The sequence below is a fragment of the Sander lucioperca genome, chromosome 7, assembly GCF_008315115.2.
Source record: "Sander lucioperca isolate FBNREF2018 chromosome 7, SLUC_FBN_1.2, whole genome shotgun sequence".
Lineage (NCBI taxonomy): Eukaryota > Metazoa > Chordata > Actinopteri > Perciformes > Percidae > Sander > Sander lucioperca.
Window position 1 is genome coordinate 34,496,217 of NC_050179.1, and position 144,179 is coordinate 34,640,395.

A 144,179-nucleotide genomic window follows, 5' to 3' on the forward strand; every position below is an offset into this window, starting at 1 on the left:
AACTACAGATGATTTGTGGTGTAGATAACTGCTGATCATTTTCCAAATCATATCAATTTTGACATTGTTTTCCCAGCCAATTTATTTGACATTGGAAGGACTGTAAATGACGGTTGATTACAGCCAAGCGTTGCTATGCTTCTTGGTTGTTTTGGTGAAAAGTTTGCTTTTGTTGCGAGCAGGAAGTTCATTAAAAACATTCAGAGTTTCCCCCAGAAAGTTGTTTAGCCCGGTGGCAAGTATATTTTAGAGGAGGGCCCGGCGGGGGCCAGTCACAACCTGATGGCGGCGTTACTGTAAAGCCCTAAAGTTTCTGTGATCACAGAATCGTTGATGGAATCGTGAAAATGAGAATTTTAAAACACCATAAGATGGATTCCATAGGGCCACACATTAAGTCAGTGCTAAATGCTAACTGGAGATTTGTAAATATGACGAACGTTATGGCTGAGTTTCCAAGCGAGCTGCCCCGCTGTGACTGCAGTTTGAAAAAAATAAATAATTAAAATACATAAAAGAAATATTTTGTGGGCCACCAGGCTGGTAACTCACTGCGGGAAACCCTGGAGTTGCTTTGTAATTTGAGATGAAGGTGCAGAACAGAGACTACTTCAATGCAAAGACAACAACAAATATTTGTTGACGTTCTTTCAACCCGTTTTCACTCCCAACTCGTAAAATACAGACGCTTGGTCAGCGGCTCTCAGCGCCAGATACGACGCAAAAAATCCCCCTTCAGAGTCTGAGTCAGAGACAACAGTAGCGAGTAGTATGAAAAGACTGGAATTCGGCGTAGGGAGGCTGGTTTGGGTGGTGGAGGTTGGGTCAAACAACACAGGACTATCACCCAGGAGACCAGGGTTCGTGTCCCGCGTGTCACTGGTACGTTCATTTTATAACTCCACCCACGAGCTTTACCTAAACCCAATCGTCCCGTTCTTCTTTTCCTAAACCCATCCGTCTTTTCCTAAACCCAACTGTCCCGTTCTTCTTTTCCTAAACCCAACCGTCCCGTTCTTCTTTTCTTAAACCCAACCGTCCCGTTCTTCTTTACCTAAACCCAACTGTCCCGTTCTTTACCTAAACCCAACCGCCCCGTTCTTCTTTACCTAAACCCAACCGCCCCGTTCTTCTTTACCTAAACCCAACTGTCCTGTTCTTCTTTACCTAAACCCAACTGTCCCGTTCTTCTTTTCCTAAACCCAACCATCCCGTTCTTCTTTACCTAAACCCAACTGTCCCGTTCTTCTTTACCTAAACCCAGCTGTCCCGTTCTTCTTTTCCTAAACCCAACTGTCCCATTCTTGTCCCGCGTGTCACGTAAACGTACCTTTTTATAAGCCCACCCACCATCTTTTCCTAAACCTAACTGCGTCAAAAGGGACACCAATAGTCCCGACCCAGCGCGTTGAGATCTAAAGGAGACTTTTAGCGTCAATAACAAACGCCCAAAGGCACCTGACCAAGGGCTTTAGGCTTTTACGAGATGGGAGCGAGGATTTGTTGAGCCTTTCTGCAGCTTGTTAAACGGAGGGTCCAGGATGTCGGAGGATCCTTGAATCCACCGTAACCTCTCTTTGACAAAGATGACGAAGACGACTAAATGTTGACTGTTGGGCTGAGTTTCCCACACTGAAACTAACAGAAGTCCATATCAGAACGATATGAACTCAATGTGAAAAACTGATGTGATGTAGAGGTTGGTCAACAGATCTGTGAAGTGTTCATGGTTTGAAGTTAATGGGACGAAACGTGAGACTCCACCGGTACATTCTTTTAGAAATAACGCCCAGGCCTGTGAAAGATGTCAGACTTGTCTTCAGCAAAATGACTATGTTTACATGCACATAACAATCAGTTTTTTTGCTCTTTTTCTGAAAAAAGTCAATATTCTGCCTAAGCTGTTTACACGGTTTATGAAAGAGAATATTCCCGTTTACATGCAGCCCTGCAAAGTAGGATTTTCCAGCGGTGGCGGACTTGTTGGGCCGTGCGAACGCAGCTTCCCTCTTTCATTCCTTCAACCAGCTTCTTTTAAACATCGGCGTTGTGCTATTTCCTCATTTCCAAAAACCAGTTGCTATCCAAGTCTTAGATAATGTTTAAAGAGTAGCCGTGTTTCTCCGTCTTTTCTTTTGGCCGTGCATCTCTACTGCAGCCCTGCAAACTGTCGGCTGGTTGGTTTGTGTACAGCAACCATAGCGACGCGCAGAGCTGACCGTATGCCGTAAACAGGCGAGAGGCCGTAAACTGTCACAGACTGCTGTAAAAACCCCGATTGAGACGCAGATTCTGAATGCCAGCATATCACACACGTCTTAATCGGAAAATGCTAAATTTGGAAATTGGCCTTATTTGGAATATCCAATCTGTTTGCATGACCTGCATCCAGTTTAAAACATGTCCATATTCTGAATAATAGTGGAGTATTAGTATGCATGTAAACGTAGTCAGTGAGAATGCAGAAAACCCCACTTTTATTTTCAACATTTCCCTCACACAGGCCGTTGCCACGGTTTCCACCGCGGTTTTATTGTCACCATCTGTCCAGTTTTGGATTCTTTTTAACTTCCCTCTGAACCTGAACATTAAGTGCCAAAGGACTCATTTGTTGTGAATGTTTACTTTCCTCTTGTTTTTCTTTCTAAAAGGAAGTTGTATATATGTATATTTGCTACCAACTGTTTGTGTACGACTTCAAAGTTAATAAAAACGTGAGTTATTTTTTATTAAAGTCATCCGAGTGGACGGTTTGATGTGATTGGCTCTGACAGAGATCTTGTGTTGGATGAAACCAAGAGTCAGAGGTTCCCAGCTCATATTAGGGTGGACGGGTTATATATACAGAAGGCGGAATAAAATTAGGTAACCCTTGTGTTGTCCTCCCGGGGCAAAATAAAAAAAAAAAAATTAAAGATTATTTTTTGCCATTTTTAGGCCTTTATTGACAGGACAGCTGAATAAATGAAAGGAGAGGGGGGGAATGACATGCAGCAAAGGGCCGCAGGTCGGAGTCTAACCCGGCCCGCTGCGTCGAGGAGTAAACCTCTATATATGGGCGCGCGCTCTACCAACTGAGCTATCCGGGCGCCCTTTTTTGTTGTTTTTTTGTCACATTTTTCAACGTTTCCAGCGCTTTTATTCACTACCAGCAGTATATACACCTCTAACACTAACCCACTTTTTGTGTAAAAAAAACAACACAAATCATGAATTATTTTGTTTAAAAGTTAAGATCAGAGGAACGTTTGTTGATGGATAATCAGACTGTCAAAGGTAAGTCAGAATAATGCTATGAAATGGAATAAAAACCATTTATTTTACTTGCGAAGACATCTTATGGAACCATCTGTGTTATTTTTGGGCAATTAAGTTGAAAGAAACCCAAATTTCTGATATCGGAACTTTGAAAAAGGGTCAAATTTGACCCGGGGAAACCAATCATTATGGGATGCTTCAATCTAGCAATATATTTCTACCAATGGTGCTGCTTTCAAGGCATGCTCGTAAATTCCTACTTTACATTCCCAAATATGTAAATTCAGTATAAAACCTACACTGCTCCTGAGAGGCTTGTAGTTGGAACTACGTCTATAATTTAGTTCCTTTTTTTCATTATTTAGTTGTCACATTATGACAAAGTGTGAAAATAGAAAAATATTGTTTTATTTATTTATGCTGCAAGTTATAGCAACTATATATATATATATATATAAAATTAATATATATTAAATGTATGTAAATATAAATTATTTTTCTATTTTCACACTTTGTCATAATGTTTCCTAAAATAAAAAAATCATTTCCTTTACATTAAGAAAGACTTTTGCAGCATAAATTGATGCAGAAAGTAATCACCAGCATGCAGAAAAAGAAGTGTTTGACGTTCAAAATTTTGTTTTTTTTTGTTCAAAAGTGGAGATCTCAACCCCCCCTCCCCCCCAGTGTCTAACCCAGTTATATTGTATATTATATGTACTCATATCATGTTGTAGCTCTGTTTCCAATACATCTTATCATTCAGTCACATCCACTGTCCCATATTAGCGTGAAGGTATTCCACCACGATACGTTTCTCTGTTCCTGTATCTGAGGAAGGCCGGGCGATCCTCACGCTCCACTAAAACGAGGAACTACACACACTGATGTTTCCTCATGTGCGTCAAAGTATTTGCTGAGATCCTCTTCTGCTGTTAAAAGCCAACAAGCAAGCAAAGTTATACAGCGTCTTTCACAGACACCAGTCCCATAGTGCTCCACAATCAAAGAAATCAAAGTCTAACACGGTCAAGTCAATAAAACATCAGAATCAGAAAAAGGGTTTATTGCCACAATAAGTTACACTTATGTGGATTTTGCCTCGGTTAAATGCATGGTGCACACATAAACAAACAACCATTTTAAACAATATAAAGTAAACAATAAATACAGAAAAAAACAAATATATATACACAAAAAATAGCTTTTGCATGAGAAAAAAAAAGAGGCTGGAATATAGAAATATACAAGGAGAACCCGATAGATAAGAAATACAAGGAGAACAGACATAGTACGGGAGTTTAAAGGTCCCATGGCATGAAAATGTCACTTTATGAGGTTTTTTAATATTAATATGTGTTCCCCCAGCCTGCCTATGGTCCCCCAGGCTGGATTTAGGGAAAGAGACTTTAGGTACAGTATTAGGGGACCACTAAGGTCTATATGAAAGAGACTTCAGATACAGTATTAGGGGACCACTAAGGTCTATATAAAAGAGACTTCAGATACAGTATTAGGGGACCACTAAGGTCTATATAAAAGAGACTTCAGATACAGTATTAGGGGACCACTAAGGTCTATATAAAGAGACTTCAGATACAGTATTAGGGGACCACTAAGGTCTATATAAAAGCCTCCAAAGAGCACCATGTCATGGGACCTTTAAATCACGTTACATACATTCTATATGTATTCTTTATTCAGATATTAAGTTGAGAACCTTTTTTCTCATAGTGTACATTTAATCAAATACACACAAGCGAATATAATCTTCAACCCTGAAGAAGACAAGGAAACGTGCTACCTGAAGGCCTGTCTGAAACAGATGGCGTTTTAAAAGAATCCACAGAGTTCAGCGGCCTTTAACCCTTGTGTTGTCGTCCTGCACACAATGTCCTCTCGGGTCAAAAATAGAACATTCTTTCAAAAACACTTTTTTCCGTTTATTTCTATGACTGACACTTTTTCTGACATTTTTGTCCCTTTTTTGTCATGTTTTTGTCGGGTTTTTTTCAACGTTTCACACATTTTGTCAGTACCACCAACTTCTAACCACTGTAGTTTTACACTTTTTTTTTGAATTCATGGCCAATAAACCTCATTTATATTAAAATATATATACCTACTTTTTAAGTTAAAAAAGCTGAAATTATGAATTATTTTGGCTGAAATTAGAGGAACATAGGGCGTGTGGATAGCTCACTTGGTTGAGCATGCGCCCCATGTAGTAAGGCCCAGTCCTTGACGCAGCAGCCGCAGGTTCGATTCCGACACGAGGCCCTTTGCTGCATGTCATTTGCCCCTCTCTATCTGCAGCTGTCCTGTATAATAAAGGCCTAAACTGCCCCAAAAAATAATCTTTATAATTAGAGGAACGTGTGTTGATGGATAGTCAGAGACTGGAGTATGTCAAAGTTTAGTCAGTTTATTTTCCGAATGCTATAAAAGTGAATAAAACACTCAAAATTTAATGAAAGTAGTTATCGTTAATGGTACTTGCGAAGAGCGTTGAAGGGAACCATCCGTGTTATTTTTGGGTAATTTGGTTAAAAAGAAACCAATATTTCTGATATAGAGATTTTGAAAACAGGGTCAAATTTGACTCAGGGATAACATGAGGGTTAAGCTTATTGGGAGACGGTGGCGATTTTAGACTCTTTTTCGGGGGGGGGCAGCCCTAATGTAAACAGTTTAAAGATGTAGCACCATCTACCAGCCAAATGTTGAAAAAATATACAAGTGGCTGGAAGATTTGCTTCTCTCCCCCCAGCCAAAAAACAATGGTAATCTATTGAGTGGCTGGTCAAATTTGAACATTCCCTAGCCATTTGACTGGTGGACAAAAAAGTTCATTTTGAACCCTGGTAAACCGTGAAAAGAAGGTTTATTAAAGTGCCCATATTATGAAAAAATCACTTTTTCTGGGATATGGGGTGTTATTTTGTGTCTCTGGTGCTTCCACACACATACAAACTTTGAAAAAAACATCCGTGCTGTTTAGAGTGAGATACGGTTTCTGAATGTGTCCTGCCTTCAGTCTCCGGGTGAGCTGGTCAACATCTGCACGGCTTTCTACGTCACTAGCCGAGACGAGGGGCCTAGGGGGCTAACCGTTAGCATGCTAGCTACTACTTACTTACTACTTCCATGTCCCTGTTCTGCAGGTATTCCACACAAAGTTGGAAGTGTACCCTCGTTTAGAAGAAGTCTCCCAGCTAATCCTGCCTTGTACTACTGAAGTTGGAGAAACAGCTAGCTAGCTCATGTAGTCCTTACGTAGCTACTGAGCATGTGCGACTGCCAACAAAGATGTTACAGCAGTGAGAGGTCTCACTCTGTAGCTAAAACAGAGACCTGAACACAGGGTGAAAAGAGGAGCTGCAGCAATGTGCAGTACAACAAAAAATATGGTGTTTTTTGAAAATTAAACCATGTAAACCTATTCTGATATAACCTCTAAATACAATTATGAACCTGAAAATGAGCATAATATGAGCACTTTAAGGCAGGTAAAGAGAGAATGACAGTAGTCCAAACGTGAAAAAAGAAACCCATGTAGCCTCATAGCATCTTCATTTCATTTCTAACAAACTCATCTCTCTATATAACCTTTTTTTCTTGTGCAAACTCTCCACCAGTTAGTGTTGTACTCCAGTTCAGTATTAAAGGACAGGACTAGGGGTTATTAACAGATGTGTACCCACTCTGTCGCTCTCTGGGTCATGTTTTCATGCTAATGAAATGAGTTTTTAGCTTGAAAGATGCTAGCGTGGACCGCTGATCAGCTTACAACGCTAGTATTCGGGGCACAGGGAAAGTAAGAACCTAATCGCTATTTTGTACCACTAAAAAGGCTCAAAATATCACCAAACTTCAACGGTAGCATAATGAGGGTCCCTAAATGTTAACCGAAGCATTGAGAACATTGTACTGACAGTTTATTGAAAAGATATAAAGATAGATTATAAAGACACTCACGTTCATGTTTACATGCCGCCGCCGTCTTGGAAACCAGTCATGACTTACAGCTGGCGATGCAAACTAAAATCAAAAGCAATTTGCTCAATATATCTGAAATAATCGCACCGATGTAAAACATAACTTGTCTAGTGTAGCTACTTACTCAGTGGATAACTGTCCATATGGTCCCACAGCCCTGTTTATCAGAGAGGGGAAATCTTCAGACTGTACAAAACACTGCGTCTCTTGGGCATCGCGACGCAACAGGTCCCACTCCTTGCAACACAGACACTCCTGTTCGGTGGCCATAGCTTCACAATGTCCGCAGGTACACCACCAGTTTCCTGAAGTACGAGGCTGTGTTGCGGCATTGACTACCGGTAGCTCTTCGTTCAATAAACTGCCTGTACACTTACAATGTTCTCAATATTTCGGTTAACATTTAGGGACCCTCATTATGTTACCGTTGAAGTGTGGTGATATTTTGAGCCTTTTTAGTGGTATAAATAGCAACTTCTTTTTACTTTCCCTGTGCCCCGAATACTAGCGTTGTAAGCTAATCAGCTGTCCGCGCTAGCGTCTTTCAAGCTACAAACACATTAGATTAGCATGAAAACATGTCCCAGAGAGCGACAGAGTGGGTACACATCTGTTAATAACCCCTAGGTTCGTTATGCGCCGGAATTGTCCTTTAATTAGGGGTGGGGAAGAAATTTTTATTTTTTATTTTTAAATCGATTCTTTTCCCTGGAATCGATATTTTAAAAAAAAATATATTTTTACCAATGATTCACCTAAATATGTTCTGTTTATACGGTACCGCCAACGGCGACTACATACGTACGAAAAGCTACGAAAAGATAAGCACAAAATTTGGCTGTGCGCAAATATATACATCAAGTTATTATTTTATGTAACTTCTTGGTCACAAGCAGCATCTACAATAACCGAGCCTCTTATGATCATGATACAATTGAGCAAAGAAAGTTTTGGATAGGAAGCCGATAAGATCGCATCATTGCCATGTTCTTAAATATATACAGTATATGCAGGATTATACTAAAAAAAAACTGAACAACGTACAGAAGCCATAAGCAAACTAAGCGGCAGCTTAGGGCCCCGTGGCTACCAGAGGGCCCCCAAGAGCGCTTGAAATGTCCCACAATAGAGCTCATAACAGAGCCGGTCTATTTAAAGATAGTGTTGCTGCTAATAAGTCTCACATTAGTCTTTTAAATGCTTATTTGTCCATTATGAGTGCTTAAACTAATATGTACAATACACAAGTTAGTTTAGTGCCAAGTGCAGTGGCAACATAGACAGAGTCCCCAAACCAAATCCTGCTTAGGGCCCCCAGATGTCTAGGGCCGGCCCTGCTTAAGTAACAAAGCTAATCACTCTCAATCATCACATATGACCCTCTTCTTGTATTGCTGGGTTCATACATCATTCAGACAATGTTTCATGATTTAAAACTAGTTTCTTAAATGGAAAATGGGTTTTGTAGAAAAGTATATTTGTATCTTTTTGAAGCAAGGTGTCTGAAACAGCATCATGTTAGTTTATGTACCAAACCCAGCGTTCGTATAAATACTGCCTCTCAACCGCCGCTCACATTATTCATAACATTTTCAAGTTTTAATGGATGTAAACAAGCTTTAGCAATCCAAAGTCACAGCTTCACGGGTGCAAATTTGCATTATATTCAAACCTAGCTTTTTTTCCCTCTTGGGTACTATCTGTCAAAGAACTGCAGTATTAACATTTGTACACAGTTTATCTGCTACCTTTTACATTCATCTTCTATTTACAGTAAATACTAAGGCATGCAGGAAGAAGACGTTTCCATAGTGGTTGTGTGATTGGACGCTCTCGCTAATTATTCATGAGCTGTCTAGTGCCATCGTAGAAAAAAAGAAAGAAAAAAAAAAAAAAAACGTCTGCAACTTTACTCCTAGTGCCCATATTTCCTACAGCTCCTGAATGCAGCAGCAGGCTGACTGGCTCTGTGAAGATGGCGGACTGTATACGTGTTCCTCTGCTCCTGCTTTTGATGTGCATCGTATCGTCTTTGCATCCAATTCAAGGACAAAACAACCTTATCAGCAAACTTGCTGTTAATGCAGATAACCAACCGAAACCAGCCGGAGGTGTGGGGCCGGCTGCGGGGGTCCCGGTAGCCGCTGAGAGGATCCTGGGCGCTGGGGCCTCGCTGCCTCGGAGGCGCTCTACCGGTTGGAAGTTGGCTGAAGAGGGGGTGTGCAGAGAGGACCTGACCCGGCTTTGCCCCAAACATTCCTGGAACAACAACCTGGCGGTGCTGGAGTGTCTCCAGGATAAGAAAGAGGTAACGTTACATTAACGGGACAAAATGCCGTGGTTGCAAGGAAAGAAGCAGGGTGTGCCTGCTGAACAAAACCGTTAGCTAGCTGTAATTGTTAGCCAGCTGCTAGCTCTCGAATTGAGATAACGTCACGCTAAATCCCGGTCACAATGTTGGCAATTTATTAGTTTTGATATCATCTTAAATATGACACACACTGTAGAGCAAGCTTGAACACATATTCAGAGTCGTCGGGATCCACTCCTTAGTTCGGCATGATGCAATGCCACGAATAGCATTTACCTTCTTTACGACTTGCTAGTTTTTGAATCGTGTCGTCGCATATTTCTTGTCTTTTACGTCTCTGCTGAATTGGAACGTCGTAATGCAGATTTACAGAAAAACAACTGGATAACCCTGAAATATAAGTTACTTTGTGGATCAATTGTGAGCCGAATTTACCAGAAGACATAGTTGTTACAGATTAACTAAAAAATGTGCTCCGCCTGGTGTCAGTAATTTAACAGTGAGCTGTAACACATTAAACTGGCTGATTATTAGCGCAGTTCGGAGTACCAGGACGAAGTGTATCTGGACTAGCTAGCTAGCTGCTAAATGTAAAACTGGACACAGAATTTAACAGTTTAAAACCACAATTCGCCATAAGATGTATTAGACAGCTCGGTAACCTGGCAACTTTCTAAACCCATATAGCTAGCTAACGTTAAGGCAGGTAACAGCTACCTTTCGCTTGTTGATTTGTGGCTTTGTGTATTACCGTTAAGTACAACGTTTCGTGTAATTATAGACCGTAACGTTACACGGCAGTAAGCACTTTTGCCTTATCTCTGACAACTCATTGAACCAGTTATTGACGACGTGTAAGTTAAACCTGGTTTTAAAGTTGTATCCCACGTTAAACTGAAGCAGACAAAATAGTTTAAATACATTTTTTTTTCGGCAGAGACTCGTTTTTTCCCCAGGGAAAGGTGTCCGTGGCCTCCCACTTCAGCCCGGGGGCAGCACCAGGATTAGCAGTCATTGTGGTTTTGGGGTAGTGAATGTTGTCCTGACATGTTGAGGCAACACATTACCAGATGATACGAAAAGATAAAACTCTCCTTCCGCTTTTAGTGCCAACAAAATGTATCATGTAGCACATTTTGTATCTTAAAGGTCCCATGTCATGCTCATTTTCAGCTTCATACTTGTATTTTGTGTTTCAACTAGAACATGTTTGCATGCTTTAATTTTTAAAACACATTATTTTTTTGTATACTGTTGTGTCTGAATATACCTGTAGTCACCCTCTGTCTGAAACGCTCCGTTTTAGCGCCTGTCTCTTTAAGTCCCAGTCTGCTCTGATTGGTCAGTGTTTCGTGATCTTTCGCATCTGCGTCTCTGCAGCCGGGGAATGACTGTTACGGCACTAAAGAGGCATTTTCTAACTATGTAGTATAGTTGTGACATCCAAAACCCAAAAGATATTCTCATTCTAACAATACAAAATGGAGAGAAGCACCTCACATTTGAGGAGCAGGAATCTGGAACATGTTGGCTGACAAATGACCAAAAAGATTTAAACAACTCTGAAAAATGTTTATCCATTTCCTGTCCGTTGACTAACCATTTAATCGGCTTTTTTATGCGACACCTGTCTTCTCATTTCTAAACCTAATTAACCAGGGTGGAGAACAATGGCAGCTTGGCGTTGTTTGCACATGAGTTCACACTCTGCTTCGAGAGATGACAGTAAACCGTCTTCCTACAATAAATAGTTTCCCAGCAAGCTAGTGTATTTGTTTATCTTGTTCTAAGTCCAGAGGTAGATGTTTGAGAAAGGTGGAGGAGCTCTCGTTATTCTCTCACACCCATTTACAGTGAGACAGCTTTCCGAGGCTTATCTGTAGTAGGGGTGCACTACGTGACAAACCCAATGGAGCGTACCATGTGTGTGCATATTTCGACAGAGTGAAGAAATAGAGACAACAAAACGGAACGAATCAGAGAAGAGAAAGAAAAGTGGAGTCCTGTTCTCTTTATTTATATATTTTATACTGTCCAACCAGTAGAACATGTCCTGTTCTGTAGACATGGACCTTATTTATATATTTATACTGTCCAACCAGTAGAATATGTCCTGTTCTGTAGACATGGACCTTATTTATATATTTATACTGTCCAACCAGTAGAATATGTCCTGTTCTGTAGACATGGTCCTTATTTATATATTTATACTGTCCAACCAGTAGAATATGTCCTGTTCTGTAGACATGGACCTTGTGTTGTATTTGTTATGAATCTATTTTGATGCGTTTTCCCGTAACTTTTGTAATTTTACATATGTTTTAAAAATATCGAAATTAATATCGATATCGCAATATATAACACATTTGGTTAATATTGTGCAATCCTAATCTGTAGATGAACTTGTGGTTTTCAGGTCACTGTGTTGTCAGGTTCATCCAAGTGTGTGTTTGCTGAGATATTAACTGAGAGGACTGTGGCTGTTGGCCGGGTAACCGCTGACTGCTTACTCACTTCTTTTAAGCTCATTATCTGCTTGTCAACAGCCAAACTACAGCACACTGAGAGATCTCTGTACACTACAACGGGAGCTTACAGCAGCTAAGACAAGCCGTGGTTTGTGCTCCATTATCTGCTTACTCAGTATCACAAGTCAGCGTCCCCTCTGGTGGCATAAAGTCTGGTGTATTGTTGTGCGGAGGCTCCTCGCAGAGCTTTCGCCGTAGGCTACGTTAAGTGGCCTGAAGTTTATACTTGTGCGTTGGTGCGTGCGTCGATCTCTTTAAGAGAACAGCAGGGCCGTCAATCTGCAGATGACAAAGAAATTGTTCAAAACAAGTTTTAACTTTATTTAGTTTTGACTCATACACACACACATGGGGCATGTATACCATTATGATTATTCATGCTAATTTTGTGGAGATAAATATTGGTTTGAGTGTTTTCCCTACCATTGCTTTGGGTGGACGGCCCGCCCCTGAAAGACTGACCCAATGATATAATTATGCTATATTATCAACAACATTAAAACGGATGCGTGAGATAAAGCTGTTTTCACACATGCAGGTACTTCACTTCTCGTTCCTCGCCTAAAAGTCCAATTCATTTTAACTTTAGTCGCGCAACCATGCCCCTATTTTCATATTCTGTTGCTGAGTAACGTACATTAACATCCCATGGGCTCGTGAATGAGGCATACCTGTACCAAACTCCTTCGTAGTAACAAGCGGTAAAAAAGAGAGACTACGCGCGACAGCAAGCGTGATCGGTTTGCATACAGCAAAGGCAACGAGTCAGTGTTACCTTATATGACAAATCTATATGCATTTAACTGTTATTTCTGACAATTTTGATAAACAAAAATGTCGATTATGCTTGAGTAAATGCAACCCAAATCAACAAAACTGCTTAAAAAAGTGAATATCAATATTTGAATACCACCGTTAAAATCCCTGGGAGAGTCCAACACAGCCAGACTCGGGACGTCAAACTGAGATCAGAGCTCCTATTCAAGTTCATGTCCTGCTTTTCAACGACTGTTTGTTTGGTAAATTGCTCTTAAAAACAGTCGCAGAGGACTTGAATGGCTATTTTTTTTCTCAATTCTTAGCATTTCAGCACAGATTTTTTCCTTTTGGTGCTAGCTAAAACCTAATTCCTCTATGAAAGAAAAACCCTGCAAAAGTGAAAAATGATTTGTGCATCCAACCTGGGATTTTTTTTTTTGGAACTCGCTCCAAAATTGTAATGGGTTCTTCCTTGGCCCGTGCTACACCGTGCCAAGTTTTCAGGAACATGGAGCCTGCTGTTTTTTTGCATGATCCTGCTGACAAACATACATAAACCAAAAAAACATAATCTCTTTGGCGGCAGTAATAATCATTAGTCGCAGCAGCCCTAAGTGGAAGATGTCGCGCTGGGCTGTGGGAAACTGTGATGGGCATATCTTATTATTTATAGACAGATGAATCAACAGATGAATCGATAATGACAATAATAGTCGCGGCATCTGCATCACATTTGAATTCATATCAACCCCAACAGTTGTGTCCTGTCTGGCATTTTAAGTGTAGGTTGATGAAACAATAAGTTGAAGAAATATCAGTCTGTCACCTAAAGGCAAAAGGTAAATTCTTCTTGGTTTGAACTCTCCTCGTTCTTCTGACATGGTGGCAGTTTGATATTTTATGCAAATGTGCATATCGGTATCATCTCAGTGGCGTCTGTGCCAGTCTCAGTTTGCTCGCTGTCTGATTTTAATGAAAGACCTTTTTAAAAGACCTTTTTTAACGCCTCTGCGAATGACGTGTTTAAGGTCACGTTCACCACTGGAATGAACTGAAAATGAAAACGGTTTCATATCAGATTGTTTTCGTGTCTTCTACCGAGGTTTTGACTTTGAGATAAAGGTGAAAATGGTTAAAGATGACAGTGACGTCCTGGGGATATTAATCCCATTTGTTGCTGTAATCGTTGATGTGTTCATCAGGAATGCTGCTTTATTTTTTACTCTACTGGTAAACTGTATACACTACCAGTCAAAAGTTTGGGGTCACTTAGAAATTTCCATTCCACTCCATTATAGACAGAATACCAGCTGATCTGAGTGGGTGGCTGATCTTTAATGCAATAGCTACATTGCCCATTATCAGCAACCATTCATCTAATGTCTCAAAGGCACATTCTGTTTACTAATCTGATATCATTTTAAAAGGCTAACTGAGAAAACATTGGAGAACTCTTTTGCAATTATGTAAACACATAATGTAATCTGAAAACTGCTGCCCTGGTTAAAAAAACAATGCAACTGATCTCAGCTGGTATTCTGTGTATGATGGAGTGGAATGGAAATTTCTAAGTGACCCCAAAAAGTAAGCTGAGCTGTATTAAATACATCCCATCTAAACATCTATTTATGATGACTTTTTAAACTCAAACACAATGTAATACAGTATACATGTATGTCCGTTTATGTTAATAGGTTGTCCAGCCCTAACGGGATTTCATAGTTGTTGTTCCCTTTTGCGAACTGTATCTGTATCAAAAGCCTGATTCTTACGGTGTGGCATGAATGCAGCTCAAGGCCCAGTGAACCCAGATTTTTTTTTTTGGGCTGTGACGTCTCGTCTTTGTACGCCCACCACGAACGCTGCTGCCGAGTAGCGACCGTGGCGCTCGCTCGTCTTCCTTCTGTGTGAAGGCCACGAGCTGCCCAGATGGCACTCGCGCTGCTGTTCCCTGGTTAAGGGTGAGATTGAGAGCTGCTTTTAGACTCTTAAGCATTTTTGTGTGTCTCCAGCCTGGCCGCTGTCACTCCTGCTGGTGGCTGTGGTTTTGTGGACGTGGTGCAGAGTCTCTGAGTCTAGAGGGAGGAGGCTTTCTCGTTTTGTTCCAGCCTGTCGGCTGCGTGAAGCCTCCATGTGTCTGTTATCTGTCTCAGCCTCCCAGTTGTACCCAGTTTGATAATTGGCAATTAACACATTAAAATGTGATTTTGTTCACTGTGATTGTTTTTTCAACCTATTTCCCCATGCACTGGTGTCTAAGTGACTAATTGGTCCAGTATTGAGCGAGACCGCTGTAACCGGCAGCTGTGAACCAGGCTGCGACGTAACCCAATCAATATCCGTCCATTTCAGTGCACTAAAAGTTCTGTTTTTGCCGCTGACAGGCTCAGATTGTTATTCTAAGTGTCTGACTATGTTATGGAAAGGATCCCTACAGAGACTTTTTGTTTTCGGTGTTCAACATGAAACAGCTCAGGAGCCACCAGACTCCATGTAAATAATCAGTACTTTTAGCGTGTATAGAGCCAGCATATTTCCACATTTTAAATGGGTGAATTAAAGGTTTATTTCAACCAAACCAGAGTGGTGATTTGGTGGAACAGTGGGGAGACGAACCAAGACGGCTTTTGATAGTTTTATTTTTGTTTCTGTCGACATTCAATGAAGTGTGTTGCTAAAAGTCTGGTGGGTTTGGTGATGGCGATTTCGTGGCCGTTTGATGTTAAACAAAAAGGATCGTACTCTTTAACAAAAAAGGTCTGTCTCTGTAGAGATCCTTTCCATAATGTTGTCACACACTTAGAATAATAAGCTGGGCCTGTCAGTGACAAAAACGGCACTTTTAGTGGATGTAAAAAAAAAAATTTAAAGGTGCACAATTGTCCAACAACGTTACATTACATTGCAGCTTGTTCCTCCGCAGCCGACTGCAGCGGTCTGCAGGTTAATCGGGACTAATTTGAAAGATTGTTTTCCCATCAGTCACTTAGACACAAAAACATGGGGAAAATAGGAATTCAACAGTGGGTTGGATGCATTTTTCTTTTTTTTCTTTCACAAATATCTTTTATTGAATTTTAAAACCTTTTCCAAACAAAAAGAAAAACTATACAAAGAAAAAATAAGAAGGAAAAAACAAAAGACAAGGCCTCCCCCCACCCTGGAACCCCATCCTCACTCCATCAACAAAAAGTATAGTTTACATGTCACATGCTTTTACAAGGCGCAAGAAAGGCAACCACATATCTTTAAAATCTTCAAGTTTTCCTCTCGCAATGTAGGTCAGTTTCTCCAGTGCCAGGTTGCTAGACATTAGTTTAATCCACTGGTTTATCTTTGGTCTTTCTGTGTCCTTCCAGTTCAGAGCGGTTACATGCTTAGCCTGCAATAAACAGAAACTAACAAGCCTCCTCTTTTTTGTGGACCCTTCAAAACCATTTGGAAAAATGTGCAGTAAGCAGAGTTTACCGTCCATAGGCATGTTACATTCAATCAAACGAGAAATAAATGTATTAACCTCCTTCCAAAAAATCTGAAGTTCCGAACACTGCCACATACAATGAAGAAGAGTGCCCTTGTCAACACCACATTTTACACATACATCAGGAATATTAGAATTAAAATGGTGAAGTTTTACAGGAGTAATATAGGTTCTAAATAACCATTTGTACTGCAGCAATCTAAACCTGGTGTTAATAGTTTGGGTTGGATGCATTTGAGGTCAAGGCTCTGCAGAGCAGTTCTTACTGCAAAAAAAAAAATGTGTTAATGGAGCTGGTTTTGTCCACGGGGGTATTATCATGTTGAAACAGGAAAGAGACAAAACATAGACTGTTGCCAAAAACTTTGAAGAACACTATTGTCTGAGATATCACTGCTGGATAGTGATGGGAATTTGAGCTCTCTGAAAGGAGTCGGATCCAATAGCTCTGTTCCTTTTTTAAAATTCAGATTTCCCCCCATTGGTACTAAAGAGCCCAAATCAGGAAAAACGGCAATTTTTAAAAAGTAAACTTAACATTCAAAATCTTATTGGCATCCATTTTGGCGTCTCGCGCTCGCCATCCGCTCAAAACGTAACGTTAGCCTACTACTCTTTGGCCGGCTCGCAAGCCCAAACAAGTGTGTGCGGCGTGCCTGTTGTTTAGTAGTAAGAAAGGCAGCCGCGACAAACGGCCGCATCCTGTTACATCATGCTGCGTTTTCAATAAGCCAATCAAAAACTAACCCTGAATGAATGAATGAAATATATATCTTAATATATATAATCTTTATTTTGAACAATTAAAATATCTATAAAATGTATAAACAAAACAGAATGTCAACATAACACTAGACCCTCTAGAGGCGATGAAGTAGGGTTGTAACGATGCGTTGATCTGCAACCAATATCATCGAATATCATCGACGCAAAGTGCAAATATCGATACGTTTCAACTTTAACGATGAGCTTTTATTTTGAAAGTCCCACTTAATACTTACTATTCGTTTTTAATAAAAATAATGTTTTTCATTTACAAACCGGAAGAGCTAAGTAATACAATTGTGAAATCATATGACATAAACCCTATTTGCACGGGATTAGTATCATCTGGGAACCTCGTGTGATTTAGAAATTACACACACACACACACACACACACACACACACACACACACACACCTGAGTTTCATGTGGCGCATTTGCATGGAATAAGCAAAGCCTGCTTTTACTTGACTTTACTGACATATCTGTTACAGCTGAACGAATTTTCATCGTCATCGCGATATGAACTAGCGCGATGAATAAGGGAAAACAGTTTACACACTGAGACGACGCAAAGCGTAATACGTCTCCATAGCAGCAGGCGGCGCTGCTCTGTATTGTTTCCATTAACAGTCTGATTATTTCACAGAAAATGAAAACTGGCAGCTGATTGGACGAACGCGTCACGTGGTTCTTTTTTCTCCGGAAATTCACAGCCAGACTGTCATGGCGGCTCGTTCAGAATACGATCTCATATTGGACTAAAATAGTTCACCGAAACGTGTTTCTGAAAACATTTTAAGAGAGAAATAGGCCGTGCAGTTGCTGAATCTGTCTTCATTTCAGATCGACAAAGGTCAGTTTAAAAGATTTTCGTCGAACGTTAATTTCTTATAGTTATAATGCCTCATTTATGTGTAATTTGTTCAATAAAAGCATGTCAAAAATTATTTGTATTTCAGTGGGAATAGGCTATTCAATGTTTAGGTTCACAAAGAACCTATTAAAGCACTAAGACATGGGAACAGTATAACTAACATTCACATTTGAATATTTATCGCAAGTCATATCGTCATCACAATATTAAATCATATTATTTAATATTAAATAAATTAAATATTTATCGCACATCGCAGCTTTTCCTCATATCGTGCAGCCCTAATATTGTACCCTGATAGTTGGCTACCCTGAGGCGAGCGGAGGTTGCCGGAGGCGCATCCCAGCCGCGCCGGCACCCACACAGCATCACCGTCAGCCCTCGGACGAAGCCGCTGGGAGCGCGTCGACTCGGAGACAGAGGGCTCCGGTCAGGCACTGGTCTAGACTCGGTTGGTCATGAAAAGGCGGCATCCGCGCCCCCCCCCCCCCCATCCCATATCCGTCTTCGCGAGAGGGATAAATAGGCACACAGGAAACAAAAACCTTGAAAAAAATGATATACAAACTCGCCAAATTTGCAGACATGTCGGTTCACACGGGACTAATATTATCACCAGACCTCGGTGTTCGGCGAAAGATGGTAGGTCATTTTTGGGGGAATCTTTACTCTACAAATTACAGACATTACGATTCGCACGAGATTAAGATCACAGACAACCTCTGTAATTATTAAGAATGACTAGAGGTCACCAGGTAATACTAATCCTGTGCGATTAGGGCTTCAGTTGCTTTTTGTGAGCTGCCTTCACACGGTCTTGGAGATATAAATGTAACTGATTGGGGTTAAATGGGCTTATGATATCGTCTCGTATCGATAGCAGGCCTCTGAATTGAATGGAATTGAAATCCTATGGTGGCAGACTTTGTGATGTCAGCAAATATCGTATCTTTGTTCAAAGAATCAATATAATATCGTATTGTGATCAAACTTGTGATTTGCACTCCTACGACCAAGTACATTTTACTTCTGTGTCTTTTTTTCCACTTTTGCATAAATAAAAGTAAACAAATAGTCATTAAGGTACTGTCACTTTAATACAGGATTACCGGTCTGGTTGTCAGTCTCAGCGCCTGTGTGTCCTGATGATAAAGCTGCTGCTTTTATAGGCTTATCTTGCATAAACCTAAACAAAGACAGGAGCTTTTAGTTTGTTTTTGGGCCATAAAGAAGAGGAAAAATTGATCCTGGTTGCTGAGCAACAACCTTTTTTTTTTTTTTTGTCCCTTTCAGTGTCTGACGGTCCATTCAGGCTTTGTGTTGACATTCATCCGAAAGTGTTGAAGTGTTTATCCAGTGTTTGAGAACCGTGACGTTACCAGTAATTTAACGAAACACTCTGACGACCTCACAGCGAAAACACACCGGCCCCTTAAAGGCCTCTTTACAGTCGCCGCACCCGACCTTTTTAAGTGATTTTAAGTGCGTGACCAGAGGTCGTGCACCACTCTATTTTTTTTGCGGCGGCACACGACAAAGCGGAAACAGGAAGCATGGACGAGTTCGAGGGCAGCCGGATGCCAGGACTCTCAGAGTGACTGCAAGTCTCTCTTGTAAACTTACTGGGTTAAGATGAGTTCTTTTATGGTGAATGAAAGGCTTGATCCGACCAAGTAGCTCATCCAATCAAATCCAAGCATTGACGTCAGTGCTGCTGCCAGTTCTGCCGTTGTTTACCTTTTCCTTCTTCTTCTAGTCCGTAGAAAGAGCAAGTCGGTAGCCCTTCCTCATTAGCGCCACCTCTGTTCAGGAGAAGACTGCAACTAGTGTTGCGACCACTACATAAATAGTTATGGCGCTCCCATGACGTCACATTGTCGCGTGACAGGTCGGGAACTGCGAGGATACCAGACGTCTAAGAGCTGTTACACACCAACCAGACGGCCGACCATCGGTAGAAAAGCCAGTCGGACTGATCAGTCGGGTCCCCGAAGTCCAAAAAAATGCCTCGAAACACACTGGATACAGAATATACACAGTGGATGGCGAGCGCGAGACGCCGAAATTGATCCAATAAGATTCTGAATGGAAAGTTTACTTTTAAAAAGTTGCCAAATGGTTCCAATGACAAGACCAAAGTGATCTGTGTGTTTTGTCGTTGTGAACTGAGCTATCATCGCAGCACGTCCAGTCTGAAATACCACTTGATGGCCAAGCACACAGCTGATGACCAAGCACACAGCTGATGGCCAAGCACACAGCTGATGGCCAAGCACACAGCTGATGGTGGCCAAGCACACAGCTGATGGCCAAGCACACAGCTGATGGCCAAGCACACAGCTGATGGCCAAGCACACAGCTGATGGCCAAGCACACAGCTGATGGCCAAGCACACAGCTGATGGTGGCCAAGCACACAGCTGATGGTGGCCAAGCACACAGCTGATGGCCAAGAATACAGCTGATGGCCAAGCACACGGCTGATGAGAATTCTCCGCCCCCTTGTCAAAGCCGTTACATTGTGTGAGAGATTATTTGCTCCAAGTGTGAATGACTGCTCCAAGTGAGAATATTAGTGTGAAATTGAACACTACAGTATATGCCAATGTTGTTTTCAATAAAAAAAACATTTGCACAAAGCACTATGACAGTACTAGTTCAAACCCAAACGCACAGCTGCCGTGCTCTCTGCGTCATGGCTCAGTAGGTGCTGGAAGTGGCCGGCTTCCCTCTGGATTCGCTCTTCTTTCTATCACTTCATTTCATTTTTCTCTCTCTCCATCTCTTCCTCTCACCCACTTCCAATCATAGCTCAACCCCGTGCCGGTTTTCCCAAGACGAAATGAGGAGCGCTGATTAAGTTTAATTTAGCTGCAGCTATTAAATGAGATGGAGGTTTTCACACTGTTTTTTTCACTCTCAGTCAGTGAGCGGAGACGGAGCGTTGATAAAAACAAAGAGCATTAATGTTTTTGTCTGAGCAAAGTATATGAAAAGGGTGTGTGAGCTGAGTCGGTTTCACATCCTCCTGTTGTTAGATTCCGTCTCTAACAGCTGCCACTGAGTTTAACACATGCAGAGTTGGATTAATACAACCGATCCGATTCACCTGAACAGTTAATATCCTGTTGCCATATAAAATGTATTTCCCCTGCTTTCATAAGCTCTCTTTGGCAGGAAAAAGAGGCTGCTTTCATCATCGTTAGTCTATTTTGGCTTTTGAAATCAACGCAGGATTGAACAGATGAGAAGTTTTTTGGCTTTTTCCGAAACATGCAGATCCCCTGGCGGAGCCGGGCAGAAACGCCCACATGAGTCACATTGTGCTCTGCACCAGCAGTGATGTGATGTTTGGATGTTCAGTCCAGAGGATGGGTGGACTGAGCGCGTGCAGAGGCGGGGGTTCTCCCTGCGGGCCGGGGGCCGCTCCAGAAAACGCAGAAAAATAAAACAGAAGTCCCGTGCCGTTTGATCCAGCGTCAGACTGGCCGGCTCCGTCCAGGTTAACACCCCACGGCCTTCAGCTTTTGCTGACAATGGCGCTCACGCTGTGTTGATTTGACTGAAAAAAATACAGGATATGCTTTCAGGCGCAAGTCAGAAGCACCGGAATTACAGGTTGAGAATCCATACACTGAAAAATCAAGGCAGGAAATGTGAGACAAATATTTTCTGTGTCTTTCTCTTACGAGAAACACTGAAAGCTATTTTATTTTAAAAGGGAAGGTAAGCATATACTGATTTTTGAGCCAGTTTGCAATACAATTAGAGTTAACAGTAAAATGGGTCCTGATGGATTTTTTTTCGTATTATTTTTGTTTTCTTTGGGCTGCCCTCCTTTAAATTTTGAGGATGACGATAATCACTCGGGGGACCCCCAAGTCAACGTGACACCATGATTTCGCGTAAACATACACACCCACTTTCTTAAGCCAAGTGGCGTGTTATCTGTACGCATTTTGAGCTACCCGCGTGTATGTCTACGCTGTACGCATCGGACGTAAACATACACGCCACTTGGCGTGTTATCGCGAGAAGAAAGCGGACGGTTGAGTTTAGGAAACGTCACAGGGTTTAGGAAAAGAAGAACCGGACTTTCCTTGCATGGTTAGAAAAACTGTGACAAAGATGACATTCAGATGCCAGTTAGGGCTCTAAAACGTGAGACTTGACATGTCTTCTAGTTTAAGTTGCACTGGACTGTGGCAGAAAGGACCTTGTATTTATGGCCTCCAAAGTAAGATATATATTGATGAAAATCCATCAGTAATGTTGAGAATTTCTAAAAACAAATGTCTATTCAGACATGTGACATATCAAGAGCCAGTACTTTCTAAAATTAAAAATGCAAACACAAAGAGAGGCTTTATCCGAACTAGTACTGCTCTGCTGTTCTGGCTCTGGGTGTGTCGGGTCAGTGTGGGTCACATTTCCAGCACCATTTTATTTATTTTTTTTTACCTCCGTTGACCACCGAGCCAGCTCTGTGCTGTTTATAACATCTGTTAGTCAGTCGCTCGGTACTGTCCTCTGCTTCAGTGTGAGCAGACTGAGACTCCTTCCTCCCAACAGACTGCGTTTACGGTCTGTGTGAAGAGCATTGTGACACTTGTGTGTTAAACAAACTGTAAATAGAACACACACACACACACACACACACATAATCACAAACATGAATATTCAAACACACACAGACGGCCTATTCCTGGCCTGGTGCGGCTGCCATGTGGTGAACAGTAAGAACTCTTCAGCCATCTGCAGAGCTGTGATTTCTAAACACACACATACACACACACATACACACAGACAGATAGAAAGAAAGAAAGAAAGAAAGAAAGAAGTGATTTGGGTTCCTCCGGTTAAGGATTGGCTGCTGCTGGTCGAGACAGGAAGTCAGACATGTTAGCTCAGGTCAACGCAGCAGGGCAGGAAAACAACTCAGCGACCACATTTTATCTCAGAAGCGGTGTCCTTAGGCCGGTTACACACTGGCTGCGTCACGTGAGCGCGTCCGTTTATATTTCGGCTCCCATGTTAACAGGTTAGAGCTTGCACGCTGCCTGCATGACATGCACGTCTCAGACGCGTGCGTGCTAGAAATAGAACCGACGCCTATTTTTCACGCGACAGGCAAGCGTGTTGGAAGCGTTTCCAGACAAAATACAATAGGAAAAGATGTTAATATGTCATTTAGACACGAATACATTTAATAAATGATATTGAAGTTTGAAAGGTTTTGACATAAATGAAGATATAAATGTAATTTAAAATATATATATTTTCTAATATTGCACCTGTCAATACAGAACGAAATATCCTGTAGCCTATTTTGCCGTCAATACTGCCGACGTTGTCTTTGCTGTAATCAAATCAGTATATATTTATGTTTAACATGGTATTTCATTTTTTCATTTTATCACTGGGAAACATACATGTGTCCAGACAAGGCTAGCAGCAGCAGCGCCATGTCAGACACCTTTCTGGTGTGTAAAGACATAGAAAACGCCACGCAGCTGACACGCAACAGAAACACCACGCTCACGCCACGCAGGCAGCGTGTAACCGGCCTTAGGCTGCATCTACGCTACTACGTTTTGGTTTAAAAAGGAATGTCTTTTTGCAACATTTATGGCGTTTCCGAGCCGCTGAAAAAACAGTGCTGCCCCCGTTTTGGGTTGAAAACTCCGGGGCTGATTTGTTGTCTGGACGGGCACAAACGGGTAGGTAGGCTTACATACCCTCCAGTAACGGAACAACAGAACAAATTATACGTTCGTGAATTTCAACCGCAGAGTGACGTCGGACGATCTGCTTCATGTTCACACCGACGTGTTAATATGGACGGAGATTAGTTCTGCGACTGGAGCTAAAACTCTGTAGCCTGACGTGGTCATACTCAGATTCTAGTCAGAATATGAGTCTGATTCTGCTCCACTGGGCTGGGATTATGGGGCGTGTTTCAACCCAACCAGGAAAGAAAATGCCTCTGCACTCAATTGGTTAGACCTCCAACCAATCAGAGCAACAGATAGACCTACAACCAATCAGAGCAACGGATAGACCTACAACCAATCAGAGCAACAGATAGACCTCCAACCAATCAGAGCAACGGATAGACCTACAACCAATCAGAGCAACGGATAGACCTACAACCAATCAGAGCAACGGATAGACCTACAACCAATCAGAGCAACGGATAGACCTACAACCAATCAGAGCAACAGATAGACCTACAACCAATCAGAGCAACAGATAGACCTACAACCAATCAGAGCAACAGATAGACCTACAACCAATCAGAGCAACAGACAGACCTACAACCAATCAGAGCAACGGATAGACCTACAACCAATCAGAGCAACGGATGTAACCCATATTCTTAGCGACCATCGGGGCCAGCTGATTCCCGTAGGAAGGACGGCAAAAACATCTTTCCGATCGACAAATGCCTTGACCGCGGTTCTCTGTTCCTCTTTTAAAATGAATGCGCTGTCGATATATCTTCTATAACAGACGCGATGGCGGAATCTACACATCTCAATTCTCCAGCGACAGCCATCTTTGTTGTAAACAAATTCAACCCAAGCGCTCTTTGGTGACGTGGTTGATCACGTTACTGTTGATCATCTGTCCATCATCGTATAAAGTCCGCCCTGACAATCTGATTGGTCTGAACAGCTCTGGTTGGAGCTCATAGTTGCTCCACAACGGATCAAGTCCAGACCCAACTTCCCAACGTCAAATGTTGTGGGCGGGGCTAAGTTCTGCTGGCATCCAGGCAAGAAACTCTCGTTTGTACAGAGATTTTTGACTCAAAGCGCTGGTGAAACAAAAACAACGTAGTAGTGTGGATGTAGACTAAACCGTCTTCCCTAAATGAGACGGTCTACAGAGGTTACACCCTAATCTCTACACCACTGCTAGACTCAACAGCAACCGCCTGAACGCACCGTTACACTACAGACAAGCACGGAATGGATTACGGTTTGCAAGGGATACACTGGTTGTGTCCTCCAACTTCACATGTCTCCACACCCAAGAAATGGCAACTGTGACGTACATTTAGTCTTGAATCTCACAGAGCTGTAGCTCCTTATCGGCGTCATAAAGAATCTCTGGATAAATGATCTTAAATCCTAAAGTTATCTTCAATTTACACTTAACGTTTCCTTTCTCTCCTCTTTTCAGGAAACTGAGATTGCCGCCGAATGCAACCATGTAAGTGTCTTCACTTCCTAAAGCACTTCTTCCCAGCGTGCACCATGTTATCCTATAATCCTGTTTTAGTGTATGTTAAGCATTTAACCCCAGAGTAAAGGATTTTTGTCAAATTGGTTTGACAAAAACTAAAAAATCCCAATTCACTTGCCTCTAACTTTTTCTGGAGCTTTCAACTGCATGACATGCAAGCTCATTAGCTGTTAGGATTTCATCCATTCCATCTTTTGTGTTAGCTTAAACTTTAGGCATCACGTTTCTTTCTTAATCTTTAAAAATAGGATTATAAAATAGTTTGACAAAACAATCCCAATATAAGATCCACTTACTAGCTTGTTCCTCGAGCTCTTACGTATGTCACATGAAAAGTGAAAATGTGTTTAGTGTAAAACGGTTCCTAGAGAATCTTGAGTGGCTCAGTAACTAAAATACGCTTTTGTTTAATTCAAACAACTTCATACAGTGCACGGTATTATTGTTGTATGCAATTTAAGAAATACAAATGTTGATTTGTCTTTAAAAAGAAACCAATTAGATGTTCTTCTTTTAGAAGTCAATATCTTTTGTATATTTACTATTGCTCTTTTAGAAAGCAAAAGTATCTCTTATCCAATGATAGATGGAATATTCGCTAAAAAGCTCGATTACTAAAATAGTTGATAGCTGCAGCCCTATTAATCCTTACATCTTAGAACTATAAACAGAGGGAGACTGTGTGTGTGTGTGTGTTTTACTATATTCGTGGGGTCCAAAAACCAGGAATACAGTATACTTGTGGGGTCTGCACAACCTTGTGGGGCCCAAAATGCTGGACCCCACAAGGTTAAAGGTCTGTTTGAGGGTTAAGACTTGGTTTTAGGATTAGGGTTAGAATTAGGTTATGGTGAGGGTGAGGGTTAAGGTTAGGCATTTAGTTGTGATGGTTAAGGTTAGGGTAAGGGGCTAGTGAATGCATTATGTCAATGACGGGTCCCCACAAAGATAGTGAAACAAACGTGTGTGAGAGTGAATCTGTCTAATCCAGATGTTTTTTTGCACCTTCTCTCTCCTCCAGCTGCTGTGGAACTACAAGCTGAACCTGACCACCGACCCAAAGTTTGAGTCCGTAGCCGTGGAGGTCTGCAAGACCACCATCTCGGAGGTCAGTCGCTGAAACCAGACCTCTACAGCTTACCTGCTAGATTTTTTTTGTGAACATACAAAACCTAAAACTCGCCTCCCACCCCCCCCCCTCCCAATCTCAAGAAAAGATGACACAGTAATTACAAAATTCAAGACCGTTCAACAAAATAGACAATAACCTAATAAACATATGTATGAATGACACCATAAATTCATCGTACATGTCTCTCCCCAGCACAAAGCTTCTTAGGAGCCCTCCAGAAAGTTCAGGTACTTTCCCCATTTTCTAGTATAGACATCCAATCTGGCCGTTTATATTAGGGATGCACCGATCCGACTTTTCAGTCCCGATACCGATGCCTGGGCTTTGTGTATCTGTCGATACCGATCCGATGCCGTTGTTGAATTAGTAATACACTGTACACCTTCCACCTTATACCTTCCTTCCACCGTGTGGAAGAGACTAAAGGCACCAGACTTTCCTAACTCAACATTACTTTCCTAACTAAGACAAAATAACAGATGTAATGTATTGAATTCTTATTTATTTGTACACTCAACTCTTCCAGCATGCGACACACGTTCAACAGAGGGACAAAAACTAACAAAACTGGATCGGCCCGTGGATCTGTGTTTTTTCCGATCCCCAATCCAGCTATTTTGTCAATATCGGGACCGATATCCGATCTTAATATCGGATCGGTGCACCCTTAGTTTATATGATATTTTTTCAAACGCCGCCACCACTAACCATCTCACAAGGGGAATAAAGGGCACATTTCTACTGCACACCACGTTCTAACATACAGGAAGTCCTAATCTTTAGGATCTGTTTGAAGTTCCTGTATCAGCCATGAAGCTGTAGGTTTTATTTTATTTTTTAATTTTTTTGAAAGCCTCAGAAGCACACACAGCTTGCGGAAGCTGCTTTGCGCTCACAAACCCACCAGTTTTTTTTATTAATCTGTTCATCAGTCATTCGTTTAACCATTAGCAGGTTTCACATGCGTGTATTTAATTGCTTCATAGTAGGAACCAAGCAATTAAAACATAGAATACTAGTGACTCTAAACAGATTTGTCTCTGTGATTATGTGTTAATAAGGAGCCCTAACAGCTCCATTTTAAAGCAGGTGTTGCTAAAAACATCATTTCCTTCCTAGAGTGTGAGAAAGCAGCTCAGCTTGTTAAATAAAAAGTATGCAGGACATGTTTTGTGCAGAGCTCAGTGTGCCAACGACAAAACACACATGCTGCTAATAAACAAATATTTGTATGTTGCACATATTCAGCGTGAGTCCCTCTGAGTCCAGGTGTTGCAATTCTTGTTAAAATAGACACTGTTAGGCAACACGTGTCTTTCTGTAGGTTGATTCAGGCATCATCTGCAGACAGACTAACGGCAACACCTGCACATCAACTTGTTACTTATCCAACTTCAGGGTCGGGCGTTATCATATCACAGAGACATGTTGTCCCTGAAGTCTGAATAGAACAGAGAACGCAGACGCTTTGCACGTTACACATACTCAGTGTCGTGCACTCAGTGCTTTTACATGCAGTTTAAAAACCAGATTATATTTGTGTTAAGCCAATATCCCAGTTTCTCAAACACCATGTATTACCCCAGTTAAAGGAACACGCCAACTTATTGGGACTTTAGCTTATTCACCATATCCCCCAGAAGGCGAAGCACTGCTACTTCTGCTACTTGGGCGGAGTGATTAGCGCAACACCTGAAAAGCACCGTTGTTACTTTCTGCTCCTCACCACGGGGCTTCTCAGCTGCTGCGAGCAAATCACTCCGCCCAAGTAGCAGAAAAAGCAGTGCTTCGCCCTCTGAGAATATAGTTCCCAGTATGTATACCGTTAGAAGATGGCTGCGTCTCATGTGACCTTGTTATTTGTACACGCTGTGACTCTACAAATCACAACATGTAAATAGGAAAATGTTGGCGTTATTTTGTCACTTATTGGGGGCAGTAGGCTAGTTGGAGCCGGTTACCTCCAGGATCTGTGCTAAGCTAGGCTAGCGGTGGGGGCGTCAGACAGAGTTACGACACGCACGGAGATGAGAAGGGTATGTGTGGACTTATCTAACTCTGGGGGATACGGGGAATGAGACAAAGTCCCAATAAGTCGGCTGTTCCTTTAACAGACCTAGAGATCTCCTTCAGTAACCGGGGTTATCCGTGCATGTATACACCTTAACCGGGGTAAGCCCTGGTTGCGCGTCTGCACATGCCCGGTACGTTCTCCCCACTCTGCTGCAGTGGTTTCTGACCCGGACATAAAAAGAGAACAGTTGGAAGCAACAGCGCCAAAACCGAATTCAATACTTTTTAGGCACCGACCGAATTGTAGCGAGTAACGGAAAATGCCTCATCATCCAATACCCTGTTTCAATACCTAAGGAGTAAATCTCAAAATTTGTATTGTTGGTTAATTATTAACATCCCTGCAATAAACGCTCAAGAAGTGACCAAGTAGGGGTGTAACGAAACATCGATCTGGATCGATGTTTCGATTCAGTGATCAACAATCCAGTGTCATCGACGAAAAGTGAAAATATATTTTTTTTAAGATTATTTTTTGGGCTTTTCCACCTTTTTATTTGATAGGACAGCTAGGTGAGAAAGGGGGGAGAGAGAGAGAGAGGGGGGGAAGACATGCAGGGAATCGTCACAGGTTGGATTCGAACCCTGGACCTCTGCGTCGAGGCATAAACCTCCAAGTATATGTGCGCCTGCTCTACCCACTGAGCCAACCCGGCCACGATACAGTTTTTGTTTTTTTGATTATTTTTTGGGCATTTTCAGCCTTTATTTTTGACAGGACAGCTGAAGACATGAAAGGGGTGAGAGAGGGGGGAATGACATGCAGCAAAGGGCTGCAGGTTGGAGTCAAACTCAGGCCCGCTGCATCGAGGAGTAAACCTCTATATATGGGCGCCCGAGAGTATTTAACAACAAGGATATTCAAAGTGCTTTGAGTTGTCGTGCGGAGCTGATGAAGCTGTCTGCGCTCCTCCCTCAGATTAAAGAATGCGCGGCGGAGGAGCTGGGCAAGGGCTACCTGGTGTCCTGCCTGGTGGATCACCGTGGCAACATCAGCGACTACCAGTGCAACCAGTACATCACCAAGATGACCACCATCGTCTTCAGCGACTACCGGCTGATCTGCGGCTTCATGGACCAGTGTCGCGACGACATCAACGCGCTGCGCTGCGGCAGCATCAGCACCGGGGAGAAGGTGAGACGCGAGACGCAGAAACTCAAAAGTCTGGCGTTTAAAGAATTTAAAAACTCCAACTGGGGTTTTAAGTTTGACACTAATCAGGGTTTGGTGCTGTTCAGGTTTGACTCGATTCTGTTCTCATTGAATCCTGGTTTCATTGCTTTGATTATGTTAATGTTTGGTCTCTAAAATGTCGGAAAATGGTGAAAAATGTGGATCAGTGTTTCCCCAAAAAGCCCAAGATGACGTCCTCAAATGTCTTGTTTTGTCCTTAACTCAAAGATATTCAGTTTCTTGTCACAGAGGAGAGAAGAAACTACAACAATATTCACATTTAACAGGCTGATATCAGTTTTTTCATAAAAAAATGACTGAAACCGATCAATGGATTATCAAAATGGTTACCCAGTAACTTAATAGTTATAGTATTACAGCTAATCGATTTCATCTTTGTAGCTTTTGAAAGTAAAAAATAGTTTTATATACCGCAGATTTAGGCTACCAAAAACACATTTATTATGTTAATCCTCATAACAGACATTGTGTAATTCTTTGTTTTTTTTATTTGTATTTAACCAGGTAGGCCGTTCAATACAGTACAAAAATACAAAATACAATAGGCTACATAAAATACAGAATATGTAGGCATTACAAAGCCAGTGCAAAGGCAAGGCAAGGCAAATTTATTTGTATAGCACATTCAGCAGCGGTGCAATTCAATGTGCTTTACATAAAACATTAAAACACAGTTAGAAATTAATTAAGTTAATACAAAATTAAAACCAATTAAACAGATTAAATACAGGAATAAAAGAATGAAATTCCCAATACAGTGCAGTGCAAAGAATTAAACAAAGGCAGTATCGAAAAGAAAGGTCTTCAGCCTTGATTTAAAAGAGTGGAGCGTAGGTGCCGATCTACGGTTTACCGGAAGTTTGTTCCAGATATGTGGTGCATAGAAACTGAACGCTGCTTCCCCCTTTTTGGTTCTGATTCTGGGGATGGCAAGCAAACCTGTCCCTGATGATCTTGGAGGCCTCTGTGGTTCATAGATAACACGTAAATCCGAAAGGTCACGAAAAGTGAGGTATAAGTAAGTCGATGGATATGCCGGAAGTGATATGGTAATAACACCATATACATGAATAGACAGTCTGTATAAATGTTGATATGTAGTAAAGAGTTAATATACAGTTAGTGCAGATTGTGGTCTAGATAGTGATGTAGATGTGCAAAAATTGTATGACAACAATGGTAGGAAGAATAACAGTTGAGCATGCCAGGGCAGATGGAATAGTGCAAAAGAGCGTAAACAGAATATGATACCAGTGCAGGTGAAGATGTGCAACTATGCAATGGGGCATGACCGAGGTAATGGAATAAGGGTGTGCAAAAAAAGTGCATGAATGATGGAGGACAGTGAGCACGTACATGGTCAGTAGGTAAAATAAAGAATAAATGTCCTTTTGTTTTTGTCATGAACGAGGTAAATGTTGAGTTGGTTGAATATCGGCAAAGCAACCAGTGGAAGTCGTTTGTAGCGTGGTGGGTCTCTTTCACTCAGTCTGAAGAAAAAAAACAACAACCAGTAACTGTGTTTAAAGTGTGACTCAGCTGGAACGAGAGAAGACAACTTTGACAGCAGTTTGTCTGCCAGCAGAGCGAGTCAGCCATCGTCTGAACGTGTTCTCCCGCCTTGCCAAGCTAAACCTCATAAGCCAGTTAGACACGCGGTTATTATGGGGCATCACGTCGGCGCAATTAGAACTCAGAGCAAATTATTTATTTGTCAGCGGGCGCAGAGTCACTTTCATTATGAGGAATTTGTCACAGCGGCTCATTTCCAGTGTCCCGGAGCTAATCGGAGTGGAGATTAGACTGACCGTGTTTACTCGTCTCGTACCGCACCGAAGAAAGACAAGACGTCCGCTGACAACATGATTTATGGAGCGAAAGGGAAACCTCACTCTATGTGGGATTAGTGATGCTATAAACTACACTGTCATTACTTTCAAATTGAGAACATTTGGGCGTGTGTTTTTAAAAAATTAAGTGAAGTGTGTAAGAAGTGTTTTGGATTTAACATCAAAAGCCTTCACTTGTACCTGGATAAGGAAAAGATTTTAAAGAGTTTGGTGTTGATGGAATTCCTTAGTAGAAAACAGGGAAGGAGCGCTCTTTCATTCAACTTAACAATTGCATTTAATAGAAACATCTGTAAGGTTTAGTTTAGATTAGTAGGATTCCTATTCTTCCGGGAGCGTGCCTATGTTCCCACATTTTTAAGAATTTTGTTTTTTCACTGAAAATTAGGCTCTTTGTTCCCACATTTCCTTTTTCATAAATTTGTATCAGATTTGACCCCCCCTTTCTCTCAATTTGGTAGCCAATTACACCCAACCTATTATCCAGTAGCAATGGACTACAGATGGACTGTAGCTTTTAGCCTAATCTGGTAACTAACCCTAACCCTGGGAACATAGGGCCTAAGTTTCAGTAAAAAAGAAATCCTTAGAAATGTGGGACCATAGGGCTGTGGGACCATAGGGCTGTGGGACCATTGGGCTGTGGGAACATAGGGCTGTGGGACCATTGGGCTGTGGGACCATTGGGCTGTGGGAACATAGGGCTGTGGGACCATTGGGCTGTGGGACCATTGGGCTGTGGGACCATTGGGCTGTGGGACCATTGGGCTGTGGGAATATAGAGCTGTGGGACCATAGGGCTGTGGGACCATTGGGCTGTGGGAACATAGGGCTGTGGGACCATTGGGCTGTGGGACCATAGGGCTGTGGGACCATAGGGCTGTGGGACCATAGGGCTGTGGGACCATAGGGCTGTGGGAACATAGGGCTGTGGGAACATAGGGCTGTGGGACCATTGGGCTGTGGGAATATAGAGCTGTGGGAACATAGGGCTGTGGGAACATAGGGCTGTGGGACCATAGGGCTGTGGGAACATAGGGCTGTGGGAACATAGGGCTGTGGGACCATTGGGCTGTGGGAATATAGAGCTGTGGGAACATAGGGCTGTGGGACCATAGGGCTGACCCCATTCTTCCTGGGCTCCGACACCAGGGTTAACCACCACAATTAAAACACAAAACTCTGACTGAACTTAAATTGATGTCCGAATAGGAATCAGAGCTGACTCACTGTTCCCGCTGTAACTGTGGTCTCTTTGTGCTCTCCGTGCAGGACATCCACTCTCAGGGCGAGGTGATCGCCTGTCTGGAGAAAGGTTTGGTGCGGGAGGCCGAGGAGCAGCTGGGAGCGCACGCCATCAAGGACGACTGTAAGAAGTCCATCATGAGAGTCGCCGAGCTCTCCTCGGACGACTTCCACCTGGACCGATACCTGTACTTCGCCTGCCGCGAGGACCGCGAGCGCTTCTGTGAAAACGTGAGGACTCAGTTAACGATCTTGTGCACCTCTCCACTGGGCTATGAACAGTCTTCTATTAAGTCATCTAGAGTTATGGCCGTCAGAAATGCATCCTATAAAGATTGTTTTCCTATTCCTTCCCATCATTCACTGCAGCGTGATTTCTTCCTTGCATTTTTTTTTTATTAAAGGTCCCATGACATGGTGCTTTTTGGATGCTTTTATATAGGCCTTAGTGGTCCCCTAATACTGTATCTGAAGTCTCTTTTATATAGACCTTAGTGGTCCCCTAATACTGTATCTGAAGTCTCTTTTATATAGACCTTAGTGGTCCTCTAATACTGTATCTGAAGTCTCTTTATATAGACCTTAGTGGTCCCCTAATACTGTATCTGAAGTCTCTTTATATAGACCTTAGTGGTCCCCTAATACTGTATCTGAAGTCTCTTTTATATAGACCTTAGTGGTCCCCTAATACTGTATCTGAAGTCTCTTTATATAGATCTTAGTGGTCCCCTAATACTGTATCTGAAGTCTCTTTTATATAGACCTTAGTGGTCCCCTAATACTGTATCTGAAGTCTCTTTTATATAGACCTTAGTGGTCCCCTAATACTGTATCTGAAGTCTCTTTTATATAGACCTTAGTGGTCCCCTAATACTGTATCTGAAGTCTCTTTTATATAGACCTTAGTGGTCCCCTAATACTGTATCTGAAGTCTCTTTTATATAGACCTTAGTGGTCCCCTAATACTGTATCTGAAGTCTCTTTTATATAGACCTTAGTGGTCCCCTAATACTAATATTTTTTGATTCTGAATGTTTGGCTGGTGAAATAATTGAAACGAGATAAGATATTTCTACGTTTACAGTATGAAGGAATCTTTCCGCTGTTGATGGACTTTTGTTTTGGCATTTTTTTCAGACACTGGCCGGAGAGGGACGGGTTTACAAATGTCTCTTCAATCACAAGTTCGAGGAGGCGATGTCTGAGAGGGTGAGTTTAACGAGATCATTTTAAATTCTCATGTTCGTAGTTGTGCAGAATAATCCTTAAAGGTATAGTAAGTGATGTGGGGGGGGGGAGGTGTATTTGTTTGGCAGTTGAGATCAACAATCTCTGCACAGCATCACGTACTGCACCTTTTGAAGAGTGACTCATACAGGTGAAACTCAGATAATTAGAATATCGTGCAAAAGTTCATTTATTTCAGTAATTCAACTTAAAAGGCAAACTAATATATTATTATAGACTCATTACATGCAAAGCCAGATATTTCAAGCCTTTTATTTGTTATAATTATGATGGTTATGGCTTACAGCTTATGAAAACCCCAAATTCAAAATCTCAGAAAATTTGAATATTGTGAAAAGGTTCAGTATTGTAGGCTCAAAGTGTCCCACTCTAATCAGCTAATTAATCCAAAACACCAGCAAAGGGTTCCTGAGCCTTTGAATGGTCTCTCAGTCTGGTTCAGTAGATTTCACAATCATGGGGAGACTGCTGACCTGACAGTTGTGCAGAAAGCCCTCATTGACACCCTCCACAAGGAGGGAAAGCCTCAAAAGGTAATTGCAAAAGAAGTTGGATGTTCTCAAAGTGCTGTACCAAAGCACATTAATAGAAAGTTAAGTGGAAGGGGAAAGTGTGGAAGAAAAAGGTGCACAAGCAGCAGGGATAACCGCAGCCTGGAGGGGATTGTCAGGAAAAGGCCATTCAAAAGTGTGGGGCAGCTTCACAAGGAGTGGACTGGAGGCTGGAGTTACTGCATCAAGAGCCACCACACGCAGACGGATCCTGGACATGGGCTTCAAATGTCGTATTCCTCTTGTCATGCCGCTCCTGAACAACAAACAACGTCAGAAACGTCTTCCCTGGGCTAAAGAAAAAAAGAACTGGTCTGTTGCTCAGTGGTCCGAAGTCCTCTTTTCTGATGAGAGCAAATTTTGCATCTCATTTGGAAACCAAGGTCCCAGAGTCTGGAGGAAGAATGGAGAGGCCCACAATCCAAGATGCTTGAAGCCCAGTGTGAAGTTTCCACAGTCTGTTGATTTGGGGAGCCATGTCATCTGCTGGTGTTGGTCCACTGTGCTGTATTAAGTCCAGAGTCAACGCAGCCGTCTACCAGGACATTGCAGAGCACTTCATGCTTCCTTCAGCAGACAAGCTTTATGGAGATGCTGACTTCATTCTCCAGCAGGACTCGGCACCTGCCAACACTGCCAAAAGTACAAAAACCTGGTTCAGTGACCATGGGATTACTGTGCTTGATTGGCCAGCAAACTCGCCTGACCTGAACCCCATAGAGAATCTATGGGGCATTGCCAAGAGAAAGATGAGAGGCATGAGACCGAACAATGCAGAAGAGCTGAAGGCCACTACTGAAGCATCCTGGTCTTCCATAACACCTCAGCAGCGCCACAGGCTGATAGCATCCATGCCACGCCACACTGAGGCAGGAATTCATGCAAAAGGGGCCCAAACCAAGTACTGAGTACAGAAGCATGATTATATTTTTCAGGGGGCTGACATTTCTGTATTCAAAATCCCTTTTTTAATGATTTCATGTAATATTCAAATTTTCTGAGATTTTGAATTTGGGGTTTTCATAAGCTGTAAGCCATAATCATCATAATTATAACAAATAAAGGCTTGAAATATCTCGCTTTGAATGTAATGAGTCTATAATAATATATTAGTTTCACCTTTTCAGTTGAATTACTGAAAAAAAAAAAAAATTAACTTTTGCACGATATTCTAATTTTCTGAGTTTCACCTGTATGGTGAAGCTGAAGGCTGCGTTGGTCCTTTTTATCGGTCTTCTATCCATGGTTGCAAAATTCGACTATTCAAGTTACAAAGTTTCCATGCAAATAACGTGATTTAAAATGAAACTATAGGGAGTATCTGCTCAGGCATATCATACATAAGACATCCCATACATACATACATACCATAACTTACCATAAGACCTAGTATCACTTCTGAATGTGTATTTTCAGCGCAAATAAGTAGTGTTTTTTTTTTGTTGACATTAGAGCTGCTAATGTTAATTGAATTGCCGTGTGTCCTCAGTGCCGCGAAGCTTTGACCACCCGGCAGAAGCTGATCGCCCAGGACTACAAGGTGAGCTACTCGCTGGCCAAAGCCTGCAAGTCGGACCTGAGGAAGTACCACTGCAGCGCCGACAGCAACATGCCCCGCGCCCGAGAGGCGCGCCTGTCCTACCTGCTGCTCTGTCTGGAGTCGGCGGTGCACAGAGGTAAGCGGCTCCGCCTCACACTTCGCTCCTGTCTGTCGATCACTCTCATCCCTACTAGGGCTGCACTGTATGAGTAGAGCTGTAGCAATTCCCAATTTTGCTGTACAATTAAACTGCTCATACACTCATGCTCTACAGAGTGCGGCATCACACTTTTGTTCCATCTTTGTTGGGATGCGCAGTACCTAAGTAAGGACTACTAGCCAGTCAGAAGCAGAGTATGAGGGCGTGCCCTGACAGTACCTAGGTAAGGACTACTAGCCAGTCAGAAGCAGAGTATGAGGGCGTGCCCTGACAGTAGCTAGGTAAGGACTACTAGCCAGTCAGAAGCAGAGTATGAGGGCGTGCCCTGACAGTAGCTAGGTAAGGACTACTAGCCAGTCAGAAGCAGAGTATGAGGGCGTACCATGCTAGCAGCTAGGCGAGCGTTTGTCTCTGTAAGTAAAGGCTGGACTACAATAGAGCTGTTTGGAGCAGTTTGTGAACAGTGTTTTCTGTTGGAGATGGTAAGTCCCTTCGGGGTGGACTTTGGGCTTTTTCTCTTTGTAAACCTATAACGTGCACAAAAAAGATATATAACACAATAAAGGAAAGGGAAAACGCCAAAAAGCACAATATGAGAACTTTAACTGTCTCAGAAATAATTGTGATTAAAACTGTAATTGTCTCTTTCAGTCAAATTTAAACCCTCTGAAGTCTGAACACACACACACACACACACACACACACACACACACATTGTCAAAAGTAGTAGCCAAAAGTCAGCCATATCAAAATACACTTCTCTGCATTAACGCTGGCAGTTACAACAACACACACACACACACACACACACAGCTGATTTCAGTTGATCTGGCTGATTAGCCCTCTGCTTAAGTCGAAGTGGGCCAGAGATTAGATGGGAACTTATTAGGTCACAAATCTTTTCTACCAATAAGAATGGTAAAGCTGTCATTTGTCCCACCCTAACTGGTGCAACAAAGCTAGCAAGAGACTCAGGAAGATGTAAATCAATCGGTCTATACACAACCACACAGTCCTGGGAAGAGGTCCAATCAGCCAGGTTAACTCAAAACACCTGTGTGGGTGTTCAGGGCCTTTTTAAAAAGATTTATTTATCAAGAAGCAGAACTGACTACACTTTGTGTTTATCGCAAGTAGTATCTTTATCGCAACACTCAACGTCATCGCATACTGCATATTTTCCTCATATCTTACAGCCCTGCCTACAATTCAGTCTGCATCATTTCGAGAAACCTTTAGAAAATGACATAATAACACACACAATATTTTATTGAACACAACTTGCTGTGTCCGTCCCAGGCCGTGTGGTCAGTGGCGAGTGTCAGGGCGAGATGATGGACTACAGGAGGATGCTGATGGAGGATTTCTCTCTGAGTCCGGAGATCGTGCTGCACTGTCGCAGCGAGATCGAGGGCCACTGCTCCGGTCTGCACCGCAAAGGACGGACGCTGCACTGCCTGATGAGGGTCGGCAGAGGAGACGTGGGCGCCATCGACCCCGACTGCCAGAGGGCGGTAAGTCGGCATTTATGTTAACTGTTGGTAGGGCTGGGGCATATGGAGATATCACGATATTTTTGACCGAATACGTCGATATCAATATTGCGATTTCCTCGAACCATAAAAATATGCAAAATCCTTGATTATGCGGCACATTTTCTTAAAAAATGCGATGGAATATGCGGGATATTTATGCAATTTTATGCGATGAAATTGCGGGAACTTGCAAAAAATTGCGGTTTCATCGTGGCTTCATTGCGGGGTTTGCAGCTTTTCGATGATGTTCATGTCATGTAATTAAATCACTTCATAACGTTCCCATGGCAACAGGGGAAAATGGCTGCTCTTGTGTGAAGTAAATGCAACATTTTTCTACTTTCTGCTAAGATATGTGTGACTTTTTTGCAACGAAAATGCGGGGATTATGAAATCATGCAAGCCCCGCATATTTTGTACGGAAATCGGCAATTTATGCAGCGAAAGTGCGGCGTATTTGAAAAAATGCAGGCACATAGAGGCAGACAGATTTTAATTTTTAAAGGCCAGTTATTTCATGGGTCCAGGATACTATGCATTCCCCCCCGCCCTCATAGCAGAACTTCCAGCTTGCGTTGATTTCTATTTATGTTGATGTTGTTTTTTCCGTTCTCAGCTCCAGACTCTGATCCAGGAAGCCGACCCCGGAGCCGACTACCGCATCGACCGAGCGCTCAACGAGGCCTGCGAGTCCGTCATCCAGACTGCCTGCAAACACATCCGCAGCGGAGACCCCATGTGAGTCCCCATGTCTCTGACACTCTAGTCTATATCGACGACATTCCACTTTCGGGATTGCTCCGGTGCTGTCGGAATTCCGCCAGAGGTCTCTCTTTCCGACCAGATGTCCGTCCCCTTCCTCTGTCTTTGTGTTAGTGTTCTAACCTCCGGTGGATTTGTGAGGACTATGGTTAACTGCTCCTCAGATCTCTGCAGGGTAAATCCAGACAGCTAGCTAGACTATCTGTCCAATCTGAGTTTTCTGTCGCACGACTAAAACTACTTTTGAACGTACACACGTTCCACCAAAAAACTTCCCGAGGCTATTTTGCAGCGGCATCGTGGCTCCGTCCCTCGCTTAGCGCCGCCCAAGACGATTGTGATTGGTTTAAAGAAATGCCAATAAACCAGAGCATGTTTTTCACCGTTCCCAGAATGATGTGTGGACTAGTCAGACCCTCCTTCACAGCGCTGGGGAGGAAGGTCTGGCAAAGATGATTGAATTTGATTCAAAGAAACTTGTATTAAAAGTTCAAACTTGTAAAAGTAAAATGGCCTCTTCTCATTTTCTTTTAGTTCCTTAGAGTATATGATAGGGGTGTGAATCTTCACTGGTCTCTTCACCTCCTCAATATTATTATATATTACTGCACATGGTTTTCATCAACTAATTCATGCAGTCAGATATATATGAACTCCTCTTTGTGTTGTATCTGCTATAAAAGAAGACACTTCCAGAATGTGACGGAGTCTGAACACCACAGACCAAATGCAAAAACAAAACAAACGTAGGGAGCGGGTTAGATGCAAAGATTGAATTCACTACATTGTACTGTACTTGTATGTGATCAGTAATAATAATAAAGTTCTTATTGTGTTGCCGATCCTGCAGGATCCTGTCCTGTCTGATGGAGCATCTGTACACCGAGAAGATGGTGGAGGACTGTGAACACAGGCTTCTGGAGCTGCAGTACTTTATCGCCAGAGACTGGAAGTAAGTCCTGCTAATCCTCCTCCTTCACAGGATTAAAAAAAAACAAACCTGCAGCTTTATTTTTACTGTCCTATGCTCAACAAGAAACGTATAAGTTGCTTTGTAGTTGAGACTTATGGAAGCAAAACATAAAAGAAAAGTCTTGTGAAACACAAATAAATGTGAGATTAGAAACTAGGTGGTACCATATTTATGTGTACTGATGGACAATGTACTTTTAATTAATACTTAATGGTTACACCGTGTGTTGTTGCCCAGGTTGGATCCCATTTTGTATAAGAAATGTCAGGGCGATGCTGCCCGGCTCTGCCACACTCACGGCTGGAACGAGACTAGTGAAATGATGCCCCCCGGCGCCATTTTCTCCTGCCTGTACCGCCACGCCTACCGCTCCGTGGAGCAGGGACGCAGGGTGAGTCTCGGGCAGCGTTTCTCCCTAAGGACACTTCTCTCCATCACGACACCACCGTCACTGGGGAATGTTTGATATAATATCTAAATATCTTTTTTAAATGATCAGTTCCTGCATACTCTCCTTTAAAACGTAGCATAATTACTTACTACATAATAACTCGCCTGTAGTGGTGTATACAGTTTATTTCCCCCCCAAGGGTTTTTCATATCTGCTGCCCCCAGATATATTTCACCTGAAATGATCCTTAGACAAAACAGCTACAAATAGACACAAAGCAGCTACAAAGAGACACCAAATGACCACAGAAAGACACAAAGCAAATATGAAGAGACACAAAATGATCACAGAAAGACACAAAGCAACTATGAAGAGACACAAAATGATCACAAAGAGACCCAGAACAGCCACGAAGAGACTCACGACTATTAAGAGGCAAAATGACTACAAAGAGACACAAAATGACTACAAAGAGACACAAAATGACTACCGAGAGACACAAAGAGACTCACGACTATGAAAAGGGGCAAAACAACCACAAGACAGTAAATGACCAAAAAGAGAAGCCTAACGACTACGAAGAGACAGAAAACGACAACAAAGACGGGCTTAAACGGTGTTTGGTGTTTTAAGCCCCCAACGTCACCTTCCAGGCAGCGCTGCCTGGCAGGCACAAGGATTAGGCAATGGTTAGGGTTAGGTGCCTTGAAATCAACGGTCACAGCGCTGCCTTCAAGTCGACGTTGGGGGCTTAAAACACCATCGAGCGGCTAAAACAACCGTAGAGTCTGTGTGTCTTGCTCCTATGTGGGAGAGGAGACGGACCTCTTTGTCTCATAATCCGCCCGTCTGTGAGCACCAAAAAAAAACCAAAAGGCCGGTTACGTCCATCACACCGAATGTTGGCCGAAATTGAAGCTCATACTGACTGTCTACTGGAAACACATTTGTAGTTATATTGTCAGCATGCAGAAGAAGTCAAATCTCCAGTAAGTCTGTGAACCTCCTCACTGACCTCAGAATATTCTCTTAGCTCGTCAGTGGCGAGTCTGAAGCAGAAACCTGGCGTTTGACTGTGAGTATGTCGCGCTGCTGAACTGATGATAATCACAGGAAACTGCACACATGATGACTGGTGGATTTTTAGGGGAAGTGATTGTACTTATCTAAAATTGGTGCATGTGGAAGCTGAGTAATTGTGTGAAAAGTGAAGTGAGCTGCCGAACTGTGATGTGAAGAATCGATGCAATTATCCAATTATGGAAAACAGGGTTGTGCTGATTAATCAACGGGAGCAAATTGATTTCTTGATTAAAATCAGATGTGCAAGCAGTCCTTAAAGCGATACTCCACTCACATATATTGTACTAGTATCAAACTCTCTCCCCTGAAGGCTCAAAAATGTAGAATTTTTCCTCCGTCATGGAGAAAAGCGACAACGATCAGCTTGATTTCATGTATGTTAATATTAGTTCCAGTTTTTGCCGGTTTCGATTACAAGAAAAATACCACAAATACCAAGACGACTGTAGAAACTTCTCCTGCTTCATAATCTTTATCTGTAGTCTACCTTATGTTCAGTATCTTCCAAACACGCATATCTTCTTTAAAATACAGTTAAATGTTCTGTGTTAAGGCCCGGTCACACCAGCTTTTAAAACCGTGAAATTAGTTTATACTTTGCAACTTTCTGGTGTGACCGGTCCTTATATACTTGTACTCTCCTCAAGGCTCTGAAGCTCCTCTGGAAATAATGTAATCAGACTAGGGTTGTCATGATTTTTAATTGAAAAAATAAATCGAAAAATGGATCGGCGATTCCCCCTGTATTTTTTTTAATCCTCCACCCCGCCTTCTTGCGCACGTCCGAAGGAAAAACACAACAACGGCGTGGTTTACCGGCTGGTAGCATGCAGCTAAAGACACAGGGTTATGTTAGCTTGGCGGTAGCCTGCAGTCGCTCTTTCCCAGACTCCATGGCCACCGCCGGAGTCTGAGATAACAGAGCTGGAAAGTTCTGCTCCCCTGGAGTCACCGGTATAGCAACATTTTGGCCTTCCCCGTGAGTGAGTTATGGAAACCAACAATAAAGGTAAAGCATGTCGGCTTCGATGGGACTCCATGGTGCATTTATGTGCGCCTCGTTAAACTAGCTGTGCCTTCAGTTGCACCTCGTAAACGGTCAAACTCAAAGTAAAGTGTAAAGTACCCTTCTGCCATCTAGTGGCTCTTATTGTGCCATTGCTGTCCCTGTTGACTATTTTATTTGTTTTTTAAATTGGATCGAATCGTGACCTTAAAATTTAAAGTCAAAAGTTTGATTTGGAGAATCTTGACACCCCTGAATCAGACATAATCTGTTGAATTTATGACAAATCATTCTCAGTTGATGCCCGTTGCCTCAGTCTTTTATCGTAAATCACTTTGTGACCATCTTGAAATCAAACCTTAACTTATGATGTGTTGTATGAGTTGTTTTTGTGCTTGAAATGAGTTTGCCAAAGTTTTAGGTTATATGTGATTTAAAATGGTAAATAAATGTCTGAAATAAAATTTTGTAACATCGCTTTTTGAGTAGGAGTTTCGTCAAACATTGTTTTCGACGTGCGTTGCGTCTTTCGTCCTCAGAGGGTTAATAAATGTACTTACAAATCTAGAAACTTTAAACAGCCACTTTTCAAAAAAAAAAAAATCCTACTTATCCAGAGTGGAGTATCAGTTTAAGGCGTCTTCGAGGGTTTGCGTCTCTTGTCTCTACTAATCCGTCGTTGCGGCCCTGCTGCAGCTCTCCAGAGACTGTAAGGTGGAGGTGCAGAGGATCCTCCACCAGAGGGCGCTGGACGTGAAGCTGGACCCCGAGCTCCAGAGACGATGCATGACCGACCTGGGGAAGTGGTGCAGCGAGAAGACGGAGGCCGGGCAGGAGCTGGAGTGTCTGCAGGACCACCTGGAGGATCTGCTGTCCGACTGCAGGGACGTGGTGGGGAACCTGACGGAGCTGGAGTCTGAGGTAACCACCACACATGCTGCTGCTGCTACTACCCATAATGCAACACTCTCACTGGCAGCAAAGGACGCATGAAGTAGAAACTCCTGGGGCACGTTCAATCTCAAACGGTGTGCATCATTTAACGATGGTTAAGGTGTTGAAAGACATGTTTCCTCAGAACGGTGAGGAACGGCTTTGAGGAATGTTTTAGGGATCGACTGATACTGGTTTTTCAAGGCCGATACCAATTTATTAGTAGATAATAAAACCGAGAACAGATATGTGGAATCTATATGCATTTACAGTGAAAATGAAAATCTTTAAGTCAAAATTAAGATTCTGGAATGTTACAAACCCCAACACAAAACTTTGTTTAAATGCTTTACATTACATTACATGTCATTTAGCTGACGCTTTTATCCAAAGCGACTTACAATTGCTATATATGCCAGAGGTTGCACACCTCTGGAGCAACTAGGGGTTAAGTGTCTTGCTCAGGGACACATTGGTTGATGTATTGCAGTGGGAATCGAACCTGGGTCTCCCACACCAAAGGCATGGGTCATATCCACTGGGCCATCACCACCTGCTTTAAGCAATTATGTAATAAAGTAGAAACTTCCAACATAATACCCAGTAAGAGAGAGTCAGAGAGTGTTGTGGGCGGGACATGAAGTCAGACTCAGTGTGAGAGAAACTGAAGCAGAGGGACGGACACAGAGCTGTAGCCGAGCCAACGTAGAACAATAAAACACCGATACAGATGATCAGCAAACTGCCAAAAAAAACGGCCCGATAGTCGTCTATCCCTAGAACGCAGGGTGGCTGTGGCCTTAGGTGGTAGAGCGTTCGCCTACCAATAGGAAGGTTGGTGGTTCGATCCCTGGCCTTGTAGCCCTTGGGCAAGACACTGAACTGCTCCCGATGCTGTGCAATCGGAGTGGAAATGTGTGTGCGTGTTTATCTGATGAGCAGGTGGCAACCTCAGCCACAGTGTGTGAATGTGTGGGAATGTTCAAGTTCAAGTTTGACGTTATTTATCCTTAGAAAAGGAAATTTGGTGTGCAGCAGGATGTCTAAAACACATACGCGAGATCCACGTCATTCTGACGTCATACTGTCGCGCGATAGGTCGGGAACATCGACTGTAAAGAGGCCTTTAGGGTCAGGAACCACGACTGACTCTAACGTGTGTGACGCTCCGGTCCGTTCTGATGGGAAAAGAGCAGTTTAACGGGCTGATCCGGTCCGACTGAATCTTTTGTGTTAACAGCATCGGTTTGTTCTGTCCTCAGGATATTCAGATCGAGGCGCTGCTGATGCAAGCCTGTGAACCTGTCATCCAGACCTACTGCCATGTAAGTACTGTATACACAGAGACACTTTCTAATAGTATAATGCTTTTTAAATCCAGTTTTGAATTTGGTGGAAGAGTTTTTGTCTCAACTGCGTCAAAAAAAATCTGCTTTCGTTTGAAAAGGTCAAGAGTGGAAAATATTTCAGAAAAAGAAGAAAGCAGGGAGCAATTTCACATTATCTAATCAATAATAATAATAATAATAATAATACGGAATGTACAAAATTAAGACTGTAATGAGCACGCAGGCAGAAAGTTTGAGTTTCATTTTAACCAAGATATACAGAAATGTACACAGCCTGAAAAACAAAAGTAGCAAAAAAACAAACAGACAGCAATCACAGCAACAGACAAAAAATACAAATACACGAAAAACCTTTATATAAAATAAAAACCCAAATTATAAGGACTTAATACAAAAAAAAAAATACCTTTTATGTTGGTCTGATCCCTTCTTATGAGATATATTTGGAACATGTAACAAATCATGTCACAAGCCAATATAAACATCTCTCTGTTGCATGGAAAATACTAAATTACTCATCATTCCCCTCATGTGCCAGTACACCACGCAGGATGGTCCCCAAACCTGTTCTAGTATTTTGTTTGTCCTTAACCATATATGTTATTCTTTCCATTGTTAGGCAAGAAGACATTTCCCCAAGCCACCGACCAATACTAGGCCTATGGACCTTTTTCACAGCAGACATTTTGACTTGTCATAGTAGGAAAAGCACAGCTGAAATTGATAACCTTAACGGTGGCTCAATTCCATCAAGTGTCCCAGTGAGCTATTTCAGTGAGTCAGCATGCACCATACCAGGACCTCTCCTAAGTGGAACGCAGCCATCATTACTGGTTTTGAACACACCTGTGCTTTTGCTACTATGACATGTCAACATGTCTGCTGTGATAAAAGTCTATTCACACTATTCCAAGCGAGAGAATTCAACCGTTTTGCTTGCAATAAACACGTCAATATGTATTTTTACCTCTTTTTTTTTTACAGCCCCAGGATGAATACTTTGGGATGGAGAGGCACATTTTGCGGACACTATTTGAAATATAATTTGCGCTTACCTCTTTCCAGAAGTCTTTCATTTTATTACAGTCCCACAAACAATAAAACCGAGTCCCTTTGGAGTGGACGTTTGTGTTTTGAAGAGCTGCTCTTCTTCCTGCCTTATCTAAACTTCAATCATTTTCTCTGTCGTTCTTTCCCTGAATGTCTTCATTTCTGTTTTGCAGTGTACAAAATGTCAACCTTCCTAAAGCCGCACACATGCATGAACACAAACCTACTGTTGTCATGTTGAATAGTGTTGGGTGATAATGTGTCGACTCTGTGGCTGCTCCTTTATGTTGCAAATCAATGAGTAGAACTGCTTTATGGCAATATATTTCTCTAAATATGATTTATCAGGTATTTCGTTAACTGGATTAACCAAAGACAGACATTCTTGCCCCGTTATTTCATCCATAAACTGTTTCTCCATAGATCTAGATATATTGCAAAATGTCATTTCATATTTTTATTCATAAGGACAACGCACATGAATCAACATTTCTGTAAGTGTGCCAGTGTTAGCCAGCCGAATAATTTTCAACTGTAGTCCTTTGGCCAGATGTTTTGACAACCAAAGCAACAGGAAATAGCAAGGCATTAGTACAGGTTATAATCTACAGACAGAAGTCAACAAGACACCATAAAGACATTAGTACAGGTTATAATCTACAGACAGAAGTCAACAAGACACCATAAAGACATTAGTACAGGTTATAATCTACAGACAGAAGTCAACAAGACACCATAAAGACATTAGTACAGGTTATAATCTACAGACAGTCAACAAGACACCATAAAGACATTAGTACAGGTTATAATCTACAGACAGAAGTCAACAAGACACCATAAAGACATTAGTACAGGTTATAATCTACAGACAGAAGTCAACAAGACACCATAAAGACAGCGAGAGCAACAACAAAAAGCATTTCTCAAGATGCAGAGCAACAGCAAGCAGCAAAAATGAAATGACATATCACGGTTGAGAGGTTTATCCATATCTTCCCCTCTTGATGTTGAATTATTCGGTCTGAATAACTTCAATCATCAACGTTAACACAAGATGTTATATTTAGCTGTTGAACATTTTCAAACCAAATTTCAACCTTGTCTTTCAATTCAATCTCTCTCCCTCTCTCTGTCTCCCTCTGTCTCTCTCTCTGTCTCTCTCTTTATCCCTCCCTCCCTCCCTCTCTCCCTGTCTCTCACTTTATCCCTCCCTCCCTCCCGTTCTGTCTCTCTCTCTCTCTCATCTCTCTTGCCCTCCCTGTCTGTCTGTCTCTCTCCCTCCCTCCCTCCCTGTCTGTCTCTCAGGAGGTGGCTGATAACCAGATCAACACCGGTGATCTGATGGAGTGTTTGGTTCAGAACAAACACCAGAAGGAGATGAATGAGAAGTGTGCGGTGGGAGTGACACACTTCCAGCTGGTGAGCAGACGGATAACAAAGTGTTATCAGGATGTTTCTTAGCTCAACACGTACACAGTACGAAGCTGATTAGCTCTACCAACCGACACATGCAACAGGAATTATGATACAAATGGGCAGACATTTCTCTAGAGTCTCTTTTGATCAACATTGAAATATAAAAAAATATGCACAATACTTTTGTTTATCCTTTTAATGGTTTAGCTCATTGAGTTATTGGAGACATGTCTGTGTATTGGCATCAATATGTCCCCATGCAGCAACATGATTAGCTGGCTGCATTACTTACACGCTGTCTCTCTCTCTGTCTGTCTCTCTCTCTGTCTGTCTGCAGATTCAGATCAAAGATTTCCGTTTCTCCTACAAGTTCAAGACAGCCTGTAAGGAGGACGTTCTCAAACTTTGTCCCAACATCAAGAAGAAGTAAGACATGTACATAACTCTGACCTTCATATCTGCAGCGGAAAAAAAACCCCAATTGCATCTAGATTCAAGATTCAATATGTAAGCAGAGTACAAGTACAGAGCTAATAAACGCAGTATTATCTAACCAGAGTGCATGAATGTACTATATATATAGAAATCATGAATTATTTTGTTTAAAAGTTAAGATCAGAGGAACGTTTGTTGATGGATAATCAAAGGTAAGTCAGAATAATGCTATGAAATGGAATAAAACCCATTTATTTTACTTACAAAGACATCTTATGGAACCATCTGTGTTATTTTTGGGCAATTAAGTTGAAAGAAACCCAAATTTCTGATATCGGAACTTTGAAAAAGGGTCAAATTTGACCCGGGGAAACCAATCATTATGGGATGCTTCAATCTAGCAATATATTTCTACCAATTGTGCTGCTTTCAAGGCATGCTCGTAAATTCCTACTTTACATTCCCAAATATGTAAATACAGTATAAAACCTACACTGCTCCTGAGAGGCTTGTAGTTGGAACTACGTCTATAATTTAGTTCCTTTTTTTTTTCATTATTTATTTTAGGAAACATTATGACAAAGTGTGAAAATAGAAAAATAATAAGAAGAAATGTCTTTAAAAGCGCTCTGCTTTTATTTATGCATTTAGATTTTTTCTCATATATATATATATATATATATATATATATAAAAATAAAAAATTCTACCATTTTATCACCATTGTAACACATCAACCCAAACTAAACCAAGCCAACTTACTTGCTTTGGGAGCGTTCGGCTTCACCTCACAGTCTTTACTCTGACAGCTAAGTAGGCGGACCTTTGGGAAGAGCGTTATGTTGAACAATATTCTGAGCTCAAAGGCGGAAAATAAAACTTTATTCCAAGTGTTTTTATAAATGATGGCAGGTCAGTACCGTTCCCTAAAACTCCCCCTGAGGTTTTCAGAGGAAGACTGGTGACTGAATTATAATGTTAGCTGCCAACAGACTTTTTCCACCCAGTAGTCCAGCAACGACAAACAGACTCTCCCATCTTCAGCGGGACTCTGACGTATGGTATAAAGTAGATGTGAGACTGTGTGTGTGTGTGTGTGTGTGTGTGTGTGTGTGTGTGTGTGTGTGTGTGTGCGTGCGTGCGTGCGTAACCGCTTGTCTTCCTGTCGTTCAGGGTGGACGTTGTGATCTGCCTCAGCACCACGGTGAGAAACGACACCCTGCAGGACGCCAAGGAGCAGCGAGTGTCCATCAAATGTCGTAAACAGCTTCGGGTGGAGGAGGTGGAGATGGTACGTTCACTGACACGGGGTTCAGCAACACGCAACACAGTCAGTCAGCGGTCTATCTATCTGTCGATCAGACATGATCTGTGTGTCTGTGTGAGTGAGTGAGCGTGTGTCAGGTTTCCAAGAACAACAGGAGAAATTGGAGCAGAAGTTCAGTAGGATTGATGTCTAGCGTCTTGTAAAGCAGACCGACTTACCTTTTTCAAACATTTGCAAAACCTCAGCAGACCAACAGCAAACAGATCTTGTTTAAAAGTTTCTGCTCTTCTCTTCTGAGATGGTTTCATCTCTCTTGAGAGGTTTCCTTAAGCCATGTCTGAGTTTCCTTTTCCTCTTCCTGCACAGGTTCAAAGTATCTGTGTTTTCTTTGTGTCTGTGTTTCTGTGTAAACCCGCTAAATCCTCGCCCCGAATCTCTCTGCAGTCGGAGGACATCCGCCTGGAGCCGGAGCTGTACGACTCCTGTAAGCAGGACATCAACCGGCTGTGTCAGAACGTGGCCTTCGGAAACGCACAGGTCAGCCGCCGCACACAGTTGTCGTTGTAATGTCCAGTTGTGTTGTCCGCTGACCGCAGCATTTGGAGCCCATTTTATCAGGTAGAATTCCAGATGAAGGTCTGGAGACTGAGAAGTGGTTAATAAAGTGAGTACAGGTCTGCAGTAATTTTTTTATTTTATTTATTTGATCCGTTCATTTGTCAGGGACAATACATATAGGCATCGTTACATCTAAAGTGCAACCGATGCAACGTATGGGGGACTTCTAGCCGTGGGCATATTTGCAGTTTCTGGTTAGGCTTTTAGAAATTACACCCATGGTAAAACACTGTAAAATAGACATACAAAATAACAGTTGAAGCAGACCAACAGGCAGTCACAGATGCATAAACACCAACAGTAAAGCAAACTTGGACCAGCAGCCACATACAGTACGTGCGTAAAGACGCACGGTGGAGCAGACTGAGGCAGCACCCTAGATGGTTAAAGGCTGACAATGATGTGGTTCATTCACAGTAAAAATGTTTATTTGCCAAAAAATACTTAATTGTGTGCAAGAACTTTAACTGGAAATTTAAAACGTAAAAGTTTTTAAAACCAATTGCAGTTGTGATCTGTCTAGATATGATGCATCAAACAATCTCTCTCTCTCTCTCTCTCTCTCTCTCTCTCTCTCTCTCTCTCTCTCTCTCTCTCTCTCTCTCCATCTCTGTCTCCCTGTCTCTCTCTCTTTGTCTCTGTCTCTTTGTCTCTCTCTGTCTCTGTGTGTCTCTCTCTCTCTCTCTGTATCTTTGTCTCTGTGTCTCTCTCTCTCTCTGTCTCTGTGTCTCGGTCTCTCTCTGTCTCTCTCTCTCTCTGTATCTTTGTCTCTGTCTCTCTGTGTCTCGGTCTCTCTCTCTCTCTCTCTCTCTCTCTGTATCTTTGTCTCTGTGTCTCTCTCTGTCTCTGTGTCTCGGTCTCTCTCTCTCTCTCTCTGTCTCTCTCTCTCTCTCTCTCTGTCTCTCTCTCTCTCTCTCTGTGTGTCTCTCTCTCTCTCTCTCTCTCTGTATCTTTGTCTCTGTGTCTGTGTCTCTCTCTCTGTCTCTCTGTCTCTGTGTCTCGGTCTCTCTCTCTCTCTCTCTCTGTCTCTCGCTGTCTCTGTCTCTCTCTGTGTCTCTCTCTCTCTCTCTCTGTGTCTCGGTCTCTCTCTCTCTCTCTCTCTGTCTCTCGCTGTCTCTGTCTCTCTCTGTGTCTCTCTCTCTCTCTCTCTGTGTCTCTGTCTCTCTCTCTCTCTCTCTCTCTGTGTGTCTCTCTCTCTCTCTCTCTCTCTGTAGGTTATCGAGTGTCTGAAGGAGAACAAGCGTCAGCTGACTCAGCGTTGCCACCAGCGGATCTTCAAGCTGCAGGAGAACGAGATGGTTGATCCTGAACTGGACTACCAGCTGATGAGAGTCTGCAAGCACATGATCAGGGTAGGTCGGGGAAACCTACGGCGTGTGGTCCATGTCATTACTTGAGAGCGTGATAAAACATGCCCCACACAAATTATATTATTTTGCACGGGCAGACACAGTGCTGCAGAATACACGTAATGTGGAACCAAAGTTCACAAGAGTGAGTTTGTAGCTGTGTGCAGTTAGCAACATTAATCTGTGGATTATTTTCTCCATTGATCGATTAGTTTTTTGGTCTATAAAATGTCAGAAAATGGTTGCTTCTGTGTGCGGTTACACCCCGATTCAAACCCAACATGCTGAGTGTTTGAGCCTGGCGGTAATGTGTCGTCACATCTGCAGTGTTCTGATTTGAATCACAGGAATTCTGACATATTTCGAGTTTTTACAGCAATGTAAAATATGCAGAAAACAACCCGATCTGTGAGCTTTAAGCGCGGAACATATTGGACATTGATATGTATTAGTATATCGTGTTTTGCTCCTGTTTGTAACTGAGTTTCGTGTGAATGTGTGTTTTCAGCGGTTCTGCACGGAGTCGGAGGGAAAGAACGTTCTTCAGTGTCTGAAACAGAACAAGAACAGTGAGCTGATGGATCCGAAATGCAAGCAGATGATCACCAAGAGACAGATCACCCAGAACACAGGTACACACACACACACACAGACACACACACACACACACAGACACAGACAAACTCTCCACTCAGCTTAATTTACTGCCACCTCGTACAACTTCTGAAAGCGTGTGTGTGTCTGCAGACTACAGGCTGAACCCGGTGCTGAGGAAGGCCTGTAAAGCTGACATCCCGAAGTTCTGCCAGCCCATCCTGAACAAGGCAACGGCCGACAGCGAGCTGGAGGGTCAGGTCATCTCCTGCCTCAAACTCAAATACGCCGACCAGGTCAGACACTTTGGTCATCTTCGTCTTATCTTTCTTAAAGAGCCCCTATTATGCTCTTTGGGATTGTCCCCATGTTTTAGTCTGTTATATAGTTTTTGTGTATGTTATAGTTGTATAAAGTACAAAAAAAAAAATAAAAAATTCACTCCAAAGGGAGCGTTCTCTCCTACAGATGGCACTTTTTCCCCAACTGCCTGAAAACGCCTCACCCACATTCCTGTTTGAAATTCATTCAGTCATTGATTGAGATTGCCAGCCCAGTTGTTTCATCCCTTTTTCGTTGTTACGTCCCTAATCTGTCTAGGGGTGGAGGACGCAAACAATTTAAAATAATAAACCCGGGAGGTCTGAACAAAGAAAAGATAATTTATTATACGAAAAAGAACACAAGACAATCTTCAAAAGGAAGACGATTACGGGCTCTTAATCACTGGCTTGATTTAGCTTCTCACAGCAGCACTCCTCAGCTCACTCTGCTCAAACACGGCTGGCTTTCACTGCAGCTTCCCCACTCTTTCACTCTCTGGCTTCCACTGAAGCAACCACTCACTCTGGCTTGGCACAGCCATTTAACACCTTCCCTCATCAGCTGATCAGCTGCAGCTGCAGGAGTCTCATCACCAGAACACACCTGAAGAGAATCTCACACACACACACACACACACACACAGAGAACACGGCACGTAACATTTGTCCTTTGGTGCGGCCTGATTAAGCACAGCCCGCCCAGTGGCTTGTTTAAATTTGGTTGACCAATCACAGCAGACTGGTGAGAGACGGTGTTGTCTCATGTCGTATGATCGTTAACAAATTTAACATTTCAGCAGAGGTGTTCATTTCCAAACAGGTTTAGTGGCTTGATGGTTAACTGGGAAGTATGGATTTGATTTGCAGGGGGATTTTGGCGACGGTAATGTTATTAGTGTTGTAAGTTAGCAGTAGACTTAATTAACCCGACCCAGGGTGAGTCTGATGAAAAGTGCTGTGTCTGCCCGGTTCAACTCTGAGATTTTCTCGCATTGCGCAGCGCTGTGAAGAAATAATCTCAAAGATTACTTTATGTTCTGCCTCTCGCAGCAACTTAATATGATATAGTGTCTGGCTTTTGTTTGATATTTAGTAGGCATGCACCAAATCCAGATTTTTGTCGTTCGGCCGAATACCGAATCCACTGGTTAAGATTCTGCCGAAACCGAATACTGAATCCTCCTCCCATCGTCAATCCATTAACCCAGTAAACACATTAATGAAGCAAGCAATGTCCACAGCAGTGTATTTTTCATTTTATTTTATTCTAACTGTAAAAAAAAAAGAATAGGCAACATTATGCCAGGAAGACAAGTGGGAAAAACTATTTTGACAATTGCCATAAGCCTATTCTGGCTGCTGTCTGTAGATTCCTTCATGCACAACTCGTATTCTTTCGGATGTTTCATACCAGATGTTGTAACAGCAGTGATGTTGTGTATAGTTTAGGGTCCTCGCCACCACCAGACAAATCGGCATTGCAGATTGAACATGTAGCTGGACTTGAATGGCCTTCTTTTGCCTGAAAGTACTGCCAAACTACACTTTTTCTGCTCACTAGCTGCAGAAACCGAACCCCGTCAAAAAGCCGAAATATTGGACAAAATCCGAATCCTGGATACGGTGCATCCCTAATATTTAGTGTTGGCAAATGGCTTTTTATTGAGTCGCAATGTTCCTATCTGCTCGTGCTCCGGGAAAGTGAAGAAAAGTTAGTTTGGTATATCCAGCAATCATGTAAGGTTGGAAGCAGGAAAAACTGTACTGGAGTCAAAAGCGTTCTGTGTGTGGCGTGCAGGTTCCCCTCAAAGACGGACACACACGCATACATACGTACGTACAGATACGTCTCGCTTTATAAGATAGACGATGGAGGATTTGCTGAGCTGGAAGGAGAGACTTTCAGGAGAAGAAACTGATCTGCTTGTGCGTGAAGTGAAAGCGCGCGAGCTGATCATATAATACTATTTCACATTGTAATATTTTTATGTTTTCATCTTTTGCATGTTTGTGTGCTGCACGCGCGTCCCTGTGTGTGCGCCTAAGCTCGTGCACTAACGTGGTGTTAAATTAACAATGAAATCCTGCGTTACTGACTTTAGACCAGGTTTTTGTCGGTCAATGGCACGATCCCTAGCCGCTGCCTCAAGATAGCAATACGCCAAGAATGAACACGCCTCCCCGTAAGACCAGCACGCCCATGGGTGCACAGATGGGCGCAAGTGCATTTTCTCTTTAAACGATGCGGGTGCTGGCCGGTCTTAAACTAGCCAAAGACCCTTGCATCAGGGCTTTGTGCTGCGCCGGGTGCAAGATAGGGCCAAATATGTTTTTTGAACATCAAAGCATGTACACCTATTCTAGTAGACCCCAAGAGTACAAATACTACGCTGAAAAGGAGTGTAATATGTTACTTTTATGTACGCCTAGAGTTTTCCTTTCCCAAACGTAGCACACAACAGGAGATTCTGCGTTCTCACTTACTGAATATTCCCGGTTTGGTTCAGGCGAGGAGTGGCGCCTGGGTAGAGTGTGCAAGAGGCAGGACATGACGCGGATTACACCGCGGTAACGTAGCCGGTTTGTATTTTGGTCATAAACAACAGAGTCTCTTGCCTTTCCTTGAATTTGTCTGGCGGTTTCAGCGTCGCCCCTTAACGACAGAAGTTCCTGAATCTCAGCGTCTCTCCAGTTCAACATTTTCTTTGGCATCTTTGTGTAAATCTCCCTTCTTGTCACACTCGGATGTTTTTTTTTTTTGTTTTTTACCCGGTTTTGCTCCAGCTGCATGATAGGAACATCATCAACACGTCCACTCGCTCGCTGGGAATTCCTCGCACTACGAGCTGCTCTGTTCACACATGGGCTCATTTAAACATTACACAGGCTTTGTCTTTGTTTTAATCTCCGGTCCAACTGGTTGGGACATTTGCGTTCTCACACCAAGCTCCTCTGGGTAATGTCTAGAGAAGTTCAGGGTTACAGTGCTGAAGTTGATGAAGAACTGACCGAGAAGTGTATATACAGAATATTAAATCATGAACCATTCGATGCATCTAATACCAAGAACTCATAAAGACAATAAGGTCTCCCGTACACTGGCTGCGTGGCGTGTCCGTTTATATTTCGGCTCCCATGTTAACAGGTTAGAGCTTGCACGCTGCCTGCGTGACACGCACGTCTCAGGCGCGGCTCGAGCTTCACCGAAAACGAGCGCGTGCTAGAAATAGAACCGACGCCTATTTTTCAGGCGACACGCAAGCGTGTTGGAAGCGTTTCCAGGCAAAATAGAATACGAAAAGATGTTTATATGTCATTTTGACACAAATACATTTAATAAATGACATTTTGAAGTTTGAAAGTCTCGAGGTTTAGACATAAATGCGGATATAAATGTCATTTTAGAGCTTGATTGCTTTTAACATTTTAGCAAAATATGTTGAACTCCTTTTTAAATTGTATTTCAGTTGGATTCTGATAAAACAATAACGTGGACTTTATTATCTCAGGAAAGGGAATTGAAATATAAAAATATATATATTGAAATATGTGCAAACAAATGTACAAACACAAAAATATTGACAAAATAAAGTAATTTTATCAATGGTATATGTGTCCAGACAAGGCTAGCAGCAGCGCCACGTCAGACACGTTTCTGGTGTGCAAAGACATAGAAAACGCCACGCAGACGCCACACAACTGACACGCAACTGACACGCCACGCTCACGCCACGCAGGCAGTGTGCAGGGAGCCCTAAGTCTCTTAAATAAGAAACGAGTCATTGAAGTAATTATTTTGTGAAATTCAGTGATTTATTATTTAGTTAATGAAAATATTCATGCGTGTGTTTTCTGTGTTTTCTGTGTTTTCTGTGTTTTCTGTGTTGCGACAGCGTTTGTCTCCAGACTGTGAGGCTCAGATCCAGGTCATCCTGCAGGAGTCGGCGCTGGACTACAGACTGGACCCCCAGCTGCAGATCCACTGCACACAGGAGGTCCGCACATTTCTGCTTTCTTTCTTACAAATACACACACACACACACACACACACACACCCAGCAGAGGGCACCGTGAGTCCACACACAAACGCACCTCACATTACTAATGAAACATTTTTAACAGCTGAAATAAAAAATAAGGGTGGGAATCACCAGAGGCCTTACGATCCGATATCATCACGATACTTATGTCACGATACGATATTATTGCGATTTTTAAACATATTGCAATATTCTGTGATATATTGCAATTCATTACCTTTTTCCCAACTTCAAATTTTTCCCAATTTCAAATGATGTCCCCAAAAGGAAACTTTGTCAACATCTGTTTTATCTAAAAAGATACATTTCTCTGTTTGTTCATCTCACTTCAATTGGGTTGCTGCAAAATGGGATTGTCAAGCAGACAGACTGACCAACACATATATAATAAAAGATTGATACTCGGCGTCTGTGTATCGATACAGTATTGCCACGGAAAATATTGCGATACTATGCTGTATCGATTTTTTTTTCCCCCCACTCCTAATAAAAACGCAGAGAATCAGAATTTATCAGCTTGTTATTAGAGAGGGAACTGAAACTCAGTGGATCAAGAATAGAAAACAGAGCAAAGGGTGTTCACGTTTCTGTTTTAGGGGTAGCGCTGCAACCAGCAAATATTTTCATTAATGTTTAATCTGACGATTATTTTTTTTTTAAGCAATTAATGGTGGATACTTTTATCATAAGTATACTGTTTAGGGACTGCTCGTTATTTATTTCAGGGGCCACCGGAGGAGTTTTGGGATCTTTGGTCAAAATAGACCTGACCCTCCTTTCCCCTGCAACACATTTTGGATGACCCTCCAAAATGATTGGGGGGGAAAAAGGGATGACCCTCCCCAACTATTTATTGATGCCTTCTGTACCGGTTTGCGCTTGCCAAAGACCTACAGATAGCCATTGTTTTTATACAGCCATGACATACGTGACTAAAGCTCTGCCTTCTCATCTTACCCATCCCACTCCTCTGTTATGGTGTGGTGGCCATTTCAGTAGATTTACTCACTAATGTTGTTGTGGAAACACAATAAGCATGGAAACTAAATGCACACTTCCTGTATTACTGCATTACTTCAAATACTAAGTTACTCATCTAGTAAACTAGTATTCACATGAAATAAAACAATAAAACATTTAGAGGTGCAACGATGAATCAATTAGTTGTCAACTATTAAATTAATCGCCAACTATTTTGATAATCGATTAATCGTTTGAGTCATTTTTTTTTATTTAAAAAAATCAGATATCTCTGATATCAGCGTGTTAAATGTGAATATCTTCTAGTTTCTTCTCTCCTCTGGGACAGTAAACTGAATATCTTTTGAGTTTTGGACAAAACAAGACATTTGAGGACGTCCTCTTAGGCTTTGGGGAAACGCTGATCCACATTTTTCACCATGTTTTGACATTTTTATAGATCACACAACTAATCGATTAATCGAGAAAATAATCGACAGATTAATCGACTATGAAAATAATCGTTAGTTGCAGCCCTAAAAACATTGAGACCATTCAACAAAGCACACTGGGTAATTCACACTGGTTGCTATGGACTCGTCACTAGGCTTCCTCAGTCATTGTATATTTTAGCATAGGTAAGCTTGCCGAAGCTGAACATTATCCAAAACTCCATTTCTCAGACGAGCGTCTATTTGGGAAGCTTGCATGCTACCACTCCTTCCTTCTCAAATGCCTTGAAAAGGCTGTCGCTTTTCACAAATAATCACGGCGACCGAAAGGGTATTTGAGTCGGGTATGGCTGCAGCGTGCAGACCCTCCGTCTCATGCCTCCCGGCTAGGTGCTCTCCGCGGCGCGAGCTTCGGCTTTTCAAAATAAAAGCTTGTGTCTGGTCCGCTATGTTTTCGTTTGGTGTTTTTTTTTATCTAAACAGTACGTCAGTCATGCTAATGAGTAAATTATTTTTTCAGCAGATGTCTTCATTACAACATGATGGAGCTAGCAGAGCAGATTTTTGTTTATATGTGCGAGCGGGATTTATTCAGTTTGGGAAATCAAACGGTCGATTGTCTGGCTGACTAAACAGGGAGGGACCATCTGCTAGCGATAGGGGCCGAGGCTGAGAGAGCTACATGGATAAATATGCACCAAACAAGCCACTTTGAAATGTAGCTGTTGTCATGAATACAAAAATTGGATCAGCCTCCCCTCAACAAGGAAATAAAAAGACATGACCCTCTCCTATTTTCCTCTGGTGGTCCATTCCATAAATACCGAACGGTCCCTTATTTAATGTAATATAAAGGACTGGACTCACCTGGAATCATTGACATGTTGCAATGTGTCCGTGTGGCCACCTGGGGGATGATAACTCATTAATTGGCCGAGTTATCATCCCCATTCCTCATTGGTAGTCTAGGTGAAACCGGCTGCTGTGATTGGCTGATAGGACTACTTTGAAATGGCTTAGTTTTTGTCCGACAATATTTTGTAAACCTCCTTTACATCTTGAAGTGTCTTTCCTCTGAAGATATCAAAACATGAAATGACTTTAAACGGGCATTTAACACACCGATCAAACCAGCGTGAATCCCAAAATCATGAAAGCAAATATACAAACAGTATTGATATGAAAACGTATCAAAACATGTAAATTACATGAAAAAATAAATAAAAGCTCTGTCAGTTCAGTTCCTTAACGCACTCTAATCCGCCCCGTTGGTGCTGCTGGTCGATTTTAATTTGACATCAAAAAGATATTGAATTAGCGCCACCACCGATCTTGATGGAACCTGACGGGTGGAAATCGCGGCAGCTGATGCCACTAATGAGCAAATTATCACAAGATGTAATGTGACTGCTGGAACGGAGCTGAGTGGATGAATAACTTTCAGTATGAAAATGATAACACAGATCTACAGGGAGCAGGTAGGGGCGCGGTGCCTTGCTCAGCGGAACTTTGGCAGCACAAACAGCTGTTAATGTGTGGTGTGTGTGTGTGTGTGTGTGTGTGTCTCTCTGTCTGTCTGTCTGTGTGTGTGTGTGTGTGTGTGTGTGTGTGTGTGTGTGTGTCTGTCTGTCTGTCTGTCTGTCTGTCTGTCTGTCTGTCTGTGTGTGTGTCTGTGTCTGTGTGTGTCGGTCGGTCTGTGTGTGTGTGTCTGTGTCTGTGTGTGTGTGTGTGTGTGTGTGTGTGTGTGTGTGTCCAGATCTCCCGGCTGTGTCCGGAGGAAGCAGCAGCTCAGGAGCAGACGGGGCAGGTGGAGGAGTGTCTGAAGGTGAACCTGCTGAAGATCAAACAGGAAGGATGTAAGAAGGTAAACTGACCCGCTGCTGCCTTCACTGCCCACCGAGCAGGCAGCGTAAATCACAGCGTCGTGATCTGTACAGGCACTCATGTATTTTCATTTCATCCTTTGTTTCCCCCCTCTCATCCTCTTTATTCTGATCCTCCTCTCCCTCCCGCGTCCTTTTCTCTTCACCTTCCTCTTCCTTCCCTTCTTTTATCCTCCTTTTTTTCTTCCTGTTTTTCTTTTTCTGATGTTTTCTCCGTCTCTTTTTGCTCCTCACTGTCTTCTTTCCATCCACATCCACCTTCTCCCCCATCTCTAACCCCTCTTCCTCTTTTCCTCCTCCTATTCTTCTTTCCTTCTCTTTCACTTTCCCCCCCTCTGCTTTTTCTTCCTCCTCATTTCCCCCCTCCTCTTCTTCCTCCTCCTCCCCCCTCCTCCTGCAGGAGGTGTTGAACATGCTGAAGGAGAGTAAAGCTGACATCTTCGTCGACCCCGTCCTCCACACCGCCTGCGCTCTGGACATCAAGCATCAGTGTGCCGCCATCCCACCCGGCAGAGGGCGCCGTGAGTCCGCACACAAACGCACCTCGCATCACAAATGAAATATTTTTAACACCTGAAATAAAAACGCAGAGAATCGGATTTATTTTTTCAGTCATTTATCGGCTTGTTATTAGAGAGGGAACTGAAACTCAACGGATTAAGATTAGAAAACAGAGCAAAGGGCTCCGCTCACATCTTTCTCCGCTACAACTCAAACTAGCGCACGACCTCAACGTCATCGCTCTCAGCCACTCCCTCTGTTCGCTGATTGGACCGGTAAAAATTTGGCCCGGAGAAAACCCAAGAATATACCGCAAACCCAGACGACGTACTGAAGGAAAATGACAATTGAGCGGATGTACGTAGGAGGGCGGAGCCCGGCTAAAGTTCCTCAGCAGAAAAACAAAATGTGAAGTTCTACTATCGAGATGTTTTTTAATGTGTATTTTGCACAGAGACTTTTTTTTTCTTTATCGACACACATCAAGTCTATAAACAATATGGGACGACCTCTAGCTCAGCCAGTGAGAGCGTGCGCCCCATGTAGGCTGAGTCCTTTACAGCGGCCCGGGTTCAAATCCGACCTGCGGCCCTTTGCTGCGTGTCATCCCCCATCTCTCTCTCTCTCTCTACCACCTTTCCTGTCTATCCACCGTCACTATCGAATAAAGGGAAAAGCCCCCCAAAAGATAATCTTAAAATAAATAAGTCTATAAACAATATTTCAAATGTCAGTTTATTAAGTTTCAGGGTTCAGACGTTTTGAAAAAACCTGGAAAAGTTTTGGAATTTGAAAAATGCAAATTCCAGGCCTGGAAAGGTTTTGGAAACATAAAAAGACCCACAGCATAATAATATGTGATTAATAAATGTATTTTCACGTCGTCCTGACCTCACCGTTCTATTCGGGGGTACGATGTTACCAATCCCACTATGAACCACATTAATTAGCAACATAGATTTTTATTCTTATTGTATAATGTCGACTAGGGCTGAACGATTAATTGCATTTGCGATAATATCGCGATATGTTAAAACGCGATTTCCTAATCGCAAAGGCTGCGATTTGGTCACATGACTCGCGAGAGCAAATCAGTCTGCACTCCACAGAGAAAGCATCAACTAGCACCCTAACGCTACGCCGTACCTGGAGCTGATTTCTGTCATTCAAACAACTCGGAGTTGTAGTTTAAAACTTTTACAGCCATTTTAATAAAATGAAGGGTTTTATTCTGGTTCGAGTCCATACGTGCAGTTAATGGATACAGACACGCAGAACTGAAGGCTCGGTTGGCAACTAGCTCTGATTAGCGGTTAGCTCCGGTTAGCGGTTAGCTCCGTTATAAAGATATGAGTGGAGGAGCTGCCACTGAGAGGGGTAACAACCAGACTCTGATAAATGACGTTCGGGGAACTTTCACAGCAGCGTGGCCGCGGTGTTTCAACAGTTTTATTAGTACAGTTAATCCCACGGCAAGAACACCAGCAACTAGCTAACGTAACGATAGCCTCTCTGAACAAGAACACCAGCAACTAGCTAACGTAACGATAGCCTCTCTGAACAAGTGCACACGGCAGCACGCAACTTCACGAGGGGGAGGGGCTGGAGGCAGCTCCTCTCTGTGCACTGTAAAAAAAAAATACACTGTTATACACAGATATTTTTACTTTTAACTATCTAGTGTGTAATTGTGTGTGTTCATACTATAAAATGATTTATTGTTTGTCTTTGTTGAATAATACAGAAGACAAAGCTTAAAAAAAAAAATCGAATCGCAATCGCAATATTTGGGGAAAAAATCGCAATTAGATTATTTTCAAAAATCGTTCAGCCCTAATGTCGGCTGACATTTTCAGGAATACATAGTTATAGAAATTTGCCAAAAAGTCGTGGAAAAGTCATGGAAAAGTATTGGTTAAAATGCGTATGAACCCTGCAGTTTTAACAAACAGGTTTGTTCAGCGTCATTGTTTAAAACTAAGATGTATTCGAAACTATATAAAAAGCCAATTGAAGAGCTTCTAACCATCGTGTGTAAATCATCTGACCGTAAACAACGCAGCCACAAACCAACATTACATAACGAGTGTGTGTCGTGTTGTTTTCCTCAGAGATGTCCTGCCTGATTGAGGCGCTGCAGGACAAACGTGTTCGTCTGCAGCCGGAGTGCAAGAAGAGACTTCAGGATCGCATCGACATGTGGAGCTACGCTGCCAAGGTACAGTACAGCTTCTTCCCCCCCCTGTCAGTGAACGCCTCTGAACACTGTGAAAACACAGCTGGGGACACCCTGAGCTCTCCGCAGCGCAGAGCCAACGCAAACAGGCAGTTTAATCTCTGCAGGCTTTTTAATTGACTATTTCTGGTACTGGATATGAAATCCTCAAACACTGTGTACAACAACAACGCACAAACACAAATGATATTGTCTCTGTTGGTGTACCGCATGTAGAGGTATGTGTTTTCTAAAAAATGAAAGATTTTATTAAACTTTTGAAAACGTCACTTAACTTTAACCCTCCTGTTGTCCTCGGGTCAAATTTGACCCATTTTCAATAAGTTTTTATATCAGAAATTTGAGTTTTCTTTCAAACAAATTGTCCCAAAAAAATAACGTGGATGGATCCCTACAACGTTCTTTACATGTAAAATAAATAATCAGTTCACTACTTTCATTTACTTTGTGTGTTTTAGTCAATTTTATAGCATTTGAAGAAAAAACAATTGATAAAAGAACTTAGAAAAAAGTGACAAATTTCAAAAAAAGTGACGTGTCAAAAAGTCACAATTGTCAAGAAAGTGACAAAAGTGACAAAAATAGTGACAAAAATGTAAAATAAATAAATAAATGACAAAAATGTCGAAACAAATTTGGGCCAAAACGTTGAACAAAGTGACAAAAACATCGTGGAAAGCCACAGAAGTGTTGATAAAGTCAAAATTTTGACTCAGAAAAACAACAAGTTGCAGGTCGACGGGAAGACAACACGAGGGTTAAGCCACCGGTTTATAATTTGGTTTTTAAAATACAACAATACGAGTTCTTTGTTTTAGCTTCAACCTTCCAAAGGTTTGGGGGAAAAAAAACATGAAAAAATGTAACGGGAGAAAAAAAATAGTCGGCAATAAAATGGGAAGCGTTATTTCTCAACACATCATAAACGTAAAATCAAACTTTGCAAAAGCCGCTTTACTTTTCTTGATAGTGTTGTCATGAAAACCTGTGCATCCTTTTTATTTATTTAATAAATTAGCTGAAATCCAGTTCAAAATCTGTTTTTATGTTATTATATGATGAGCTTGTTTTAAATCAGTTTCAAGTTGCCATTTAATTTAAATTGAACAAGCTGCATAAACTTTTGAAATTGATTGATTGAATAAAACAATCATTTATTTTGAAATTAATTGAATAAGAAGCATAAAATTGAGTTTAAAGGTTGATTTTATTTTGAAATTACTTTAAGGAGCAGTGAAACATCTGTTAAGAGGCTTTTATTTTTTTGAAGGGAGCTATTTCTTTTCTTCAAACTGAGCTGTTGAGCTCCGCAAAATCTAATTTGAAGTGGCTTTTGTTTTGAAATTGATTTGAATGAGCTCATTACATCTGTTCAAAGGGTCTTTTATCTATAAATTGATAACTGAACTGCATAACACGATTTATAAATGAGCTTTTAATTTGAAATTGACTCAACAAGCTGTATCAGATCTGTTGACAAAGGGACTTTAATTCTGGAGTTAATTGACTGAGCTGCGTGAATTATTCGACTGACGTGAACGCTGCTGTCCTTGTCCTCGCTTCCTGCCAGGTGGCTCCGGCCGACGGCTTCTCAGACCTCGCCATGCAGGTGATGACATCACCGTCCAAGAACTACATCCTGACTGTGATTGGTGCAGGTGTGGCGCTGCTCTTCATGGGCGGGCTGCTCTGCGGCAGAATCACCAAACGCGTCACCCAGGAGCTGAAGGACAGGTAGACCCCCCCCAACCCCCACACTCCGGGGTCAGGACACGCCCACGGGAGAAACAACCTCGCCCGCCAACACCCCTCCCGACTCTCCACTTCAATCCTCAAACACCCTTCGGCTCTTTCTTTCATCGCTGGAATGACATTGCCCACAACCCTGCAGACGAACGTGGGCTTGATCAGTGACTCACCTTGCTCTTCTTCTAAACTCTCTCCGGGAGGCCGTGCACCGCCGCGCACCGCCTCACGCATCATTCTTCTCTTCCTGAGCTTCGATAACAGAGCGCCGGGTCCTGCTGCAGTTTTACCCCGCACTCACCTGATCTACATGCAGTATTACTCTGCTTGTTTTCTCCTCCCTTCTCTGCGGGGTGGGAGGGATGGGCAGGGTGGGGGTGGGGAGGGGGTTGGGGATGGGTGGAGAGGGGGGGTGAGGGGTTGTAAGGATATGGGGTCAGAGGTCAAGATATGGGTGTGAAGGAGTTGAATAAGATCCTATAAAGTGTAAATGTGTATAAAGTGGGATGGTAGATGCTCATGTATAGAGCAGTTAAATGACTCCAGTATTTTAATTGTGTGTGTGTGTGTGTGTGTGTGTGTGTGTGTGTGAGTGAGAGAGAGAGAGAGAGAGAGAGAGAGACCACCATATTGTTCTAGTTTGTCATCCTGCTTGAAGAGTTTTCGGGGGTCGTTTGGCTCTGGATATATATCTTCTTTTGTGGCTGATGTGTGTTAGTTAGATTTATTCGCCATGGGACTGCCAGGCGGGCGGTGCCAACCAGCCAGCCCTCCACAGATGAGATGAAGAAAAGTGGACACGTCACAAACACTCCCAGCCGGCTCGCTCAAAAGCTCTTTTTACAGCAGGAAATGTTTTGTGGATATTTTTATGACTTTCTCTCTGAAACGGCAGACCTGGCAACGTCTTTTTCCTTCTTTGTTTTTCTTTTTTTCCCAGCCCAACCCGTGCCATGAACGCACCACACACGTCCACCTGCTGCTCCCAGTTTTAAACAGCTTGTTCGGCATCGCGCTCGCCTCGTGGAAACGCACCGCGCCGTGACACAGAGCCAGGAGTCATCGCCGTCTGCTCCAGGGCACACTGGGCAAACTGGCTATTTTTAATTTAATTTCCCCCCCCCCCCCCCCCCAGTCATGAACTCGCAGAGCGGCCGCTAGTATCGCACTGGTTGGTACGGAAAAGCTGAGAGCAATGCAGGAAGGGGGAAAAAAAAAAAAAAAAAAAAAAAACGACTAAAGAAAAGATTCTAGATTATTATAGAGATGTGAACAATTTTGTGTAAAGATGATACTGGAATCATTGCACATTTTGAGTTCTTTTTTTTTATATCTATAAATATATATATATTGTTTTTGTCATAGCCTTATTTATTTGTTTACTAATGGTTAAAGTCTTTTTTTCTATGATTTGAATGTTCTCTGGTTGCCTTTTTCTCCAGCAAGCGAGCGTCCCTCCTTCCCGCAGAGGAAGGGGGGGAGAATATGGGGGGGGGGGCAGGCGGCGGCGGCGACAGGTTTCGGCCTCCTTTTCGGGCATCGACCTGCTTCACGTCGATGTTTGCAGTAAACGCCTCTCTGGCGGGCAGGGTGAGTTAAGATCACTTTATTTCAGACGGCGGCACATTAGAAATCTAGTAAACGCGGCGTCCTGACTCCTGTAGAGACGCTTTGTTCCAGATCAGACACGCAATCTGAGTTTCGGAGTAGCCGTTTGCGAGTCTGCGACATCGATGTCTTTAATGTGACGATACTTTGGGGATGACCACTGGTGCTCTCGTGCACCATCTGAAGCTGATCGGTAACGTGGATCTGAGCAGAAAGACGATTAATTTCACGTTGCTTCATCTGTTGGACAAGTTCCGAAAAAAATAGTTTCGTGTGACTTTGACGCACGCCTTTTTAAAGACGTAATTATCACGATGTTAAGCGGGCTTTTCACCACTTGGCCTGAACATGAAATGTATCATTTTATTTTTTTTATTTTTTTTTTTACAATAGTTAGTTCAGCCCAAAATGAACCAAAACCACAGGTGTGGAAGCGACTGAGGGGAAAACCAAAATTCCACATGGTCTCACGTTGTTTCATATCACAAGTCTCACATCAGTGCCAAGTCGGCGATCTCGGATGTGAGCAGAGGAAAGAGAAACACGCACAAAACAAAGACCAGATACCTAAAGCCCAAACTGGACAACAAACGCCAGAAAAGTAACTCCGTGATTTAAGCCCAGCGGTCCACTTACTGTCTTTTTAATCTCACGGCCTTTCTTTGGTGAATGGAGCCGGCTCAGGTGTTTGATTTCTGTATGACAAACACAACGGACTCGTGGATGTGGTCGGTCTGATGTGCTCTGCTCAGCCGGCAGCTTGATGCCGGAGGAAGAAGGCCAAGGTAAAGGTTTTTTCTGGTGTTATCGTACGTCAGAGTCGCGGCGTTGTCGAGCTTTTTGGTCTCGGTGTGAAGACGGAAACAAATTGTTTATTTGTTGAAAAGGTCTGGATTCCACTCAGTGCGTCTGAGTGGTGGGGGGGGGGTGAATTCCCACGGTCCCGTGTCTCTTGATATGAACTAACATTGTTAAGAGACTGGTAAGGGCTATCTTTGTAGTTCAACGTGCAAAAGAGACTAGAGTGCGGATCAGGCCACATTTTTCTGTCCGAGCCCGGCCTGCGTCCGACAGGCATTAAGATATTTCTGTCCTAGCCCGACCCGAGCCGACAGTTTAAATTTCAATTTTTTTCTCATACTAACGACACATGTACGTTTGTTTGTGTGGAAAGCTTTTATTAAGCAACTGGAGGAAGGCATTCAGAAATGTCAACAGATGAGGTCATGAGCGCACACGGGGCAACGAGCGCACGTTAACACAGGCGCGCAACAAGAGGCGCGCTGATGTGACCGGAACCCGAACATCATTTCTAAATATCTGTCTGAACCCGGCCCGGCCCGTCGGGTATCCATCCGCTAAAAGAAACCAAGGGAGGTGGATGTTTAAAATGCAGTTTGAATGGTAAAGTTGAGCCACCGTGGAGATATCAATGTCTAAAGTCAGTTAAAGGTGCAGTAAGTGATGCTCCGCAAAGATTGTTGGTATTTGAACTCACCTGCTAAACAAAGACGACGCTCGGCGTCTGAGCGACTTGGCCGAGTCTCTCCTCCCCCAGCTGGAGCCGATCATGTGTACATGTGTACTATACTGAGTGATGACATACTGTAATCTACGTACCGTGCTGTTAGCCTCTACTGTTATTCGGTTTGCTTTTTCTAACCGTTGAAGCTCGGCGTGGCGAGCGCTGCCCTCCCTGCTTGTAAATGAGACGTCTTGATTCGTTGAACTGCCTTCACGTTTTTTCTTTCTCCATCTGGCGTCGTTTTTTTTTTTTTCTTTTTTTATCAAAGCGTGCCTACTTGCCGTCCCACAGAGGGATCCTGCTGCTGTACAGAACATCCCAGAATCCCCTGCAGCACCCGGCAGAGGAGCGCATGTGCGTGTGTTTGTTTGTATGTTTGTGTGTGCGTGTGCTGCGCATGTGTGCGTGCACTTGTGAGTGGTGTGTGTGTGTGTGCGTGCGCTTGTGAGTGGTGTGTGTGTGTGTGTGTGTGTGTGTGTGTGTGTGTGTGAGTGGTGTGTGTGTGCTGCGTGCGTGCGTGCTGCGTGTGCTGCCCACAGATTCTGGAGTGCGATGTCCAGATGGTTCCTAACTATTCTCGTTGTCCCGAGCGATGATGACTAGATTATTTTAATTTTAAGTTCGTGATGATTGCTGATTAAAGATCTTTTTGTAAACAATGTTTTGTGTCTGACTCCTGGTCATCTGATTTCATTTCTCCCTCCTGTCCACTTTTCTTTTCTTATTCGGTTTGTTCTTGTTGTTCTGTACAGATGAAAATTGGACAATTTGTTAATAATAATAAAGTCTGCAAGGTTTCTATTCTGTTGTGTGGTGTGTTTATTTCTCGTCAACACGTCATGTTCAGACTTGTAAGTCAACACAATAAAAAATGGACCTACGTAACGAAGTTGGTTCACTGCTGGCTACGAGTTAGCAATCAAACACAACAAAGGCTGTCACTTGAATGGCGTTTTGAGCTAACGTTAGCAATCATAGATGTTTGTAATGAGAAAAGTTTATTATTTTATGGATTTCACAAATTTCAGTATGACAGCCTTGGCGTTAAGCCGTAAACCGTTTAAATCTGAGCATGCATAACTCACATCTACACTCGACTCCCATCGGGTAGTGGACAGCGGTATATCTTTTTTATTCTACACATTCTTCCTTGTCAAAACCTCCTGCCTACATTACCCATAATGCAACTTTACTTTGCCATCGGACAGCCCTTTACGGCAGTGAACTGAACCTGTTATCTTTGCTGTCTTCAAAGCCACCAGACTCCTTTGACAAGAACAGTCACTTTACCTCACATCACTTAGGTTGGTTGTGTGTGTGTGTGTGTTAGATTTGATATAATGTGCAAAATATTGTTATTTTTACTTGGTGGTATAGCAAATGTGAGAATGTATTGCTGAAATATCCTTTCTTTGTGCTTTTTGGCCGGTTTAATTAGTTTATTTACCTGTGTGTAAAGTTGTTTGCATTTCGTCGTTATCTCAAGGAAATCAAGCATTATTTTCCCTTGCTATCTTTTACCGCATAGTAAATTCTCAGCTTCCGTATTGCAAGTCTTCAGCACTAACATAAAGCCCATGGCATGCCAAACAGTCATCTGTGTTTGTTTTATATTTGGGGCTTTTCCGCCCTTTAATTTTTGACAGGACAGCTAGGTGAGAAAGGGGAGAGAGAGAGAGAGGGGGAAGACATGCAAGAAATCATCACACGTCGGACTCGAACCCTGGACCTCTGCGTCGAGGCATAAACCTCTCAGTATATGTGCGCCTGCTCTACCCACTGAACCAACCCGGCATGCTTCAAAGTTATTCCCTTAGAACAGATCATCATGAGACACGATCAGTTTCCCCTTGAGGCTTTAATCTCATTTTCAGAAGCAGAGAAACAACATGAAAAATACATCAAATGCAAACAATCAGAATTTACCAAAGACCAACAAAAAAAAAATAATAAAAAAGTATAAGTTCGAAAAGGAGCCGGCAGAAGCAACTAGCTTATTAGGTCCTGCCCCTACTTCACAATATCATATTACAAAACAAATAGAAATGCAAATACAGCATATAATCTTTCAGGTCTTACAATAACTTACAATAATACAACAATATACAACAATACATTTACATTACAATTCTGTTCCTATGTTTCGGTCTATTCTTTTCTGTATTGGTCAAGTAATGATTTCTTTAATGTATTTTTGAACTGAATGATATTAAGGCTGTTTGATGTCATTGTTCAGTCCCCACAAACTGAAACGCACATGCTTTTAACAGCAGTTCGCACAAGAGCTTGTTTGAACATATAATGTCCTCTTAGATGATATCCCCCGTCTCTTTCATTAAACATTGCACGTATGTTACACGGTAAATTCTTTTCTTTAACTTTAAACATAAATTGTGCCAATTTGAATGTAACAATGTCCATACATTTCAGCAAATGTGAATTCAAAAACAGATGATTACCCAGTGTGATTTATTATCCTAATTGCTCTTTTTTGCCAACATGACAGATAATGTAAAATTTAAACAACAATTTACATTCACATATCACATTTTACCTGCTATTCAAATACATAGACACCATAAAGATATAATCAATAATCTAATAATTAACCAAAGGGTAGCCCCTACATTTTATCACATCTAATAATAATACCTTTTACTTATATAGCACGTTACACCATAAAGATATAATCAATAATCTAATAGTTAACCAAAGGGTAGCCCCTACATTTTATCACATCTAATAATAATACCTTTTACTTATATAGCACGTTACATGGTACTCACAGACACTTTACAGTAAAACCAGCACATTTATATATATTTCTTGAACTCAATAAATGTTAAGAAGAATACACTTTGACATGAATGAAAACAATCTTAAGTTATTTTTTAATTTATCATAGAATACCTGCACTATATTCTGGCTATCATTTGTATAATAATCAAAAGAGAATAAGTTTCGGGCACCAGTCTCCGTAGAAGAGAAGTTGATAGCCCATGCCTTAATTCTGTCTCATAATCCGAAGGTTTATAATAGTAACTTCATTACGCCGTGTATAGTGGCGGGATATACTCAAAACGCATAATCCAGTATTTATTTACCTAATAAGAACACACACTAATTAATCCAACTAAGCATTAATGAATGAAATACTGGAGTAGATAAAACTATCGATTATTAAGATGTTAATAGCAAACATTGAATTCTTTTTTTTGACAAACACGGCACTGCAGCTGAGATCTAAGAAGAGAGAATATACTAGAGAACCCAAATTTTCCCTAAATCTATATAGTCCTAGTCCTATATAGACCCAGAGAGCATCAATAGGCAGCGTTGTAGTACTGGAGATTGGTCTCTGTCTCAAGACCACTTTTTGAAGGTCTCGTCTTGGAATCGACCACATTTTTACTCGGTCTCTGATAAATAAGGACTCGGGATTTTATTTCAAGTCAGGTCAAGACCAAAACTGCAGGGATATCACTAAATTGCCTCTGCATTTGTCTAATTTTATGTGTTAACATCATTACTGTGATTGGATGTAAAACGTCCTGTTCCAAATGTAACCAATGACTTGACTAATTTCTAATTTGAAATGTCTAAATGTTGACCCTTTCTCCACTCCACCTTAACACACACGCCCAAGAAAGTGAATGCAGGTGACAGGAGAAGATGCTCTGGCTGTCTGGCACTGGTCTGGTCTTGGTCTTGACTCAGTCTCGACCCCTCAAAGTCTTGGTCTTGACTCGGTCTCGTCCTGTCTTGGTCTTGGTCTTGACTCGGTCTCGCCCTGTCTTGGTCTTGACTCAGTCTCAACCCCTCAAAGTCTTGGTCTTAACTCGGTCTCGTCCTGTCTTGGTCTTAGTCTTGACTCGGTCTCGTCCTGTCTTGGTCTTGGTCTTGACTTGGTCTCGCCCTGTCTTGGTCTTGGTCTTGACTCGGTCTCGCCCTGTCTTGGTCTTGGTCTTGACTCAGTCTCAACCCCTCAAAGTCTTGGTCTTAACTCGGTCTCGTCCTGTCTTGGTTTTGGTCTTGACTTGGTCTCGCCCTGTCTTGGTCTTGGTCTTGACTCGGTCTCGCCCTGTCTTGGTCTTAGTCTTGACTCGGTCTCGTCCTGTCTTGGTTTTGGTCTTGACTTGGTCTCGCCCTGTCTTGGTCTTGGTCTTGACTCGGTCTCGCCCTGTCTTGGTCTTGGTCTTGACTCGGTCTCGTCCTGTCTTAGTCTTGGTCTTGACTTGGTCTTGCCCTGTCTTGGTCTTAGTCTTGACTCGGTCTCGCCCTGTCTTGGTCTTGACTTGGTCTCGCCCTGTCTTGGTCTTAGTCTTGACTCGGTCTCGCCCTGTCTTGGTCTTGACTTGGTCTCGCCCTGTCTTGGTCTTGACTCGGTTTCGCTCTGTCTTGGTCTTGGTCTTGACTTGGTCTCGCCCTGTCTTGGTCTTGGTCTTGACTCGGTCTCACCCTGTCTTGGTCTTGGTCTTGACTCAGTCTCAACCCCTCAAAGTCTTGGTCTTAACTCGGTCTCGTCCTGTCTTGGTCTTAGTCTTGACTCGGTCTCGTCCTGTCTTGGTCTTGGTCTTGACTTGGTCTCGCCCTGTCTTGGTCTTGGTCTTGACTCGGTCTCGCCCTGTCTTGGTCTTGGTCTTGACTCAGTCTCAACCCCTCAAAGTCTTGGTCTTAACTCGGTCTCGTCCTGTCTTGGTCTTAGTCTTGACTCGGTCTCGTCCTGTCTTGGTCTTGGTCTTGACTTGGTCTCGCCCTGTCTTGGTCTTAGTCTTGACTCGGTCTCGCCCTGTCTTGGTCTTGGTCTTGACTTGGTCTCGCCCTGTCTTGGTCTTGACTCGGTTTCGCCCTGTCTTGGTCTTGACTCGGACACTCTGGTCTTGGTGATGACTTAGTCTCGGTTTACGTGGTCTTGACTACAACACTGTCAACAGGCAAGTTTTTACCTTCTCAGATGGAGGGATAGCTGAACGGATGACTGGACGGAGACCCGCCCACAGGGAGTTGACCCAGGAAAGTTGTGGCAGTGGTTCTGCCAGACCGGAGAACTTTGGTTTCCTCAACTGGTTGTTTCACTCACTCCACCTGGTCATTTCTGTTTCTCTGCATCGGCAGCTGAAACTTCGGGGCCAACACCACATAGTGACCGCGGTGCATCTCCTCCTTCTCCCACTGCCAAAATCTCCTGGATACGGGTGCTGGCATCTTCTAATTTTGGAGCCAGAGTCAGCGCAGTAGTGATAGGGTGGTGGAGCGGCGGTATCAAAGTCCAGTTCATACACCTGCCCGACCAATCACGAGTCAATCACAGCTGTCAATCATGACGTACGAAAAGTTAAAGCAGGATGGTCTTTTTGAACTGAAACAATTTCTCAAAGTCTCTACAAGCTTCTTCAGGGCTTCGTTCAAACTCAGTGGATCAGGGTTTTTGGGGGGGGTTTTACACAGATTTTTTTGTACAGTATATCTCAGATGTTTTCTTTTTTGTTTTTATACTGTAGATGTCTCCCAATCACAATGACAACCAACATCGGGACAACATAGTGACACATTCCTCTGAGAGATTTAATAAAACCTCTCAGGATTATCAGGAAGCTGCTGTTCCTCTCCTTTTGGTCTCACACTGGTCAGATCTTCAGACAGGATGAGTCTTGGACCAGCAGTGTTTGGGTCCAGAATTACAGGAGTGTAGGAGACCATCTCCTTCATCTTGTTCCAGATGTTGAAGCTCACTTTGCCCAGGTGTTTGGCCTCGTCTATCAGCTCTCCTGAGAGCTGCTGTGGATCATCCAGCTGCCGGACTCTTTCTACTGCACCCTTGTAGTTGAACAGGAATGAGACAGCTTCAGCTCTCAGCTGCTCCTCTATGGCTCTGACTGTGTCTGAAAGAGCTGCTATCTCTCTGTTCTTCTCCTTCATCCACTGACTCTTCTGCTCCACTTCCTCCCACAGTGCAGCCATCCTGGCCTCCTCTTCCTCTTCTAGAAACTTGTGAAGCATCTGATACTGCTCCTTAATCTGCATCTCTTTGCGTCGGGCCTGGACCTTCATGTGATCTGCTGTTTGATCACATTTTACTTGAACTCGTTCAAAAGCCTTTAACTTCTCCTTTGAGTGCTCCAGAGTTTTCTGAAGTGTCTTGCGTTTTTGCGCAGCTTCATCGATAGGTCTGATTGTGTGGTTGGTGTGTTTTTCTGAATCTCTGCAGATGACAAACACTGCCTGCTGATGGTCCAGAGAGAAGATTTTGAGTTCCTCAGAGTGCAGACTGCAAAACGCCTCTGAAGCTCTCTGGTCTCTCTCCTGTAAGAAACTCTCACACAGGTTCTTCAAAGCCACGTTTGAAGGTGGTTGCCTCATCGAAGAACTTCTCTTACAAGCTGGACACTTCATAAAGACTTCATAACAGACAGGACAGCAGAGATCTTCTTCTAATCTGGAAGCCATCGAGTCTCTTAATAAAGCAGGAAACACAGCAGATAGACAGCTCAGCCACTCCCTGTGCCCTAAAAGTTCCGTTCACTTTGAGTCTTCGTTCTTGTAAATGTCTGGTTCAGTTTGTGGATTCAGCAGCTGGTTAAAGTGGTAGTACTCCGGTGATCCCTCCTGTAGCTGTCCTCTCTCAGTGTTAGTGGTTTTAGTCTGAAGGTAGCTCCTTTTATCCGTCTCATATTGGGTGGGTGTGTGTGTGTCCTGGTTTGTCTATTGTGAGTCAGTTGAGGGGCAGAGCTGACCGACCGTTTGTCAGGTTAAAAACTTATTTTTTTAATGTGTTATGTCCCCGTTAGATACTTCTTACTTCCGTCTATGTCCAAAAATCCCCAAATGAATTGCATCAAATAATCTCAGCATTCAATTTAAATTCCTCATTTTCTTCCTTTATACTAAATGAAAATCATGATTTGTTCATTTCCTACAAATGTCATGCACCTGGACCTCTGGCCCCTTGACACAGAGAGGATCACTGTGACCCTGACAACAACAAGAACAGGCTTACCAACCAGACAAAGAAGAAATATAGAGAGGAATGAAGACAGTGGAGTGGGTGCCTGATTGTCTGAGTTGCAGATGTGTGTGTTTGCATGAACAGGGGGAAGTAAAACTGCCGGTAGCAACAGATAATAAGAAGAATCACAACTCAATATCAGCGTGATTGTGTGAATGTATGTGTGTAGATTTGCATTTACAGTTGTAAAGGTTTGAATTAGATGTTATATATTGATGTTGTTCTTCTTTCCTTTAATAATAATTATGTTTGTGTTATTGTGTGACTTTGGTGTTTTAATGATTTGATTCAGATTCACTAAACTCACACAATAACACTAACTAACTAACTAACCGACGGAGGCAGCGGTAGAGCAGCAACTCCCATGTTCTGCGAGGTAAAATTACTGTTTTTGTCAAAGGAGTCTGGTGGCTTTGAAGAGAGCAGAGATAACGTCTTCAGTTCCCCGTCGTAAAGGGCTGTCTGACAGCAAGGTAAAGCTCTGAAAATATCCTAAATCAAGCGTCCACTTAAACTGATATAGATGTTTTTAGGAGTCTAAATGCGTTCACCTGCTGCCCCCGTCCACAGCGGTACATTGCTTACCAACCCTGTCTCCAAAAAATGACGTTCCCAATGAACGTATGTTACGTACTGTAAGTTAAGTGCATTACATCAGTCAATGTTGACTTGAAAGTCCTGTGGGGTTTTTTGACCTATCCATCCACCCCAACCTCCTCCCTACGCAAACTTTGAACGTGGACTTTGATAATCTCTGTGATCTCTCCTGTTAGAAATTCTCACAGCTTCTTTAAAGCCAAGTTGCCTCTTTGAAGATCTTCTCTTAAAAACTGGACACTCTTTGATTTGTTGCTCTGTTCCCCAGTTCTGCAGCAACATAACATCATGACATCGCGTAAACATACACGCCTACTTTCTTAAGACAAGTGGCGTGTTATCTGTACGCATTTTGAGCTATCCGCGTGTATGTCTACGCTGTATACAGCGGACATAAACATACACCCCACTTGGCGTGTTATTGCGTAAACATACACGCCACTTTCATAAGCCAAGTGCGTGTTATCTGTACGCATTATGAGCGCCGTATACAGCGGACTGGTTGGGTTTAGGAAAAGAAGAAAGATACAGTTGGGTTTAGGAAACGTAACACATGGGACACGAAGGAAACGTGACCCGCGGGACACAATCCCCGGTCTCCTGGGTGAAAGTCCTGTGTTTGACCCATCCTCCCCGACCAACCTCCCTACGCGGCTATGGCGTAAATTCACACACAATCGCAAGGTAATATAAGTCAACGGAGGCCAAACGGCATTGATAAACATGCTAAAAAGCGAGTATGCATCTTGATAACACGCCAAAAATGGCATACGAATTGGCTTGTCATACATATGCCACTTCATGAGATCAGTCTGGCTGCAGACAGTCTTTACAGAAGCTGTGGCTACATGACAGGAGGACAGGATCTTTAAAGACTTCAAAACAAACAGGACTGCAGAGATCTTCCTCTAATCTGGAAGCTGTTTAGTGTCTGAGTGAAGCAGAAAACACAGCAGGCAGACGGCTCAGTCTCCCTGTTCTCTGAAAGTTAGGCAGCAGCTGGTTGAAGTGGTAGTCTTCTAGTATCCCCTCCTGTAGCTGTCCTCTCTCACTGAAAGTGGTTTTACTCTCTGAAGGTAAATCTAATCATCAATCTGGTTAAGAAATGATCCAAAAATTCAATTTACATTCCCCGTTTTCTTCTTTATACTAACTGCAAATCATGATTTGTTCATTTCCTACAAATGCCATGCACCTGGACCTCTGGCCCCTTGACACAGAGAGGATCACTGTGACCCTGACAACAACAAGAACAGGCTTACCAACCAGACAAAGAAGAAATATAGAGAGGAATGAAGACAGTGGAGTGGGTGCCTGATTGTCTGAGTTGCAGATGTGTGTGTTTGCATGAACAGGGGGAAGTAAAACTGCCGGTAGCAACAGAGAATAAGAAGAATCACAACTCAATATCAGCGTGATTGTGTGAATGTATGTGTGTAGATTTGCATTTACAGTTGTAAAGGTTTGAATTAGATGTTATATATTGATGTTGTTCTTCTTTCCTTTAATAATAATTATGTTTGTGTTATTGTGTGACTTTGGAGTTTTAAAGATTTAATTCAGATTCACTAAACTCACACAATAACACTAACTAACTAACTAACCGACGGAGGCAGCGGTAGAGCAGCAACTCCCGTGTTCTGAGAGGTAAAATTACTGTTTTTGTCGAAGGAGTCTGGTGGCTTTGAAGAGAGCAGAGATAACGTCTTCAGTTCCCCGTCGTAAAGGGCTGTCTGACAGCAAGGTAAAGCTCTGAAAATATCCTAAATCAAGCGTCCACTTAAACTGATATAGATGTTTTTAGGAGTCTAAAAGTGTTCAGCTGCTGCCCCCGTCCACAGCGGTACATTGCTTACCAACCCTGTCTCCAAAAAATGAAGTTCCCAATCAACGTACGTTACGTACTGTAAGTTAAGTGCATTACATCAGTCAATGTTGATGTGAAAGTCCTGCATTTTTTTTTTTTGACCCATCCATCCACCCATCCAATGGTGTGATGAGGCCTTTCTCCAATTAAACGCCACAAAAACCAAGGATATGGTCATTGATTTTAGGAAAGTATCCCCTACCACCATCTAAGACTTTCATTAAGGGAACCGGAATTGAGTTTGTTGAACAGTACAAGTATCTGGGAACCGTCATCGATTAAAAACCTGAAGTTTGATGTGAATTGTGATGCAGTCTGTAAGAAGGGACAGCAACGTTTGTACTTACTTAGGAAGTTAAACACTTTGAATGTAGATAGGAAAATGATGTCCTTATTTTATAAATCTTTTATTGAATCGGTTCTTACTTTTGCCATGATTGCTTGGTATGGTAACCTGAACATCAGGGCCAAAAACCACCTCAGCCATATTGTAAAGGTGGCTAGTGAGGTGATAGGTTTCCCACAGTCCCCCTTGATGGTTATCTTTGACCAGCAAGTACTCAGCAAGGCCCGGTCTATATTAGACTGCACAACCCACCCCCTTCACTCTGAGTTCGTAATACTCCCCTCAGGTCTCAGATTTAGAGTACCTCGGTTCAAGACCAATAGGAGTAAAAACTCCTTTGTCCCATCTGCAATAACTCGGCTTAATTTGCACATGTATATAGTACTTTTTTGTTTTGTTTTTAGAGATTGCTCCAGTGGTGATAAATGGTGTTGCGTGTATTACATACAGGAAAGCTTTTTGAAACCTTTTTGTACTCATGTCTTGGATTTTTTTGCCTTGTCTATTTGTATGTTGCTTGAATGTGTTTCTTTTTTGATCTTTCACTCCTGACTGCATATCAAGTTTCCCATTTGGGATAATAAAGTGACTGAACTGAACTGTACCCCGACCTCCTCCCTACGCAAACTTTGAATGTGGACTTTGATAATCTCTGTGATCTCTCCTGTTAGAAACTCTCACAGGTTCTTGAAAGCCAAGTTGCCTCTTCGAAGATTTTCTCTTACAAACTGGACACTCTTTGATTTGTTGCTCTGTCCACCAGTTCAGTCTTTACAGAAGCTGTGGCTACAGTGTGGTTTAGTGTCTGAGTGAAGCAGAAAACACAGCAGGCAGACGGCTCAGTCTCCCTGTTCTCTGAAAGTTAGGCAGCAGCTGGTTGAAGTGGTAGTGTTCCAGTATCCCCTCCTGTAGCTGTCCTCTCTCACTGAAAGTGGTTTTTACGCTCTGAAGGTAAATCTAATCATGAGTCTGGTTAAGAAATGATCAAAAAATTCAATTTACATTCCCCGTTTTCTCCTTTATACTAACTGCAAATCATGATTTGCTCATTTCCTACAAATGTCATGCACCTGGACCTCTGGCCCCTTGACACAGAGAGGAATACTGTGACCCTGACAACAACAAGAACAGGCTTACCAACCAGACAAAGAAGAAATATAGAGAGGAATGAAGACAGTGGAGTGGGTGCCTGATTGTCTGAGTTGCAGATGTGTGTGTTTGCATGAAGAGCGGGAAGTAAAACTGCCGGTAGCAACAGAGAATAAGAAGAATCACAACTCTGTGAGTTAATAAATACCCAATATCAGCGTGATTGCGTGTAGATTTGCATTTATATTGTTGAAAAGCGTTGCATCAGGTGTTTTTTCTTTTTCTTTCTTTTTTGTTTCCTTCAATCATAACTATGTTTTTTGTTATTGTGTGACTTTGGTGAATCCCAACTAAACCTTAAAAACACTAAAGTCTCACAATAACACAGACAAACTAACCGACAGAGGCAGCGGTAGCAGCAACTCCCGTGTTCTGCGAGGTAAAAAAACTTTTTTTTCAAAAGAGTCTGGTGGCTTTGAAGAGAGCAGAGATAACGTCTTCAGTTCCCCGTCGTAACGGGATGTCCGACCCTGATTCTTCACTGGGCGCATCTGGGCTGCGTTCCGGTTTTGTTCCGTCCTCTGCCACGCGCCACACCACACCAGGAGTGTCTCAGAAGCGGAGAGTCTTGCTGCCCCACTCGCAGATTATATCGTGTAAGTACTTTACAGAACAATCAGGTGTTTATTAAGCTAGTATCTACCAGTGGTGGAGTCTATGTGATACGCAGGTATACGCAGTATACCCACTAAGAAAGCTCCAGGATTTCCATATACCCACTTATAAATGCCCAATGACACGCAGCAACATACTTTCCAATTATATTTTTGACATATTTAGAATTGTCATCTGTGTTTTTTTTATCTTCGCATAGGCTAAATAAAGGTATTTCCACCGTAAATTCGTGCATAAAAGTGTATCAGAATACAGGAAATGAAGTCTTTGATGCTCAAAATTTCCCTGGTGGAGGGCACCCAGACTTCCCGATATGATATGCTCCCACCCAATGTCCCATTCTGGCCCATATATATATATATATATATATATATATACACAGTACAGTATACCCACTGCAATACATTAGACTACACCACTGGTATCTACCTTCCACTCCAAGCACTCCTACAGTTAAACTCAATGCCTTCTCTTTTCTGGCGTTGTCCTGATAAAATAGATCTGTGATGTCATATTATGTTATTCCATCTCCAAGATGAATCCCTCATTGTCAGTGGTGTTGTAGAGGAGACATATACGATATTGGGGTAAACTGACTGGATGCTCTCGCTGTTTTACTTCCTGCCCAGCTGTCCGAACGGCCTGCGGCTCGCGTGAAAATAGACCTGGCGCATATCTTTAAGGGAGCGGACCAGAGAGTAGCGTTATGCACGCTTCCGAAACGCAGCGCAGATGCGCCCAGTGGAAAATAGGGGTAACGGCAAGGTAAAGTGGTGAAAATATTCTAAATATAGCGTACACCTAAACTGATATAGATGTTTTAGGTGTCTTAAATGCATTTAGCTGCTGCCCCCGTCCACAGCAGGACATTGTTTAAGCGTGATTTATGCTTCTGCGTAAAATCTACTCCGTGGCTACGTAGTAGGTATGTGGAGACACCAACCCTACGCCAGACCCTACGCCGTAGCCTGACGTGCACCTCTCAAAAAATGTAACTACATGTCGCGGTGACTTGTGTCTCTCGGTTGTGGCTTGGTAGCGTTGCATTTCCCCTGACTTATTTCCTGGTTCTCCTTCTCCATAAACAACATGACATCAAGGAGACGGTTAACTTCTCCTGCTCCAGATTTCCCACCGTGGTCAGAACGAACACGGGAGACACTTTGTTTCTCTCACTATAACTCTAGAGTCACTACTCACTCTGAAGATAATCACCATCATTCTCTCACTCGCTCTACCACACACACACACACACACACACACACACACACACACACACACGCCGGCCCGCGAATTTACGAATCCTACTATGGCCATGCCAAGACCCGCCCTTCAATCACTACTATTGGCCAGGCGTCCATGCTTACGCGAGGTAATGTAACCCCATTTGTTCAGGTCCTATCCCCTGACCTATATTATCCTAACCTTATCCACTCGAGGTCAATGCCTAACCCCGACCAATCGAGCCGCTATTTGGCATCCCTGCTATTCAAAAGATCGACGCAAACACCAACGCACAAGTATAACCTTCAGGCCACTTACGTACACTATGTCGAAAGCTCTTTTTGGAGCCTCCGCGGTACCATAAATCAGACTTTAGCTTCCATGTCGGTACTTCTGTCTGCTTCTCCAAACAGGGGGCGTGTCAACCGCCATCTACTGTAGCTAACACACTGACTATGGAGAAGTAGCTCATACAAACACACACTCAAAACATCTGAACTATTCCTTTAATTTACTAAATTTTTTTATCATGAAGTAAAGAGAGCTCTTATTTTAAAAGGGATCTGTGGAGCAAATCTTAGCCCGAATTCTTGACCGTCTCCCTTTTATCTGTATTTCTGAAAGAAAAATGGTTTAAAACAAAATAACACTCTTTGTTTTTGTCTCAGCAGCAGTAAAACAACAACACACAGCGATTGCAATAATACTATTGTGGGTTCACCTCATCTACAGATAGACGCTACAACACTGCAATACAACTGTAACCATGGAAACATGAATAAATCCAGTCACACTTTCATTATCCTCTGACACAAACAAATGTTTCCTCTGAAGGAATTAAAGGACACGTCTGTGGTTTTGCATGTTTCAGCCTGTTAACTACACACAGTACACTTTACATCGCCGCCCACCATTGTTTTAGCTTTTTTATTTAAATGTAATCTTCCCTCCTGCAGCCGGTGGTTTGATTATATTTAGGAATGGTATGAAAGTCTAGCCTGGGAAAACCCTGACGAACTTCTGGCAAATTTTAGATCTGCTCTGCAAGTCAGTCTGGCCAAGAGCCCATTCGAGCCCATTTCTAATTTTTCCAAAATTGAGGCACCAATCACAATCGTTGAGGCGGGCTTTACACGATGATGATAGCGCAGTGACGGCGAGCAGCTTTTTGTTTACATTCAACATGACGGCCACTGAAGCGCAGCAACCCGTTGATGCCGCCGTCGCTGCTACATCACCCGGATCATTGGTCTGATTGGTTGAAGGACTATCCAATTGCGCCCAGAGGCATTTGAGCGGCGTCCGTTGGTGACGCCCCTTTGGAAATGGGCTGTGAATGAAGCTTCCCCAGACCCACTCTCAGTTACAACTGAGAAGGGTCTGGTGTCAACCAAGGCTAATGAAAGTCTCCTTGAACTCACAACTTGACCTGGAGTTCAATGTTATGTCTGCTTTTATTTCATTTTATTTAACCCTTGTGTTGTCTTCCGTTCGGCCATGCATCATCCTCCCTGGGCCAAAACTGAAAATGTTCACATGTGGCGCTTTTTTCAATGTTTTTGGCGCTTTTTTGTTTTGGAGCTCAACATTACAAAAACGAAGGAGCTTTGCTGTGGGGGCAGAGACAAGGCATCACCTCTGTTCCAGCCACTTAGCATCCAGGGTCAGCTAGTGGAACAAGTGGAGGTATTTCAGTACCTGGGCACAGAAATAAACACTTCCCTGTCCTTTTCACAACACACAGACACAACATACAAAAAAGCACAACAACGTCTCCACCTGCTCAGAAAACTCAGAATCTTTCAGATCAGTAAGGACGTGTTAACTTTGGTTTACCGCTCCCTCATTGAATCAGTTCTCACTTTCAATATCTCTTCCTGGTACAACTAACTCACCATCAAACACAAAATGAGACTTTCACGCATAGTGAATCACGCTGCCAAAATAACTGGCTCCCCCCATCCCCCCCTATCTGAGCTGTACAGCCGCTCAGTGATCAGCCAATGAAGCCAACCTGGTCACAGAGGACCCCTCTCACCCCCTCCATCACTCCTTCCAGCTATTACCATCAGGCAGGCGTTTTAGTGTACCACTGGCCCGAAAAAAACATCTACAAGAAATCCATCATCCCCTCTGCAATAGCCGTACTGAACAGCACAAAATGAACACCACAGTCAGCTGATACTTAACACCCCCATGTCTTGTCCGTGTGAATGTCTCTTTCTGACTGGAGCCTTGTCAAAGACAATTTTCTGTAACCCTTGTATAACAGACAATAAAGTCTTATCTTATCTTATCTTATCTTTTTGGCACGTTTAACGCTTCTTTTCACTTCCATGTATAAACACCACTAACACCAATTTATTACTAGCTTTAGTTTTTTTTTTGGAATTCATGGTCAATAAATCTCATTTGTAGGAAATTATACCTAATTATTGAGTTAAAAAAATCAGAAATTATGAATTGTTTAGACTAATATTAAAGGAAAGATAATCACAGAAGGGTCAACATTCAGTCGGGATACTGTTTTATTTTTCCAAATGCAAACAAATTGAATAAAACATCCAAAATGAAATGAAAGTAGAGATCCGATCTTTTGTTGTACTTGCGAAGCGCGTTGTATGGAACCATCCATCTTGTTTTTGGGTAATCAAAATTAGATATTTAAAAAGATATAGACATTTAGAAAACAGGTCAAATATGACCCAGTGACAACACAAGGGTTATCTTCACCACATTGAATGTAGAACGTGTTTGATGCTTCACTGTAAGGTTGCAGGAAATGTTTTTTTGAATCATCAAATAAGTCTGTAAAATGTCAGAAAATAAGAAACACGCATCACATGTTCTAAGAGCCCAAAGTGACGTCTTGTTTTGTCCGACCAACAGTCTAAAACACAAAGATATTCAATATACAATCACGTAAAATAGGAAATAGCAGCTAAATCCCCCACTTGAGAAGCTGGAACCCAATCTTGCTTTAGCATATTTGCTATACATTTGTTTTATACAAATGCATTTCTTATTTTATTAATGTTGTAGTTCCTGGATAACTTCCTGCTACCTTGTCCTTTGCCCGTTGCCGGACGGCCTTGTTGGGTATGTATGGAACATACTTTAGTTAACAATGTTGATGTGATCTTCTGTAGTTGTCTCACAACTCTGTGCTGCACATCGGTGGAATCTGACTAGTATGTTTACCCAAGTACTTAAGTACAAATTCAAGGTACTTGTACTTAACTTGAGTATTTTCATATTACACTACTTTACACTTGTTCTCCTCTACATCTTAGAGGTAATTTTGTACTTTTTACTCCACTACATTTGTCTGACCTTTTTAGTTACCTTTTCAAATGACAGTTTTCAGTAATATATTTACATACTTCTACTTAATTAATGCTTTAACCCTCCTGTTGTCCTTGGGTCAAATTTGACGCCTTTTAAAAATATCTATATCAGAAATATGGGTTTCTTTTTAACCAAATTACCACAAAAATGATGGATTCCATAAAACGCTCTTTGCAAATACAATTGATCACTTTCATTGAATTTTGGGTGAAAACTGATTGATGGTTTTAAACCAGTATCCTGACTAAACTCATCCACTCAACATATGTTCCTCTGATCTTAACTACATCTTAACTTAAAACAATTCATAATTTCTGCTTTTTAAACTCAAATATTAGGTATAATTCTATATAAATGAGGTTTATTGACCATAAATTCCAAAAAGTAGTGTGAAACTAGTGGTAGTAAGTTGGTGTTAGTGAAAACTAAAAAAAAGTCATAAAAAGCGATGAAAATGTCAAATGTCGAAAAAAAGGTTAAAAAAGAAGTGTGGGAGGACAACACAAGGGTTAAATACCAGATTTTTACTCTAGTGCAGTATTTTCACAGAGTGGTATTAGTAATTTTAAAGGATCTGAATACTTCCTCCACTTCTCCCTCTTGGCGACGGCCACTGAGAGCTACAACGTCACATTTACTGAAATGAAAGTGAAAGTTTGTCTGAGCGACAGCAGAGCTGCAGTCGAGACAACTCTCTCTGTTTCTCTCTAAAGAAACATTCAGCTGAATCCAGCAGCTTTTTCCTCAACAGCAGAATCTCTGCCTAACACTGGTGAGTACACTGAGACAAACTGCACTCACTAAATATGTGTTCAAAGTTAAAACCAGAATCCAGAACAAAGAAACAAAGTAGTAGTAGATACAGTAGGCCTGCTAAAAGCTAACTAGTTTAGCTTCCCTTTGAGCAGTGTCTGATTTTCTTTTATTGCTTATAAAGACAAAATTTGACGTCTTATATTAACTGTGAGACACTTTGGTAAGTAGCCCTGAACTTCAAACTCTTTCCTCTCAGCCAGACAGACAGTATCCTCTTCCTCTCTCTCTCTGAGCCTCCTCTTCCTGATATTTGTCCAAGCTGACTCTCTGACTCTGAAGGTATTTGGACAGAGGAGATTTTTCGGTAACACTTTACTTGAAGGTAGGGAAGGGAGATACAAGGTAATGGAGCCTTTTATACATTGTCGTGTTTCTTTAGAAATAAACAACGGACAAATAGAGTCTTTAAACGTTTCAGATGTAAAGTTATTCTCTGTCAAAGTGACGTCAAAATGAATGGCAGTCAATGGGATGCTAACGGGAGGTGATGGCTTGGTAGCATCAAATGGCTCCATAGGAGCTACGCGTTCCGAGGAGAAGCTGACCCCCTTGGCTCAAACACTGTGTTCGTCGTTCGACTGGTCATGACTGTTTTCCAAGAGGGCGCCTGCATGTAAACATGAACGCTACTGTCTATATAATCTATCTTTTTAATAAACTGTCTGTACACTTACAAAGTTCTCAATGCTTTGGTTTACATGTAGGGACCCTCATTATGCTACCGTTGAAGTGTGGTGATATTTTGAGCCTTGTTAGTGGTGTAGAAATAGCGATTTACCCTCTGCCCCGAAAGCTAGCGTTAGCAGCTAACCACTGGTTTGCGGTAGCTTGTTTAAAGCTAGAGACGCATTCGATTAGCAGGTTCAAAGGGCTTGAAACAGGTTTAATATCCTGAGTCACTGTCGCCAATGCTATGCACCTGTAACCCAGTCAAGGAAAGGGTTAACAGAAACAGTGTTGGCCAATCAGAGGTGGTTGTGCCAGACTCCCTCCTTTTGGCTGAGTCTCTATCTGATCTGTCAGAGGGAGAGCAGGAGACGGTTGTGAAGTTTAACGTTGGTAGTCCCTAGAGAAGAAGTTAGTCATTTCATGGCACATATTAGAACCCAACTCTTTTGCAAGGCACTGTATCCGCATTACATTCTCATTAGGATAAAGGTCTGACCCTAGAATTGCCCCTGTTCCAGAGCAATTTATAAAGAGATAATTCAACCCAGTCTCACGGCAGTTCGTGTAAATGTCATGTTATTTTTAATCTATTGATACGTGTTCACGGGGACGTTTTTCTCGTTTTTTTCGTGGTGGCCAGCACGAAATACCCTACGGGGAAAGGACGCCTCACATGCTGGGAGACGGCTGAAATAGGACGCCTCATACACGCCGGGAGACGGCCGAAAAGGACGCCTCATATGCTGGGAGACGGCCGCGACTACGGGGAAAGGACGCCTCACACGCCGGGAGACGGCCGAAAAGGACGCCTCACACGCCGGGAGATGGCCGCGGGGGACGGCCGCTGGGGACGCGCCGCAATAATGGGATGGCGGATGTTGGGTTTAGGAAAAACATTACAGGGAAAGGACGCCTCACACGCCAGGAGACGGCCGAAAAGGACGCCTCACACGCCGGGAGACAGCCGCTGGGGACGCGCGACAATGGGACAGTTGTGATTAGGAAGACTACGGGAAACAAAACGCCACATGCGGGACGCGATCCCCGCTGTTTTCGGCTTTTCATACTACTCGCTACCGTATTCGTGCTGTGATCACGAAATATGCTTCCCATTGAAATACATTACTTCACATTTTTGTGCTGGCCACCATGAAAAAAACGAGAAAAACGTCCCCGTGAACACGTATCAATAGATTAAATAACGTGACCATTTCACGAACTGCCATGAGACTGGGCTGGATAATTTGGCCCTAAAGCGGGATATTTCTCAAACATACCTACACTCATTTGTTTTAGTGCTTGAAATGAGTTTACAAAAGTCTTAGGTTCACAAAAGTAGCGTAATATATGATTAATTAGTAACTAAATGTCTAAAATGAAATTTTGTAATATTGCTTTTTGAGTAGGAGTGTTGTCAAACATCGCTTGGACTCGCTGGTGCATTTTGTCCTCAGAGGGTTAAGTCAATAATCTTAGTAACTTTCCCTCTTTTGAATGTTAAACAGTAAATTTTACCCGGGTAACCAAAGTAAGTAGTTTTAGAATGAAAGTTATCTTATTTTCTGAGCCTGGTGATCTCATAGAAATACCACCACAGACCTGTCATGTCTGAGCTCCCCTTTGCTCGCAGCAAAATGATATATGTTACAATTCTCCAAATCCATGTTTCGATTAGACTTTCAAATATAGGGATGGCAAAAGACCTCCCTTGAAAAAATAATGGCGTCCATATCTTCTCCATGGACTTCCTCCATGTCAAATTTTATGTGTATTTCCCCCCCAAATAAATTTGCTAATAAACGGTATGATTTTTTTTATTGAAAAATGAAATTTAATACGCCATGGAGTCCTGTTGGAGCCCACATGCTTTACATTCGTTGTTTGTTTCCATTACTCAATCACTGGGAAGGCAAAATATCACCACAAGGTGACTTTCGGTAAGCTAACATTACCCTGTGTCATTAGCTGCATGCCTTCAACTGGTAAGCTAACGCTACCCTGTGTCTTTAGCTGCATGCTCTCAGCCGGTAAGCTAACATTACCCTGTGTCTTTAGCTGCATGCTCTCAGTCGGTAACCTAACATTACCCCGTGTCTTTAGCTGCATGCTCTCAGCCGGTAAGCTAACGCTACCCCGTGTCTTTAGCTGCATGCTCTCAGCCGGTAACCTAACATTACCCCGTGTCTTTAGCTGCATGCTCTCAGCCAGTAAGCTAACGCTACCCTGTGTCTTTAGATGCATGCTCTCAGCCGGTAAGCTAACATTACCCCGTGTCTTTAGCTGCATGCTCTCAGCCGGTAAGCTAACATTACCCCGTGTCTTTAGCTGCATGCTCTCAGCCGGTAAGCCACGCTGTGTCTGTTGTTTTTTTCTTCAGATGTGCGCAAGTAGGTGGACTTGGAGAAAGAAAAAAAATACTGGGTGAATCGCCGATCCTGCTTCTGATTTCGATAGTCAAAATCAAAAGGTCATTTCAATCGATTTCAATTTACCATTAAATTTTGATAACCCTAATAATATAACATCAGAATTCAGGATGACTCTCCTTATATTCCATTAAACAGTTTGATTTTATGGAACAAGCAATTGGAAGATATGTAATGCAGTTTTCTTTTTCACACTTTTTCTTCTCAGATTGTCCATATGTCTGCTGCCAGCTGTCTGCTGACTGAAGATCAGTTTCTGTGCTCCATCTGTCTGGATGTGTTCACTGATCCTGTCACCATACCATGTGGACACAACTTCTGTAAAACCTGCATCACTAAACACTGGGACATTAATGTCCAGTGTCAGTGTCCAAACTGTAAAGAGGTTTTCAACACCAGACCTGAGCTGCAGGTCAATACTTTGATCTCTGAGGTGGCTGCTCAGTTCAGACAGTCAGCTCAACAGGAAGCCAGCAGCAGCAGCAGCTCAGAACAAGTTTCCAAACCAGCAGACGTTCCCTGTGATGTCTGCACTGGAACCAAACTGAAGGCCCTGAAGTCCTGCCTGGTCTGTCTGGTCTCCTACTGTGAGACTCACCTGGAGCCTCATCTGACAATGTCAGGACTGAAAAGACATCAGCTGATCGACCCTGTGGAGAACCTGGAAGGCAGGATGTGTACGAAGCACGATAAACTGCTGGAGCTGTTCTGTAAGAACGACCAGATGTGTGTCTGCATGCTCTGCACCTACTCAGACCACAAGACACATGATGTTGTTCCTCTGAAAGAAGAATATGAAGGAAAGAAGGCCGAGCTGGGGAAGACAGAGGCTGAAATTCAGCAGATGATCCAGAAGAGACAACTGAAGATTCAGGAGATCAAACACTCAGTGGAGCTCAGTGAGGAAGATGCAGACAGAGAGATAGCAGAAGGTGTTCAGGTCTTCACCGCTCTGAAGGAGTCTGTTGAGAGAAGCCAGGCTGAGCTCATCGACACGATCAAAGAGAAGCAGAGAAAGATGGAGAAACAGGCTGAAGGCTTCATCAAAGAGCTGGAACAGGAAATCTCTGAGCTGAAGAAGAGAAGCACTGAGGTGGAGCAGCTCTCACACTCTGAAGACCACCTCCACCTCCTCCAGAGCTTCACGTCCCTGAATGCTGCTCCACCCACCAGGGACTGGACAGAAGTCAGCGTCCGTCCACCTAAATATAAGGGGACACTGAGGAGAGCCGTGAATCAAGTGGGGGACACGCTCAGTAAACAGATGAAGAAGCTGTTTGATGCCGAACTGAAGAGGGTCCAGCAGTCTGCAGTGGATGTGAAACTTAATCCTGATACAGCACATCCTTGGCTTATCCTGTCAGATGATGGAAAACAAGTTAAACTTGGTGATATGGGGAAGATTCTACCAAGAAATCCAGAGAGATTTGATACTTGTCCAGATGTCTTAGCAAAGCAGAGTTTCTCTTCAGGAAGATTTTACTACGAGGTTCAGGTTAAAGGGAAGACTGAGTGGACTTTAGGAGTGGCCAGAGAGTCGATCAACAGGAAGGGGATCATCACAGTGAATCCTCAAAATGGCTACTGGACGATATCTTTGAGGAACGAAAATGAGTACAAAGCTCGTGCTGACACTAATGTCCGTCTCTCTCTGAAGTCTCGGCCTGAGAAGGTGGGGGTGTTTGTGGATTATGAGGAGGGTCTGGTCTCCTTTTATGACGTTGATGCTGCAGCTCTTATCTACTCCTTTACTGGCGTCTCCTTCACTGAGAAACTCTACCCGTTCTTCAGTACAGGTCTTAACAATGGTGGTAAAAACTCTGCCCCTCTGATCATCTCTCCTGTTAATCTCACTGAGTAGAACAACTATATGACAACCTACAGAAAGATTCACTTTAATTAAATGTAATAAGTGTACATATATTGTTTGGTGATGTACATTGTTGTTTTTTCAGATTCTAATGAATGGATTTTTCCTTTTTTCTGCAAATGTTTTTTCTCAAAAAACTGCATTACCTGCCTTCAAGCAGTGTTTCCTCTATGTTCTATTTGTAGTGGCGGCCCGCCATGGCAAAATTTCCGCCGCCATGGTATCAGAAATAGGGCAGACGCACAATGTAGTCGCGGTTGCCTTTTAAATTTTCCTGCCGACATAATGCACCCCCCCGTTGGCTGCCGCTCACATTGTTGTTCAGACAGACCTGCCCCCACTGCTAAAAAAAATCCTAAAGGAAACACTAATTCAAGACTGTTGAATTATCAACAATGTGCTCAGAAATAAGAAGCATTTGCACGTTGTTTAAATGTCTGGATGCCAAATTACAAACTTTGTAGTGTCTGATCGTTATAGATATATATATATATATATATATATATATATATATACACGCACAAAGTACTACTGACGCAGATTACTGGGGAAAGTCATACACCCATTATTAATAAGTTTTTTTTTAAATAAGTTGTTTTAGTTTTTACCAAGGACAAATTAGGGATCTCTGGTTTTCAAAACTAAATTAAGGATTCATTCTTGACTCATATTGTTATTGGTAAATTGTTGGAACATACATTTAACTTGCACTAACTGTATATTGACTCTTCACTACACTTTATCATTTATCTAGACTGTCTATTCATATATATATATATTGTGTTATAACTGATCTACTTCACTAACTAGACCACTAGACTAACTGTTTATTGACTCATTACACCATCTCAGCAGTGTATAGACTCTCTGTTCATGTATTGCATATCCATCGACTTACTTACACCTCACTACGTACCAGCATTTGTAATGCCCACTTAATCTGCACTTTATGTAGCATATTGTATTCTGTATTCTTGTACTGTATTGAATGTGAAACTATATGTTGTCTTGCATGCCTACGCTTTCCTTTGCCAGGTCGCCGTTGCAAATGAGAACCTGTTCTCAACGGCCTACCTGGTTAAATAAAGGTTAAATAAAATAATAATAATAATCTGATCATAAATTGATGATTGAGTTGCAGTGGTTTTACACACAAGAGAAGAAGAGTAGTAACCAAGTAGTTTTTGTGCCTAAACATAACCGAAATTGCTACCATTTAACGTTAAAAATGTCTTTAAAATTGCAACCTTTACGTTCAAAATCGCAACCGACGTTCTATGGTTTGTTGTTCCGTATGCTTTTTCCTCGTATTTCGGACCATTTGATAAACAAAAATGTCTATTGAATGTCCTGACTCGGGACGGTAAAACTGAGATCTCTTTAGCGCTCGTATTTAAGTTCATCTTTTGCTTGTTCAACAGTTGTTTGGTGAATTTCTATTAAACACATTCATAGAGGATTATAATTGCTTTTTTTAAATTCTTAATTCTCATCATTTGGGCGCTGGCTAAAACCCCTTTTGGTGGGCACCAAAAATGTCTCCGTACAGAAAAAACCCTGCACTCTGGTTGAACCATTGTACAGCATTTTGTTCTCCATGTAGTAACCGAAATAACATCTATTCGTAAAGAGGACTTTCTACAATTTAAAAGTGTCAAAGAGCATTCAGACATATAGAGTAGTCCTCTCACACACCTGAACAGAGCTGACGTCACAGTGTGATATACGAGTTTGTGTGTGCCATGTTTTTTCTGTCTTGTACGTGTATGTGTGAGAATGCGTCTGCAGACACGGTGTAAACACATGTGCCTGTATGTCTGCGTGTTGTGTGTTGTTAATGTGTGTGTTCTGTCTGGTCTGTGGAGGCTTCAGGCTGCCTGACAGATCTGTGTCAAATTCTTTCGTCCGACAGACCAAAAACATGTCAAACTCGCAGCTTCCATCGAACAAAACTGCAGTTTACGACTCGAATGTCTCAAAACATGCAAAAATACCTTCATTTATGTAACAGAACACACAAGAAACCTGCGCATGACACAAGGAGTTGGAGTAAACATCTTTATTAGCGAATGTGTCGAGTCATTTCAGCAATATGATCAGAATAAAGACAAAGTACTAGGTGGTACTAGATAGGTACTATCTGCTAGAATCCTCAACAAAGAGAGCAAATAATCTGACTCAACGCAGTGTACATCTCTCATGCATTATTACTACATTCAACTCAGAGCTAAGCATCTGTTTGTGAAAGATAAATCCCTGGCTGTGTCTCAAACCGCCTACTTGCACACTTCAAACACTTAGTTTTAAGTATATAGCGTAGATAACGCAAAACGTCAGTGCTCTGAAAGTATCAGGATGACCCCCTAAAAATGGTCAAAAAGTTCAGTGTGGAACGATGGACCCTATTCGCACTCCCTACTCGCACTAAATGGGCGCCATCTTGACGACAAAGCGGAAGGGGAGGGACCACTGGCAGCTGATTGGACGAATGCGTCACGAGGGTCTGGCTGCTACGGCTCGTTCAGAATATGATCTTGTATTTTATGAAAATAGTTCACCGAAACGTGTTTCTGAAAAAATTTAAAGAGAGAAATAGACCGTACAGTTGAATTACAGCTGAATCTGTCTGTTTTTTTGATCGACAAAGGTGATTTTCATCAGATTTTGCATTCACATGTGTTGCGTTTGTCACGCTCATCCGGCTCGTCATTTCCGGTAATTTATATTTTATTTTATACTGTTTGTTGATCCCCAGTGGGGAAATTATAATTTACACTCTGTTTGTTAGAAATCACTACACACAGGCCTGAAATACACACACACGCTCAGGACCTATTCATGCACAAATGGAGAGATGTCAGAGTGAGTGGGCTGGGGGGGGGTATGGTGCCTTGCTCAAGAGCACCTGGCAGTGCCCAGGAGGTGAACTGGCCAATCCATACTCTGTACTTTGGTCCGTACTGGGACTTGAACCGGCGACCCTCCGGTTCCCAACCCAAGTCCTTACGGACTGAGCTACTGCCACCCCAAAACTGCCCTTAAGTGTTTTAACATAAGTGTTGCTTTTGGGACAATACTAACATTCGAAAGTGGGCACTACGACAGTAAGTGGTCAGTGCACATTAACAGTGTACTGACGGAAGTATGCGGAATGAGACACAGCCCCTGACAATCATTTAAAAACCCAAGAGACAGTTTAACAACACTTACTACTGCTTGAAAGGACTCTAAACTATCTAAGATTAGCTCTGTGACTTGGCATGATAATGCATCAGAGGAATAAGAAGTGGTGGAAGAACTTTTCATGGTGTCCGAAAAACAGCTGTTTTCAGCTTTGTGACGATGCATTTTCCAGCTGATCCGAGAGGCTTTTTAAAGACTTTATTTAGTTCAAAAAGTAGGAGAATTATCAACACATAAAAGAACACTTCATCCTTCAATTCATCACAAACATTCAACATCAACACATCTGGAGACACGTGGTTTTCACTGGACAGGAAGGGGACGAAAAACTATGTACCTCTGAGATGAATAGAAATCAAGTAGAAAGCATGAATGAAATTACTCAAGTACAAGCAGGGGCGGAGCGAGGGGGTCGCCTCATGGGCCCCAGACCCAAATGTTTTCTCTAAAAACCCTGAATCTTTTCGGGTTTGGAACTAACTTTTTGAGTCATTCTCAACATTAGTTGTGTTCTGGTTTCAAAATGATAAACAGTTGGATTCAAAATAGGATCTAAAAAGCGCCAAAAACATCGAAAAAGGTGACAAAAACGTCCAAACAAATTGTTAAAAGCGTATAAAAGAGCATCAAAAATATCCAAAAAAACCCGTCAAAAAAGTCGGGGAAAAAAGCAACAAAAGACTTAAAATTTAATATAAATAGGATGTTACAACTATCATGTTTTCCTAAATGATGTACACACACACAATGATGTTTATAACACCCCCCAAGGTTTGGGCTGAGCCCCGAAACGTCTGGCTCCGACCCTGAGTACAAGTACCTCAAATCTGTACTTAAGTACAGCACTCGAGTAAATCCACTTTACATTTCACTACAAGGAATAATAAAATAATAAGAAAAGGAATTCTCCTTACACGTAATCATTTTACTCTCTGCGACACTGACAACCGTTGACGATTTTAGACCCTTTTTACTGGGGCCCCCTAAATTTCATCTCAGCCCCCCTAAAAATTATAATACTAAAAAAACTTTTTTTTTTTTTTTTTTTATCAATTTTAGTGCTTCAAGATAGAGTTTGCGAACTTGTCTGTTAGTGACAGAGCACAAACAATTACAGGTTCAAAGGGCTTAAAACAGGTTTAATATCCTGTGTTGCTGTCGCCAATGCTATGCACCTGTAACCCAGTCAAGGAAAGGGTTAACAGAAACAGTGTTGGCCAATCAGAGGTGGTTGTGCCAGACTCCCGCCTTTTGGCTGAGTCTCTATCTGATCTGTCAGAGGGAGAGCAGGAGACGGTTGTGAAGTTTAACGTTGGTAGTCCCCAGAGAAGAAATTGGTAATTTCATAGCGCAGATTAGAACCCAAATTAAAACGTAAGCAACTAAAATTGCTGAATGTTAGAAGATTGAGTCAAAGTGATCGTTATTACTGTGACTTATAAAGTGTCAGGTTTAGTTCCATCACAGTGTCAAAAAACATTAGCTGACGTTGTTGTTCAGTAGCTAGCACTGGGTTAACACTTTTGCATGGCGCTGTATCTGTGTCACGTTCTCATCAGGGGCTGAGCCCCCCTAAAGGTCTGATCCTAGAATCGCCCCTGCTGAAAACCTTTTGTTGGGTTTAATACAGTGGTGTAGTCTAATGTATTGTAGTGGGTATACTGTACTGTATATAAATATATTGGCCTATATATATGAGCCAGAATCTGCCTTTGGGGGAGGGGGGGAGCATATCATAGTGGGGGGTCTGGGTGTCCTTCCCCAAGGGTTATTTTGAGCATCAAAGACTTCATTTCCTGCATTCGGATACACTTTTATTCACCAATTTACGTGGAAATACCTTTATTTAGCCTATATGAAGACGAAAAACACAGATGACAATTCAAAATATATCAAAAATATAATGGAAAGTATGTTGTTGCGTGCCATTGGGTATTTATAAGTGGGTATATGGAAATCCTGGAGCTTTCTGAGTGGGTATACTGCGTATACCTGCGTATTACGTAGACTACACCACTGGTTTAATACAACTCCTAAACTCTGAAGACTTTCTACTTGAACGACAAGGCTACATTATATACAGAATGCAACGTTTACAGAAGAAGTTCAACAGATAATAATAATAATAATAATAATAATAATAATAATTAGGGCTGTCAGCGTTAATGGACTAACACGGGTTAACACGGACTTGTGCAGAAAGGAGCTGCTCATTAACCGGTGATCACTGGTCAGTGAGTAATCAACATTATTTAGGAGTTACTAAACACTATATTGACTCTGGTAAGGAGAGGGATTTTTAGTTTTTTAGTTAGGTACTTGGAGGAATTGTGCAATAATGACCGATTCACACATTTTTCTTTTGTTTACAGTAAATAAATAATTACAAATCTTAAAATCAAGTTCATAAAGTAACTTTCTTTGCATTCATTTGGTTCCCAATCAAGATCCACTGGTAAGAATTGCTTTCGATTGTTAATATGGACTTAAAAACTGTTCTGAAATGCAAAATAATAGAATTTTAATCATGTGATAAAACATGTGATTAATTGCGATTAACTATAGAACTTCAGCGATTAATCGCGATTAAAAAAAATGTATCGTTTGACAGCCCTAATAATAATACATACATTTATATAATGCTGTACTCAAAAACACTTTACCATAAAACCGTGGTAAGTACGATGAAAGCAGGTGAAGCAACAACACAAAACAATAAAACCAGCAGCTAAATTAAATGTGATATTATTATAGGCTGAAGGCTATTCTAAAGAGATTGGTTTTGGCTTATGAGAAGTAATTTGAATGTGTCCAGATCAGTCACGGGACACAGTAAATCCCCAAAAACGCTCAGTGGTTCGACACCTCTCCCCCCCCTCCTTCCCTGTCTATTTCAGACTTCCAGACTCCTGCCCCTAAAACTCGTACGGAGAAACGAACAGGGTGACCTTTGTGAGGTAGCGGCCCAGCAGGTTGTTGTGCTCCAGCTCGCTCATCTCCACTTCGGCCTCCACAGCGGCGGGACCGTTGATGGGCGTCACCAGGAGGAGGGTGCCAGTTTGCCGGCCCGAGCGCTGCACGCTGAAGTGGCCCCGTCCGCGGCCGCCCGCCAGGCCGAAACGCAGCGTGTCGCCCAGCACGCGGGCCGCCGATACCCGGAAGAGGACGCGGGGCGCGGACATGTTGGACACCACTGACAGGAAGTGGAACGAGATGGAGTTTGGCGCCTGAGTGCACGCCTTGTCTCCCAGCATGCACGGGTTCCTCTCACAGCGCCTGCGGAAACACAAAGTAAATGTTATTATGTTTTGTCTTTATTCTACAGTCACTTCCTGTCTGGCCTCGGTTCCGCTAGACTCTGTAACTCAATGAACACATTCCAGCAGTTTCTACATTCTGAGATAAATAAGTATTTACAAACCCTCTTTATGATATTTAAAGGAGAAATCTGGCGCAAAATGAACCTAGGGGTTAATAGCACATGTGTACTGAGTCGACCGTTCTCTGGGATATGTTTTTATGCTAATCGAATGTGACCAGTTTCATCGCAAACTGCTAATTAGCTTATAACGCTAGTCGTCGGGGCAGAGGGTAAAGTAAAAAGAAATCTCTATTTCTACACCACTAAACAGGCTCGAAATAGCACCACACTTCCACGGTAGCATAATGAGGGGCCCTACATGTAAACAGAAGCATTGAGAACTTTGTAAGTGTACAGACAGTTTGTTAAAAACATAGTTTAGAAAGACAGTACCGCTCAGGTATACAGGCGGGCGCCATCTTGGGAAAGCAGTCACGACCAGTCGAACGACGAACGCCATGCAACCAGTAACCAGTAACCAGTAACCAGTAACCGGTAACATAGCTCAAACCTTGTTAGTGGTGTAGAAATAATGATTTCTTTTTACTTTACCCTCTGCCCCGACGACTAGCGTTATAAGCTAATTAGCGGTTTGCGATAAAACTGGTCACATTCGATTAGCATGAAAACATATCCCAGAGAACGGTCGACTCGGTAATCATATGTTATTAACCCCTAGGTTCATTTTGCGCTGGATTTGTCCTTTAAGTAACAATCTCAAAGATCTCTGTTTTGTTGTCATTGGCGGCACCTATGGCAATAAACAGTAATGCAGGTATGTTTTTAGATCTTACTTTCACTTATTTATTACTTATTAAGTTTCATTGTCCGTAGTCGTTGCTCTTTTCTTTGTTTGTTCAGCCAACATAACCATTTACTTGCAATGCGAGCAGAGACCGCAAAAGCACGCCGCTTCGCACACAAGTGAGTTGAAGAGCGAGTCTGTTGGCGGACCAACCACTGCTGGGTGATGCAAAACTAGGCAATAGACACAAAAGCCTTCTGTTACGCTGTTACTTTACAAGAACCAGGCATCATGTGTCCCGTTTCCATGTAGTTACATAGTCACTGATATGATCATAACCGCTACAGTGCTGAATTACCTATTTTTGAGAAGGAATTAGAAGGATGCCGGTCGGCCCTGCTAGCCTGGCTAAGGCAACTAACACACAGTTCGCCACTGCAGAGACTACTATTCACCAACGCCAGATGGATCGCACACAAAATGGATATATATGCTACAAACACACAGGGAACTGCTGCTTGATGATTATTACTGAAGCCTGGCTGAACACTCACTCATCCCAGACGGCAGCTAGCAGCTAACAGGGTAGGTGAATTTAAACAATGTCTGAGTTGAAAACGCATCTTGTTGTCATGTAAGGGCCCTGTTCATGTTGCACAGACATTTTAATTGCATTTTGTGTCTGTTAAGAGGCACAAAGACACTCTTTATGATATGCCCCCAAAACTGCCGTTTTAGCTAAGTGGGAGCTCTCGGCATTAGCTGCAGCAGCTCCAGTTAGCTAGCATCGATTCGGCTCGTTTTTTTTGCCATCGACAGTACTCACATACTTATAGCGATCAGGATTAACGTAAAAATTGCCCGGAGTTCTCCTTTAACAGTGTGGTTCTGGAAGTACAAGTTGCTACATAAGGATTTAGATTATGTCTAATATTATGTCTAAACCATCAGAGGCAGACTGACCCGAGCTACGTGGTTGTGAAATGAAAAGTTTCTGCTCCTGTAGAAGCTAGAAGTCTGTATGAAATCAACCGTGGTTTAAGAAAAACATGTTTTATCCGCGATCTTTTGGAGAAAAACTACACTACCCACAATCCTAGTAACAGCAACGTCTCTGATTGGTCCAACTCACTGTTACCATAGAAACATTTACCATACCCGCGAAACTGCGAACGGCTAGAGCGAGCGAGCTACTGCCATTGAAGTCTATAATAGTTTTTGTACAGGATCTTGTACCTTTGCCTTTTTTGCCATTTTGAAAATGTTTTTTTGCGGCGAATTAAATGTTTCATGTTCACTATTCATCTCGTAGCTGGTTGGCTTGGTTCCAGACTTAAAACTCTATATATAAGCAATTCTTTAAACATCAGTGAATCAATTGAATGGGGAAAAACACTTCTGGAACCAGAGCCGTTTATAACAGTGGGCGGTCACTGTTGACCACCCAGTTCAAAATATTGCAAATGCACGGTAAGAACCCTGACACTAACCAAGAAGACATTCATGAAGCGCTCCACGGCACACACGTTTCTTTATGAACTGAAGAAGCTGAAGTGTGCTGTTAGTCTGTTAGTGTGCTAGCTGTTTGTTGGTTAGCTAGCTAACAGTGTCTTTTGACACATTCAAACTCAGTGTTTTGGATCCATCCCCATTTGTTGAGTAATGTTGTCTAAAGTCGCAAGTTCTTTGTTGTCTTAACGTTGGCCATGAACATCTTGAAAGACAAACACGCAAGTAATAGCGAATGTTAGGTAAAAAAGAAAGGAATCAACCATCCAATCAGAGAGCTTCAAATGTAGCTTCTGTGACGATAACGGTGAGTTGAACTTGGACGTTAACTATCTTAGCTTTGTGTACTTAGAAGTTAAATGCAAAGCGGTGTGAATATGCTGAAACTCTGGCTGTTTGGAGGTTAGCCAAGTTAGCAGCATGGCTGTCGGGACGTCGCTGGTCGACATCCACCATATCAAAGATTTTACAGCGAAACAATCCTGTAAAATATGTTTGAGGGATCTCAGAGATAACTTTGTTTAACAACTAAAATCCAAAGCATATCCACATATCTCCGTCAAAGATCAAAATAAAAAATAATTAAACCCAAGAGTGTGAAGAATCCACTTAGGACAATACTGATGGCATGAAGACCATAAGTTATGCTAAATAGGAAAGAATTAGTAATTTAAGAGCACATTTTTTTCTCAATGACTCCTCCTTGGCTCCTCTGTCTCTTCGTATGCCAAATGTACTTTGTTTTAAAAAAAATTTATATATATATAATTTGTTCAAGTTTTGCATTAACGTCCTTCTTTTCACTTCCTGTAAAATATTTCAAGAATTCTAATCACTTATCCTGCACGTAGCGACATATACTGTACATGCATTTATCCAATTTCATGAGATTCGCTGCAACCTGCTAAATCCTCCTGTCACATAGAACTAGGTGTTACCCTCGTGGATGGAATTATCTAGAAAAGCAGAAGTCAGTCAGCAAACTTTATTTACATTGTCAGTGATTTGTGGTTGTGGACTGAGTGGCTCCTGTCTCCTCTACAGCTGAAGAGACGCTGAGTCTCAGCTCTGAATCGCTGCAGTTCTCCAGAGACTCCGGGCTTTCTTTAGTCATGCACAATTTAGAGTCCGATCAAATCAAACAAATCATTGTCTCCTATAATTATACCCTGCTCACATATTCTGTGTTAACCCTTGTGTTGTGTCGAATGGACGACCATGCATCATCCTCCCAGGTCAAAATCAACACCTTTTCTCACGTCTTTGTTTCTTTTTTTCGACATTTTTGCTGCTTTTTTTCAATGTTTTTGGCCCTTTTCCACCACCATGTATGAACACCATCACCAACTTATATAGTTTTGCGCTTATTTTTGGAATTCATGGTCAATAAACCTCCTTTTTAGGAAATTGTACCTAAATCGTGAGTTAAAAAAGCAGGAATTATGAATGATTTAGACTAATTTTTAAGGAAGGATAATCAAAGAAGGGTATATGTCAACGTTCAGTCGGGTTCAGTTTCGAAACATTTCATTTTTCTTTTTTAAATGTTAAAAAATTGAACAAAACACCCAAAATTGTGAATGAAAGTAGAGATCCGATCTGTTGTTGTACTTGCGAAGCACGTTGTATGGAATCATCCATGTTATTTTTGATCAAAACTAGGTAGTTAAAAAGAAACCCATATTTCTGATATAGAAATTTAGAAAATGGGTCAAATTTGACCCAAAGACAACACAAGGATTAAGGGTCGCTATTCTGACCAAATTTATGTCACATAGAGTTTCAAGTCGTCGCAGGTGTGGAGAGTACAGTTTTCTCTACATTCCGAGTAAACACCACATTTCTAAATAACTAAATTCTCAACCTTAACCCATTTTTAATCCTTAAAACACAGCCTTTAACTGTTTTTATTTGACCAAACACACAGCCAAAGAGCCTCTCTGGCAGAATGAACACTACACATAACCCTTAACCTAAAGCTGACCCTGCATGCTTCTCTACAGTCTGTCCTCCCTGCATCACTAAAACATACAATTAGGATTCAGCTGTAGCGATAAATTCAAAACTTTATAGCCAGTTTACTTTCTGTTTCACGCCTTTTTGACCACCATCAGCTGCCCAGCTGACTGGAGCCTGAAAACCTCAGCGGGGCGTCTGAGGCCAAACCTCAGTCTGACTCTCGGCCCAGTTTCTGTCAGAGGAAAGTTAGGGTTTGCTAACTGTCGGGTGGAGAGAGGAAGTGGGCGACATGGAGGTAGAACTCATTGTCTTCAAATCTCTCTCCATGGTCCAGTCTTTGTCTTTTGAGGTGAGAAGGTTTATGGTTTTCTTTGTCTGCCCAGTTTGTATTCCTTCTCTACTTGTTTGTTTGCAGTTTCATTGTGCTGTTGAGATGTCATTCACCCTTTATTTTTATTATTATTATATGGCTGTTAGTGTGCTAGCTGTTTGTTGGTTAGCTAGCTAACAGTGTCTTTTGACACATTCAAACTCAGTGTTTTGGATCCATCCCCATTTGTTGAGTAATGTTGTCTAAAGTTGCATGTTCTTTGTTGTCTTAACGTTGGCCATAAACATCTTGAAAGACAAACACGCAAGTAATAGCGAAAGTTAGGTAAAAAAGAAAGGAATCAACCATCCAATCAGAGAGCTTCAAAGGTAGCTTCTGTGAAGATAACGGTGAGTTGAACTTGGACGTTAACTATCTTAGCTTTGTATACTTAGAAGTTAAATGCAAAGCGGTGTGAATATGCAGCCCGGTCTCATGGCAGTTCGTGTAAATGTGACGTTATTTTAATCTATTGATACGTGTTCACGGAGATGTTTTTGTCGGTTTTTACGTGGTGGCCAGCACGAAAATGTGAAGTAATGTATTTCAATGGGAAGCATATTTCGTGGCCACAGCACGAAAATGGTAGGGAGTAATACAAACAAACCGGAGCGGGGATCGCGTCCCGCGTGTGGCGCTTTGTTTCCCAGGAATGGCATCCTACGTGTGGCATTCTGTCCCGTGTGTTACTGTGGCGCGTCCCCCGTGGCCGTCTCCCGGCGTGTAATGCGCCCTTTCCCCATAAGAAACCCAACCTCCGCCACCCCGTTATTGTGGCGCGTCCCCAGCGGCTTATGGAGCATCCTTTTCGGCCGTCTCCTGGCCGAAAAGGACACGTCATTTCCCCGAGAAAATAACGTGACATTTACATGTAAAAAACGAGAAAAACGTCTCCGTGAACACGTATCAATAGATTAAGAATAACGTGACATTTACACGAACTGCCATGAGACTGTGTTGGAATATGCTGAAATTCTGACTGTTTGGAGGTTAGCCAAGTTAGCAGCATGGCTGTTGGGACGTCGCTGACGTTTGATAGTTCGGCCCGTTTCTAGCACTTATGGCGTTTTTCCCATTACATGGTACCTGCTCGACTCTAATCGCCCTTTTTTGGTTTCCCATTATGAAAAACCGTAACAGGTACTTTATTTAGTATCACCTCCGTCGAGGTTCCCAGCGAGCTGAGGCGATACCAAAAGGTGACGTGAAAACCTATCGCCACTAATCACTGCGTCATCATTGCTATAGCGACATACGGGGGGAGGGGGGGGGGTGTCCTGAACAAACCCGCCATTTTTAAATAGTTTAGCCAGTGGTGTTTTTTTTGCTGCCTCCAGCTTCTTTGGAAACAAAATTTGTCTTCTGGCAAATGGCCACATGCCGAGAATCAAAAACAACACACCTTTGACGTTCTGTGTGTGTGTCGCGTTAAGTCGCAGCAGTTTCCTGCGGTGTCGCTATGACGACCAGCCACACTCGCCTCACGCATGAGGCGGTACTAAATCTGCAATGGAAAAAGGAGGACGGTGCACCGCGGTCGAGCCGAGCCGAGCCAAGCCGAGCAGAGCTGGTACTAGCAGTGGGTAAGCGCCATTAGATTGCCGTTTATTTTCTCCAGATAATCACGGTTCCCAGAGGATGAATTCTAACAAATTTCATGATATCTCAAGTTTTCCTTAGCGACACCATGAGGTTGAAAGGTTGGGTGAAAAATATCATTGTGCGGACTGCAATGAAATATGTGAGCGAGGAAGAAACCTTCAACATATTTAATTGTACGTGGTTTATATTGTGTGTACATGCTGTTTGTTTATATACTGTGGTGTGGAGATGCGTAGCTTTGCAGTAATGAAACAAAGGAGAGTGATCAGCAGAAGGATGTGATTCAGGACGGTATGCTGTTACATTGGTGACGTCTTGATGTACGTGGCGTTTTTCATGTGAGGACACTCCACCGTCGCACACTGGAAACCTCCGTAGGTGTTCACACACACCTGGTCTGCTGTGCAGTTGTGCATCCGGTTTTCACACTCGTCGATATCTGAGCAGAGGAGCACAGAGGCGTTAGTTTCCACACGTCCCCCCCCCCTCGAACGACCGACCAATCAGGATGACCTTTGAACTCTGACCTGTGCAGCTGCGGCCGTCTATGGAGAGGTCGTAGCCGGCCGGACAGAAGCAGTGGAAGCTGCCGGGCGTGTTTTCACATTGGTGGACGCAGAGCCGGCCGGGCTGACCGAGTGGAAACAGACGGCACTCATCGATATCTGAAACACACACAAAGGATCCTCAGTAGTAGTCAACGCATTCTAATGAACAGGTTATTATGATATTGTACGAAAACTCATGCACACCAATTTATATGAAATATATGTGAAATTACGGCGACTGTCAGCCGATCACGTGATGACCGGTCACAGTGACTGTTAGGCTTAGCCGTCTTTACAGTTTAAAAGTTACTGGGAGCTGATGGTCGTTTCAGAGGCGGTTGCTAGTTGAGTTTTTAGCCGACAAAAGGTAACTATGAGTAGGGTACAGGGCACGTTTGTATGATATTCTACGAAATTACGGTGACAGTCAGACGATCACGTGACGACCGGTCACAGTGACCGTTAAGCTTAGCAGTCTTTGCAGTTTAAAAGTTACTGGGAGCTGACGGTCGTTTCAGAGGTGGTTGCTAGTTGAGTTTTTAGCCGACAAAAGGTAACTATGAGTAGGGTACAGGGCACCACAAGGTGTCGGTCGTTTCAGGGTCCGTGGCAGTTGAGTTTATCCAACAAAAAATGAGTGTCATGCAGCCACAACAGTTAAGTTTAGGAACCAAAACCACTAATTAAGTTTAGAAAAACGATCGTGGTTCACATTAACACACTTCCGGGAAACAAACACACATTTCCTGGGTGAAAGGCTTGTGTATTCCCTGGGACACGAACTCCGCTCCCCCACGTGTTTTATGACCCAAACATCCACCCTGACCTCCTTCCTACGTGGTCCGAAGCATTCGGGATATGTATGAATGGTTCATGACAGCAGCCTGGTAGTAGTAGTGGAAGTAATAGTTATTGGTGAGACATATTTATTACCTGTGCAGATGTTGTTGTCGCGGCCTGATATGGTGAAACCCACGTCACAGGTGCAGCGGGTGGAGCCCAGGAAGTGAGTGCAGTGAGACGGACGGATGGAGGAGGGCGGGGAGGAAGACGTGGGTGATGTAGAGGAGACAGGAGGAGGTGAGGATGCTGCAGAGGAGGAGGAGGAGGATGCTGCTGACAGAGCAGCAGAGACAGGGAAGGAGGAGGAAGGAGCAGCAGGAGAGAAGGAGGCCAGGGAGTTTCCACTGCTGTTGAGGGCTGAAAATAGAAAAAAAACAAGACTTCAGAGATCTCCTGGTACCAAACCAGTCTCAGAATTATGGTCCGGTGTCAGTACTTACGTCTACACATTGGCTGCTGGCCGCTCCACCTCAGAGAATCAAGACACACTCTGGTGCGTGGGCCAATCAGCTCGTAGCCAGGCTTGCACAGGAAGTGGATCTCGTGCCCGATGGCGAACACCCTGCCCAGTCTGCGGCCATGAGCAGGGGGCTCTGGTTTGGAGCAGGTTGCTGGGAGCACAAGGAGACGTTCAGACATCATTTACCCTCTTAAAGTCCCAGTGTGTAACATTTTTAGTTGTTCATTACCAAAATCTGTGTTGCCCGTTCACAAACTTGTCCTTTTTCATGAATATTTACCACCACCATCAATTCCAAGTATTCCTATTGGCTTGAAATTTCACATTTGCATTTGCATGAACTGGGGTAGACGCTCCATATTCATGCGCCATCTTGAAATATGTTAGCCGGTAAGGGACATACAGGACATACTGCTCCGCCTGTCGCGTTTTGGCTGTCACATGATAAACTCACAGGTGCTGCTAATGCTGCTAATGGTTCCCGGCCCTTTTTGAAGCGTGAAGGCTACCGTAGCTGTTAATACATACTTTAAACTGCGTGGCGCGAGAGAGTTGATTGCAATATATGATCTCAATGCTAGATGGGAGAAATTCCCACACATTGGACCTTTAAACTTTATTCCTGAGATGATCCCAGGTGAAGATAATATCTCCACCTTCTCCTGTTGGGTGCTCTACACCCAGATAAAGACTTGTTGCTGACAGCCGTATCGCCAAAATCGAGGCTTTAAAGCGGCAGTCCACAAACAAATGGATGACGTCATGGATGTTTACACTCTGTGGTTCCAAATCGCGTACTTTTTCTTTTTACTTTCACTATATGTTTTTCAATAGCAGACATACTTCATTATAACATTGTGCTGTGAACTTTGACCCTCACCGCCGGTCTTAAAGATGGCCATGGTGCTGTTGTGTAGAGCGCTCATCTTCTTCCTGAGGGAGCGCAGGCCCTGCTGGTACGACGCCTCGTGGACCGCCAACATCTTCTCCACCTGCCGCAGCGAGTTCAGCAGGTCGTGGGTGGATGGACACTCCTGTGGACGGGGACGAGGAGAGGTTAGAGGACAGACTCCGATGCTGCCGGAGGTCTCACAACAGGTGAATTTGTGATCTACTTCTTTTGGTGAACCCACTTGTTTGACTGTTACGTGTCAAAACTTAGAAGGGCACTTGGAGAGCGCAGACCTCCGTCATGGCCATCTGGCAATGTTAATGAAAATGTATTTGGGTATCTGCCCTGCGATTTGGATTCGCTCTAAACATGTATTGGGTTCTTCTTTGGCCCATGTTTTCCAAGTTTCATGAAAATCAGACCAGTACTTTTTTTTGTAATCCTGCTGACAGGACAATCGAACCGAACCGAAACCTACTTGTCGGAGGTAATCCCAGCTCGTGAACTAAGTCCTGATGTTCATCCTTGATGTCTAATGGTTAAAATGTTTATTGATATTTGGAAAAATCAAAGATGCTAATTTAGATTTTTTTTTTATGACCGATAGCTGACCCTCGTTAACGGTTTAACTGATAAGCAGGCAACGGAGTCCCATTTCATACGTACTTTCCTCACTCAGCGTACAACTGCTGACTTGTCGTGCAGCCACCGTCCAGCAGAGAGCCACGAACTTAGCAGAAAAAAGAGCACATTTTAAAACGCAATTTTAGTTGGCACTAACAAGTTAACTAGCAAGTTAAGAAATAGATTGAATAGAATATTTTTCTTTCACAATGCAAAAAAAAAAACGTTTTTAGGAACTTTTATTTTTGCTTTAATTATATTGTTTTTAACTGTTTAAAGGTGCTCTAAGCGATGTCACGCGTTTTTTAGGCTACAACATTTTGTGTCACATACAGCAAACATCTCCTCACTATCTGCTAGCTGCCTGTCCCCTGAACACACTGTAAAAAACATCTCCTCACTATCTGCTAGCTGCCTGTCCCCTGAACACACTGTAAAAAACATCTCCTCACTATCTGCTAGCTGCCTGTCCCCTGAACACACTGTAAAAAACATCTCTTCACTATCTGCTAGCTGCCTGTCCCCTGAACACACTGTAAAAAAACATCTCCTCACTATCTGCTAGCTGCCTGTCCCCTGAACACACTGTAAAAAAACAAAAACATCTCCTCACTATCCGCTAGCTGCCTGTCCCCTGAACACACTGTAAAAAAACGTCTCTGCAGACAGCCCAGGGTCCACAAACGGCAACAAAAACAAACTGCGCCAACCTGCACCACCAAACATAACAAACAGTCTTCCAGCCGATAACCGACAAGAAGGATTTGGGGGTGGGGGTTAGGGGATTAGTGCCCGTGCACATGAAGGGGGGTGTGGGGAGTGGAGGAGAGAGAAGCGTGAAGAGGGAAGTTAGCTAGAGGAGAGCTGTCCTAGACAACGACAACGAGCTAGCCTCCGTTTTGTTTGACAATACTTCGAACGTCAACAAGAAGTGACGTCACCCAACTTCAAAGGGGGGAGAGAAAGGGGAGTAAGAGTTGGAAGGTAAAAGGAGGGGAGAGAAAGAAAAGCCTGACCAGAGACACCCCAAGCGTTACCCCAAGTTACAAGCTAACTAGCTAGTTTCGGTATTAGCCTTATTGTTGTTTTGGACGCTCTTTTAACCCCGTTGTTAGCCTGTATTCTATGGTTCTCCGGTTAATCTTCAGCCACTGTGTCCCGATTGTTTAGCTAGCTAGCAAGCCGCGCGCCGGGGCCGCGAGCGCTACAGTATTAATCTGTCAAAATTGTTATTGATGCTACGGTTAATCACTAACATCCCTAGGAAAGATCAGTTTATTAAAAGAGTTTGATGACCCAAAAGTTAAAAAAAACAAACAGTAAAAAGTTGTTGTGGAAACTGCTAGCTCCATCAAAACTAAACAAGAACAGCTAACAGTTTCCCCCACTGTGCTAAATGTTTATCAGAAAGTATTTTCTCCGCATGCCCTGACTTTTTGCTGATATAGTCAGTATGGGTGTAGAAATTAACTACTGCATTGATGCATCACGATGCAGTGACAGACCATAATCGATGATAGCCTAATGATGTTACCTGTTGATTTTCCGGTCGCTGCTTTTGTGGTTTTGCCTTTTGTCTGTTGTTTACAGACTCCGCCACATTCAGGAAGTGTCTTTTTTAAAAGCAGATACGATGAAAAAGGGGAGTTCATATAAATCTGACTGCTTGAATTTGTTAATGAAAACCATGTGTAACAATATCCAGTCCTTCCAGAAAAATGCAGAGTTTTTTTGTGATTCTTGCGGGTAAAAATCCTTGATTATGCGGCACGTTTTTTAAAAAAAAGCGATGGAATATGCGGGATATTTATGCAATTTTATGCGATGAAATTGCGGGAACTTGCAAAAACTCCGGTTTCATCATGGCTTCATCGCGGGGTTTGCAGCTTTTTGATGACTGCTCTTGTGTGAAGTAAATGCAACATTTTTAACTTTCTGCTAAGATATATGTGACTTTTTTGCAACGAAAATGCGGGGATTATGAAATCATGCAAGCCCAGCATATTTTGCGCGGAAATCGGCAATTTATGCGGCAAAAGTGCGGCATATTTGAAAAAATGTGGCCCCCAGACTTTGGCTGATTATGCATTGAATTATGCGATCGCATAATCCCGTTTTTCTGGAGGGACTGATTATATAATAATGATGAGGAGGTGACGCATCGTGTCACATCGTGATGCATCATGATATCGAATCGATTTGAATCGTTGACAGGATAATCGTAATCGAATTGAATCGTGACGCCAGTGAAGATTCACACCGCTAATATACAGATATCTAGAAGAAGAAGCCGACATCAGACTGCCGGTCCTCTGTCTCCAATCTGCAGCGAGTTTCAGGTGTGAGATCTATACATAGAGGTGAGGTTTTCGGAGCGGCTGCAGTAACACCTGAGTGAGAATTGGACCTGAGCCCGCCGCTGACCTCCAGCTGCTGACCCGAGCCGGCCGCTGACCTGAGCCGGCTGCTGACCTCCAGCTCACGGCTGCCCTCACCGTGACACAACACAAAGGACCTGTTTGTGTGTTTGGAGGCTTTTCTCTGGTTTGTTTTGGACAGGCAGTGCGTCACTGGTGGTTATACAAGAGGGTGAACTTCAGTTCAACGTGTTGGAGTGCACTTACAAGGCATTTAATGATGGTTCATAAGACCAAGAAACCCTACGAGAAATGAATCAAATAATTCAGGTTAAATTCAGTTCCGTTCCATTAGGACACTAATAACTCAAGTTAATTGTTTCCTCCTCATTAGCCTGGATCAACGGAAGTACACTTCCTGGATAAAGCCTGCCATTGCGCCGGATGTCAGGCTTTGTCCCTCACTGGGGCTTATACAAGAGGGTGAACTTCAGTTCAACATGTTGGAGTGCACTTACAGGGCATTCAATGATGGGTCAAGGGAAGTTACTTATTTTAAAATTTGGAACATCTGCCAACCACTGAAGGACAAGTTCAAGACCCACTCAATAGTTAATTATTTGTCTCATATTTACCACGAGCTACTTTCAAATTTCACCAGCTTTTGGCTGGTTGGTAGCTGGTGCTAATTCCCATCTGTGCCTAGCTGTGACATTAGGTGCTTAGCAAAGTTAGCTTATTTTCACCTATAGTATCGTTACCGATAAACTTCCAAACGTGACGAGGAATAAAAGGGGTGTTTGATGGCTTTACGTCACAGGCCGACCAGGGCTATGCCGTTTGGGGAGGGGCCGCTCACTGATTCCCCTATATTTCTGAAAATCCTAGACATGGTTGTGACCTGCACTTCGTTAGTGCTTTCTGATTAGCCTTTGTTTGTAGTGAAATAAGAGGCTGCTGCACAGTTTGACCAGCGGGCAGTGGGCGCACACCAGGCCGCCGGATGGTGTTGCCAAGAACTTGCAATGTATAACTATTATCAGACCGGCCCTCGCGGCCTCCAAACACTACCGGCCTACCGGGAATAGTCCTGACTCTCCCGATTGCCACTCCGCTACTGCACACACACACACACACACACACACACACACACACACACACATACAGCCACATATAGGCTACATTTACCAAAATTTTCCCCACTCATCCTGTCTCCTCTATTGGAGAGAGAGAGAGAGAGGAGAGGAGAAGGATTGCTTTTTTATGAATGGCCAGGCGCGCGATCAGGCACGAATCTACGCTTTGCGTGCTATACGCGCCTCTTTACGCGCTTGGTGTGTTTTAACTAACGACAGTGAAATGTCACCCAATCAGAAGTTAGAAATTGTACTGGTGTTTTCTGTGCTATTTTTTCCATTGGCTGAACATATTTTCTTAACTTTTGATTGTGTGGGCTGGACGCACGTTTGGTGTGGGCTGAGCCCACCTATGTCCATTGCTGCCGCCGGCCCGAGCTGCTCTCATTGGTCTCTTTAAAAGGATGCTAAATGACTTGGCAGACACATCTGGCGGTAGCTCATGTTCCACTTTTGTTTTTTAAAATGCTTTTGGAAGTTCTTCCTTTCATTTTAAATGCTGCTCTGATAAAAGGTCATATAACTTATATAACATATATTTCCTCTACTTCAACTGTCCTGGCTCTGCATTAAGTAGTAACTCTCTTGAAAAAAAAGATCCTCCTGGTGAAATATAATAACGGTCCAATAAAAAAAAAAAAATCAGAACTGGGCAAGATTTGAGTGTTCACACTACTACTGAAGAAGTCTGACCTGGTCACTTGACCCCCATAAAAATCTGATTTGGGCCACTTTTGCCTGCAGTCTGACCGTAGTGCAGCAGCAGCATAGTGAGCACAGAGTACTGCTCGTAGGACTCACACAAACAAGTTCATCATAACGGAAATGGATGTCCTGCCTCAGTAGAAAACTTTAAACTGAAATACACCACAGAAACACGACTGCTAACACGTTGTTGAGGTCACGTGGACTCACCTGAGCAGAAGAAAAGGACACGTGACGGAGACACAGCATCAACACAACGACCCCGGCGCTCTTCATCCCGAACACAACTTCCATCCTCGTCCCGATGAAGCTCTGGTTTCTTCAGACTCCTCAGCTCCTTCGCTGCTGCGAAACTAAATCACCTCCTCCACGTCGGTTCCTTTTTTTTCGAGGGCACTTGCCAAATTTCTCCTCTGCTCACTCCCCCTCCACCCTCCCCCTCCTCCCCCAGCTGTCACCAGATATGTTGGAGGAAGAGGAGGAGGAGGAGGAGAGCGGCTCCCACATCTGGAAAACACTTTCCTATTTTTTTTCTTTTTTTTTGATCCATCAGCATCCCCAGGAATAGACTCTCAAATTAGAAGGAAAAGTCATCTGCTGCTGCTGCTGCTGTGGGCGTCTTTTTAATCATCATTCGCAAACAACAAAGCTGCTACATTTTACTGACTGTTTCAAATCCCCTCTCCGGCTCAGTAATGTCACTCCGGCTCCAACTACAACAGTTTTTTTTTCTGAAACCTTAAACCTGCTGTCTTGCAGGATAATGTGCTGTGGTTCCTAAATGACAGGGCGGACATATCTGCTGATAACCCCGCCTGGATTATCCCCCCCTCCAGAGAAAGGGCTGCAGGGATCCCTGAGGAAAAGTTACATAGAGACCCTAAACGCACCCTCTAAGTCATATACTGTCTGTATATATAAAGTATGATAATGGCAGAGTGTGAACACTATAATCATCTATGTCTTCTAAATTTAGACGTTTGTGAATTGAATGGAGCAAATAAAAAGACGTATAGGGGTAGTTTGGAATTTACTAAAAGGGATTTTTATTCTTTTTTTTACCAAAACAAGGCCTGTGAATGTCATTGAAGACTTGAAGTATGACATATATATATATATATATATATACACATATATATACAGTATATATGTGTATATATGTGTGTATATATATATATATAAAACGTAATTACGCCTAGTGAGAACAGGATGTTGGGGGAATCACTTTTTTTTCTCTGTTTCATCAAACCGCAATGTTTGCAAGTTCCCGCAATTTCATCGCATAAAATTGCATAAATATCCCGCATATTCCATTGCATTTTTTAAGAAAACGTGCCGCATGACCAAGGACTTTTACCCGCAACAATCACAAAAAAACTCTGTGTTTTTCTGGAAGGACTGATTTCCTCGGTTCCTCTCTCCGCCAATCATGTGTTGATGTTGAATGTTTGTGATAACCTGAAGGATGAAGTGTTCCTTCATGTGTTGAGAAGATTCTCCACGCACACGCATTTGTATACATTTTTTGTTACATTCCTCATGTGGTGTCTGGAGTTACAACTTTAACTTAAGATTTGGTATAAGGGATTCCTATGATCTTTACTCCACCTTCACTGTAACCTCTGGAAATTATTAACATGAGCCTAAGGGCCCTCTTGGAAAGAAGAGCCCTTATTTATATATATTATATATTATTATTTATATATTTATATCATTTTTATATTTATTTCATCGATTGGTCAGTTCTCTGTTCCAATCATATACTTGCATATATTACGTTTATGTTAATGTATGCATAGACTATATACTGTGTGCTCACAAAGAAAAGACTTTTTGGAAGAATTGGGTTGGTCGCTCTCCAAGCTCTCTGCAGGAGTTTGTAAAATTGATGCTGAATCTTTGCTTGTAATAAACCTTTTTATAATCAAGAACAGTGTCGGCGGATTCCTCTTCATACAGCATCACAGCATTACTATTAAAGGAACCACACCCACTTCATATAACAAAAAGTCAATCAAATCAACTGAATAACAGATATTTTTTTGGCCACTGTCTCCCCCCTGCCAAAGAACTTGAAGAACTCTTTGGCACAATCCCTTTTATGCTGTTTACTTACATCACCACTGTTTTTAGGACTTATTTTACTATTTAACCCTTGTGTTATTCTTCCCGTCAACCATGCAACTTTTTGGTTTTCTGGGTCGAATTTTCTTTTACATTTTGGTCGTCTTTTTCGGCACTTTTCCCGAGGTTTTTGTCAGTTTTTTCGAAGTTTTTTGACATTTCTTTCTGATTGATAAATAGATAGTTAATCATTGGAGGAGAGAGGAACTGAGGAAATGTTAAGCGCTATGGGACGTTCCCCAGGTTTTCACTAGACCGGAACGGGATGAAAAACTGTCATCTAAAAAGTAACTGAAGATGTCAGACAAATGTTGGGGAGTAAAAAGTACAATATTTACCTCTGAGATGCACAAATAAAGTAGTAGAAAATAAAAAAAACACTCAAGTACGTCGAAGTACAATACTTGAGTAAATATATTTAGTTACATTCCACCACTGAATATAACTGAAAGGCTTCAGATGTGATTGTAGTCTTGTTGCAGTGATTCTGGCGTCCACCAGGTGGCGGCTCAGTCTTTCATTTCAACATTAGATTTGCAGAAAAAAAGTGTTTGTCTTTTTTGTAAAGGTGCGGCTGAAGTCTGAATCCAAAGAATAGTACATGTCTTGTCCTCTTTCAGACACATTTCTTCACATGTGGCTGGCTGAGCTGCATTTTTAGAAAATGCTTATTTATGTTGGGTAGGTCACTAATTACAACATGAGGCTCTGATCCATGAAAGACCACATGAAGGCTCACACAAACACAGCTGATTTACAAAAGTTTGTCTTTTCAAAAACAGAAACATAAACTCTTCTCTTCTCTTTGTTTATAAAGTTTCACCTTTTAATTTTACAGGCAAGTCATTAAGAACAAGTTCCTTATTTACAATGGCGGCCTGACAAGCGGCAAAAGCTTCGGGGGAAGTGGAAGGAGGGCTAGGAGATCAAATACATTACGCCACGTGTGTCAAACTCAAGGCCCGCCGGCCAAATCCAGCCCCTGCTAATTTTTGATCTGGCCCTCATATCAATTTCGGTTCACAATTAATTTTGGCCTGCTTAGATGTGAGCCAAACCAAAAAGACGGAAACTATTTTCAAACTGTAATCCGGAAAAACCAGCGCCCTTAATATAGAGAGTTTGGTCAACTCAAATCATGGGCGCCATATTGGATACCAACGTCACATGACTCTACAGTGTAACCCTATGGGGCTATCTTGAAATAAATCGCTTATTTTTACCATAAACAGGCATATACATGTTATTATCAATGTTTGCCAATATGTAAAAGGCCCTTACGGAAATATTCTAGTGTATATTTACCTTCTATATATCGTAAATGGGCCTCTAAAAAATGCCCATTGTAGTGAGTGACTAGTCGCCTAATAAGTCTCTGAGCAGTGTTTACCTTAACTTAACTACAGCCAGTTAGCTTTGTGTGTAACGTAACAAAAACCCACCCATCTCGTAGGAGCGAAGCTTAATATTTCATTCAATCAAATGATGGTACAAAAGGAGCACTAACGCCACAGGTCTTATGTTGACAACGTGGACGCAGACATAGGAAACTCCAAAGGCAGTTGTAATATTTACCTAGCAGGCTAGGCTAACGCTGTTGTGCTAACGTTAGCAAACGTCGGCGTAGCGTTAGCTAGCTGTCTAAACAACATCCTCGTCCAAGCTGTGTTTCACTTTCCCTCCAATATTATTATAAACATAATAAAGACACATGGACTCGGTCGAGACCAAAAGCCATATGACTATGGCAAGATCACAAGCATTTAGGTACATGGAGTGCTAACGAAAAAGCTAACGCTAGCATAAGGCATGGCTAATTTCAAATTTCATTCATTTCTAAAGCAGTGTTAGAACCTTTTTTACAGCATGGTACACATTAACGATGGTATTACTGTATTTGTCCTATGTAATTTGTTATCATATCGAAGAGAGAAATTGACATTTACCTCACACAATAATGAACAGCTCCCATACTTTTTGCCTTTTTGCTTCACGGGGGGACTTGTGAAATCTTTTCTTGTCTTTCCTTGCAACCAAACGCGCAACAGTTGGGCATTTTTTCACTGATTTATGTCATTTTTTAAAAATAATTTATTACATTTTCCACTATTCCCTGCACTATGTCAATGAGAATCAGATGAATGTTGGTATACAACATGGAGTCCAAGAAACACGGGACGACCTCGGGAACCAATCGCATAACGGGATAGCTCAGAACATTCAATTCCCTAGTTGGCCAAACTCTATATTAAGGGCGCTGGGAAAAAATAATTTCAATGGTAACAACAAGAACTACTAACAGTATTGGGATCAGGGGTGTAGTGCTATGTATTTAAGTACCGGAGTGCGCCTGTGACGCACGCGCACAGTTAAGTTGTGGCTCGTTTTGAAAATACGGTGGCAAATTCACGTACATTAGTCAACTATAACTATAAGATGAAAGGATGGTTTGCTGCCTTGTCGTTTTTGCTAGTTAACAATAGACTAAGAAAACATCATTTCATTCACGGCAGGCACCGGCAACTTTTCTACCAGTTAAAAAGATGAATTTTACACGGATTATGCAAACTGAGAATATTCTAATTCTTTAAAGAAGAGAAAAGAAGTAGCAGAGCGTCAATCCGGTGTGCTCCAGCAGCACTACACCCCTGATTTTAACAAGACCGGGTCCATGATCACGGAACCAAAAAAATATAAAATTCTCCCTTTTGGTTTTTTATTGTTGGAGAACAGAAGATGTGATTGACAGAGCAGATGTGTGTTTCCTGTACTACTACACTCAGCGGCTACCTCTCTCTCTGGATTCAGTGCATCCCTAGTAAAAAAAAAAAAAAAAAAAGAGTTGTTACTGTGAACTGCAGCGGCTCTGAAAGTGATCTACTGTCTGCTCTGCACCCGAGGCCACATGCATAACACTCAGTAGATTCAGGATCAGGACTATAACTCTATTGTATGCACAAAAGTAGAAATATGCCAACTAACTTATTTTGAATCAGATTTCTAATCTTACAATTTTAACAATTTTATCAAAACTACAAATAATTTTCTTTCTGATCCCAAGGTATAAAAGAGACTAGCCTGCATGTTTACTTTGGCGTTTGTTAAGCACTTAATGAATTTTTGTGCTATATACTATACATATACGAGCACTTAAAATGGTGTTGTGTATACAACATGTAAATTAATCGTGTCATTTCAACAAGATAGAAGATCTGATGAACTGTACAGTAGGTGTTTATAACTTTGTTAAAACATGATACATGGGTTTTTTATTAAAGGAGCGATCAGTAACTTCAATCGTTGAACATTTCGACCTCGGGAACACATTGTGTGCTAAAAGCTGAAGTTCATGTCCTTTAACTTCATATCTTTTATATATAGTTATTATTTTTCCTATTTTATTGATGTTCAACAGCTAATTATGCACATATTCTTTTCCCCATGGTTTTACAGATTGTTAACCCTCCTGTTGTCCTCCGGTTAAATTTGACCCATTTTCAAAAAGTTTCTATAGACCCGAAATTTGGGTTTCTTTCAAACAAATTGTCTAAAGAAATAACGTGGATGGTTCCATACAACCATTACTCTTCACCAGTAAAATAAATGATCACTACTTTCATTGAATTTGGGTGTTTTATGAAATTTTATAGCATTGATATGCATATGTTTAACCCGGCATGCTCCACCGGTTCGCTCTTAAAGGGACAGTTTATCTCAAGCACCAAAACATCCAGAACCACCGCTGTCCATCGAATGTTGAAAGAAAAATTCTCAATATTCACATTACACATAGTTAGGTAATCCATTGTATATATTAGCACAACTTTAAAGCCAGAAAGGGGTAACATGTTAAATATTATCATGTATGAAATTCATAAAGTGTGAACCACACTGAGCTGTTTGAGTTATAAAAAATCGTATTTGGTTCGATATATTTTTTCTGAAAATCATAATTAACCAAGTGATAAAAATGTAATACCGAAAAGTGAAGTAAAATACCATGAAATATTTCAGAACACTATTAAGGGAACAAATAAGCATTTAAACTAATAAACAACCACTAAAAAGAAATGATTACTTACTGTAATACGAACTGTCTGTCTTAATGCAGGTATGAAAGAAATGAAAGGGAGACAAAGACGTTTAACATGTTGTTATCCTTCCCTCCTCTGTCATTTAGGATATCATTTGGTAAATATTCTGTGGACTCGCGTTTACATGAATGTTTCCTGGGTTTCAAAGGTACAAATCATACAAACAATGAGGCATTCCTGTGATTGATGGGAGCATGTCTGTGATTCCTGTACAACACATTTACATTGCACTAAAAGTGTCTTAATCGATTATGTCCCTATTATTGTGTCTGAAACATGATGGACAGATTTCTGACAACGCTCGTCTCCATCTTCGCAGTGGCCCCCCACACATGTTTTCCTGTTCTTCCAGCTTCTTCTTCTGTTCTTCCAGCTTCTTCTTCTGTTCTTCCAGCTTCTTCTCCTGTTCGACCTGCTTCTTCTCCTGTTGGACCAGCTTCTTCTCCTGTTCGACCAGCTTCTTCTCCTGTTGGACCAGCTTCTTCTCCTGTTCGACCTGCTTCTTCTCCTGTTGGACCAGCTTCTTCTCCTGTTCGACCAGCTTCTTCTCCTGTTCGACCTGCTTCTTCTCGTGTTCGACCTGCTTCTTCTCCTGTTCTTCCAGCTTCTTCTCCTGTTCGACCAGCTTCTTCTCCTGTTGGACCAGCTTCTTCTCCTGTTCGACCTGCTTCTTCTCCTGTTCGACCAGCTTCTTCTCCTGTTTGACCTGCTTCTTCTCGTGTTCGAGCTGCTTCTTCTCCTGTTCGACCAGCTTCTTCTCCTGTTCGACCAGCTTCTTCTCCTGTTCGACCAGCTTCTTCTCCTGTGCGACCTGCTTCTTCTCCTGTTCGACCAGCTTCTTCTTCTGTTCTCCCAGCTTCTTCTCCTGTGCGACCAGCTTCTTCCATTGGTGGACATGCAGAGCCGCAGAGAGACACTCAAAGGCCTCAGAGAGACTTTGGTTTATTTTGGCGAACTCTGATTTGTAGTGTCTGGATTTCAACATCGGGCATAATTTCTTTTTAACTTTGAAATCCTCGATCTTCCAATAAGCTGAAGACAGAACATCTTCAAGATTTTCTAAAGCAGCGTTAACGGACTCTTCATTTACATCCTGTTGAATGGACTTCACCAGGTCCTCCAGTACTTTGAGTCTCTGGGAAATGCTGGAATAGGTCTCATTATTTTCCTTCATAGTGTTAATCAGGTAGTGGACGCCTTTCGAGACCAAGATGATCATTTCTATGACCTTCCCGATCACTGATCCCACCACCATCATCTTTGACATGACCTCCATGATCCGGGTTATCTTGGAACAAAATGCACTGACGTTAATCAGACAGAACTAACTAAATCACATTTTGAGAAGACAGAGCTTACCGTTGCTTGAAGGCAGTTTCACTAAGATCCTAAGGTGCATTCAGATTGAACACAAAGTGGGCCTTTTTTTGCCTTGTGTTGTTTCTACAGATTTAACCAGATATACTGTATATTTGCATTTTTTTTTCATACCAAACAGCTTCTGACTTTAAGCTGCAGTTGTGGTTGCTTAGAGCAGTTAACTTAAACCTGCAATACCTGATTTTATTTTGACTGCTTCAAGCAACCACAGGTTTTGAAGGTAATGTGCAATGTGTTGGGTTGTTTACTTATCACAATGCATCATATTTTATAAACCTAACAAGCACAATACCTCCCTCTGAAATACGTATACGTATAAAGTAGAATAAGATCTGTACAGTCAAGTAAAGAACAACTACCTCAAATATTAGTTAAAGTACAGTACTTGAGTAAATGTACTTAGTCTAGTTTCCTCTTATCAAGTCGAGTCAAGTGCATTCAGGAGGAACTGGTCTCTCTGATTTCTCAGAAATGATTCACTGTCAGTTCTTGGAAATGACCGACATCTTTTATCTTTTACGAGAGAGCGGTCTGAGTTTCAAGTGATCAAGGGCAAAAATTAATTACTTCCAATTCTATTAGTTTTAAGCATGTTTTAGTCTATGTGTATGTTCTTTGAGAGCAACAAAAAGCCAGAATCAAATTCAGAAAAATGTCTTTCTTTGTTGCTTAAAATAGGGGCCAATCCCTGAGACGTATAGGTTAAATGAAGTATAAAACTAATTTCAAAGTGGGGGGGGAACACAAAGAGGATTTTGATAAGTGGGGGGGAAATGTCCCCCCTGTCCCCAGTGGAAATTACGCCCTAGCTTGTATGTGTTCGCACTTAATTGTCCATTAAAGCTGATTGTGCTTCTGAAGTTTTTCATGTGTAATATCAGTATATATATTATGTAATATGTGCATGTATCAAAGCTGTCCTCTGAAACCCATATGACTCCAGATTTGAGCATATTAAAATGTTTTAGATAATTATTTCCCAAAAAGTAAGAAATTCAAAACAGATTTTCTCAAACTGTCCAAAGCCTAACAGTGAGGGAGCATGGATGTGTTGATTTCAATATTAAATAAACTGTTGTAAGTTTAATTACAACAGTAATTACAATGTAAATTCAAACATTATTATTTGAATTGGCTGTTTTGTCTCTGTGTCGTCGGACTTCAGCGTTGAATCTGAGCGTTTTGTGACATTTTAAAGGAAATATCGAGGGTTAAAGTTCACGATTACCGTCAACTGACAAGATGGATTACATTGTGAAAACTCATTTAATTTGGCTGTAATTGTAATCTAGGGTTAAAGTAGGAGGCCTTTTGTTTTTGGAGCTATTTCAGCATTAAGTTTGTCCGTGAGTTTTTTATTTATTGGGTAAGCGGTCTGAAAAAGTTTGAGAAACAAGGATTGATGGAAGGTTCACATTTAATCAAGTCAGGTCCAGATTAGAAGATGTTTTTTCAGGCTTCAGCAGTCTGAATTAGACAAATCAAGAGGACATCTTCATACGTCAAACGTCTTTCAGTACCGATTACAGTCTTTGTGCTGCTGTCGCTCCACCGCAGCTCAACAAGAAAACACAGAGAGTGAATTAGGTACTAAAAAGATTGTAAACTTTGTTTAAAAAAGGCCTTATATTAGCTTCAGATTAACTTTGGAACGTATATTTGCACAGAATAAGGATTGTGTGGATTTTGTCCACCATCACTTGCACTGACATTGAATTTGAAAGGAATCTTTGACGGGAAAAATAATTCAATTAAAACCAGTTTAAATGTTGATACGGCCACCTGACAGCCTGACAGACTTCAAAAGCAGTAAACCTATACGTAAATGTTCCTTTATGTCTTGAGCTAACTCTTCTTCAGCAATACATTTAAAAACCACATGGATTATCTGATAAATGTATTAATTGTCACAATGATTAAAAGTGGACAGTTTTTTTTAGCCCATGAAACATTAAGAGAGTTTATCAGGACAGCAGTGATAATGTAAGATCTCAGAAAGTTCAGTTTAAAATCATCAAAATCCTTAAAAAGATTCTTTACCTGTTGGCTGCTGCCTGTCTGAATCCAAGTGTGCAAGTCAGAGACAGTGACAATTCATATGTGTTCTTATCTTACTTAAACACTTCAACACCGTGACCACTGACCAGAAAATGTGGGTGTGGTACATCTTTATCTCAACCATACATATACCGGTAGAGGCACTGCACTGTTTACTGGGAAGATTACTGGAAACCCCAAAGCTAAGCAAGTGGGCGACAGACAGACAGACAGAGAGACAGACAGACAGACAGACAGACAGACAGACAGAGAGACAAAACCCATCATGGCAGACAGATAGACAGACAGACAGACATTCAGTGTCCAACTTTAGCGGCGGCTGTTTTGACCTTGGAAATGCGAGTGCTGCAGTCTATTTCTATGAGAGAAACACTGCACGCTGCTACAGGATGCTGCTCTGATGCTGCTCTGATGCATCGCAGATTTCAAAGCACACCTGACTAAAGGAGCCGTTTAGCTTGTGAAGTACATATACAGTATTTAGAGTTTGTTTGAAAGCATACCGAGACCCCCTCTTCTTAATACGCTTTTGGTCCGCTTTTGGTCTGCAGCCATATACGATTGCTGCATTCACACCTTTCCAAACAAACCGCACCAAGGGGGGAAACCAACTCTAGAGTGATTCAACCGAACTAGATGAGGCAGGTGTGAAAGCCCCCGAACTGAAAACAACAAAAAACGTGAGTTGCACAAATTTACCTGACTCTCCTGGTAGAGCGTGCTCCGCATGTACAAAGGCTCATTCAGGGCTCCAGACCAAATGGTCGCATTTTGCGACCAAAATTTGAGAGTGTGCGACCAGTAAATCTGCCCCCTTTTTTACACGTTAAATGTCGTTACACTTCCTAAGCAGGCACAACAGTGGTTTCTGTGCCCTGGTGACTGACTGACAGGCTGAGGTTGTAAGGCAAGGCAACTTTATTTGTACAGCACCTTTCAGCAACAAGGCAACTTTATTTCTACAGCACCTTTCAGCAACAAGGCAACTTTATTTCTACAGCACCTTTCAGCAACAAGGCAACTTTATTTCTACAGCAACAAGGCAACTTTATTTCTACGGCACCTTTCAGCAACAAAGCAACTTCATTTCTACGGCACCTTTCACCAACAAGGCAACTTTATTTCTACGGAACTTTCAGCAACAAGGCAACTTTATTTCTACAGCACCTTTCAGCAACAAGGCAACTTTATTTCTACAGCACCTTTCAGCAACAAGGCAACTTTATTTCTACAGCACCTTTCAGCAACAAGGCAACTTTATTTCTACGGCACCTTTCAGCAACAAGGCAACTTTATTTCTACGGCACCTTTCAGCAACAAGGCAACTTTATTTCTACGGCACCTTTCAGCAACAAGGCAACTTTATTTCTACGGCACCTTTCACCAACAAGGCAACTTTATTTCTACGGCACCTTTCAGCAACAAGGCAACTTTATTTCTACGGCACCTTTCAGCAACAAGGCAACTTTATTTCTACGGCACCTTTCACCAACAAGGCAACTTTATTTCTACGGCACCTTTCAGCAACAAGGCAACTTTATTTCTACGGCACCTTTCAGCAACAAGGCAACTTTATTTCTACGGCACCTTTCAGCAACAAGGCAACTTTATTTCTACGGCACCTTTCAGCAACAAGGCAACTTTATTTCTACGGCACCTTTCAGCAACAAGGCAACTTTATTTCTACGGCACCTTTCAGCAACAAGGCAACTTTATTTCTACGGCACCTTTCACCAACAAGGCAGCTTTATTTCTACGGCACCTTTCAGCAACAAGGCAACTTTATTTCTACGGCACCTTTCAGCAACAAGGCAACTTTATTTCTACGGCACCTTTCAGCAACAAGGCAACTTTATTTCTACGGCACCTTTCAGCAACAAGGCAACTTTATTTCTACGGCACCTTTCAGCAACAAGGCAACTTTATTTCTACGGCACCTTTCACCAACAAGGCAACTTTATTTCTACGGCACCTTTCAGCAACAAGGCAACTTTATTTCTACGGCACCTTTCAGCAACAAGGCAACTTTATTTCTACGGCACCTTTCACCAACAAGGCAACTTTATTTCTACGGCACCTTTCAGCAACAAGGCAACTTTATTTCTACGGCACCTTTCAGCAACAAGGCAACTTTATTTCTACGGCACCTTTCAGCAACAAGGCAACTTTATTTCTACGGCACCTTTCAGCAACAAGGCAACTTTATTTCTACGGCACCTTTCAGCAACAAGGCAACTTTATTTCTACGGCACCTTTCAGCAACAAGGCAACTTTATTTCTACGGCACCTTTCAGCAACAAGGCAACTTTATTTCTACGGCACCTTTCAGCAACAAGGCAACTTTATTTTATATTACAACAGCGCAGAGCGTACGCTCAAGTCGGCGTCGCCTCAGTGTGTTCTGAGGCACTTTTTGGACCTCGGGGACCCGACTGATCAGTCCGACTGGCTTTACTGCCGACGGTCAGCCGTCTGGTTGGTGTGTCAGGGCCCTTAAACAGCACACTGATTCTGTTTGTTGTTGCTTTACAGAATGCAGAGCACAAAAAGACAACGTGCTGCAACCAAAAGGAGATGTGACTGCTACTGAAGGAGAGGCAGTAACACTTGGCTGTCAGTATAACAGCAGTTCATCTAATGATTATCTCATCTGGTACAAACAGGATGGAAACAACAGGCCCAAATTCATTCTGATCCGCATTCAAGCGGATGAAGGGAACACAGCAGACGAGTTCAGGGAGAGATTTTCATCTACACTGAATTCCAGGTTAAAATCCGTTCCTCTAAAGATCCAGAAGCTTCAGCTGTCTGACTCTGCTGTGTACTGTGCTCTGAGACTCACAGTGACAGGAAACACCCAAACTATGTACAACACAATACTCCACAACGTCCACCAGAGGGAGTCACACATTGATAGACTTCCATATTTTTCATCATGTACAGATGAAACTCGAAAAATTCATTTAGTTCAGTAATTCAACTTAAAAGGTGAAACTAATATATTATATAGACTTATTATATGCAAAGCGAGATATTTCAAGCCTTTATTTGTCATAATTTTGATGATTATGGCTTACAGCTTATGAAAACCCCCAAATGTGTTTAAGTAGGCTACCGGAGTGCGCCTATGACGCACGCACACAGTTAAATTGTGGCTCGTTTTGAAGATACGGTGGCCAATTCATTAGTCAACTATAACTATAAATGAAAGGATGGTTTGCTGCCTTGTCATCTTTGCTAGTTAACAATAGACTAAGAAAACATAATTTCATTCACTGCAGCCACCGGCTACTTTTCTACCAGTTAAATAGATGAATTTTACACGGATTATGCAAACTGACAATTTTCTAATTCTTTACTTGGAGAAAAGAAGTAGCAGAGCGTCAAGCCGGTGTGCTCCAGCAGCACTACACCTCTGATTTTAACAAGACCGGGTCCATGATCACGGAACTAAAAAATATAAAATTCTCCCTTTTGGTTTTTCATATGTTTTTCTCACAGGAGAACAGAACAGAAGATGTGATTGACAGAGCAGATGTGTGTTTGCTGTAGCAGAAATTGCAATGCAATATCATTTCCATCACACTTGTTAACAATCATGTTTTCACCCACTAGGGGGCGTGGCATCTCCACAAGACAAATACTGAGCATTACCTCACTGTTATTAGACCTGGATGTACAGGATTAATGGAGAAAAAAACAGAAACATCAGGTCACAGTTGTGTTTGTATTTTATTCTGCTGATTCCACTTTTACTCTGCCTCTACCAGTGTTGTCACATCTCTCCTCTCAGATTCACCACCCCTCCTCCACCCCTCTCAGTGGTGTTAGATGGTACGACCCACTGCCATACTCAGTGGTCACCTCTCTTTCTTTCCCTCTCTCTCTCTCTCTCTCTCTCTCTCTCTCTCTCTCTCTATCTCTCTCTCTCTCTCCCTCCCTCCCTCCCTCTATCTCTCCCTCTCCCTCTCTCTCAGTGAGGGAAGCAGCAGTCAGACTCTCAGTCGTCAGGTTTTTTTCTCTCTCCTCTTCCTCATCTTCTTTTGTTCTGTTGTAATGACCCATTTCAGGAGTGACTGCCACCGTGACAGACGTAAGTAACACACGCACACACACACACACACACACACACACACACACACACACACACACACACACACACACACACACACACACTGAAGCTGAAGATGCTCATGTTGCACTGTGACTCAAGATTCTGTGAGGAAAAGTGCAGGTGTGTGTTACATGCACATGTGGTTTAGAGTTTGTGTATGTGTGTGTGTGTGTGTGTGTGTGTGTGTGTGTGTGTGTGTGCGTGTGTGTCCTTTAAGAAGTGAGATGTGCAGAAAGCTCACATGAGAAAGATCCTTCATTCAGTCATCATTAACAGAGCTTGAGGGAATGTTGCAATGTGAAGGAGCAGTTTGAGTGTTACACATGGGTGGTTGGAGGGGGCAGAGGTGGTCCTTCAACCATCGCAGGGTTGGCGGTTCGATCCCCGGCTTCTCCTGTCCACACGTTGAAGTGTCCTCGAGAGTTACTGAACCCCAATGTCTTCTGATGATGGTAACTCGCTGCCATCGGTGTGTGAGAGGCAACTTGTAAAGCACTTTGGGTTAAGGTACTGTTAGGGCTTCTGGAATTATGGAAAAAAATATTTTGATCAATATTGAAATCATGATTATTTAACACGATCACTCATTGACTTTTGGGAAGAGAAGAGAAATATCCCTTCGTACTTTTCCCGTTAAACTTCTCGAATTCACCTTAAGATAAATAATATAAAAAATATGTTCAAATGTTGGCTGAGTGCGTTCAGCCTTCAGGAGGGGTGGAAGTGTGCGTTGTCATTCAGAACACGAGACAAAACTGTTGTTTTTCTTCGATTACATTGTTTTTGCTATTGTTAGGAATAGAGCTGGGCGATATGTAGACAATCAAATATCACAATATCTTTGACCAAATACATCGATGTAGATATTGCGGCAATATTGTTGGGTTGACTATTGGTGCTTTCAGGAAATATTTACACAATGAGAGTTTAGATAAATAATCATCAATAATGTAGATATAATGACTAAGTGGGTAAAGGCAAATAATAGAACAGTTACAACAGTCTGGTAAGTTCAGAAAATGACATCACTTTACTGTCATGTAGCCTTTAAAACCAGGAAAAGACAGTTATGTCATCACAATATTACGATATCCAAAATTTTATACGATATCTATCTTCATATATCGATGTCGATATAATATCGATATATTGCCGAGCCCTAGTTAGGAATCAAAATCACGTTTAAAATGCGATTTGATTGCACAGCCTTATGTGCTGTATAACATGGGTCGATGTACACCTTGAGAGTTGAAGTCATTTTCTGTTTGAGGTTTAAGATTTGGCTTTAGAGTCAAGCTTAGAATTAGGTTTAGGTGAAAGGATAACAAGTCTTTGTTTAGTCCTATTCGCACAGGACTAATATTACCAAAAGGATGATTTAGAAATTACCCCCCACGTCTGTGTTTAAAGGTGCAGTAGGTAAGCCTTATAAAACTAACTGTCTGTCATATTTGCTGAAACTGACCCCATGTTCCAGTAGAACTACATGAAGCAGGTCATTTAAAAAGAAAAATCCGGCTCCTCTGGCTCCACCTACAGCCTGTAGTGTGAGTTGCAAAAATCCACCGCTCCCTGTTCAGATGCACCAATCAGGGCCAGGGGGGGGTGTCTAACTGCGTGTCAATCACTGCTCATGCACACGCATTCATTCTCCCTTGTAGGGGGAGGGGCTTATGAGACCATTTTGGGTTTTAGCAGAAAGGGGGGAGGGACTGAGAAGTTGTCGATGTTCAAATATTTTGTTCAAAGTCCTGGATCTTCACAATCCTACCTATGGCACCTTTAATGCTGCGCATTTGCCATGGATAAGCTAAGTCTGTTTTTTTACTTGAATTTACTGACATTATCCCATGCATATGATGTCAAGGCCCTTTTAAAACTTTCATTGATAATTGCCAAAGCAGCCAATACGACCCAGAATCACAGAGATGCGAATATGCACACCACTAATAATATCACACAACCACTTTGTTTGTCCAAATATGGAAGGTCATTTTAGGGGAATTTTTCACTTTGACAATTAACAGACATGGCAGATTCCCACAAGATTAAGATCACAGATAACCTCCCTCAATTATTACAAATTAGGCCTACTAGAAATCCACAGGTAATACTAGTCCCGTAGGAATATGGATTGGATAATTCATATCCCTAATAATACCACCAAGTGTACATCTACTGGAGTGGAGTTCGTGTCCCGGTTAAAGATAAGGGTAAAACACAAGACTTTCACCCAGTAAACAGGTGTTCATGTCCCAGGAGTAGTGGTAATTTTGTCACATCCGCGTTGCTATTCGGTATTGTAGATAACGGTCGTTAAGGCACCGGTGCCGTAAAAGCACCGGGTCTCGGTACCCAACCCTAGTAACAACTGAATATTCTATCTCATGATGAAAAAGTAGAGAAGATTGTAAATTCTAAGATTTTATCTTAGTTTATATTTTATGCTAAACATTTTAGTCTCGTCTTTTTTCGTCAACAATAATGCATGTTCATTTAGTCTTAGTGTCAGCGTTTTTGGACATTGGTGCAGTCTCGTCATCGTCTCGACTTAGTCATGGAAAAAAAGGTTGTTGACGAACATATTTAGTCTCATCACGTCTGATGAAATTAATGCTACCCAGGAGTACTACTTAAAGATATAGTGCGTAGTTTCTGTCGCTCCCATGAGGAATTATAAGTAATGACAACAAGACTGTCAGCGCGTCCACATGATACAAGCCTTCGGTGATCGCGCATCACCCCCACCACCCCTCCTCCACGCAGTTGCTAGTAGCCAAGGAGGACACGGAGGATTAAAAAAACATGATGGACTCTTCAGAAGAGGTCATTATGTTCACTCGAGTTTCTGCGCGGGAAAGTCGCCGGACGCCACAATCTTCTGAACATAGTCATACTGAGAAATACAGAGAGAGTTGTGTGGAGCTGATAGTCTTAATTAGCTTTGTAGCAACTCATATGGCAACGGCTTGAATGTTAACGGACGTTCATTTATATAAAAAAATTACGCAATAAAGCTTTATGGGACCAGTGTTTAACCCAAAACACGATCTTTTGAAAAAGAAATCTTAACTAACGTCTTAGTGTCTCAACTTTTCTCTGCTAAACTCAACTGTAATGACCACTAAACCTAACCTAGTCATGTGACCAGCCGGCAGTCGCCATAATTTCGGCAGACATCATATGAATTGTTCTTCTGAAAAGTGAAGCCGATGCTGAAGCCCCTTAAAGCTGCATTCTGTCTAACTTCCAGCAGGGGGCGACTCCACTGGCTCCAAAAAGAAGTCTGTTTCTATAGAAGTCTATGAGAAAATGAGCCTACTTCTCTCTTGATTTATTACCTCAGTAAACATTTTCATAATAAGTTCATGGTCTAAATCGCTAGTTTCAAGTCTTCTTCAATACAGCATGATGTTCATTTAGTAAATGATGTTCCCATTTATTTTAAAATAGACGATAAAGCAGGGGATGTTTTAGGACCTGTCAATCAGGACAGAGGCTTAGCGATGCTAACCATGCTAACACTGTGATAGGGCTGTCCCAAACAATTATTTTTTAAACGATTAATCTAGCGATTATTTTTTCGATTAGTCAACTAATCTAACGATACATTTTTCGATTAATCTAACAATACATTTTTCAATTAGCGATTATTTTCCCATTGCTCAATTATTAACAATTTACACAAAACAAAATTTCAATAAGGTTCAAATCTCTATTTATTAAAATTGTTTAACACTTCACTGTTCAAGTAAAATGAATTTGTAGTGCAACCTGAAGCCAGATGTAGACTATCAATCCAACAAAATAAAGTCACTTTCAAGAGGAATACGAAAATAAAATCTTAAAGTAAACAGAGCAAGTGCAAAAAGAGTAGCCTGTATTTGCTTTTTTTTAACAGTAGGTAAAATAATGAATAAGCAACATCCAAGCTCGTATCCCTTTTAATCTTACAGTAAAAAAGTGCAATTTTAGCAACATATGAAATCAGATGTATCAAATAAATCCACATTTCAAGTCATTTTCAGGAGGAATACACAAATAAAAAACTTAAAAATAAAAAAAACGTAAAAAAAAGTACAATTTTTCTCTCTCCTTTCTAAGGGAATTGTGAGCCCGAGCCCGTTTTAAACCCGACAATGTTTGAATACGTGGGCCGTTATAACTGACGTTATAAAGGACTCGTGAGATATCTGAAACAATCTGGCCTGGTTGCGCAATTATCGAAGACAGTGCTACAGACGGGGGAGACGCAGCACAGTTTACCTCCCACTCAAGTCAGAGCAGGACATAGTGTATACACGTGAGCTACGGGAGAAGCTGGAGAGGCAAAGGTGAGCAGAACTTACGGTGTTTTGCTGCTGTTATCCTGACTCAGGGATCATTTTACAAAGTCTACAGACTACCACGTTGTGGTACAAAAAAAACAGAATGTTTTTTCTAATCTTAACTAGTCGTTTTGGTGTCTAAACTTAACTGTTTTCGCGGCAGGACAGTCAACTTTTGTCGGCTGGACCTAACTGTAACAGTCGCCGTCATGAGCGTCCTCTCAGTGCTCTGTAAATGTCTCTCAGTTACCTGTTCTCTGCTAAAATTAACTGTTAAGATCGCACAACTTAACTGACGTATAACGCAATTTCGTACAATATCATACGAACCCGTTGTCAAATGTCACAGTGAATGTTATAAAACCATCGTCCGTTTCAAGTCAATCTAAAATCAAAATCACATTTTTAACATAACGTACACCAATGTATTTGTGTTGTTGTTGTTGTTTTTTAAAAAATTATTTTTGGGGCATTTTTAGGCCTTCAATTCCACACAACAGATGAAGACATGGAAGGGGAATGACATGTAGCAAAGGGCTGCAGGTCAGAGTCAAACCCGCGGCCGCTGCGTTGAGGAGTAAACCCTCCACATACGCGCGCCCGCTCTACCAACTGAGCTAACCGGGCCACGTATTTCTGTTGTTTATTCATAGTCTGGAAAAGAATTTCCTGTCTGGATGAGATTTACTGTCTCTTTAAACATTTCTCTCAGTTGACTCTGGGGTCTTTTCTTTGATGAAAACAGACCTAATAACGATAAGGATCAGCATCTACTCCAGCCTGGTCCACAGTCATTACTCCTGAGTCAAGTTCAAGGTTGTGTTTACTCATCCATAAAATCATGGAAATGTCAGCGCTCACATCCTCGGCACCATCCCCGGTCACAGATGAGAAGTAACAGTGTCAGTGTTAGTTTTTAAAACTTGTCTGCTAATATTTCAGCAGAGGCTGTGATCATCGGGGCGTGAAGAAACGACATGTTGTTTTACTGCTGCAAGGACGGGTGGAACTGGAAACCGACTAAGGAACTTTTTGGACTGCATTTGGTGTTTTAGTAGCCTGACAAGCCAGACCCACATCCAGATGTTGGGTCTGGGAACTCACCATTGGCAGGGCTCAATCTGAGGGGCGGGATAAACGGTTGTCTTTCAAATTCCCTCTGCACGCAATAGGATAGAGCTACAACCAACCAGAGCAACGCTAGTTGATAGATTAAACTTTAAACTCCGAACACATCTTCCTTTTTTAAGAATTACTTGTGTCGTTCTTTGTTCTTTTCTCAAAGAAAAGCTTAACTTCAAGTCTTCCAGAAGACTGTTGTTCGCTAGCAGCAGCAGCCATAAGCCCGCCCACTGACTATACACGATGTGATTGGCCTGACTAGAGTTTGGTTTTTCCAGCTTGCAAGTAGAGTTTAGATTCTCGGCCCGAGCCCGAGCCTGGCTCGGGCCGTTATTTTCCGCCACATCCTTGGGCTGGGCCAGGCCCGGGCCGGACCCTTGATCAAGCAAATTTTTTTTTAATTTTTTTTATCCATTACCTTATTATCCTATTTGGGTGGGGAGATAGCTATGCCATAATCAGAAATATTGTAAATATATATATAGGCTATATAAAAGTAACAAATGTGTACAAAAGTTAGGCTGCAGTTACAAAATGCAGCACGTGTCATGCGCGGAGTCTCCTCCTCTCGCACGCATCACACCGGGAGCTTGAAGATGTAAAGAAAAAAAGAAAAACAGGAGAATTACCTTTGAGCAAGTGTGGAGGAAAGTCGGAGGTATGGAAGCAGTTTAAACAAGTCGTGGGCAGTGACGACAATATGTTGTTCATCATTGTTTCTTTTTTTTTTACGTTTCTTCATTCGGATCCACTTGCGATCCGTTCCATTCTAAACAAACAGCAGTTTACAGGCTTCGTCCTTGTTGTATTATTCTAAACAGATTTCTGCAGTTCTAACAACTCAGAATTGTAGTTGAGAACGTCAGTTATAACGGCCCACGTATTAAAAAATTGTCGGGTTTAAATCGGGCTCAGGCTCATAATTACAGTTAATGTGTCGGGCCGGGCCGGGCTCGGACACAACGTACACGGGCTCAGGTAGGGTCGGGCTTGATTTTTTGGGCCGATCTAAGCTCTACTCGCAAGCCAACGGAGAGTGCCTAGACCCCCCTGGCTGCAAATTAAATTTGCTGCCGCTAGGGTGGTCTAGATTTCTAGGTTAGTGTTTTAGGTTTTTGTATGTCGAATATGTCAAGTCCATTTAACTGAGTGAGAAGAGAGAGTGTGGGCGCTCACTTACAGTCACGATTGATTGACTCAATTATTCCCCAAAATGCAACAGAAGTCACAGCAACAAAAGGCCGCAGTAAAGACGTCTGAAATGAGCTGTGAGACGCGTTAGTTTCCTCCAGTCTCACGAAACATGATCGGTGGCGTTATTGTGTCTCAGTTTCACATTTTAACAGGATGAACTTCAGACATGTTTGTACTGAAACATCATTTGAGTGAAGAGACAGACAGACAGACACACAGACACACAGACGGACGGACGGACAGATGGACGGATGGACAGATGTGAATGTCCTGCCCTGAAAAACTCTCCCATAGGTCATTTGTTCAAGCAGCCGTTACGGCTCATCTTTACGTTCAAAAGTCAACGTTGACTTGTTTGAAGTTAAATTATGTATCCGTTTTTTCTCAACCTTATCAAGTGCTTTGATTTCAATTCACAACATTAACCACATGTTTGAAACGTGAGCCAGTCAACAGCAAATGGCAAGTTTCTTTTCCCCTTACGGAACAAACGGACACCTGTGTAACTGGAAGTAATGATTTTTACCCAAACCACGATCTTTTTCTAAACATAACTACGTACATTTCTTTGGGATTAAGGAAGGAAAAGGCTCCTTTGGGTCGTATTAGAGGGTAGGAATAAACAACCTTTATCGTCGTATGGTTTGGAGGACTTGTTGGATAGACAGACAGATAGACAGATAGACAGACAGACACACAGACAGACACACACACAGATAGACAGACAGACACACAGATAGACAGATAGACAGACAGACACACAGATAGACAGACAGACACACAGATAGACAGATAGACAGACAGACACACATACAGACACACAGATAGACAGATAGACAGACAGACAGACAGACACACAGATAGACATACAGACACACAGACAGACAGATAGACATACAGACACACAGACAGACAGATAGACATACAGACACACAGACACACAGATAGACATACAGACACACAGACACACAGACAGACAGACAGACAGACACAGATAGACAGATAGACAGACAGACACACAGACAGACAGACAGATAGACAAACAGACACACAGATAGACAGACACACAGACACACGGACACACAGATAGACAGACAGACATACAGACAGAGAGACAGACAGAGAAACAGACAGACACAGACAGAGACACACAGACAGACAGACACACAGACAGAGACACACAGACAGACACACACAGACAGAGACACACAGACAGAGACACACAGACACACGGACAGACACACACAGACAGAGACACACAGACATACAGACACACAGACAGACACACAGACAGACAGACAGAGACACACAGACAGACACACACACACACAGACAGACACACACACACACACAGACACACAGACAGACAGGAAACAATGAATCCAGAATCTTGGAGGAAATGAAGAGAGCTTTGCAGCAGAAATATTAAATGGATTTGTTGTTTCCTCTCTGATCATCCAGATGGTCTGAATGAGAAACTGCTACTTTATTTCTTCCTTTAATGGACTACACGGTGGTGCTAGATCGTGTGAGGGCAGGTGTGTTTACCGTCATGTACAGTAGTTTCGAATTAGGGACTAAACGCTACTTACGTTTATTTTAACTGTCAATGTCGATTAAGCTGTCAATTATTTTCTCGATTGATCAACATTTTATACGTCTATTAAATGGCAGAAAATTGTGAAAAATGTCACTTTTCCCCAGAGCCCAAGACGACGTCCTTAAATGTCTTGTTTTACAGACTATTTTACAGCGTTTTGATATTGAACGTGCCCCTGTTATGGTCACCTGACAGGAAGTCATGTGATTAGCTTAATCAGCTCACCTGGATGTATCCTGATGAAATCACGTGCAGTTAGAAGTTTGTTTTTTTTTGGATGTTTTGCTGCAACACAACAGACACACAGACAAAAAGGAGGCTCGGTGAGTTTAATGGATTTATTTCTTTGGCCGACATAGAAGCTAGTTAGCATGGAAATACACTTTAAAATCATAAAAAAGACCTTAACATACAGACTTTGAAGTTGTTTTTTTTTTAAAAAGTGAATTTTTAAATGTGGAACACCCAATGATCCCTAAATCTTAAACTGCAAGAGTTGATGCTTTTCTGCAATACGTTCTGCTTGTTTGACTGGCTTAAGGATGGTCTCATGAGTCACAAAGATTATCAGTAAATGTTCCTCGACATAAAGGCCCAAATCTGATTTTTTTTGGGGTCAAGTGACCAGGTCAGACTTCTTCAGAAGGAGTATGAACACTCAAATTTTGCCCAGATCTGATTTTTTTCAAATCAGATTTAGACCACTTCCATATGTGGTCCTGAATCAGACCCAGGTCTGATTTTTTTTTTTTTTTTTTTTTTTTTTTCAAAGCGGCCGCAGTGTGAACAACCGAGGTGGATTTGATGTGACTTTTACGTCAATCTACATCGACATTTGTCACAATTATGCTCCGGCGGGAGTTAGCCCTAGACACAGACAGTAACATTAAAAACTAGACTAGGTCTACACATGGAGAACAGTGATGGAGCAGGTCAATGGAGGGAGAGGGAGGTGTTAGACCTAATTAGTGTTTGCTCATTAATGTTACAGCTGCCATTACACAAACATTTTGAAATAAAAGCCAAAATGCTGACTTCCTCCATAACCTCCCTAACTTTAGTGCAGCAGCGTGCTGCGTCTGATGTCATTGTTATTGGTCTTTTGCGCATGCGGGTCAGTTCGAAACCACAAACAGTTCACACTGGAATCTGATATAGGCCACATTTTAAAAGGTCATGTGAACAGCCAAACAAAAAATCGGATCTGAGCAAAAAATCCGAATTAAGCATCGAGACTTGTGGTGTGAACGTAGCCAAAATCTCTCTCTGTCTCTGCTGCGCCGATTCTCTTCTGGATCTGATCACATTACTGAGATGGTGTTGTATGATGTTGACTAAGGTGCCTACATTTAGATTCAGTTCGCTGAGAAGAAAAATATGGCAAAGAATGATTGATATCATATCTGTGGTTTTAATTTTGGATTAATAGAAACTGCTTGTTTTGAGATGCACATTTGAGATAAATTCAGTTTACGGTCAGATCACAAATCCAGCCCGTCATTTACGTATTCTCTCAGGGCTTACCGTAGCTGCGTGCTCTCTCTGCTCAGCTTCACCAGATTGGTTCCTACGCTGTCAGAAATAAAGATACGGTTGAGGTCCATTTATATTATGAGGTACAACTGCTGGTGATGTACCCCCAAAGGGTCATAGTTGATCCATAAGGTACACATTTGTACTTTTTCTAGGATGAAAGGCTACAAACGTGAGAAAGGGTCCATGTCTGTACCATTTTTCAAACATATAGGAGTACAATAAGAAAGATGTCAGTGTGTGACCCATGGTGTGACCAAAATTATGTTGGGGGATGGGATGGCTAGTGCCTCAGGGCTGTTAAGGAAATTATGAAGTTCTCAAATTCATAGTCCTAGAGCATTTAGGTCCATTATTGTCCCCAGGGGTACGCATTTGCTCCCAAAGGGTACAAATTGTAAGAGAACAAGTACGTACTATTGTAAAGGGGTACAATTGGTGTACTTTCGAGGGTGCTGCCCCAGTGACGAGCGGTTGGACCCCTTAAGGTACAGATTTTGCACATTATTTCTGACAGTGTACCAGAGTCAGAGAGTAGGCGCAATTCTTGTTGTCCTGTGGAGACTGTCTTGTTCCTGGCTGACTGTATGCAAGACGTTGACGAGACTTGTTGCTGCAGTTTGGTTAATAGACTAATTTTAGTTCCAGTTATTATTAATTATTGTTTTGAATAAAGCAGCACAGATTAATCCGTTAATCAAGCTCGCAGATTCGTCCGGTTCCCAGGCTCCTCTGTGGCCTGAAAGCTGGACAAAACTCGAAAACTCAAATTTTGAGGTCCGCACCCGGGTATAGCCATACGTAAATAACGCTTGTACCGTAATGGTAGTATGGTACATTCAGTCCTAAATTGACAAAGCTAAAAGAGGAGGTATATTGTGTTTGGCCTGGACTTGTTTTAACAGCACAGGCACTCATAGTTTTAGTTTAGAGTTAACTTAAAGGTGCCGTAGGTAGGATTGTGAAGATCCAGGACTTAGACAAAGAATTTGAACATCGACAACTTCTCAGTCCCTCCCCCCTTTCTGCTAAAGCCCAAAACGGTCTCCTAAGCCCCTCCCCCCACAAGGGAGAATGAATGTGTGTGCATGAGCTGTGATTTACACGCAGTTAGACACCCCCCCCCCCGGCCCTGATTGGTGCGTCTGAACAGGGAGCGGTGGATTTTTGCAAATCTCACTACACACTGTAGGTGGAGCCAGAGGAGCTGGATATTTTTTTAAATGACCTGCTTCATGTAATTCTACTGGAACATAGGGCCAATTTCAGCAAATATGACAGAAAGCTAGTTTTATAAATCTTACCTACATCATCTTTAACTTACAGCTGCAGTTTCTCATTGAAACTCCGCTTGAACGAGTCAATGGATTCGGCTGTTACGATGAAGAATAAATCTTTAAAAAACAGGAGCACAGCAAAGCGAGGAAAGTGTGAACGTGAACACACTTTAAAACAGGGATCATTGAGTTCTGCCACTCTGAACTTTTGATGATTCAACAGACGGCTATTTGACAGAAAATGTTGAATTCCTTTGACGCAATTTGGGTGGAAACAAACGCAGCAACCAAAACAAACTTTTTTTTGGCCGATGCTTGATTTGGATCAGATGATGACGGATCTGAAACGGATCCGTCTGCTCCAAAATGTTCAACCGCTCTGAACATTTTCTGTTCCTCAAACGCAGATATGTTGGAGGGGTACATCATCATCATCATCATCATCATCATCAACACTGAACAGCAGACAGATATTTCCTGCAAAACGATAAGAAACAAACCTGGACGGACAAACGTGATCGAACGCCAGCAGCCGGCCTCTGCTCTGCTTTGCATTTCCTGCCAAACTTTTAATAGCTTGTCCCTGAAAACCAATAACCATGAGGGTGTGAAATTGTCCTGTCATCATTCTCTCTTCTTTCCCTCCTCTCTCATTTTCCCTTTCTCTTTCTCCTCCAGCCCCCTCCATCTTCCCCCCACCTCTCTCTGAGGCTGATATGTCACAAACAATGCGAAGCAATAAGCAAGCAAATGGCTGTAATCACTCAGTCGATGATGCACAATCACCCGTTCAGCACGCGGCGGGCGTAGCGGCGACCTGGCAGCCATATCGATCTCTATGGAAGGGAGGGATGGGGGACGATTAAAGGCACCCCGGCAGTTAACAGATGGTGAGTGACGGCGCTCATAAACCTTGCGCTGAAAGACTAATGTCCTACAAGCTGCTGCCGGCGTGGGAGCCATAAACAACTCCGCTGCCGACTGTCAGCTCTGCGGGTGGGGCAGTGATGGGTGGCGAAGGGCCAGCTGCCGGCTTCATGAACATGGCTTGACGTGCAGGGGGTCCTGGGAGCCGTGCACCGAGCTCTGATGGAGGTCGTGGAGAGACAGGCGGCTCTCAGCTTTCAGTTACTAAATCCAAATGGTGACTGAGCGGTTCAGTCTGGCTGAAGAGATGGAGGGAAACTGGAAACTGAAAGATCTTTAGTTTTTTGTGACTACAAGGAACGTGCTTTAAAGTGCTCATATTATGCTTATTTTCAGATTCATAATTGTATTTAGAGATTATATCAGAATAGGTTTACATGGTTAAATTTTCAAAAAAACATATTTTTGTTGTACTGCACATTGCTGCAGCTCCTCTTTTCACCCTGTGTGTTAAGCTCTCTGTTTTAGCTACAGAGTGAGTGAGAGAACATCTCACTTCTGTTCCATCTTTGGGAGTCGCACATGTGTAGTACCTAGGTAAGGACTACTAGCCAGTCAGAAGCAGAGTATGAGGGCGTGCCCTGACAGTACCTAGGTAAGGACTACTAGCCAGTCAGAAGCAGAGTATGAGGGTGTGCCCTGACAGTAGCTAGGTAAGGACTACTAGCCAGTCAGAAGCAGAGTATGAGGGCGGGCCCTGACAGTAGCTAGGTAAGGACTACTAGCCAGTCAGAAGCAGAGTATGAGGGCGGGCCCTGACAGTAGCTAGGTAAGGACTACTAGCCAGTCAGAAGCAGAGTATGAGGGCGTGCCCTGACAGTAGCTAGGTAAGGACTACTAGCCAGTCAGAAGCAGAGTATGAGGGTGTGCCCTGACAGTAGCTAGGTAAGGACTACTAGCCAGTCAGAAGCAGAGTATGAGGGCCCTGACAGTACCTAGGTAAGGACTACTAGCCAGTCAGAAGCAGAGTATGAGGGCGGGCCCTGACAGTAGCTAGGTAAGGACTACTAGCCAGTCAGAAGCAGAGTATGAGGGCGGGCCCTGACAGTAGCTAGGTAAGGACTACTAGCCAGTCAGAAGCAGAGTATGAGGGCGTGCCCTGACAGTAGCTAGGTAAGGACTACTAGCCAGTCAGAAGCAGAGTATGAGGGCGTGCCCTAATCCAATCCAATCCACTTTATTTATATAGCACAATTTAAACAAACACAAGGTTTCCAAAGTGCTGCACAAAAAGATAAAACAGAAATAAGTAAAATAAATAAAACACAATATGACAAACACCATACAAATATGCAAGTATACACATAAGATCAACACTCTACCAGGAGTTAAAAGGCCAAAGAAAAGAGGTGAGTTTTAAGTAGATTTTTAAAATTAGACAGAGAGGAGGACTGTCTAATGTGCAGAGGCAGTCCATTCCAAAGTTTTGGAGCTGCAACGGCAAACGCTCGGTCCCCTCTGAGCTTAAGCCGAGCTTTAGGCACCGTCAGGAGCAGCTGGTCAGCTGACCTGAGAGATCGGCTGGGAGTGGAGGGGTGCAGCAGCTCAGAGAGGTAAGGTGGGGCAAGGCCATTCAAAGCTTTAAAAACAAATAAAAGAATTTTAAAATGAATCCTCAAATGGACAGGCAACCAGTGGAGTGAAGCTAAAATAGGCGAAATATGCTCGTACTTGCGTGTGCCAGTTAAAAGACGTGCAGCAGCATTTTGTACCAGTTGCAGCCGAGCAATGGAGGACCCACTAGCCCCTATATAAAGTGCATTACAGTAATCCAGCCGAGTGGTCACAAAGGCGTGGATTACTGTTTCAAAATGCTGTCTCTCAAGGACTGGTTTGATTTTTGCCAGCTGCCTTAGCTGGAAAAAGCTGGACTTCACCACAGCTTTAATCTGGTTGTCAAATTTGAGGTCTGAGTCCACTTTTACCCCCAAATTTGTCACAATAGGCCTTTGATACTGTGCAAGAGAACCCAGATCAACTAGGGGGGTGGTCACAGACGAGCCACCAAAGACCATGACTTCTGTCTTTTCTTCATTAAAATTTAGAAAATTTTGACAGTACCTAGGTAAGGACTACTAGCCAGTCAGAAGCAGAGTATGAGGGCGTGCCCTGCTAGCAGCTAGGCGAGCATTACAACGTGTGTTCCAAAGTGACCACGTTTGTCTCTGAAGTAAAGGCTGGACTACAATAGAGCTGTTTGGAGCAGTTTGTGAACAGTGTTTTCTGTTGGAGACGGTAAGTCCCTTTGGGGGGGACTTTGGGCTTTTTCACTTTGTAACCCTATAACGTGCAGAAAAAATATATATAACACAATAAAGGAGAAAGCCAAAAAGTATAATATGAGCACTTTAAGATTTCAAGAAAGACAAGTGTGTTGTCTTATGCCGACCTTACACACAACGACTTTTCAAGCGATTCCACTGTCGCAGACTAATTGTCGCAGACAGTATCGAAAATTGTTACTTTATGGTGAATCATGCACAAGTTGAGGGAGCTGACGGTAAACATTTTCAGTGAAATTGCACCTCGTACGATTTCATGTGAATGATTGATAATTAATTGATTGATGCGAAATGCATGCTGGGATACTTGTCCACCCCAAGTTTATACACAGACCTGATCTACCAAATAATTCTCAATAAAATAGACGGAGCAAGAATATTTCCCGGCATTCAAACCAAACTTGACTTCTCATGTACTGCAGTACTTGAGCCGTGACTGCCGATGTTTCACAGGAAGAGATGTAGTAAGTAGTCCACAGGAAATGTAGACACACAAACAGTACGCCAAAGGAAACTACCGTTGAACACAAGTCAAAATGTAGTGAAATGTGCGGCAGGTGAGCTGGTTTTTTATCTTGTGTAACAGGACAAAATTATTGATAGCAGCAGTGAGAAAAACTGAATAATTCACTCGAGGGAGAGCAAAGATGTTATCAGATCAATCAGAGATAATCAGAGGAGTGTTTCCCATAATCCTTTGCTGATCAATACGGCTTGCCTCTGCTGCTGATCAATGAGCCCCTCAGTTTATACAGCAAATGTAAATAACAATCTGGCTCTATTTCTTTATATAAACAGCACTGGAGCAAAGAAACTGCATTTCCGCAGCTTCCCAACCAATGAATTAAGTCCCAGAAGAGTTCATGGGGTTTTCAAACTGAATCTCATAACTCAGATTATTTTTCACATGGACAAATACACACTCTCTCTCTCTCTCTCTCTCTCTCTCTCTCTCTCTCTCTCTCTCTCTCTCTCTCTCTCTCTCTCTCTCTCTCAGGCTGACAGAGAGCCACATGAATGTTAGAGGAAATTAATTCCAGTCTGACAGATGGAGGCCAATTAGACTCTCAGGCCGCTTGTTAAGGTGGCCGGCTGAGCCCGCTCGGTCTGTTTATGTGTTTGTTTTTTGTCTCTTTGCTCTATTCATATAGTTTTGTGAGTCGTGTGAGCCACAGGAGGGTTGCCATCGGTTTTCGGACTGCTGTTTAGAAGGCCAGGGCAGCTTTATTTATATAGCACATTTCAGCAACAAGGCAATTCAAAGTGCCTAACATTAAAGGTGCTGTAGGTAGGATTGTGAAGATCCAGGACTTAGCCAAAAAATTTGAACATCGACAACTTCTCAGTCCCTCCCCCCTTTCCGCTAAAGCCCAAAATGGTCTCCTAAGCCCCTCCCCCCACAAGGGAGAATGAATGTGTGTGCATGAGCAGTGATTGACACGCAGTTAGACACCCCCCCCTGGCCCTGATTGGTGCATCTGAACAGGGAGCGGTGGATTTTTGTAAATCTCACTACAGGCTGTAGGTGGTGCCAGAGGAGCCGGATTATTTTATTTTAATGACCTGCTTCATGTAGTTCTACTGGAACATAGGGTCAGTTTCAGCAAATATGACAGAAAGTTAGTTTTATAAGTCTTACTTGCTGCACCTTTAAACATTAAAGAGCAGCTGAAAACAATTAGAAACATAAAAAAACAGCTAAAATAGATTAAGACAGATATAAAATATGAGTAAAAGTTGCAGTACAGTGTAAGAAATGAACAATTACTTTAAAAAGGTAGCATCATGACGAAAAGAAGCCTTAAGTTTGGCTTTATTGCTGTTGCCATCTTGTTTTTTTTAAACCAGATGTGACCATTTTTGAAGGTGGAGCTGAGGGAGGTTTGCTCAGCCAAGCCAGTGTTGATTATGGTTGAGTGCTGCATCCCTTGCTTCATCGTCTTTTTTAAAATAAATGCCAGCGTTCTATATACATATACATACATACATACATACATACATACATATGCATATATATACGAATACACATATATATATATATATATATATATATATATATATATCTATAAAATAAAAAGTGTGTAGCAACACACCAAAGGAAAAAGAACAATATCCATACAGTGTTTACAAGTAATATTAAAAATACTATTACCATTTCTGATTTAAAAAATTTGTCCAAAAAGGAGCAGGATGAAGCCGAAGTTTCCTACCCCTCATTCACTTTAACTCATTTCTTTATATATCATATATTTTTACAACAGGATAACCAATATATACAACAATACATCTCTAATTTTTCACGTACCAAACCCTTTTGTTTATTTATTTACATTATTAAAGATTATTTTTTGGGGGCTTTACCCTTTATTATAGTGACAGTGGATAGACATGAAAGGGGGAGAGAGAGAGATAGGGGATGACACGCAGCAAAGGGCCGTAGGTCGGATTCGAACCTGGGCCGCTGCAGGACTTAGCCAACGTGGGGTGAACGCGCTTACTGGGTGAGCTAGTGGCCGCCCCTATTTATTTACATTTTAAGTAAGTCAACAACCCATTTCCGTAATCCATCATCCTAACAATCTGTACACTAACCCCCCTTCACAATCATCTCTCTTCCTCTTCATATCCTTTTAATAAAGTGATTTTATATAACTTTTTAAACTTTGTTATGTTTGTACAATGTTTAAGCACCTGGTCTAGCCCATTCCACAAACTCACCCCACCGATCGTGATGCACATACTTTTTAAAGTTGTTCTTGTTTTGAGTTTTTTAAAGTTTCTTTGTTCTCTCAGGTTGTCACCCTGTCTTTCCATAAACATTTTTTTGTAAATTTCCTGGAAGTAAATTATTTCTTGCTTTGAACATGATTTGTGCCGTCTTAAATTTAACCAGATCAATGAATTTCGGAATATGTGACTTGAAGAATAAAGGACTTGTCTTCTCCAGGTATCCGACATTATTTATGATTCTGATTACTCTCTTTTGTAATGTGCATAACGGCTGTAGGTTGGGTTTGTATGTATTTCCCCAGATTTCCACACAGTAACTTAGATATGGCTGTATGAGTGTATAATACAGAGTATGTAATGATTTATTGTCTAACATATGTCTTGATTTATTTATTATTGCTATGGTCTTTGCTAGTTTTGCTTTGACATGGTTTATGTGAGGTTTCCTGCAGATTTTGTGGTCTAAAAATCACACCAAGAAATTTATTTTCATATACTCTTCCAATACTTGTTATCGATTTTTAATTCTACTTGACGGTTAGTTTTATGTTTTCCAAATAACATTATCTTAGTTTTGCTTATATTTAATGACAGTTTATTTACATCAAACCACTGTTTTATTTATTTGTTATTGAAGAAGACGTGAAATTAGCGATTGAGACCATAAACTCATTATGAAAATGTTTACTGAGGTAATAAATCAAGAGAGAAGTAGGCTCATTTTCTCATAGACTTCTGTAGAAACAGACTTCTTTTTGGAGCCAGTGGAGTCGCCCCCTGCTGGAAGTTAGGGAGAATACAGCTTTAAGGAGCTTCAGCATTGACTTCACTTTTCAGACCCGGAAGGCGCGTGTATGTGTTACCTGTCCACCTTCATCGCTGTCTCCCGCAGGTCATGTTGGTGAGACGACCGGCGTCAGCTTCTTAGCTGATCTGTTTCTTTTTCTTTCTTTTTTTTACAGACGTCGGGATGAACGGCGAGCTGAGAGACGGTCGCACCACATCAGGGAAAAGAGGAAGCAGCGCCCTCGACAGGTGAGTCCGCACGGCTACGCTGTGTGTCTGCGGCTCGGGGGGAGGGTGGAGCTGGCAGAGGAGGGCAGGAGAAACTAACTGTCTGAAAATGTGCGCTGTTATCAGAAACCGTTTGATTGCCAAGAAGATTGCGCATCCAAGGAATTTGTCTTGGGCGTATACATGCTATTCTTGTCATTAGCATCAAGGCGTGGTGGCGCTGCGGTGCAAATTCAACTCATGTTTAGTTAATGTTAACTCAAAAATTCGTAGAAAAAATATAAACGTTAGAGGCCATTAATCGGCGCACAAAGTCCTTGAAATCCATTCTGCAGTTAGCATCGTGTAGCCATGGCAAAAAGAAGACAAGACAGTTTAATTAATTTTGGTTTTACTAAGGAATTGTGTAGCGATGACGTTAATAGCACGACCGATTCACCTGCTGCAAGGGGAGCGTGCCTATGTTCCCACAGCCCTATGTTCCCACATTTCTACAATTTCTTTCAAAATTAGGCCCTATGTTCCCACATTTCCTTTTTCATAAATTTGTATCAGATTTTATCCCCCTAACCCTAAAAAATGTTGTGGGAGGATAGGGCTTAAATTGAAAGGAAATGTAGGAACACAAGACCTAATTTTGAAAATGTCCTAGAAATGTGGGAACATAGGGCCTCATTTTAAGAAAAAGCTTAGAAATGTGGGAACATAGGGCCTCATTTTAAGAAAAATCTTAGAAATGTGGGAACATAGGGCTGTGGGAACATAGGCACGCTCCCAATTAAGTGAAAAAATTGTGTGAAAAAAAAAATCTTAGAAATGTGGGAACATAGGGCTGTGGGACCATTGGGCTGACCCCGCTGCAAGCCCTGTTAGCACACCTCCCACCAGGGTGACTATGCAAGAAGAAGCTGAAGAAATAATGTCCTCTCTGGCTGAAGATGGTGGTGGTAACAGCTTGTCAGAGGCCGGTCACCATCCTAACCCTTCTTGCTCCTCTCTTCCGTTACATTGGAACAGACAGCAGTGGAGAGACTGGAAGAGCCGATGTACATGGCTGCTTGTTAAAGATGGAAGCTTGGGGTGCATCGCTTAATTAGGCCTAATTGTACGGAGGGATTATGGTATTCTTCGGTAGCCTGACTAACTTTAACCGTTGTTCATGTGAAATCTCAAAGACAACCTGATGCTTTGTATATAGACTTTTTGTGGCTGGCTGTTTGCTGTTTAACCTATCAATTCCTGTCGATAAAGTATAATAGGGTAAATCCTGTATAGTGCATACACTTGTAGCTGTTATGTATCTTTGGAATGACCTCAGGAAGAATAGCACCTGCAATGCAGGAGCTAATGAGGATCCTAAATGAACAAATAAAAAATAGTAAGTCATAGTAAGTCGCAAGCTCACGTGGGCTCCCCCAAAGGCCACGGTATAGTTTGGACACTGGATAAGAGGACAAAAAAACGGTACTGTGTCGATAAGAGCGGAGGAATAAACAACCTGTATTGTTGTATGGTTTGGAGGACGTTTTGGAAAATGGGGTTTGATTTCATGAAAAGTAGCCTACTCTTCAGAGTAGCAGCAGTATTGTGAGTTCTGTGAGTAGTTTTCCATGCTGTTTTTTTTGTCTGTGGTTCTGCTGTTGGTGTTTTTGTGAAGCTGACAGTGAGTCACGGTCCAGCTGTCCCCTCCGTTAACCTCATTCTCTGTTTACATGGAAACTAAAGCCAAACTGTCCTCCCAAATCCCACCGCCGCTCGCCGCTGGACAGATTAAAGCCGGGACGAACAGGCAAGCCAGAGCCGGAATTTACAGCCAGGCGGCCACACAGCCGGCTCCAGAGTGACTGTGAGGATCTGTGCAGAGAGCCAGCGGGAACAGTTCCCTCTGCATGGACCGACACAGCTGACGGTCACATCATTCTGCAGCTTTGAGAGAAAGAGAGAGAGAGAGCTTACATAAGCTTCAATTCTTAGATCACCTTTATTTTAAGAACAGAGAGTTATTTGGATGATCGAATTAATCCTATTAAGCGACGCCAGTAAAGCAACAAATTACCCACCAAATTTAGCCAAAAACACAATTTATCTGATAATCCTGTCACAGCATAACCACAACTCTGGGAAATCTTTTTGTGTGTCTAGGGCTTCCAAAGTCTGGCTGCCATGCATTTATGAATCCCCCGCAGATAAACGGTCAGCTGCCAAGGCAAAGTGAAATGGGCCTACCTGTCGCCAGCACAGACAAATAACATTAACACAACTTGATGGGGAAAAGAGGATTCTTTACGGAAAAAAAAAAACTTGCTTTCCTCTTGGGAGCGTGCCTATGTTCCCACATTTCTAAGATTTCTTTCAAAATTAGGCCCTATGTTCACATTTCCTTTTTCATAAATTTGTATCAGAGTTTATTCCCCTTTCTCCCAATTTGGTAGCCAATTACACCCAACCTATCATCCAGTAGCAATGGACTACAGATGGAATGTAACCCTAACCCTAACATAGGGCCTAATTTTAAGAAAAATCTTAGAAATGTGGGAACATAGGACTGTGGGACCATTGGGCTGTGGGAACATAGGGCTGACCCCTTATCCTCTCTGACTATCTCTCAGTCTTTCCTTACCTGCCGCTTTTTCAGCTACGTAAGCCACACCCACCTCAGCCTGGCAAAACAACAGGTGGATCCTGCTGCGACAATATTGAGTACCTTTGGAACCGAGGACACTCTTATCAGTAGCTTACATACCTTTCAGTAACAGTCCCACCTCGTCATCGGTCCAAGCTAATACATCCCTGCTCTAACTTTTCAACCGCAGAGTAACGTCAGACAATCTGCTTCCTGTATACACCGGCACGCACATGCCCAGTGTGTGTGAACGGTCATGTGATATGTGATGTCAGACGTGTGAATATGGACGGAGATTAGTTCTGCTACTAGAGCTAAAACTCATGTAGACGGAGATAATTTTTTGTCACAAAACGGCGCTAAACAAATGAAAACGTAGAAGTGTAATTGTAGCATAGACAGTAAAATGAATGGACAAAGCGACACGTAGACTTGCAACGGAGACCAGTGAAGTCTATTAGAAGCACTTTCCCGGTGATGGCTGAGCGTTACTGAGCAGCCTCCAACTGAGCTTGAAGACGTAGATGTGACGTGAGCAACCTGTCTGAAAGTTGGAAGTCTTCTGGTAGCTGTGCCAAGAGAAATCTCAATCATTCCCAATCTAGCAGAGACGGAGAGCGTAGGTATATGGTTTGGTTTTCATTGTCCCTTTATTGGACCATTTTCAGATAAGATTCACAATCACAGAAAACAACATACACAAAACAAAGACAAAAGCAACAAAGACTAAACAAAAAAAATTGAAAACAAAATACTATGAACACAAACTTTTTCCAATCAAAAACTAACCACCAACTCCCCATCCTCCCCCACAGAGCATAACACTCCCCTTACAGCCCACAAACGACTGAAAACCAGCAAATTGTCCATCATCTGGTAGTAAGCATGTTCAATCCTCAATCGGGCCTTGACCAGTCCTTCCAGCATCAGCGCTGGCTCTACACTACCAGCTCCCTGAGCCCGGTTCTTGCGTGTTAGCCAGATGGCCAATTTTGCTGTAGCAAACAAAAAATTCAATAAAATGTGAACTGTCTTTTTGTGCTTTGTGTATTTTGGACCAAATATGAACAATCCCAGAGAAAACACCTCTCCTAAACCCTGAACCCACCTTTTAATAATCTCCAGCAGATCTGTCAGCCGAGGACATTGAACAAATAAATGTGCTAGTGTTTCCGCCTTATGACAAAAAATACACCCCTCCCCTAGCTCGGGATCTCAATCATTCCCAATCTTGCAGAGACGGAGAGCGTAGGTATATGTAAGGAGATAACATAGGCACAGGCTAATTACTGATCAC

General features: G+C 42.3%; 4 protein-coding genes, 2 long non-coding RNA genes and 1 pseudogene across 8 annotated transcripts in view; 5 read left to right on the forward strand and 2 right to left on the reverse strand.

The window, feature by feature from the left end:
• The first annotated feature begins 9,089 nt into the window (after positions 1-9,089).
• glg1a (golgi glycoprotein 1a) lies at positions 9,090-65,293 on the forward strand. Of its 2 annotated transcripts, XM_036003612.1 has the most exons (26): positions 9,090-9,565; positions 25,165-25,194; positions 26,249-26,335; positions 29,352-29,567; positions 32,750-32,953; positions 33,860-33,931; positions 36,011-36,197; positions 37,521-37,735; positions 38,373-38,494; positions 39,369-39,470; positions 39,729-39,882; positions 40,916-40,957; positions 42,668-42,892; positions 44,167-44,229; positions 46,609-46,722; positions 47,057-47,145; positions 48,327-48,444; positions 48,865-48,957; positions 50,253-50,390; positions 50,896-51,019; positions 51,135-51,277; positions 55,198-55,299; positions 58,513-58,620; positions 59,040-59,160; positions 61,252-61,358; positions 62,947-65,293. In XM_036003612.1, exons 1-26 carry the CDS (start codon positions 9,233-9,235, stop codon positions 63,112-63,114), a joined length of 3,477 nt encoding a protein of 1,158 aa, XP_035859505.1. In that variant the 5' UTR covers positions 9,090-9,232; the 3' UTR covers positions 63,115-65,293. The 2 variants fall into 2 exon arrangements, with proteins under 2 accessions (XP_035859505.1, XP_031135684.1); XM_031279824.2 differs by lacking the exon at positions 40,916-40,957 and having other exon boundaries at positions 9,233-9,565.
• An 819-nt stretch (positions 65,294-66,112) lies between these two features.
• On the forward strand, positions 66,113-67,056 carry LOC116036374. Its single transcript, XR_004101571.2, has 2 exons — positions 66,113-66,617; positions 66,705-67,056. It is a non-coding gene; the product is annotated as an uncharacterized LOC116036374 (long non-coding RNA).
• A 14,419-nt stretch (positions 67,057-81,475) lies between these two features.
• On the forward strand, positions 81,476-97,977 carry LOC116036383. Its single transcript, XR_004101579.2, has 3 exons — positions 81,476-81,584; positions 95,508-95,511; positions 97,966-97,977. It is a non-coding gene; the product is annotated as an uncharacterized LOC116036383 (long non-coding RNA).
• LOC116036321 lies at positions 83,035-88,258 on the forward strand (annotated as a pseudogene).
• On the reverse strand, positions 94,020-108,900 carry LOC116036335 (fibulin-7-like). The gene is made up of 7 exons (XM_031279862.2): positions 108,693-108,900; positions 103,649-103,802; positions 102,749-102,919; positions 102,399-102,665; positions 101,445-101,582; positions 101,221-101,356; positions 94,020-94,647 (listed from the first exon to the last, which is right to left on the reverse strand). The coding sequence occupies exons 1-7, from the start codon at positions 108,774-108,776 to the stop codon at positions 94,287-94,289; spliced, it is 1,311 nt and encodes a 436-aa protein (XP_031135722.1). The 5' UTR covers positions 108,777-108,900; the 3' UTR covers positions 94,020-94,286.
• Positions 108,901-114,764: 5,864 nt separating this feature from the next.
• LOC116036348 (golgin subfamily A member 6-like protein 2) lies at positions 114,765-118,157 on the reverse strand. The gene is made up of 2 exons (XM_031279874.1): positions 118,121-118,157; positions 114,765-115,988 (listed from the first exon to the last, which is right to left on the reverse strand). The coding sequence occupies exon 2, from the start codon at positions 115,974-115,976 to the stop codon at positions 114,942-114,944; it is 1,035 nt and encodes a 344-aa protein (XP_031135734.1). The 5' UTR covers positions 115,977-115,988; positions 118,121-118,157; the 3' UTR covers positions 114,765-114,941.
• Positions 118,158-121,997: 3,840 nt separating this feature from the next.
• LOC116036359 overlaps positions 121,998-144,179 on the forward strand; it is an 83,057-nt gene continuing 60,875 nt past the window's right edge. The window contains exons 1-2 of one of the 2 annotated variants that reach the window (XM_031279892.2): positions 121,998-122,231; positions 140,208-140,280. In XM_031279892.2, the coding sequence (XP_031135752.1) occupies positions 122,195-122,231; positions 140,208-140,280 (110 nt within the window). In that variant the 5' untranslated portion in view covers positions 121,998-122,194. Of the gene's footprint in view, positions 122,232-130,706; positions 130,820-140,207; positions 140,281-144,179 lie in introns of those variants that run through there. The other variant, XM_031279891.2, reaches the window with a different exon arrangement.

Bases quoted from the DNA above. Each gene is read 5' to 3' on its own strand.
- LOC116036348 (XM_031279874.1), bottom strand. From the start codon at position 115,976: ATGGAGGTCATGTCAAAGATGATGGTGGTGGGATCAGTGATCGGGAAG.
- glg1a (XM_036003612.1), top strand. From the start codon at position 9,233: ATGGCGGACTGTATACGTGTTCCTCTGCTCCTGCTTTTGATGTGCATC. The intron at 39,883-40,915 runs GTGAGTCTCGGG...ATATTCTCTTAG, and splicing joins CCGTGGAGCAGGGACGCAGG to CTCGTCAGTGGCGAGTCTGA. The intron at 55,300-58,512 runs GTCCGCACATTT...GTGTGTGTCCAG, and splicing joins AGATCCACTGCACACAGGAG to ATCTCCCGGCTGTGTCCGGA.
- LOC116036335 (XM_031279862.2), bottom strand. From the start codon at position 108,776: ATGGAAGTTGTGTTCGGGATGAAGAGCGCCGGGGTCGTTGTGTTGATG. The intron at 102,666-102,748 runs GTAAGTACTGAC...TTCTATTTTCAG, and splicing joins CCAGCAGCCAATGTGTAGAC to CCCTCAACAGCAGTGGAAAC. The intron at 101,357-101,444 runs GTCAGAGTTCAA...TCCTCTGCTCAG, and splicing joins AGACGGCCGCAGCTGCACAG to ATATCGACGAGTGTGAAAAC.